This window comes from Rutilus rutilus (assembly GCF_951802725.1).
Source record: "Rutilus rutilus genome assembly, chromosome: 14".
NCBI classification, from domain to species: domain Eukaryota; kingdom Metazoa; phylum Chordata; class Actinopteri; order Cypriniformes; family Leuciscidae; genus Rutilus; species Rutilus rutilus.
Window position 1 is genome coordinate 22959589 of NC_140219.1, and position 144179 is coordinate 23103767.

A 144179-nucleotide genomic window follows, 5' to 3' on the forward strand; every position below is an offset into this window, starting at 1 on the left:
GAACAGATTTAATTAAGGCTCAAACATGCTTACTTGACGCGCTAAATGAGAATGAATACATACATTTTGATCGTTATTTTGTCAGCACATTTTCTATGCAAATGAGGCTTGTTTTAGAATGCACCGATTTCACAAAACTGTGCTATTTGCCTTGTGCAATAGAGATGTATTCACAGGTTTTACTATTGCATGCATGAGTCATTGAACAGAAAAGTAATCAATTATTTATAAGTTGAGCTAACTTCCCCTAAATCCTTGTTAAACCCTTAAATCAATAAAAGTAGATCATCAATATTTAATTTGAGTCTATGCAGTTATAAATACATACACGTAGGAGTCTATAGTTTCTATTTACTGTGAGTAAATCAAATAATCTCATTTGAGACATGACTGGCACATTCAAGATGAAATCAGTGAGGTCATAAAGTATCCTTGCACTCAATTTTTTTGTGAGAACCTTCTCAGTGACCTCTGAACATGAACCTATCAAACTGTTATTTATGTTGCCTCTGCCTCCACTGGGGAAACAGCAGAGCCAAAACGACTGTGGATATTTTACTGTTAGGGTGATCTTCTATAACTGGCATTTGGGATTATTGCCCTTGTCATTTAGCATCCCTCTGGAATTTCCTTTAATCCTTTTAATGTCATTGTGTATCTATTGAACATCCAGATGGGCTGGGAAATTTTGTCGTCTACTGCTCTTCATTGATAGGGTGATTTTTTTTTTTCACTGTGCAGTCAGACAGCCTCCAGTCTTGTACATGGATGAATGAGCATTTGCTTACAGGAAGGGCATTATGTATTTTATACCGCAAATTTTATAGTGAATTGCATATTCCTAAGGGATTGGTACATTAGTGCAAAAGACAGACTTATTGCATAGTGGTGATGGTGTTAAATATGTTGCTTGTATTATTTCTCATCTCTTATGATCAGAGATAGACTGTTCAGTGGACTGATGCTAATGTATGTGGGTGGAGTAATTTATCTGTGATGGGGCTCCCAGGACTGAGTCTGCAGTTTATGCTTTAATATGCCTCCTCGGGGCTTCATCTATGGGCAGAAATGAGGAATATGCTTAATGATGGTCCACTGGGAACTTTTAGAAGGAAAAAATATTTTGATTAAATTGCAGCATACTGAAGTTGAGCTATTTATTATTATTATTTTATTTTTTTCTATAGCAAAGGACAACAATGCTTGTTGAGAAAAAGGTCATTTAGAAGCATGTTTAGACAGATTCAAAAGCAAAACTCTATTTGCAACCCAATTTAAATCTGTAATGTGTTGTATTTCAAAGTTAAACGGGATATTTGATGAGGTACTGCAAGAAAAAAGAAAGAAAAAAAAGCACATTATTTACATAAGACCAGAAACATTTAGTTAGAAAGTAAATGGAGTTGATTTTCACTTTAATCAAATGGAACGGAAGTTAAAGGGTTAATTCACCCAAAAATGTACACACCCTCATGTCATTCCAAATCCATAAGACTTTCATCTGAGAGATTTCTGTCCTTCCCTTGAAAGTCTATTCATCCAAAACTCTGACGCTTTAAAAACGTTCATAGAGAGATCTTAAATAAATCCATAATATTGAACATTTAATCCAAGTATTTAAATGATGAACAGATTTAATTTAGGCTTTAATTCACATGTAAACATTGATCAGCGAATATAAACAGAAACTCAACAGTACTTACTTGACGCGTGGTGAGAGCAAACCTCACTTGTTCTTGCGGAAGCTCAAACGTGGTGGCGTGACTGAACCTCATTCGTTTGTCAAGCTCTCACAGTTTGTTACGGGTGCTGGGATAAAAAGGGACCCAAGACCAGGGGTGCGTTTCCCGTACAACTATATAGCTCGCTGCTTAACTACCATAGTACGATGCATCGTTGGAGAAATCAACTAGCTAGTCACGACTGTTTCCCGAAACCGTATGTCGCAAAGTATCGTTCAACCACGTTGGTTTATGACGTCTCGCACGTGGTGGAGTAATAACTTATTTTAATTAATCTGTTTGAGATCGAATTAAAGCTAGATTTTGTCATATAAGTTACAGACATGGCATCTGAAGACCATTTCTAATTTTTCTCAGTTATTTTGCTTTATTAGCAGACTCAATATTTGGCTCGTTCTTACATATTAGAGCACGTTCGCACATGCGCAGTCTTCAAAAACGGTGCTTTAAATCTCTTGACAAACTAAAAGACGTAAATTACATTTGTATGTATTCTAAATAAATAACACGGGTTGTACTGAATGTCAGCTTGCTTATTTTGCTAAAGATAAGGATTTATTCAGTCTACATCTCATGTAAACTAGAAACTATAGCCGCTTTCCGACCAAGTAGTTACAGGAACTTAGTTCTAGGAACTGTCCACTTCTAAACAGTTCTAAGAACTACTCTCCCCCAAACTCAGTTTTGCTGTTTGCGTTCACACTGGCCAAGTGGCCATAGGAACTAGTAGGAGGGGTAAGGGAGTGACGCAAGCACGGCGACCTTTATTTTGGCGGCGCTGAGAATGCCAGAGCAAACAATGCTCGCATTCTCTGTGTTTATTAGTTAGCGATCTGTCTAACAGTACTGTTTAATATGTTATTAGATAGAACTGTTATAGAAAGTAGACAGTATATGAAAAAAAGGTTATTAGCCTATGCCGTGTGGTTGATATCCAGTGTTGCTAGCTGGGCAGATAAACATAATCATGTTTGGCTTGGTCCCCTCAAAGTTGCGTTGGATTTTCTCTTCAGCATAAAGGTTTAGAGACCCATCTTTCACTGTTTTCCATGTTTGTATAGTTAGTTTATGGAGTAAATATATAGGCTATAATCTGTGTGTTTACGTTCTAGCTGTTTTAAAAATGGCGGGTGCTGGTGTTCCGCGTGCGTTCGGTCATCAGCGTACACTAACGTCACGGGTAGTTCCTATAGTGCTGGTTTAGACCCTACTCTGAAGTAGGACCTAAATTAGTTCCTCCAAATGGAGTTCCTAGAACTAAAATCGTTCCTAGTTCCTGCGGTGCGAACACGCCGACATCCGGGTACTTTAGCCAATAGTTCTAGGAACTGTGAAAAGGTTCCTCCGGTCGGAAAGCGGCTTATGCTTCTAACCACAGCTCGAGAGCTGTCGTCATATACTGACGCTTTTGACATTTCGTCTACATCCAACGCACATGGCACCCTTTAGCGTCAATATGAGACGCAGATAGATATGGGCCAGAAGGCGCCTCCTAGCGGTCTAACCCTAACCCTACCCCAGACCTAAACCTACCCATAACCGAACAAAGCTCTGTGCGTGTCATATTGACGCTAAAGGGTGCCATGTGCGTTGGATGTAGACGAAATGTCAAAAGTGTCAGTATATGACGCCCTAGGATGAGAATGCGTTGGTCGTTCCACACAAGTTTGCGATGCTGTTTGCGAACGTTAGTTGGAACGATGGTTTCGGGAAACACCAAATCGTTGAACTATGCTGATAACGACGGAACTTGCGACCATAGTTGGCTATCGATGCTTTCGGGAAACGCACCCCAGATTAGCAGATCACTCAATTTATTGTCCAAAAAGCAAAGAAAAAAAACAAAACAAATATAAATGGCAGCCGGGCCACCAAGCAAAGGGTGGAACAGAGCCAAAATCCAAGGGGCAGGCGGGGGTCAAAACCAGAGGCAGATCCACAGCCCCGGGGGTAGAGCCAAGGCAATAGTCCAAAACAAGAGCAGAAGATCGAAACCGGGTGAGCAAGACAAAACAGGATTGAGTACAGGGACTAGGCAAATCAGAGGGAAAAAAACAAGATTAAATAAACAGACAAGGCATGTAAGCTAGGCACGACTAGAAAAAGACTGTTTTTCTTTTTTTTAGGACAGTTGTGAAACGGACAGTAACCAAGACACACTGACAGAGAAGCAAAGAAAGAGAGAAGCATAAGTAGTGGAGAAAATCAATGCAAAAAGGGAGACAGGTGTGTGTGTGTAAAGGAGAGCGCAAGCATTGATTAGAATGAGGTGCAGCTGTGATGGCAGAGTGAGAGACACTGACAACCAAGGCACAAAACAAACACAACAGAAAGGCTGACGATCAAACCAGAGTCCTGACACAGTTTCTTTCAGGCTGTTTACTCGACACCGTTTTTAACTAAAAACGTGAAACTTTTTTATTCGTTTTGGCCGTCAAAACGCAAAATTTAGTTCAAAGTTTTTGAAAACGGTCTATAGCCTGGCACACACCAAGCCGACGATCGGCCGTCGGGCAACGTCGGGCCGTTTTTGAGCATCGGCCGAAGTAGTTTTACCGGTGTGTTCCGCACCGTTGGCTTTAGTCGGACGCTGTCGGCCTTTTTTGGGCCGATTCGGCCGTCGGTGAAAGAGGGAACTCTGATTGGCTGTTCAGCTTAGTGAACGAGTCAAAACAGCGAGCAAAGAAGTCAAAACGGTACAGATAGAAGGCTGATCTAATGTTACGTCATCTTACCTGAGTGTTCCTTGGTGAATATTTCAATATTAGCATGAGCGAATTAAGTGTAATAATGAAAGTGTTTAGCAGGATTGATATTCAAAACGTTACGCACGCACTGCTTTGTTTATGGCTTGTGTATTTGCAGCCTGCAGCGTCGGTTTCCCTCTTTGATTGACAAATATATCTGCAGAAATAGACCGTTGTAACATTCACACGCAGGCGCAGAACGCACATGCTAGCTGACAGTCAGCTGTAGTTCTCTCGGTGTGTTCAAGTGCAGCTTATTTTTTCCCGACGCAGGCCCTGTTAACATCTGCATCTTCGTGTGTGTTTGCACAACCTGATCGTGACACAAGCAAGATGAGCGAAAGTCTTATGGATTTGGAACAACATGAGGGTGATTAAATGATGACAGAAATAAAATTTTAGGGTTAACTGTCCCTTTATTAATGTTTTGTAACAGATTATTGTTAAAGGAAATTGCTGTCAGTCAGAAAAGAAAAGACGAACAACAAGGAGTGTGCATGTAAGCGTCTACTTGACATCATCATCTCTTGTAATAACGTCTCTTCAGTTATTAAATCCCTTGTCAGATTGTTCCTGTTCCCTTCGTGTGTCTTGTTTAGGCTACTGCAATCACTTTGTGTATTTTGGTAGTGTTTTTGCAATTTGCCCTTAGGAGCAGTCAACCCAGTGAGTGCTATCCAAAAGACAACATGACTTTTCCTATTCTTAAAATGTTTTTTTGCCACATCTATTACTATGGCAAATTGCTAGCTAGCTTATGTTGATGAGTAAGTTGCTTCCATCGCAGGTAGCAATTGTTTTCCCTTGACTTTTCTCATTTCAACAGTAATATGCAAACTTTGCAGGAAGAACACCTAATACAACTGTGGCAGCATTCAAATATAAAGTAGCGATGCAATCACAAAATCTGTATTATATAGCTGAATAACATAATCGCTATTAATTAAATTATCCAAAGGGAATGGGGCGGGTTTAATTTACAAGGTGGATGCTTTGTGTAATTTTTTTTCATTAGAGGGGATGCATCCTCCTCACCTTCAATTCAAGCCCTATCTGAAACCATGCGTTATAGCAAACAGTGCCAAATTTACCAAAGGAAAAAAGAAATGCAATGATTGTACGCTTCCCTTTTTGACTAACATAATGAGAGACATGATTTTGGATCTCATTTGGTAAAAACTGACGAGGCTTTGAATATCAATTTCAATTTATTAATGCATATTAATCATATTTACCTGACACTTTCTCATTTGCTTAGTGTACACAGCAATTTATCTGCAAAATAACTCAACGATAGACCTGACTGTTTGCCTGTGGCGCAAGTCAAATAAGCAAAAAAAAGTTATACCTAATCCTGATCTAGATAGAATCTGATAGAAATTGTGTTGTTGCTCTCTTTAGGAAACACCAAGACGATTATCTCTCTGCATGAAGGAATCACCCCTTGCTGGTGTGAGAGATGATGTTCCTCTCAGGATGAATAATGCAGCAACTCTCACTTTATGAATTCATAGTACAGCACGTATGAGATTAATATCTTAATTGGATTCATTATTCATTCTAATAATGGCAAGTTGTTGACTTTGTTGTTCTCAGGGGGGTCGATTCATCCTTTGCAACCTTTTGCCACTGCTATTCGATAAGAATATTTAGAGAAACCCTGCTTACTTTTTTATGTTTCAGTATATATCAGCCACATATTAGGGAATATGCATGACCAGCTGGAGATTTTAACTTAAAATCCTATGCATAATTGACACAAATGTTTCACCTTACCTATTGGTTAATTACCCTTGACTGTTCACTGTAGTGTAATTAAGAGCATCTTGTTTTCAGTCGCAGTCTCAGAATCTTAATGTGAAATGCCACTGTGTAGAACATTTGACTTTCAAAGGTAGGACAAGCTGTTTCATGCAACACCTGGTGCAAATAAGGGCCCTAAGTCTTTTCACCCCAATGATTTATAAACATTTTGAGGTGAAAGTAGAGAGTGTGGTGCTGGAGAATGTGCTTGTTGCCATTATATTTCATACAAAACAAGAAAGCATCCGAATCATTTGAGATTTTACTGCACAAAATGTTTGAAACCAACATCCAAAAAAACACACATTTGTGTAACTGGTCTTTGATTCTTACAGTTATCGAGATACGGAACTGATGACAGAACTCAGTGGCCCTCATTTATCAAAAGTGCGGACATCAAATTTCCAGCGTACACCTGGCGTACACCCAAAACCACGGTGACTTTGAGATTTATCAATATGGACGTTGGCGTACGGCACGCTCAAATCCTACGCCAGCTCAGGAGGTGGTGTACGCACGTTTCGAGTGCGGAATGCGCAGAAAAACAATTCCTAACACCACAAAACGCACTGACAAACTAAAAGATATGATATATTATGACCCACTGTAAAAAAAAACAACAACATGTAATTATAAACTTCAGTGTTTATTTTTGTGCAACATGGACTTCAATGTTTAATTTGTGTGACTTAACCAAAGCATTTGAATTGTAGGCATATGTATTCCTTAAGTTGCGAGCCTGTGCGCTTTACCTGACGTTTCAAGCCTTGTTTATACTTTCGCCTGGCTCCGCAGCGCGAGTCTCTGCACAGACTGCGCGCGCACCTCCCCAAACGGACGAGGCGTTTATACTCGACGTGCTCGCCGTTGTACTATTCTTTGAAATGATGGTTAGGCCAGGGTTAGGCCCGGCAGGTGTGCACGGACTGGGTTTAGTAATGAAAGGCTTTCAATGACCAAAAAAATAAATTCAGACTGACAAAATAATAAAAATGACATTCTTCTTCTTTTAAATAATAATAATAATAATAATAATACAAATAATAATAATAACGACATTCTTCTTCTAAATAACAATAAGCGTCATTAATAATAAAAATCTAGAAATCAATTTTGTTTCTTTCCACTTCCCTGGTTTCGCTTTCTCTTTCTCAAAGAAGTTTCTCTTCTTTGCCGTCTTCCGTGTGTCCATGGCGTAAAATGAGGGCGTGGGGGGAGCGGAGACTTGAATATATAGGGGCGTGTTATTCTAATAACGCTCGTTTTCAGCCGCGGCATTTATCAAGCGCAGGTATTGCGTACACCTGGATTTCAAAGGTACGCACAGCTTCATAAATCAGGCGGTGAGAAGAGTGTAAGCATAATCTTACGCCAACATATACGCCCGTTTCTACGCAAGAATGATAAATGAGGGCTATTATGATTTATTTATTTAGTGATTTGTGAACTAAGTGGTTGAGTATAATTTCCAGCTCTCTGGTTGTCAGTGGTGGGAATTTTCAGTGAATCTTTCTACAGGTTACATGGCTACACCAGTAGGTGGCAAGAACCAAGAAGTGACTGTCAAAATTGGCAAATTTATGTGATATGACTCAGTCATTTTAATCATTCACTCAGTGGATTTGTTTTAACAATGAAACATATGAGTGAGTCATTGAATCTTTCACTCAACTTATTCATTTAAAAGAGCTGATTCATTCAGGAACGAAACAAATGAGTAAGTTATTGAATATTTCACTCAACTGATTCATTCCAAAATGCTGTGAATAACTCTGAGATTCAAATTTTGTTATTGGCAAAGCAAATAAACAAAACAACTGGCAAAATTGTGTCTAAACGGTAGATTACTTAATATTAACTTGTTAATTCAACTGTTGCAAAATGCAAAAACTAACTCCCAATCGTGCTGAAGGTATACCTTAAAGTTGGCATGAAATGAAAATTAATTTATTTTCGAAATGCATGTTATTGATCTCATTATGAATTCCATATGTTTTTTTTATACTACTTCCATTATATATCACAACATGGGATGTTGTTCATGTGATGTTGCTTAAACGTGGAATGGCAATAAACAGTATTTTTGAGAAAAATGCTTTATTATTCTGATCAAGAATAAAATATAATTTTAGCTGATTACCTAAACGTTAAGGGTGAATCACTATACTCACTTTAATATTAATTGCTAAAGGTCTGCACAGTCTTAAAAACTGATTACTGTCTCACAAGCTTGAGGAAACTCAAACGTGTATATAATACTGTTAGCTAAACCCAAGCCTTCGATGGGAAACTCACCACCGGTTTCTCACAGTCTAAACTCTCGATGGATAGAGTGGGATCAAAATATTGGGATCTAAATCTATGACTCTCTCCAGATTTCAACACACACATAGCTCTTTACTGAGCTTCCCCATACAGGCCTGAATTCATGTAATGCAATAACATCTCAGATAAGATGGTGACTTTTCTGGAGTTACCCTCGCCACTGTAAACAGAAGGAGAGGCAACTGTTTTCTAAAGAGGCAGGAAGAAACAAGCACTGCTCTTAACATGGCATGCTGTGCTCTACAGACAGAGCTGTCTAAACTGAGCTCAGCACATGATTAATAGCACAGGAATGACTCATTCAGTGTAACTGCTGGATTCATACATTTCTGAAGAAGTGGAATGAAGCCAGATGCCAAACTTTATGGCATTTTTCTCAAACTAATATAAAAAGTTTGTGTCAAAAGAAAAATGGAATTGAAATACGGCAAAAAACTGCAACCAACAGTACAATTTCTTAAACTTAAAATTGGAAGGTTTTATTACTATGTCATCAAATCTGCTATCATTTTTATGGAATATATAAATGATTTGTCCATGCACATCATTATATATATATATATATATATTTTTTTATGTGCCCTTGTAATCTCTTGCAGTGACACCTCTTCTCTTCCCTGAGGACATGTTTACTGGCGCGAGGACAGGACAACCTGTCACTCACATGACATCACAGCAATAGCAAACCACAACCATCCGATCAACTCCCCATGGACAAAATCAAGTCCCGCCCTACATTATTTCTTGTTCAGAAGCTGTATCGCTACATCACAATGTGGAAGAAAAGATGATCACAACGTCTTTTCATTTTGCAAACGTTTCCCTTTATTTAAATTAATCTTAGTCTGAATATGTATCTAATGTTCTCTATGAGAAATGCATACGTGTAAAGGAAGACAAGTGTTTGTTGTGTTAAACTATTGGCATCCTATATGAAAACTTGTTGTAAAACACTCATGAAATACCTTAATTCACTACACACGGACCTGAAAACTGCAGACGACATGGGTAAAAATCAGCAGACTGATCATTTTAATAGAGAAAAGTCATCCTGACATCACAAGACAAGTTACTAAATGTGACAACAAAATCAACAAACTAGAAAATAGTCAAACAATGTATCCATGTTTGCCCCAGTGCATGCTGGGAGGAGAGTGATTGACGGCGAATCACAAAATACTGCACTATTTTATTTAATTTTTTTATTTACACAGTGCACAGTGTACGCAAAGCAGTGTTACTTTAGAGAGAATCCACAGTTAAAAACAATTGTAAAATATTATAGCGGTAAGTAAAGTCAAATGTAGTATAGTTGTAAGTTTCATTTAACCTTATTTGTAATTACATACTCTCTGAAAATGTCTGAAGTTTAAAATAATTGGTTACCTGTAAGCCAATCACATAACGTTTGGTTATGGCGTGTGTTATGCGCATGCTCAGCCGCATCTGACTTCCACTGTAAACACATGTATGATGCATGAGATGTATGAGCTGGTGTGTGGTGGGCGTTCTGGCGCAATATGGCTGCCGTCGCATCATCCAAGTGGATGCTGCACATTGGTGGTGGTTGAGGAGATCCCCCCTTCTATGTAAAGCGCTTTGAGTGCTGAGAAAAGCGCTATATAAATGTAATGAATTATTATTATTATTATAAAACAAAACCATCGAGCGAAATACCGGAGTGAACATGGCTGTGAACGACTTTTGCAGATTATGTGAAGTAAATCTACGCATCCACGGTACAATCAGCGTCTACGTTACGGCTCTCAGCCCGCCCTCTGTTCGTTGATTGGCCGGCTGTTTTGAGGCCGGAGGAAAACGGGGAAAACGGTCGCTATCTCATACTGAGTACAGAAGCGAACTGAAATTGAGCGGAAGTACGAAGTCTGACGTAGTCAGGCAAGTGTTTTTGTGCCTATGGAACTATGGAAAGTCATTTTTATTTTATCTGAGGTAAACACTAGTTGTTTTATTATAATCATTTATATTATATAACATGCCATGATGTGCTTTTCATAGTTTATGCATTTATTGCAAACTACCTTTTTGAAAATGATTTGGTTTATCATATACTGTACACCATGCAGTTTTCATTGATTATGGTAAATATATGCTGGTAATATATGGAAAAATATGAATAGGTTTTTTTTTTTTTTTCTAAAATTATTGATACTGTTTGTCTGTTATGTCATTGCATATTTATAACTGATTAACTGATGCTATAATTGTCACGGCTCACCATTTACATCTGCTGGTTTCCGTGCTTCTGTTCATAATACACTTCAGTTACATTATCATTATACTCACCTGTCTGCTTCATCACTCTCCGTGACAATAATAACTTTAATAATAATATGAGTGTTTGATTAATCAACCATAATAGTGTGATTGATTAATCAAACACTGCCCAGTTTCTTCTGCAATAAATACACTTTATGGTTATCAGCTGATAACAAACACGCAACCTCATCGTTAAAATGGTCATATTATTTGAAATGTTTATTTACCAGATCTTAAAAGTGCAATGAAATTTCAAATGATAACAGTGTGTTCATTTAAACATTTTTAAAGCATCAAGTTATCATGTCTCATCACCTCCTTCCCTAGCTTTAGCTCAAAAGACTGATTTGAGTGCTGATGTAAGTGATCTTTGTAATGTATTGCTGTTGTCTCAATATCTACAAATCAATCTGTGTTCCGACAGCCTCTGCAATGCAGGCACAAAGCTTGCACTACAAAAGCCCTTCCTTGCAGTCTGCAGCCTCTGATGCAAGAACAGGTCTTCACCAACTGGTCAACAACAGAAGTAAAGGACTTGCATATGTGGCTTACTTGCATGCGTCACTGCTTATTAGCAAACTCGTTTATTTCAGCTTTATGGCAATCATAAGCTTGCACTCTCTGTCTCTTGCTAATCATCATATGACAGCATCTTTAGTACTGGCACTAAATCCTTTTATTTGGTATTTTATAGCACATTGTCCTGGTCTGACATTTGCAGCTCTTTTAGATCGCTGTGTTATCTCACAAGTACAAACTAAAGACTTAGTATATAAGTATATATAAGTATAAGTATATACTAGTATATAAGTATAAGTATATACATCCAAGCTTCAGTGTCACATGATCCTTCAAAAATCATTCTTGGGTAAACTATCCCTTTAAACAACAAGAAAATATTGAATCACAGCTTAATAAATGTTGACCACACTTGGATCACCACCATATGGAGAGTTATTAAGAGGCAGATGGCATGCTTGCATATAAGCACCAATGAAACATCATTCTTACCTTTGGGAAAATTAAATGTAATAGAGACGGAGGAGGTTAAAGGTTAATTTAAAAAATCCCTCATCCTGATAGCCTATACCTCTCTAAGGATCTTGTTTCTCTTCGCCAATGGTTTTGATCTGTGAGGTTTTAATGCATCCATCTTGATTCCAAGTGTGGACTAAAGTGGGTCTGCAATTCAATAAATGCATCATGCGAGAAATTTTTACCATTTATGCTGCCAGACACACCAGCATTGACCAATATAAAGCCTCTTGTGTTAAATCAACTGTCTCTAAATGACAAGTTATTAGATAGGATATATCACAACCAATGCCACAACCAGAGAGACTCAGAACACCGATTTAGTATTTTTTTATGAGAGACCATGAGACAGATTTATAAAAACCTTTACAGTTCTACATGGGAAATAACAATCACATCAAACTTTATTTCTCATTCGTTCTCAATCAGTTAGACAATTATTTTCCCTATGAATGCTTCATTAAATCAAACACTTAAAGGTATAATGGAGGATTTTTTACTTCCGGGTGGATCACCTATACTATTGGTCCTCCTAATTGTCAATCATTCTGGTGAATCAATCAAACTTATTCAAAAAGTGGAGAGGGCGGGTCTTATCTAAAATTCGGAAAGATCCTCCACTATACCTTTAATTGTTTGCATTGAAGATAAAATAAATACTTTAGTACTTCTCATGTTCGCAGAATCCAAAATTAAAAAGTGTTAACAATTACACTCGTTTTTCTCATTGAAACATCTTTTTGGAGCATCTTTGTAATGCTATAATGACAGAATCCCAAAATCGTCCTGAAATATTGGTGTTTTCCAAGCATCTTGGATGTATTTGAAGTAGGAGTGTTTTAAGCCAAGTCTCTGTGTGTGTGTTCTGGTTAATAAGAATCTAAATAGAGCGGAGCTCTAGTGTCCTACTCACTCTTAGTAATCAATATAAGTCCTTTCTAACGCACAGCCTTGCAATTTATAGCAGATGCTGGACTGAATGTTGATAGGTCAGACTGAATGCTGCCCTTGGAAAAAAGCTTAGTCCAGCATTTCATGCCAAGGGGTAGTAAACTATATTTTTCTCATTAAGTATGCCATATAGCATCAAAGTTAAGAACCCATTGATTCAGATGACCCTCCTCCATCCAACATTTTATCTTTATGACTCGGAGTGAGATTTGATGGTGAAAAGGAAACAGTTTTTTTCCCCATTGAATGGCAATATAAAAGGGTCATAATATAAAACTGTGCCTTTTCCAATTTGAGAAGTACATTTTATGTAATATTTTAATGATTCTATCAGACAAATAATGTATTTAAAGTGTTAATTAATAGTTTAGTGCCCATCCCGAGCTAAATTAATCACTTTATACGTTGAAATATAATTGCGTCTTCAGGAAGGTAGCAGGGTTGATGTCAACAGTGTAAGAACTATTTCCAAGCTGAAAAAGACATATGGCGATATCATGTGCTGAGTTTTCTAGAAATGTCCACTTTTTAGCTTATCAGTTCACTATACAAAATTACGGTAGCCGGGTTGACATTATAAGATTGCCTGCTACTGACAAACATAAAATAAAATTAGATTTATTTATATTTTTTTAAGTGACTGATTTGGGCTGGGTTTCCCGAAACCTCCTTAACGCTACGTCGTTCTTAAGTTACACCTTAAGCTGTACATTATCGTTAATACGTGTTTCCCTAAACATTCTTAGGTATAATGGAGGTATAATGGAGGATTTTTTACTTCCGGGTGGATCACCTATACTATTGGTCCTCCTAATTGTCAATCATTCTGGTGAATCAATCAAACTTATTCAAAAAGTGGAGAGGGCGGGTCTGATCTAAAATTCGGAAAGATCCTCCACTATACCTTTAAGTATACCTTCTGAAAGTCATACGTTCGGAAGGTTGGTCTGGACCACTCTTAGCTTTACCTTATCACTGTTGCAGGTCTATACGAATATAATTCTGAAGTTTTAATACACCCAGACAGTGTTCAATTAGGCTAATTCAAGAGTTTTCAAGCAAAGAGTAAAATTGTCATTACACTGATTGTTGTTCGATTTTTAATTATATTATTATACAATATTATTAATTTAATTAAAGAGCGCTTTTAAAGGCCAGTGAAAGCATAGGCTACTGTCAGAAGTCCTATTCGGACGCTAATATTGTTTCTCATGGGCTCGTACAGTATTTTAAACATTTACAGGGGCAAGTCGGTGATTTTAGTGCCGTCCGAATCCATAATATCAGTGTTTTTTCTCACCCAACCCGTGTAAAAATCCCTGGCCAAATTAGTACCTAGGGCCTACTGTTTTTTGACAAACAGGTCGTGTGGTAATTAAATTGCCATCTGAATCCACATCTCTGAGTTTACAAGAAGAGATTCAAAATCCACTGTTTAAACCCTTTTTGATCACTGCCGAGCACCGTACGTTAGATGTACACTTTTATTACTGAAATGCTGGAAAGTATTTCCAAGAACAATATTTCATCGCAGCTCCACCTCAGCGAACAAAAATGGGAAAGAGAAGAAAGCACGTAAACATTTGAAATGGTTATTATGGCAGCAATATATGATACAATTTAAAAATATGTAGGCTAGGCTATTATAGGCTATTATAATTTGGATAATTTTTTTATAATATCCCATTAGTCCTAATAAATGCAATTTCAACTATTTCTGAAGTGCTTCTTTTATAAAGAACACCGCTTTCTCACATAAACAGCCCCTGCACGAGAGAATAATTGATTCTCAAGCCATCGATATCAACCAATTCAGCACCATCGCCACGGACAGCACCCGGTAACGTCGCACGTAAGAAGGAATATCTTAAGCAGCTTCCTAAGGTATGGTTCGGGGAACACACCTAGAAATGGTATACTTTCAGTTAAGTTATACCTTAAGAGTCTTCGTAGAGACTCTAAGAGACAACGTTATCGGGAAACCCAGCCTTGTTCTCAAAGAGATGACTTAAAATAATGTAATTTATTAAATTGTATTTATTTTGATATATATCTATAAGAGTGCTTTCTGTTTTTACTTAAGTTGGCTGGCTATTCGGTGTAGATTATATTTGTTTTAAGAATAAGCCCACTTAATCGCTTTCCAAAAAGCCGATACAAAAACACTGCACACCGCACTGTTATCGGAAATCAAGATTAATCTCAAATTTAGTGCCATACTTGGAAAGATATAATCATCAGCTTCTGATCACATCGCACCAGGCAATTCGAAGGAAAAAAGATAAATGATTCAGATAACAGCAGCAATCATGAAGCATTGTTTTGTTGCTACATAAGCCTGGAGCTGTCAATAAGGATCGAGACGCAAAACCCTGCAGCTAAAAAACAGTTTGAAGAAATAGCGTCAATATGTTTGGGGAAAGAGCCTTAAGTATTACCTCAAGTGAATACAGAAAACAGCACCATCCTATACGAGTGTTGGTTTTCATTTATTTTCCCCCTGAGATCATCTTAAAATGTTTTTATGCCAAACCAGTTTTTTTGGTTTCTTTTTTAAGAAAAGCACCTTTTGCGGGTTTGTTTTCATGTCAAATATAGTTTTTAATTTCCTTATCCAATAACAACCTCTTTGCAAAGTCTGCTTTACATTGTGACAGGATGATCACAAAAATAATCTGTGCTGTGGGATCTTTGGAGCATCAATACATCTACGTTTTTCATGTCACAAATAGCAGGGCTGAACATTTACACCACATTGTGATGCAGAGTCATGCTTGTGAAGTGAAAACAAACCTGCAGCTATTCTCTGGAAGTTTTAATGGCTATAATGCTAAACTCCGTCCAGTCAATACACACTTGACGGTGGAGACGGTGACTGCTGCTTCAGAAACAAGGGGAGAAAAATTAGATGCTGATGTTTGGTACAGTTTGTCTCATTCCTGTCACTTCTTTCTCGTCCTTTCCTCCATTTCTCCAGCTACTTTCCCCCCCATTTCATGCCACTTTTGGCAGCTCCAGCGAACAATCCACTAGTACCGTAATGAAGCTGCTCCCTCATTTTCCAACCCCATTCTGTCACACCCCAGCACGGTGAAATATGCATCAAACCCCACAATAAAGAGTGTGTGCAGCCAGCATGGCCATGCTATTGGCAGAACTATAATGGAGACAGAGATTTATGGCTGAGACCAGGTGTGTGTTTGAGGAATTGTACCTGATATAATAGGGTTTTTTTTTTGTTTTTTTTGCTCAAGCAAAGAGAGAGGAGGTCTGAAGGTGAGGGGTGTAATGGCATTGACCTGCTAAGACGAGACTCTTTCACTACATCATCAGGAATCATAAACGTTATAGTCATTTTTGACAAAAACAGACATAGTCTTGCTCCAACTGTGGAAGAGCAGAGAGACTATTTCTTTCAATTGTTTTAGATTAGCATTGACAGTGCTGGCGTTCCAACACTGGTGTATTCAACCTTCCTGAGGGAACTCAACCTTCATGCTTCTTTACACACCACTGAGAGGGTCCCACCGCTAGACCCTCACTAACTAGACTTGTATATCTATAGACCTTTGACGGTAAAAGTCAACCCCAAGGGGCCGTAAAGGTAAAAATGACCCCCTATAAGGTAATATAGGGTCCACAAAAAATAAAAAGATTTGACAGAACTTATTTTTAGGGCTATCAAAGTTAATGTGTGTACTTAAGATATGCAATGTGTTTAATGTAATTATTTTTTTGCATTCATATTTAGCAATCTTTTTTCATTTTTTTTTTTCATTCTGCTTTCTGAAGACTGAATAATTAATTGTTAATAATTAATAACAAATATTCTGTTGACAGTGTTGTGCCCTTGAAGAAACAACATTATTACAGTCATCTCTTATTTTTCACAAATATTATAAATAAAGTGTCATGTTAGTTTCATTGTATTGTTTAATTTCTAATCATGGTTTTATTTGTCAATGTGAGGGGTGCCTGTGTTCTCGCTAATTATTAGTTGTCATGGTTTCTGATTAATCCTTTCGTTAAAGGGATAGTTCACCCAAAATGAAAATTCTGTCATCATTTAATGTTTTTCCAAATCTGTAAGAGTTTCTTTCTTCTGCTAAACACAAAAGAAGATATTTTAAAGAATATTTTTGGAAAAACCAGACAGTTGCACCTTCCATAGTCAATGGAGTCAATCAACTGTCTGGTTACCAACATTCTTCAAAATATCTTCCTTTGTGTTCAACAGAAGAAAGAAACTCATACAGGTTTGGGACAACTTGAGTGGGTGAGTAAATGATGACAAAATGTTCATTTTTTGGTGAACTTTCCCTTTAATGATCTTCATTTGTGTATTTTAGCCCTTAGGGTGTTTACACGACACTGAAACTGAAAAATCGTTATGCGTTTTTGGCCATTTATTTACACGACAAAGGCGTTTTGGGGGCCTGAAAACGCAAACTTTTGAAAACCGGATTCAATAAAAAAATGACATAAAGGGGAGTATAAAATAAATAGTAAAAAGAATACAGTGTATAAAGGGAAGAGATAATAAGCATATAGCCGATGAGAACCGAGAGAGAGACTGCATACTGAACAATCACACTACGAAAAAAAGGATTTGTTGTTCAAGTTAAACCCCAAATTCGTTATAGAAAATGAAAAAGAAAACTGGGGCAAATAAACTTACAAAACGTAAATGGATGTTATTGTCCTGATCCTTTTAGAGGGTGCAACAACAGTACTGAGGGGGAAATATGTATACAGTTTTGCTTTAATATCAGATAAATGGTCAACTTACACTTTATTTCAATGGTACACTTTATACACTCTACTAACTAAGCAGCTTTCCAACTACAGGTCAACTAACTCTCATTAGAAGTATTCGTAGAGTGGTAGGGTTAGTGTTAGAATACTGTAAGTTGACATATAGTTGCAAAGTTACTTATAGTCAGTACAGTGTCTGTTGGGGGAGCATCACAATAAAGAGTTAGCAAATATTAAGCAGACAGTCCATTAATACTCTAATGTAGTTGCAAACGTACTTATAGCTAGTAGAATCATGTCTAAAGTAGACTATCAAAATAAAGTGTTACCAAAATATTATAAAATAAACAGTCATTGTAATTAGTACAGTCACAGTAAATAACAGGCATTATGATTAATTTAGTCTGTGAATGTGATTCAAGACTTATGTCAAAATAATTATCTGTACAATATAAGGAGACTGTTTTCATGCATTTTAATTGCTGTAGAACGCTGCAGCCAAAAACACATTAATCACTGGAAATGTCATCTAAAGAAAGTCTCTTGTTTATAAGGAAGAAACAGAACACAGATAACTCTTTCAATATGTACTGTAAATCTTTGGCAAATATATCTATTGTCAGAAGTATCAAAGCTACTTTTTCCATAACTGTATTATTCTCCTTTGTCATGCAAGTTCAAACGTTTGATAAATTAAAGAATAAAGGGGCTAACATATGGCTTTTAGAGATCTGATTACAGAAGTGTTTCACTTTCCTCTGAAGCGGCCTTGCACTGCATCGAGAACAACAAGCAACAAATTCCATAAAGACAGCACCCAAGATGCTCTTATCGTGTATTTGCCATCTGTTCCCTATAAAACGTGTGGATGTCTGCCTGCAACATAAACATCTTTCACTCAGCAAATCTGTACACACCACCTGCCTTTTCTATACCTCCTAAATACACAAGGAGAGTGTGACTGGGGATCAAAAGATTAAGCTGTCTGAAAAGAGCTTTTTGGGGGGGGGTTTCAGCCAGCTACTCAAGAGATGAATTATTTTCTAATAGACCTTAATATGTCACGCTGAATCAAATGGCTTGAAAATGTAATGTGTGAACATCTGTATATTGAATTTAGAATCTAGGGTGGGCCCTTTTTTTTTCTTTTTTTTTTTATATTTGGGGAATACAAAATCACCTTTAAATGTTGTCTTTAAAGGTACCTATGTAACTGTTGGCCCTCTAGCGGTTAAAAAACAAAACTGCATGCATTTTGCGGAAGAACATTGTTTTGGTTGTGCTTCGGCTCATTAGAAGTATTCGTAGAGTGGTAGGGTTAGTGTTAGAATCCTGTAGTTGCAAAGTTACTTTTTAAAAGTAATTTTTTTTTAAAACTGTGCTTGGAGACATAAAATCATATTAATATTATCAGATATGAGAAATTGTAGTCCTTAAATTTGTCAGATACAAAGGGACATGGTGATGGGGAAAAAAATAAATAGGAGGAAAACTATTTCAATGCATATGTGTTCACTTGCAAAAGTATTGTGTTCCCCTGAGAAACTTTGCGTTTGCTTGCTAAAACTTTACTTTCCAACTGAGAAACTTTGCGTTCGTTTGGAAAAGTTTTTCCTCATAGCTCATATTATTTCCCCACACAAAGGTTTTGCGAGCGTATGCAAATTTTCTTGGGGAAACGCAAAACTTCTCAAAAGCATTGAAAGCATTTTTTTTCTTTTGTCCCTTTAGGTGCTAGGCAGATAATCAGAAGAACCATACCATACCTCAAAACTATAAAAGTTATTGAATAACTACAATACCCCCTTCCAGATCAGAAAAAAATCTGATGGGACATTTTTAGTGTCAAATAAACATGAATCACATCAAACAAACACTGCTTTCAAGGGAAATCTGGAAATGGGGCACAAAAGAATGCAAGAATTTTCCATCTGAAATGAACTATTCCTACATTAAGACTGACTAACTTAATTAAACCATGGCCATAAAAACAATCCCAAGCACTAAAAGGTACTGCAGACCCTAAATGTCTCCAATATGCCGTAATGAGTAGGGTTATGGGCCTCGGGCCACCACAGGCAAGAAGGCTCTTAATGTAGGAGTTTTGTGCTATTTAGAGAGAAAGCCATGGTGAAGACCCTGTCAACTACTGAGGCCAAGAGGGGAGAATGCAGGAACTATGGCTGAAAGCCAATATGAGCATTCAGTCCTACTTAAGGCAATGACAGAAGACAATAAAGCCTCAAGGCCAGAGAGGAGAGCATGAGATGGAACAACAAGCCCTTTCATGGTTGATTTAGCAAACAATAGCCTTGGCACAGGATAGGGAACTCTAAAAGGATGAGCTGATTATGAACAATCTTTTATTCTCTTTTGTTTCATCACTTAATCTCAGACTATCCAAATGCATAAAATGATATCAGAAATCTAAACCAAACTGAGAAAAGAGCCTACAAAGAACTAGATTCAAGCCCAGAGGTCCCGAGAGAAATCCAGCTGCCTCAAAATGTAGAAGTATCTGTAAAGCACAGCGTAATACAAACTTTCCCTTCAAACTATAGAGTTTCCACAGACAGGAATGAAGGTCATGATGCATGAGGCTTCCAACATCCCCATGAGATTGTGTCATGTTCCAAACTGGTGCACATGCAATCCTTTCCACAAGAGGGGACGCACATGTGTCATTGCACCAAAGAAACTGACAATTCAGGCAAACACATTCTGTGGCTCGCTATATCCAGACCGAGAGAATTGCAGTTTTCCACACACCTGCCAATCAAGACTAGCTTCCACTAATTACATCCTTTTTAAAGGATCATTCATAGCTGTCAGATAAATAATCCTTCTTTTGTGTATTTTGAACAAACTAGAAACGTAGATATTTAGTCCACTCCCAAAGGTGCATACCAATTCGCATACTATGCGATTTTGTAGTATGAAGAGTAAGTAGTGTGTTGAAAAAGTGAAAAAGTGCACTTGACAACCAGTGAATGTAAACGGTCTGTGGTCTCCCAGTCACTTACTGTACATCATTTGATGTTTAGCATTATGTGAATCTACAACAAAACAAAAGAAAACATGTCTTCAATGCCAGTAACATTATTATTATTATTATTTTCATTTCTAAGCAGCCATTTTCTGCCAAATCTTTTTTGTGTTTTGGAATGTGTGGAAAGGATTGTGGGTGTTTCACAGTTGATGTAACCTTCAGATTACGCCAAATGAAGGATGCCTTCCAAGGATTTTTCAAATTAAGATGACCTTCAATGCTTGATGACATGTCGGCAGAGAAATGAAGCTTTATAGGACACAGCCTTCCAATTTATAAGCACCCGACGTGTGTAATGTTGGGCGCAAGCAAACGCTCCCCTCGTGTACCGCTCACACTCACAGGTAAAACAACGTTCACTTAAATCCCGCTCCAACAATACATTTCTCTGTAATAAGTCTTTCTGTTTGTAATGAATTTCTTGAATAGTCTCAATATGCTTATGGGTTTAGCGGTGCGGCATGGTGCGCCGATTTTTCATTGAGCACATGCCAAAGGCATTCTGCCAGAGGTGGACAGTAACAAAGTACATTTACTTGAGGACTATACTTGAGTATCTGTACTTTACTTGAGTATTATATTTTTCTGGAATCTTTTTACTTTAACTTCACTATTTGAAAGACAAATCATACTTTTTACTCCACTACATTTTTGTCAAGGTCCTTGAGTCTCAGGGGATCAGTTAGTCAGTCAGGGGATAAAACGTGATTGTTTTTTTTGCAGGTGACAGACAGCCTATCAGTAATCACTCTTGTAGGGTCACGTGTCGTGAAGTTCAGCGATTTCCCCTCATTTTCTTTGAATATTAATTAACTGGTGGCAAAATGGACGAAGACAGATCCTCTGCGCATACGCGCATCCATGGCAAATAGGTATTTCTGTTTAGCTGTTTGTTTCATTTCTATAGGTTTTATAACATTCTAAAATCTCTTAATTCCACAGATTGGTAACTGGTAGGTGTATTCACTAGAGGCATAAGGTACTGTAAGTATATATAACAATAATAATATTATAATAAATAATAAAATGCATTGACATTTACTTTTTACTTTTGATACTTTTAAAAACGAGTACTTCTGTACTTTTACTTAAGTAAAAATCGGTCTTTACAACTTTGACTTATAACGGAGTAATATTTGACCAGTAGTATCTGTACTTCACTCAAGTAAGGAAGTTGTGTACTGTTTTTTTTTCTCCATTCTGTCACTTTGATGGGGTTTTGGTTCCTTGCCACTGTTGCCTTGGCTTTTTGCTTGCTTAGTTGGGGACATTTAAAGGGTTAGTTCACCCAAAAATGAACATTCTGTCAGTAATTACTCACCCTCATGTTGTTCCAACCCCGTAAGACCTTCGTTCATCTTCGGAACACAAATTAAGATATTTTTGATGAAATCTGAGAGCTGGCTCACTCCTCCATAGACTTCTAGGTGACCGAAACTTGCTGGCCCAGAAAGTTATTAAAGAGATCGTTAATATAGTCCAAGTGACTACAGTGGCTCAATCTTAAGTATATCAAGCGACGAGAATACTTTCTGTGTTACACGTCACCACGTAGGCTCTCTATTGGCCGACGCTGGTCATGTGTGTGATGCGTGTGACGTACAACACAGACGCGCTGCGCAAAAACACTACGTGAACCAACTCGAGGCCCAGATAGAAGGAAATGAATAGTGGAATAAAGTCGTTATTTTTGTTTGTTTTTGCGCACAAAAAGTATTCTCGTCGCTTGATATACTTAAGATTGAGCCACTGTAGTCACTTGGACTATATTAATGATCTCTTTAATACATTTTCTGGGCCAGCAAGTTTTGGTCACCTAGAAGTCTATGGAGGAGTGAGCCAGCTCTCAGATTTCATCAAAAATATCTTAATTTGTGTTCCGAAGATGAACGAAGGTCTTACGGGGTTGGAACAACATGAGGGTGAGTAATTACTGACAGAATTTTCATTTTTGGGTGAACTAACCCTTTAATATTCAAGAATATTATTGATCTGTGGACGATGACGCAATTTTCTTCTAGAAACAAACTTTGTTGTATTATTTTCATGTTATCACTGTGAAGCTGCTTTGACACAATATGTATTGTAAAAAAGCGCTATATAAATAAAGGTGACTTGACTTGACTTTGTCCACCTCTGCATTCTGCTCTAGTGCCCTTGGAACGTGCCCGGTAGGTCCGTGCGTTAATCCATTCCTGGTTACACCAGTAGGTGATGACAAGTGACTGTCTTTATGGGTAAGTCATTAAATCATTCATTCATCCAATTCATTCAAAAACACTGATATAATCAGGAACAAAACAAGTTGCTGTCTTTATGAATGAGTCACTAAATAATGTACTTGATTTGTTCAAATTAAAAGCACTGATTAATTCAAGAAAAGCATGTTGCTTCCTGCTTTGGCTTTGTTTATTAATATGTTTGTTGACGGAGCAAAAAGGGACAAAGTAACTGGCAAAAAAGTTATAAAATGCAAGTTAATATTAGCTTTTTGTTTACTGAAGTGGTGTGTTAAAGTCATATTAAATTCGCAGTCAGCATGCTGGCCTGAATATTTTGCTCTCTTGGATGTGTCATATTGCTTATAATAGAACACAAGTCAGCAAAAACAAGTTGATCAATAGCATTTTTATTACATTTTATTATTTATTTTTACTCCTGAGATTACTATGGGTTGGTGTTTTTAGTGTAAATTTTAGTGTTTTTCAAAAAAAAAGACAAAATTTATATATATATATATATATATATATATATATATATATATACGTACAGTATATACCTAGCCTTAGTGTGCAAATGAGGACATACATTAGGTTAAATACTTCATGTCCACCCATATAATATATACAGTATATACAGTGTATATATATATATATATATATATATATATATATATATATACTGTATATACTGTATTACCATATATAATGTATTACCAGCATAAAACTATTGATCTACAAAGTTTTCACAACGTGTCGTGAAATTATGTCAATAAATAAAGGAATTTCACTTTTCCAGTTTTCACGATGTAGCTAGTTATGAAAAGTATGAAAGTTTGTTCATCAGATTACATTGCAGTTATATATTTTAGTTAGCCGGGCAAAGATTTATGCCAAAATGGATTAATAAAACTCCCTTTTTATGTTCTTGATAAACCAGATGAGCACAACTGGAGGCTTTTTTTTTTTCTTTTCTCTTTTTAATCTTCGCTGCTGGTGCAGATTATCAGATGAAATCGAGGTCCTCGGTACCCCGTAGACGTATTAAAATGATTGAAAAGCTTGACAGCTCCCAGCTGCACATGACCAATGGAAGCCAGAGTCTAGACCGAGCAGCGTCCAGGCCTGGCAGCGCGGGGAGGAAAATCCAGAGATGACTAAGCACAACAGCCTGCCAGCTTTAAACTGCTGCTGGAGGACTATACATCCAACTCTCCCGTGCTGGACCTCTGTCGCCTCAGATTTGCTCACGCGGTGCATGTAAATAACATGCAGAATTTCCACTGATTCGCAACCTCATTCTTCTCAAAGTGGCTCAGATCCTTCTTTGCTAGTGAGGATTTCACTGTTTATACAGAGGTCAGAAACATGGAGAGACCGCCAGTGCAACAACACCCCCTTAAGGAGCATCTTTTTTGTTTATTTCTGTGCAGGTGGTGGAGGGAAGAGGCAGGACTGAAGGCAGGTCTCCAGAGTGCGCCGTCAACACTAGGTGTCAGGAATCTTTGCATGAGACAGGAGCAGCAAGATGGCTCTATTCTCAACGCTCCCTTCTGCAGCTTGAAAACCTTTCCTGGTTTGTTAGACAGTTTTTCAGCTCCTCCTTGGGTGTCGTAGTAGATCTCGCAGAAATCTTTGTAAATCTGTGGCCAGTCAGCGGTGCGTTGCCATACCACGACACTCTCAGCCAGTTCCGTTAGGACTGTCACTCCACATTAAGTTGCTTCTCCTTTAATCTGCTGCTGTAGGGTAAAATGCAGTCATGCTTTTACATAAGAAATTTGTTCTTGTAGAACTTTGACTGCTTCATCCACCCTTGTGTGATTCACACAGTCTGTTCATGTGACTCAAGGACAGCGCTAACCCTTCCCTTCAAGGACTGTGTCCTTCTACGGTCTCTAAATTTAGCGGTCGATCTTGTTTTGTTTCAGCACGCAATCATGTTGCTCCAAGAGTTGAGTTCTTGATTTATGAATTATACATCGGGTTAATATTTGTAGTTGCTGCTACTACTGTACGGACAGTAGACGGCCACAGATTTTCCTGTCTGCTGTTTTTCGTTGCCCTTCACTGTGATTCTCGTTGAATGCAAATGAGCTTTACACTCCCTAGCCAATACAGTGGTCATTTCCTTGTGTAATTAGACTAGATTCCTGGATTGCAAATCACGCTGAAGCACAAAGGTAAATATTTTACAGCTTACACTAGTGAAAACAAAATCTGTAATGCTATGAGCACACAATGTCATTGTCCCTGTAAGCCGTAGTTAATGGTTTTACTTTCGACTGATTATCTGAAAGATTGTTTACCCTCCAACTGTCACTGCACAGTTTCATATATTTGTCAATCTTGAGTTTAGTTTGCCTGCACACAACTGTTTTTAATAAAAAGAAAGGTTTTTTTTTTTTTTTATATCCATATGGAAGTCATTGGCTATTTGTATACCATCAACTGTTTGGTTACCCATATTCTTCAAAATATCTTCTTCTGTGTTCAGAAAAAAGAAAAACATGATGGTTTTGAACAAACTGATGGTCAGTAAATGACAGAATTAAAAATTTTGGGGGGTGAATTGTCCCTTTAAATTGATCAAAGGTGAGAGTAAAAAGTTGTTCATTGTTACAAAAGATTTCTGTTTCAAATAAATGCTCTTCTTTTAGACTTGCTGTTCATCAAAGAATCCTGAAATTATCATTGATAATAATAAGAAATGTTTACTAGGCAGCAAATCAGCCTATTAAAGTGATTCCTGAAGGATCATGTAACACTGGAGACTGAAGTAATGATGATCAGTTTACATAAATGACATAAATATATATTAAAATGGAAAACAGTTAGTTTAAATAGTAATAATATTTCACAATATTACTGTTTTTACTGAATTTCTGCTCAAATAAATTCAGCCTTGGTGAGAATAATACTTTTAAAAAAATAAAAATAAAACATACAAAACTGTAGTGTATAATTAAATAGAAAACATTGCTGCTATAAAAAAATAATAGGAACTTTTTTTTTTATTCCGGTGGTATGATGGCGTAATCAGCTTCAGAAGAAATAACCATAACCGCTAAAAAATTTAAATAGTTTCAATTGTTAATGTAGGCCTACATACATTTATATATAAAAAGGAGAATGAAAGAGAGAGAAAGACAAGTGAATTGTGGGAAAAAAGGATATCATTATTACAGAACCAATGAGTATTCAGTTCCATGATCCATCTGCAAGGGCAGAGGAGTGCGCGCTGGAAAGATTTATAGGAAATTTCACCTTTCCACATTTCCACTGAACTGGAGGGATCGGTCCGAAGCCTTGTGCTCCGTGATTAGAATCTATAGTAAGAGAGAAAAGGTCAGTGGTAATTAAAGTACAAAACCATGGAGAAACCAAACATTTTGTATAAGGTTGGCAAAATAATAGATTATACTATTCTGCCCCCTTGTGTTCACTAGAAGAGAAACATGCTTGAGTTGTCAAATAACTGCAGATTGCACACCAAATTACAAACTTATCTCTCGGTTATAAAACCTCCCCAAAAATGAATGTGCATTTTTTTTCTTCTTCAGTGCAGACCCAACACAGTAACAAAAGTGGTTAGCGTTCAAAAGTACAAAATTGTCTCTAAAAAATGAAACATGAAAGTTATTAATATTGCCATGAATGGCGTAGTAACAATATACAAAATTATATTATTATGACATATACAGGCTTTTTCAGGTTTGCATAATGATGTATTAGAATCGGAATTTGCTGTGTGTGCGTTTGACAGCAAAATACAGTATTCACAACAAAACATAGTTTGATTGGACACATACCTTGATGGTAACAACACAAGATGGGACAAGTTTTTTGTTCTATTTTTTTTTTTTTTTTTATCCTAACAAAACACACTTATATGGTTTAGCTTTGTTTTGTTTTTTTCCTACTGTCCATACGAACAGATCACTGCTGTCTTGTAGAAAATTAATAAACTAAAGTGCTCTTAATTCTTTAATCTGGCAAATCTGATTTAGAGGCCATGCTCTGAAGGTGTGAGGCACATAAAAATTAAAACAATTCTAATTGCGTATTGATCATGTGATATATATTTCTGAAAAATAATGGCTATTGCACCACACAATAAGTGGTAACCTAAATGACTGTAAGATTATACTAATTATTCTAAGATACTCTTAAAAGTATTGTAAGAATTGCACGTGGACTTTGACCTGATACCTGGAATATTCTGTAGTTCGTGTTTGTGGAATTACTGTCCAAATGGCGACATCTTGTGATCAGAATATGTCATGTGCCTACAATGTGATTTTAGCTGTGGTGCCTTTGAGTTTAATATATCACCTGGATATCGCAGCAAATACAGCACTTTTTAGCTGCACAAACACGAGACTTTTTTAAAGAAACTAGAAACAAATAGACAACAAAAATTTCATATTTTATGAACATCACGATTACTTTTATCAACCCTTTTAATTTAGATTAAAAAAAAATACTTGAGATTTTATTATAAGTGTTTTTATTTAGGCTATACACATATTTACAGACCAGAAAACATTGCCATCTTAATGAATTAGGGGTTTGTTAATAAATCAACACACACACACACACATCTCTAAATTTCATAACAGTACCTGTAAAAAGTGAACAGTTGGATCAACTTAAAAAAAATACTTCAATTGGTAACACCTAAAGAAATTAAGTTTTCTCAACTTAAATTATCACGTTTTTCACGATAAAACGTGATAATTTAAGTTGAGAAAACTTAATTTCTTTAGGTGTTACCAATTGAAGTAATTTTTTTAAGTTGATCCAACTGTTCACTTTTTACTCAGTGATCAGTTTATAATAAGCTTCGGTTTATGTATAATTTATTTCATCATAGGCCTACTGAATGTTTAAATTAAGACATCAAGAATCATTCAGCTTCAGCTCTTTCTGATTATTATGCCATTAAATATAAAGTGAACTGTTTTACTGAGTTCTTCATTATTTTGCAGCCTTTTTGTCTTTCGGTTTCGGTTTATTATTTAAGGTTTAAACAGTGATTAACAACAATTGATCTGAAGGGCGGGGTCTGATATAAATGATAGAAACCAATAAAGGTCATTTGTTTAAAGAGAATAACCACCCCGCCCTCTTTTGTCAATCACTGCAATGCGTCATTAACATGAATAGAATGTTCGGAATCGTTGATGAAGCTTCTGAATGACTCTTTTGTGACGTCAGCTGTAGGAATCCCGCGGATTTAAACTCTCGAGGTCAGTCACAATCTCAAACTTTTCACAAATCTTTTGTCAAATCGGCTTAGATTCACAAATTTTGTTAAGATAACATAACATTTTGAGTGTCTGTTGAATAAACTAATCTCCTTCTTTGCATCATCAACTCAAATTTTTTGTTTAGATGAACTCAAACTTTTTAAGTTTGAGTTAAAGGCACACTATGCAAGATTTGTACCTAAATATAACAGCTTCGAAATCATTTCGATGGTAAACGAACTCGTAGTAGGGCGATTCATCCCGACAGAAAAGCTGGCAAAACCAGCAATGCAAGTTTGAGAGGTGGTGCCCCGACAAATCTTGCGAGAATCACGACTTTCTTTACGGCACGACGTCACATGCATCAACAACATATGAAGCAGCCTCTATGGAAGACACTAGCATGCATTTCAGACGTGAATCATGGCAGAGTCGACGAAGAAGACGAAGAAATTGCGGTCGGAAGAATGCAGAGACGGCTCTGCGTGAGTGGTCTTTACGACAGTAACGTTAACTACAAGTACTCCACAGCGACTCTAGGGGGCACTGTTTGACAAAAACAGAAACTGCATAGTGTGCCTTTAAGGCTAGGCTAAGCTACACCAACAAATCATTTTTACAGTGTATTTAATAATTTATGTGCATGATGTTACTCTAATGCCACATCCAAAATAATGCGTTTTAATAAAAATAAAAAATAATTCTCAAATGAAAATACCATTTTCTAAAGTATGTCTTCACATTCCATTTTCGCAGGAGGAAAATAACTGTAAGATGAGGGGTGTGAACGCAGGGAAAACTTTACAGTGGATGTAGACCAATTGCTCCCGCATCATGTAAACTCATTTTATGATAAAAGACCTGCATGCAGATATAACAATCTATCAATAGACACACCTTGTCCTCTGCTTCTGCCAAAAGAACACACGGAACACGCTGACTAAAGGCGGGACGAGCTGCTGAAGCCCTCCTAAAAAGGGCTTAGCGAAACCATTGGTTTGATTGGCTGTCTGAGTTGCATTCATAGGTCATGATGACAGTGTGTATCTTGAGAAATATTTTTATGGCAAGATGCCATTCAGGATCTTAGGCTGTATAGGCTATATCTGCAACGCTTTGGTGCGCTGAGATGGAACTGGTTAAGTACCATTGTAATCATCCCCTGACAATTTCAATTTAATTTACACAATGACATGTTCAAAAAACATTTTTACAGATAGCTCGCTCAGCTCTGATAATTGCTGCTATATTCATGGGAATTCTTACTCATTTAAGCCGATAGTTATATTCAAGTAAATTACATATCTCTCTGACAAGAAGACATTATTGCACAAAAGTGTGTGTGTGTGTGTGTGTGTGTGTGTGTGTGTGTGTGTGTGTGTGTGTGTAAATATATCAACATGAAAATATACTTTAGTATATTTAGCACTTTAGTATCGTACTTTGCACATCTCTTTGTGGTTTACACACTTGACTTATCAGGCTGGTTACTGTTAGTCAGGGCTGTCCAAAAAGTTTATGCTTGCAATAATGCTGTTGGGATGTACAAGTGTACACCAGGTGATCAAAGCATAACAAAAAGTGTCACTGTTATACAGTTGCAAAAATGACCAGACTTGACAGGGCTAAAGTTGAAGGTCTGTGGCTTTTATCTCACTGCGCACTGAGAGCCAATGGGAATCCACAAGTTTAACACACCCTGATTGTCAAGGTATTACAATGACGTCTAAAGTGACTCAACATTTTTCATTTTATTTGAATTCTGTGAATTGAACATTTATGCAACTTTGGGGTCAAATGAACTATTTAACAGTTTTAATTTGAAGTGGAGGGGAATTCTAGAAAGGAATAATTGCAGAATTCTATGTGTGTGATTGCTTGGATTAAACTATTATTATTGTTGTTGTTGTTATTTATAATTTCTATAATATTTTATTATTACTATAAGTAAGAATAATATAATTAATATTAATATTAAACATAATATAATATTTGTTCTATTTAAATATATCCTTCTATTTTGGAAGTTTTTTCATTCCGGATAGGGTTTGTACTGTCAATTTCAAAAATAACAAAATCAAAGGTTACCGATGTGTGGTTGCGATTCACTGTGATCTGTGTCAACACTTCACTTCAAAACAGGTTGAAAACATGTTCAGGTCACTGACCTAACTGATCTATATTTCTTTGTGATAGGACAAAATTAATATGTTAGTATTGAACATTTCGGTTTTAGGCTGTCACGACAACAGGTTTTTTTTGTTTTTTAATTCTGAAATTAAAGGGGGTCATGAACACATTTTTTTTTTTATTATAATGTTCTCTATTGTCAGGAGTTTTACATCAAAAAGCATTCAGAAGTAATATGTTTTGATGCTATGCCACTGCTATGATTGGGTAACAGCTTTGAATATTAAAATATTTTCAACGTCCCCACCATTACATGTGTGGAATTGTTTTGAAAACTTCCGATGTTGAAAAATATATTGTTATATAGTTGAAACATTTGCAAACAATGTAAAACATTTATGCGTATTATGCTTTATAAGTCTTGGTTGTGGTTAATAAAGTTTAAGTAGGCCTAGCTGCTGACTTACCACAATTATATTTGACAGTATAACTTGTAAATGGAATTATGAATGAATAAATTTACCATAGTTTGTCACAATGTCATTCTTATAGGCTATTCATAGTTCATCCTTTTCGATAAAGTGAAAAACGTAGGCTATATACAGTACATTGTCATTTGCAGTGTTAAATAAAATGAAACGCGTTGTAATGTCTTAATGATGGCAAAACAGATGTCGCTCACTGAAGCGTTTATTCAGGATTACAGATAATAACAAAAGCAGCGTTCCCATATGTGCTTTCTTCCATATCCGACAATCTAACGCATTAACCCTATAAATGCTGAAGCAAAGAAAAGAACAACAAACCTCAACTTTTCACAGTTTGACTGCAGCACCTCAGTATACCTGTAGGCTACTGTAGGATCCAATATGGTCGTCACTGCATAATCTTTTATTTTCAGTCTCTCTGAAAAGCCTGCACCGAACGGTATCTTGTTTAAAAACTAATCCACAGTCAAATGAAGCGAACAAACGAGTGTCTTACTGACACGATCTGACTGGAACTTAGTAAAAAATAAAGTTCATCCACGCTTTCTTAATCTTTGGGTCACAAGGATGGCAATGCAAAAACATCAGAGCATCTCTATGGTTTTGTTGCTGCAGTAATCCTGTGTTTACGTCTCTCGCATTTACTATTAAACATGTGGATTGGTAGACGGGGTTGAATAGGCAATGATGTAGAAGTATGCTTTGATCTTCTGAAAGGCGGTCTTCCAACGTTATAATGTGACAAAATTCGAAACAAGCTGTTCGGACAGGTTTCAATAAAAGCTGTTTGGGGACTACTGAGGAAGTCTTGAGTTCTGAAACTTACAGGAGATTTCTCAATTCATGACCCCTTTAACTATGTCAGTGGGTCAAGAGCACATGAGTTGGTTAAAAAGACTTTATCTTTCATTGCACTGAAACCAGAGACCTTGACCTGTCCAACTTCTAATTCTAGCAGACTCAAAGAAACCTGACCAACAAGAATGCTCAGCCTTCTGAAATGAATTATAACCAGAAGTATCATGTACATTTTGTCTTTGGTCATGTCTTACAGTATATTTCTGGGGGGAAAAATGATCCAGACCTGCGACTGCATGTGATTTTTATTTCTTTTACCAGAATTCAGAAGAAATGCATGTCCCAGCCTATTTTAGTTGTTTGTTCCTCGTCCCTCACCTCAGACCAACAACTTTTTACAGTTGTAAAAAGCCAAAATTGAAAGCTTAAGAGAAAACATCCGAAGGCTGCAATCTCCCAGGCATGCACTACTCATTCTGTGTCAGAAACAAAGACTTTGTTTTGTCCACGCAATGTTGGCTTTTAATTTATTCTGCTGACGTTTGACAGAATTTACAGCCAAGCCTCTTCTTAACACCCAAACAAATACTCATTAGCAGTCAAGTCTACAACAGATGCACAGGAGACCTCTTGTAGTGCATGAAAATGAGTACAAGTACATTTGAGCTGCCTAGTCAGTTATTTGCACAGGCGGACGGGGCATTCTGTACCTTGTATGCAATCCGGTACGCTGTGATAAGACGGCTGTGTTGTGGGGTTAAATATTGATCGCTTATCACAAGCTGTGCTCAGAGACACTAATCAGAGAATCCTGAAATGCTCTTTTCAAAATCCTTAAAAGACCTTTTATTCCACAAACACGGATTGCTGCAACGCATGAGTGGATTGCATCGCGGCCTCACCCATCTCAGGTCAGGTGACAAAGCATAAAAAGGCCCATACAATATGACTTTATTACTATGAGTGAGTTAATGATAAGTCACAATGGGCCAAATAGTCAAACAAAACATTAAACCAGATTTTCTGCCATGCTGACTGCACCATTAGTGTGCAATATGAATGAGGCAAAAAACAACAACATCTTTTTATTTTATTTATTAATATTTGTATTTATTTTGCATGTGTTCGCTCTCTGTATAACTAATTTCATGCAGTTGCAGGCAAAACCTGATTTCACCAAGTGCAACATTTCAATCGACCAATCAGATTTGATGGACAAGTTTACAGTTTATGTCAACTTTAGGTTTACAACTACGGTTATGCTTCTACATCAGTGTTATTCAGCTATCATTTCCCTCTAATTTTAAGGATACCTTCTTAGGTTTTGGGGTAGAGATATGGTTATGATTTCCCGGCTGGAGTGTTGTTCCAACGCGTCTAACTCGGCAAAATCAGGATGTGGCAGTCGAGCCTTGCCCAAGTTTTTATTATTGTTTTGCCCAACCCCAAGGCAACTTCTGTACATTGTGTTTGTAGCGTAACCTTTAAGATACAGTATGTTCTAAGAATGTTCTTCTAACCGCCCTATTAAGTAACGAATACATTATTTCTGAATGGTATCTAAACGTTAAAAATAATTCTTTGTTCTTTGTTATGGAACATTGCATTTGGCAAAAAACATGGGAATGTTAGTTTTGAATGTTCTCTGAACATTCTGAAACAAGTAGTAACATTTAAAAATGTAAACTTAAACATTTCAACAACAAAACAAAAAAATTCCATGAACTATGTATAGATAATGTTTTTGGGCTAACATTTTGAGAACATTATTGAACTTTTTATTTTATTTTATATATAAAACAAAATTCTTTAAATTCCAAAGTATCTGTGTGTCTTGTGGTTAAGTCAATTGAGCCTTGCCCAAGTTTATTTTTCCAACCAACCTGCAAGGCAATCTCTTTATTATGTTTGTTGTGTACAGCGTATTTTCACATACGCTGTAAAAAGTGGTAACATTTTGACAATATTAAAGACCAGATAACTTTTAATGAAAGCTCTATTAATGTTGCTGGAAGAACATGTTTTCATAACTTGAGAAAACCTAGCCTAAACGTTACGGAAGTTCTGAGAACATTCCCTGTTAGTTGGATTTACACCTATATGTCATAGGGTTCATTTTCTGGCTGAGACTCATAGTTTTGGAGAGCATGTGAATCAACAATATATTTCACAATGAACTGAACAAATGAAGTTTACACAAGAGAGGATTTCAGACTGCTTCAGGTTGCACATTTCCATCTATATGGTGCAGGTGATATTAGTTAAGACCTACAGTATATCAGCCAACAAAAAATCCTGTCACAAACATTTCTGACATTTATTGACTACTTGATTCTATGAGCTTAAGGGTTTCGATCAGAATCAGAAATGAAATTGAAAGTGGTCGAAAAAGTGCAATGAACTCGCTGCTGGTTGTACCATTGGCATCATTTTGATTTAAGGCACAAACTACATTTTCAGGTTTTGTGGGTTGAATTTTTTTATAGTGTTCAATTGCTCTTCTGATAAGTCCTATATAGATATGTCCACATACAAAAGTTCGCAAACCTTCAGTACAGAACTATTTTCCATTATGCCAGTGACACTGACTTGTAACTTTCCACATGGACTGAAGCATATTTACAGAACGTTTGTTTACATCTCAACCCATAACGTTTCATGTCAAGGTCTTGGCAGATGGGAGAGTAAATGATTGTCAAGATTACCATTTACATACAAATTAAGCATTATTTTCAAGAGAACGTTCGTGGTTTGTGAAAAACATATTGGTTTTGTTTTATTTTATGTGAGCATGACAGCACCACATTCCAGGCATTCCTCAATCTATAGAGGAACTCCGAAGCTCCGTAAAGAGTCACATGATTCACGCACTTTACCCATTATATTACACAATAGTGAGAAATATGATTGCAGCAAATTGTTTTAATCAAGTCATAATGGGTGTTGGTGGACAAATCTATTTTTGTATGCCTGCAACGCCCCCATTCACTCCCTCCTCGCCGATTTAAATGTCTGGATGAGACTGAACTAACTTACCTTTGCTTTTATCGATCTGACGAACTGTTAGATGAAGTTTACAGATGTTTAGCGTCAACATTTAAACCGTATCAACGCCGACTCTTATGTGGAAATATCCAGTGAAGATTCAGTCTGTTGTACAATGACAGTCTTTCATCTGGATGATTTTGTAGCAGGATGGATTGGAGGTGAGTTTTATTTGCTTTGCATTTAGTAAGAAGCTTTGTATGTTCAACATTGCAAACAAACCCAACCCGTACACATTTTCGGAGAGCAATAGCGCGATTTAACAGCTTGTATGCGTCTTTAATGAACAGTTTATACTTTTTTTTCGTGAAGTAGCCTAGTTAATCTATTACAAACAGATTTGTAAGTTTCAATTAAACTACCACTTTTAGCTGTTTAAGAAGCATATTATCAGCATTTTTAGAATGTTTTTTTCAAGTAGGTCCTACCGCAAAAATGGGAAAACTGTCAATTAAAAAGTAGAAAAACAAGTTTGATTGAGAGATGGCAAGAAGCCGCGTGAGGGGCGTCGTTGAGTCGTTGTTTATGTTTATTAGTTAGGCTATGTGTTGTTTCTGTTGTTAAGTCTTAAACTAATATACATCCATGTCTATTTTAACGAAATGTGTCAATTGTAGGCTACGAAACCATTTTAGTAAAGTTAAGTGTTACAAATCTTTGCTCCATCAGACACAATATTTAACTATTTTTCGCGCTCTTGCAAACAACGCAGATTTCGGTGGCACAATTTTTTGGCAAATTGGTCTCCATTTCTCAGCCTTAAACGATTTTTGGTGGAAAAACGGGTTTTGGTTCTCCATTCAAAGGAAGAGTCTGTTCTGTAAAGCCCTATTGTGCATGCCCTGCCCATCCACCATGAAATTTTCAAAACAATGTAAAGTAGGCCTATTCATGAAAACGGACACTGTGTTCTGCAAGAAGAGCCTCCTACAAAGCTATGCAATACATCTGTCATTATAATTGTCTTTGTACAGTTCAGTTTTGACATTTTGAAGCCAAGGTTTGTCACTGTTTTTGTTGCAGGAGCATCCAGTGTAATTGTAGGACATCCGCTTGACACAGTCAAGGTAAGGTTTGTGATTTGTTTTGTACAAATGTAAGATGGAATAAGATATGTACTTATTATATATTTATAAATAGTTAATAGGTTTTACACTCCAAGTGACTTCATAAAGCATTACTTTTCTGTTTTTACCCACTGGGCAGGCAGGTATAAAAATGTTTGGTTAGGAATGAAGTCAACCCAGGAAATAATGAGAAAAAATCATTTGTGCTCTTTTACAGACTCGTTTACAAACTGGCAACGGATACAAGAATACTCTCCACTGTATTGTATCCATCTACAAAAAGGAAAATGTAAGACTTTACATATTTATAAATAAAAAATAACTGAAAAACATATATTTTTTTTATAACCGTATCAAAATTACCCCAAAAGGGCAGACAGCCTTGTATTTATTGAGCCATTTCTGTTTTGCTATACCTTTACAGCTATTTAGAGCTATAACCTCAGGCTCTTTAACTTTATAACATATATAAAAAAAAACGTATGTACAGAATGAAAAGATGGCTATTACAGCATGGTATCAGGAAAGTTAGCTATTGTTCAGAGATTGACACTCAGCCTATATGAATAACTTGGAGTTACAGTAATTTAGGTTTATTTAATTTACAATTTAATTTACTTTAGATCATTTATATTAATCATTTATAGTTTTTTTCATCCTGTTCTCAAATGTTGTTAATATCATACTACAGTAGTCAACTTTTAAAGTGGATCAAAACCTTTCATCAAAGTTATACATGAATTTTGAACAATACCCGTTCTTGTCTTAGGACAACTTTGATTCACTTTTTTGATCCACTTCAAATGTTGACTACTGTAATTTATACCAAAGATAATGTCACTTCCTAGAGGATTATTGAAAACAAAATGAATGCCAATAATGCCAAAGAAAATATTGGTAAAAACCTTCTAATTGAAAAAAAAAGAACAAAAAAAGACATCTGAAATATTTCCTAATAAATTGCCAGTTGTTCATGTAAAATGTTGCAGCATCTTGGGATATAAATGGCAACATCTCAAACAGAAGTAGTAAAATGATTTAAAAAACACCCTATTTTTACTTAATTCTGTATAATATATTAAGGCGTATAGGATTGACCAAAGTCACCAATAAATATCACAGAGCATAGGACAACATTTGTGTAAGTGGGCCCCCTCACCCCCCAAGCCCAATGAGTAGGCTATACTCTCAATCACAGGGCCTGGGTCTATGTTCCCAGTTGTCCCCAGGATAGACTGCATAACATTTTTTTTACCCCATTTATGGTATGAACAGACTTTTCCTTGACTTAGAAACAAAAGTCATGACAAAGACAACTATCTCTTTTGTGTTGTCTCAGGTTACAGGGTTTTTCAAAGGCCTGTCCTTTCCACTGGCTAGCATCACCCTCTATAACTCAGTGGTGTTTGGCATCTTCAGCAACACACAACGCCTCATTAGCAGATATCGTTACGGTGACAGTAGACACCCTTGCAGCATGCTGGACTTGACTGTAGCGAGCATGTTAACCGGTCTGGTTTCGGTGGGGGTGGGTGCCCCTGTTGACCTTGTCAAAATTAGACTGCAGATGCAAGCCCAACCTGTTCTTGCAGGTAAGTTGGAGTCTTGACATTTTAGGACCCTGGAGCTATGATGGAGTAGAACTGAACATATTCATGTTATCCCTTTCATGCATGATTTATGATAACCACAGTCAGTATGTGTATTGCTCTTAGGGCATGAAAAACAAGATTTGAACCTTTTTTTTTTTACTCATATTTTACAAGGAGATTTTCAGATGAGTGGACAGTATGCGTTTATGTTTTTAACTGAAGAGATACTGTATTAAACAATACAGTAATAGCACCGTAATACTCTGTGTATTTAACAAACCAATTAATACAATTATATAAAATCATGTGAAAACTATAAAATATATATAAAAAAAATAATACAGATTCAATTATTGCAAATGAACTTGAGTTTGTTCTTGAGTTTGCAATTCACGAGTATTTGATATCAGAACATGAGGACGTGATTCCACCAAAGACTTCTACAACCGGTGAAGGTACAACTCTGTGGAAACCCAACTCAGACTATGTAGATAATGCCCGTTACAAGTAAAGTGCATTACATAATCAGATTACTTTTTGATGTAACAAGTAAAGTATCACATTAAAAGTCATGTGCATTACATAATCAGAATACTTTTTTGATGTAACTGCAAATTACTATCTAATAACACAAATATCTACAGCCAAAAATGTTACTGCAGATGAAGACAACATTCACAGTAATAGTATGAATTGTAGCTGAGATATAGCTAGTGTGATGCATGATGTCCAATTTAGTGGACATGACTAATCAGAATTTCCTCCCAATCTAAAATCAATACTTGGAAAATAGATGTCCTTAGATGTTAAAAAAAAAAAAAAAAAAATCCCTGCAAGAGTCTTCTAGGATAGAAGGAATGGATGGATATTCCAGTGCAACTTGGCATTTCTGACTGGCCAATCGCAATCTTGGTTTGGAGAAAACAAAAATTCCACATATAAGGTTTGCCACTTGATGGCACTGTAGTGGTTGATGTGTAACTATGCCATCAAAACCCATGCATATGTAAATAAATGGCTTTTTAATTAGATGCCCACTGTAGTGACCTCTATGCAAGAAAGGGTTAAAGGAAACAATCCTATGTAATGATTACTGAAAGCTAATCGTTTCCAAGTAAACGAACAATTGTGAAAAAACAGGTCTATGAAAAGACACAGTATTGCTCACATGCTGTTTTGTGTGTTTTCAGAGAACTTTAACATTGCTGGGAATGGGAGTGTCCCTCTTCGGTCAATGGGAATTCAGTCCCAGTCTATGTACAGAGGGCCGCTGCACTGCATTAGTTCTGTCCTGGAGAACGAGGGCATTCAAGGGCTCTACCGAGGAGCGGGCGCCATGATATTGCGGGATATACCTGGTTACACCCTGTACTTCATACCTTACACATTATTCTGTAACTGGCTGAATCCTGATGGCAATGGCACCCCTGATCCCTGCAGCATATGGCTAGCAGGAGGTTTAGCAGGTAAATGAGACATGAGAGCTGTTCCAAAACCTAGTAGCTGCTATACTGAGTGGAACCTAATAAGTGACTGATTTGAAACCCTCTCAAATGCACGGGCTCGCAGTAGATTTCAATAGAATTTGATGTTAACATGTTGCTAGGCTAACAACATGAGTCCAACAATAGTCCACTTGAAATATATTGCACTTTTGATTTATGAATTATAATGAATTATATCTATATAATCATTTTCTTGTTTGGATTTTTTGTTTGGATTGCCTTCTCTGCAAAAGATACATGTAATGCTGCCAAACCAGTTCAGAGCAAATCCCACTCTCCTGCCAATTCCACTGGTGAATGTTAGGGTGTAGGGTAGGGTTAGGGATTAAATTGTTGTAGCTCTGTGTATACAATCAGCACTGAGATTGGCATGACCAATGACGTCTTCAGAATCGGCTGCGGGCGGAGATTGCGCTGAACTGGTTTGGAGAAAAAAAATCATGCCCTTAAAATGTGGTCAAATATTATCTCAGAAAGCATTTTCATACCGTAAAACTTTAAAATGTTCTCTCCAGAGTTAGTTCACTAGGTTTAAGAGAGCTATTCTTTTCTTGCCTGAATGTGATCCTTACTTGCACTCTTATAAATAAAGGTTCTTTCTTTATTGTCATTAATGGGTTTCATGAAGATCCTTTAAAATCCATGGTACCTTTCCATTGGAAAAAAATATTTCTTTTTCATGACACAATTTTCATCACACCAAGAAAGAAAAAAAAGTTTATTTTAAGAACTGGTCACTTAAAGTTTCTTTTGGGAACCCAAAAAGGTTTTTCAATGGCATTGGTGTGAGAAAAAAGAAAAAGAAAACTTTTAGAACCTTTATTTCCAAGAGTGTAAAGAAACACCAGATGTAGTTTTTAAGTCTGTTTCAAAAAACATAGCTGTTTTCCAAAATTGTTTTCTCAAGTTGAATTGAGTTAAAAAGATGTGTCAGAACCTCTGTATGACACCAAACTACTTCTCAGCAGTCATGCACAGATTAGCAAGTGTACTGTTGGCGAAGGGGAGTCAGAGGGTGGATTGTTTTGAGATTACTCACTGTACTTCCCATTTAAAATTCCCCTCCTATCGGTAAATGACGGGAAGAGCCTGGTTTAACCTAAATGTGATTCTAGTGGGAGTCAAGCATTTTAAGGATACTCTACATGAGATTTCACTTGTGTTTATGCTGTTGTTCCACAGGATCCATCTCATGGGTCACCGCCACACCTACGGACGTGGTGAAAAGCAGGTTGCAGGCCGATGCCATGCAGCAGAGGAAATACAAGGGCATTATGGATTGCATCATGCAAAGTTACAAGACAGAGGGAATAAATGTAAGTTTGTGATGGATGTTACACAATATTTGTTTAAGTAAGGTTGAAAACAAAGTTTTAATGTAGCATCTGCATAGCTGCTAAACAGTTACAAAAGGAAAAGTAAACAAGTACACTGTCAAACTGTCAAAAATGTGCTTCATGTGGTTACATCCAAATAAGATTGTTTTATTTGAGTCAGTAATCTTTAAAGTGCCCCTGTTATGCTTTTTTTGAATATTATCTTCCATGTAGTGTGTAATATAGCTGAATGTAAAAGGCCTGCAAAGATCAAAGTGCACGATAAATGGAGTTATTGTCTCATAAAAGAAAGAATCGATTATGAGTTGCCGAAACGAGTCGTCAGCAATTCCAGTCTCAGTACATACCCTTGTAACAATGTAACAAATTTGCACAATGCCAGCCTATTGTCTGCGAACGGCATCTACTTTGACCCTCAAACACTGTAGTAGTAGGTGAGGCCTGGAATTTGAGCCTCCGGAGCTGAAATTCAGATATGGTAGTTTAATTTACGACATGCACTGTAAGCGTTAGACCAGTGGTTCCCAAACTTCTTTCCAGGAGATCCCTATTTTAACATTCAAAATCTTTAACGACGAGCTTGGCGACCCCTAGTAAATCTTTTGCGGCCCCCTGGGCAACCAATCACAACAGACTGGGCCATGTGACCAATCAGAGCAGAGTAGACCAATCACAACAGAGAACAGACTGGGCCATCTGACCAATCAGAGCAGAGTAGACCAATCACAACAGACTAGGCCATCTGACCAATCAGAGCAGAGTAGATCAATCACAACTGACTGGGCCATCTGACCAATCAGAGCAGAGTAGACCAATCACAACAGACTGGGCCATCTGACCAATCAGAGCAGAGTAGATCAATCACAATTGACTGGGCCATCTGACCAATCAGAGCAGAATACTTACACCATGTGATCTGCGAATCTCTCCCCGTCCACATGTATGGTGCACATGGATGCCATTGCTGCGTTCCATGCACCACTGAATATTGGGCCTTTTGGGGAAGCACCAACTGGTCATACTATTTCTCCTTGGTACATAGAGGATGAGACTGACAGTCAGGTCCAGGGTTCCTTCCTGGTATCTGGCGGTGGTTCTCGAAGGCCTATCCCTGGCTCCCTTCGAATCCCTTCAGTCGTCTTTGCCTAGGACCTCACGTTCAAGATAGCCTTTCTCTTAGCTACTTCTTATAAAGAGACTGGGAGATCTCCAAGCCCTGGCATTAGTACCAGCTTGCTTGGGGTTTGCCCCCGGCGGAGTTAAGGCCATCTTGCATCCGAGACCCAGCTATGTGCCTTAAGTGCAATCTAACAATGCTAGGTCCATGGTCCTGCTAGCATTTCATCCTCCACCACATGTGTCGGCAGAAGAGAAGAGGTTCCTTGCTCTGCCAGTCAGAGTTCCAAGTATTACCTTGAGAGGTCCTCTTCTTGGAGAGGACTTACTGCAGTGTGTTTTGGATCACCTAATAGGGGCTCCCGGCTAAACAAACCATAAGTAGGCCTACAAGGTGCGCAATTTGCCTTCACCTTTGGCCGTAAGGGCTCATTCTACTAGAGACATGGTGTCCTCTAGAGCCCTCCTCTCGGGAGTACCCCTCCAGGAGATCTGTGAGCCGGTTGGGCTACCCCGCACATTTTATCAGGTTTTATAGTCTGCACCTCCCTAGTACGCCTGGCGCACGTATGCTCTAGTCCTAGCTGAGTGTCTGAGATCAGTTTCACTCTAGGGCAGGCCTTTTTCGGTGCGTGGCCTAGTGGGCATTCGTTCCCCAAAGTGTCGTTTTCAACGACGCAGTGCGAGTTCCCTCGAAAGGGAACGTCTCGGGTTATGACTATAACCCTTGTTCCCTGAGAAGGGAACGAGACACTGCGTCGTCCTGCCACGCCCCTCAATGCCTGAGAGTGGCTTGCTTCATCGCGAGGCTAATGTGTGTGCCAGCGTCACTTTTATGCATCCGGTTATGCCGTCACATGTTACATCGGCTGTACACACTCATTATTGCAGTGCAATGTGGGATTGAATGAGTGCACTCAATAACAAGACAGCACTATGGTGTCGGACACCACTGTAAATGGCTGTCCCCTCAAATAATGCCCTATTTGAGGGTATAGGGAACGATTTCGGATTCAGCCCGTGTCTACAACTGACGCGACCGTTGACGTGTCGCGTCACGCCACTCGGCAACAGCCAGAAGCTGTCCACACTGGACAAGACCAAGCGACCATTGCAAATCCATTAGTCCTTCCTATGAGAAGTATCGCAAGTGTTGGGGATTTGTCGTGTCGCGCCACATCCAGTGTAGACAATATGATTATAATGGTACTATTGTCTTTTGTTGTGTCACATCGTGCCATCTCTCGTCCGGTTTAGACACAGAGTTAGAAAGGAGGGATTTAAAGAGACTAAATTAATGTTCTCAGACTTTTTGAGAAATTAGGTGATGTGCAATGTATATATTATACTTTGGGTGCATGTAAACGTATTGTAGGAGACCTCCAAAACAAAATTAGGAACCTTAAAAATAGCAAAATAGGGGCACTTTAAAATGAGGGAGTCATTCAAATATGCACTATATTACACTAACTGAAGTAATTTAAAGGTCAGACCAGATAAAATAGGTCACGGGCACATATGAAGTTAATTGCTGTTTATGTTTAAACATGCTGATTCAGAGTTTAATGAATTATAATACTGATGCTTTTGTTTTTTCATTTGATTGTCAATGTCCAATGCAGGTTTTCTTTCGTGGGGCGACCGTGAATGCTATCAGAGGATTTCCAATGTGTTCAACCATGTTTCTTGGTTACGAGCTTTCCCTCCAATTTTTCCGCAGTTTCTAACACAGACTCTGAAACAAGCTAACGCACAATATATGCTCTCAGAAATTATTTTATAGGATTCGTGATTTTAATGGCATGTAGACTTACATGTCACATTTATGTGAGTTCATTGTTGATACAATGAAGAGTATCAGGGAATCTGTGTTTCTTATATTAAGAAAATAGTGAACAATTTTGAACATGTTTGGTTTGCTGAGATATTTTAATATATGATTGTCTTTTTAGATAATGTCAGTGGGCTTTCAGTGTGGAGTGCCTTTAGGTTTATCTGCTTATGCAATAATATGCAAATGGAAACAAATGATATAGTGAACCTGTAATATAAAGTGTTTGCATGCTTGTTTGTATGAATCACCTTCAAATGTATTGTACTTGATGTAAATAGGAATTTTTATTTTTTTAGAATAAGTTTGCTCTCAGCTGTGGTATGTCGGAAAATGCTCATATGAAAACATTGTCATGGGTCCTTGAAAATACTTGTAATGCTTTTTTACACAACCTCCACTATCCTCTTATCATCTAATTATTATGGAAAGGGGAATATAAGGTCAAGAAAATAGATGGAAAAGTAATATAAATAATGTCCTTGGAATAAATCGTGAATGATTTTGGTGTTATTTCTGATTCTCTAGGTGGCGCTGTTTCATTATGTCAGAAAAGTCAGCAGTTGCATGGAAATATAAAGACAAAACGTTTCCACCAGATGGTGACACTGTATCTAAAACAAACCTGCCATAGCAACGTTTTCTAATAAGCATTGATGAGGGGTCATCAGTATGTCTGAATAATTACAAACCTTATTCAGAAACAAAATGATTTCCTCTGAAAACCGACCTTCTGAGCACAGTCCCAGATCTCTCATATATGCAGTAATAGCGGTCTCCTTTTATGTAGAGGCAGTGGAGTGATAGATGAGGTTTAAGTGAAAACAGCTGAGGACACAGGCAGCGTTTAAAGCACCAGCCAGCATTGTGTCACTGTCAACCTCACTGCCGCTGAATGGCCTCTGCCAAACTCTACCACCACTGAAAACTGATGCTGCTTTTCCCTAGCCACAGGCAAAACACCATAAGTCCAAGTCAATTAAGCCATATAGATGCTGCCAAAAACCCTTTTAGTCGTGCTTCAGAAATCATATGCTATAGACTGCATAATAAATCACAAATGGCATTCTGTTTGTATATTATGTCTCTATTTTAAATCCATCCATGTTCATCTAACGCTCATTGTTTGGCTTTAGCTGTGTACACACTAAAAAAGAAAAGTAAAGTTTAATGTACCAAAAGTAATTTATAAATGTTACTATTCTGAGAATAAAAAAAAAAAATAGATGGAATAATGATAACACCTGCAATTAAAAACTCTAGACAGACAGCAACGATGACTCAGATGTGGGGGCTCGTATGCAGCAGAGATTTGATCTATTTTTGTTGTTCATCTTATTAACTTATTCGCGTGCATGAATATTGACAACTTCACATGTCACTGAATTCCGGACTGCGTGAAACCTAAAGCCTAATGATGATGGATGACCTGCTCATCACAATCAGCTGCATAATGCCTGTTCTTTTTCCAGGCTTTTGTACAAATAGATGATGTGTGTGCTTGAGATATCAGACCAGTGCTTTAAGTGGCCCAAAAGAGGTGCCGGTCCTCTATTTTTTTTTTTTTTTTTGCTGACTCCCCTCCTCCCCTGAGGTAACAACAACTGAAGGGGTTTTATATACAGCAGTCAACAGACGACCTTATAAAAAATAATAAATCCTTTTATTAGTTTGTGGATTTGTTTGAGCTAGAAAGAGCTACTGAACATAAATAAAATGTGCAAAATGGTATTGAAAAAATACCCTTAGAAAGAGCTACTGTAGAAAGAGCTACTGAACATAAATAACGAGCTTGAACTTCTCACCACACCGGCACCCAGTTTGCAAGTCTAAATTAGTTGCTTACATTTAAAAAATGAGCATACAATAGCATAAAAAGTATTTTTAATGAACATAAAGGTCCATGTTTAGTAAAAATCTTCACGAAACTTAATGAAATATTTAGTGAAATTAGAAAATATAAGATATTGTTAATTTATTTTGTATACACATTCTCATATCCATATATTTTGTTTTATTGTCACGAGTAATAATCTCAGGGTTTACTGGGTTTTACACGATTCTGTTTGTAGTGTGTTATTGGTGGTGGTGTACTAAAATAAACATTGTCACGTGTGTATAGCTTTCATCTTCTCACCGCTGATTCCTGATGGTTTAGAGGACAATTACTCGAGTCGCCCCTATCGTTTCAAAGAATAGTACAACGGCGAGCGCGTCAAGTATAAACACCTCGGCTCGTCCGTTTGGGGAGGTGCGCGGATTGCGCGCGCAGTCTGCGGAGACTCGCACTGCTGAGCCAGGCGAAAGTATAAACAACGAGGAAGCGTGCATTGTGAAGTAAAGCGGCAGCGCAGACAAAGGATTAAAACAGATGAGCAAACGAGCGTACCGGTACGCTAAAAGCACGTTCTGGGCGCACGGACAGGTGGCGGTACGCTCAAGAGCTATATTTGGAAGTGGCGGTACTGAGTACCGGCGCGTACCGGCCCACTTAAAGCACTGTATCAGACCATCATGTAATAAAAATATTATTTTCTATGATTTATAGCCTATATAGTGAGCTGAGCACACAAAGTATGCAATATGTTTTTTACAGGTTCCCAGGTGGTGGTGCTGCTACTACTACTACTAATAATAATTATTATTATTATTGAAACACCCCAACAACCTGCAGCTACTGCAAACATTGAAAGTGTATCTATTATGGGAATTACTATCATCATGTTGTACAGTTCAAAAGTATTGAAAGTATGCTAATAAGTTACTAACACAGAATGAAAAAGACTCACCATGTGACATGGTGTCGTTGGCGGCCAAATGCACACCAGACATTAATCTGTCCAAAACCTTCAGTATGGATTTTATCTTTAAAGGGTCCCTCATGGCTCACTCAGTGAGATATTAGGATTATGATTTAATTGTGGCTCCCATTACAGCTACCTAAACTTCATTGTTCTCTTGTTCCAGACGTGATGTCATAAAGCCAGTTTTTAATGGAGCAGATCTCTGAAATCAGACCCCATATGGCTGGTACATGTTCTGCTTTGTTTGAACTGATTGTGTTACTCAGTGTAGCCCGAGCACCTGTCAGTAATATTTGTTCAGGGCTATGTCCAGGAGGTAATGAGGGATCAGTAATCAACTGTACACAGCGCTTTCACAACCAGATCCTGCTGACCTTCAGAAAGGAAAAACACTATGTCTAAAAATGAATGCACATAATACCACACTGCTGACAGATAGTGTCACTGAACATTATTCTTTATTATTTGTATTGTTTATATTCAACACCGTTTCAGCACCTTTGTTGCACCTTTAAAAAAAAAGAAAAAAGTTTTTTGTCTTGAAGGCTTTTTAAAGTCAGTTACATAAAACTGCAGCTTGATCTAATTTGATCCCGAAAAGTAACACTGGTTGCCCCTTGGCTATTGGCCATACTTCTTAAGACACAATCTTATCATAATGGATATATATATATATATATCCAGGCCATGCCATACACCCACAACAACACTATTTTTTGTATGGCTTATAATGGTCTAAAACCAAGCTGGGATTCACTTTTCCTTTTCTTCATTTTACCTTATTTTCCCATGCGTGTGTACTTTTTTGTTTGTTTGTTTCTTGTAGCCTACCTGTAACTTCACCAGTTCAGGAGGCCTACTGATAAACAGAACTGTCTCCAATGTTTGCATCGAATCTAAATTTATCAAAGTATTAATATATGTGTTGATGGATTTTGTTTTTATCTTGGAATGACTAAACAAAACTTTATTTCATACAAATATAGTAAAACTAATCTTCCAAATTGCCTAAATGTAAAAATAAGTAGGCTACAATGACTACATCATGACAGTATCTTTTTAGAAAAATCCTAATAATGAATCATGTATTATGATAACTTTTTGTGTTGTCTGCCCAAGCTCCCTCCCTATAAATCGATGTGAATCTGTCTGCTAATGTAAGTTTACAATAGAGATAATAATGATGTCCTTTTGCAGGCTACAGTATTTTGATTGAAGAAAGTAATGGATAGAAGTTCTACTGCTAACATTTGCTAGCAGTTTGTTTACTTCTTCGCTAAGTTTAATACTTCGCTAATGAAACTGACCTGCACTTGAAGCCCTGAACTGCTCAGTCATTTTGTCATATTTTGCTGCTTCTTCTTGAAGACATTTTCCTTTCTTCTCCATCTCACAACTTTCTCCATCTTCGACTCCCTCGCATTTTTTTTCGAAACCGTTTTGATAGGCGTGGAGCCGAGTTGTCACTAACAAATCGATTTATTAATTCGGAAATAAATCACTTTGGTAAAATAGGCAGGCACAAATATAATATAAAATATAAAATAATCATAATTAAAACAAATAAATAAAATAAAAACAGGGCAGCGGCAACAAATTAAAATGTTATTCAGCAGATAAGATTTAAGTCATTATTCAGCAATTTCCCAACCACCAAAGCAATGGAATTTCATTTGCATTTACATTAAGATTTGTACAATGCTGCAATTTAACTTTTAAATAATAATTAAAAAATTAAAAAATTAAAAAAAAAAACACAAATTGTAATTTGGCGCGGTGAGCTAAATTCTAATTAGCACATTTTAAACAAAAGACTAAAGTTTAATTTTGATATGCTACCTACAACTGGAAGATATTAATGGCCGTGTTATGGTTTTGCCGACCGCAAGTGCTGAAGCGGCGTATTGTTGCTATGACTACCTCTTACTAACTTCCAAATCTAACCAGTGTTTATTGTGAGGTTTGAAACCCCGGCTGAAACGTATGTACAATTGTTTTTAAAATATATATTTACCCCGCACCTTTGTTTGTAGGCTACTCTGGACTCTGGAGTTGTTTTAAATCTCCTCATAATGCTGTAGGATCAGTTGTTGATGGCAGAGGGTGGAGGCAGAGAGAGAGAGAGAGAGAGAGAGAGAGAGAGCTACGATACGATACGGAGCAGCACACACACACACACACACACACACACACACACACATCACATCAGACGCTGAATTCAAAGCAGTCAGGACCACCTCGCTCTCTCTCTCTCTCTCATCGCGGAGGTTTGTAAATGTTCGCTCCTCGCATGCTCTCTTTTCTCCATCCTTTTGCTCAGACTCGGCGCGATGTTGCCATTGAATGCTGCATGTTCCTGGTGCTGAACGCACCCGGCGATGGAGAGGGTTGGGCACGCAGGGTAAGGCGTGAACTGCCAGTTTCAGCTCCATGTTTGTAAGAAAAGGGCAAGTGAAATGTGAGTTGTCAAGTGCTTTGAGAGATGCCTTGTGTGTTTTCAGGTAAACGGTAGAGACAGAAGCGCGCGCGACGTGCATGATCAGGGAGAGAGAGAGAGAGAGAGAGAGACGACAATATGCGCAGGTGCAGCAATTGATGAATCTGATGGACTGCATGATTGCATTGTATACCGGTGGAGAGGGCAAGGCCGAAAACAACTGAATAAGATAGGCCTACATTATTCTACTGTTGATCTTTTCTAGTACAGTGAGATTGAGCTTCTCTGATGTACAGTGGGTGTATGAGAAACCTGTCTGTGATTACAATTGCCTTGAGCTTCAGATCTTCTCTGGTGTACAGTGGGTGTATGAGAAACCAGTATCTGTACAATTGCCTTGAGCTCCAGTAGGCTACAGTATAGCATAGCTGGTATACAGTAGGACAGCTCCTTTCCTATATATAGGCTACTTTTACTGTCATTGCATTGGTACATTATGTAATTCTTCAAACATGAACACTTAAATCATCTAACTGTCCTTAAATAAAAATGTAGGAAAGAGTTTATGATTTGATTATGGTTACCATGAGTTTTTCAGAGCTAAAGTAACAAACTGCGTATTTAGTGAGTGACATATTCTGTTGAGACAAACTGTTTTTATGTGAAACCCCTACGATGCAAGTGTATAATAGAAATTGTGAGATTAACCTCTTATTTTCAGCTTCAAATTCTTTAATATGCTTCTTTGAACCACAAGACAGATACTAACTTAAATTAGGCGTGCATTTCTTTAATGAATTTTAACCATAACCAGTATAGTAGTGTTTTTGTGGGGTTCATTTGTACAGTAAAAATCTGTGTCAAATTGGCAGGAATTTAGGCTTATCTTATCATGTGCGCATGAATTCATTTGTTTATGTAATGTTTATATCTGGGGTTGCTGAGAAGAACCCAAACATAAGTATTGCAATATTTTGTAAGCATGTCATCAAGATGAAATTTAGTTTATAATCAGTTCTCATAAGATAAAATTCTGAAAACCTAATACTTCAGCGTTACAGTGATTATGTTATGAGCTATTCAAATGGCTTTTGCATGCATCACGACTATTTTTATATGCGTAACTCTGGCTTTCAAAAGAATTCGCCCTGATTGGACGTAGCAAATGCACATTACTATTTCTTACTTTTGGCCCCAGGCAAGAATGGGAATTAGGCCTAACCCTTGACCATTATTCATGTGCTGTGAGAGTGAAAAGAAGAGATAAAAGGAGCGAAAGAGAGAAAGGATGCATGAAATGGATGTATAGTAGAGGAACAGATAAGATCACGTTATTTCTGCTTCAGAAAAACGTGTTGAAAATTGGATTGGCTATGCTGCAATTTAGATTGGCTATGCTGCTTGATGTTTACTGGACGGTATAGCATTCAAACTGCCATGCAACTTTGCAAAAAACAAAGTACAGTGGTGTATGCACCATTTCCTTGATTGTTTTTAATGTTTGTGTCTAATGCACATTCATGTGTGATATTTCTGGATAATAGCCTATTTAACTGATTTTTATGCTAAAGAGTTTGCTTTAGATTTGGCTATAGCCTACTGAATTAAAAGCAACAGGTTTTTAAAATGTGAACAAGAATTTAAAGTTTTATTTTAAGCTAATTTGTTTCATTTTTGTGCCACTAGCGTCCCTGAATAGAGTTAGCCTAGAGAATTGGTCTGCCTGCTGAAGCCAGTTTTGAAGGTATTTTAAAACCAATAAAGGAGAAATTCAGACAGGCATAAAGTTGATTCATGACTGTTTAAGTCAGTCATATGGGCACATCTGTCCACCAGCTCGAGTGTAAGGTGAGGTGTTGTTTGTGACAGGTGTGGAGTGGCGGTTTTGAAGCCTCCGCTGTGTGTTTGGTACTGAGAGTCGTCAGGAGAGGTCTAGCTGCAGGGGAGAAATCAAGTGCTGAATTATTTATAACTGTGTCCAACCTCCATCAAATTGCATTGTGAGGCTTTATGATCATATTCCTTTTTGCAGGCTATGGTTCTGCTGTCACCATTGAAATGCCCTAAATTTCTCGGAATTGTAATAAAACAGCTGCTAAACAAAACCCAACGGCCAATAGGTGTGGAGTGACAGTTTGCCAGAAGCTTTTGTCTCTTTTGTGATTATTGATAAACTGGTTTCCTTCAGATAATCCCTTAATTAGCACGACTAGTTTCTGCATGCGATAAACACAACACAACACTGAGGGAAATCTAACGCTTCCTTAAAGAATAAAGCTTGGTCTGCACCTGGTCTGATTGGGCGATTTTGTGAACTAGATGTGTATGTTACCGTGTCAAGCTGTGGAAAGATGTTAGAGAGGTTGATTATAATTTAAAAGACCTTTAATCTGGCTAAATGGTCTGAAGATAATGGTCTTTGGGTGAAATGCTTGCAGCAAGTATTTCAACTGAAAGCTTATCTCTCTTCCCCAGATTTCTAAACTCCCTCTGCATGGTTAGCCACTTGGCAGACACATACAAACACCAAACACACTTCAGACTCAAGGAAGAGGCATGATTTAGCTGAAATGGACAACCTATGGGTCAACAGCAGTGTGATACTTTTAAAAGTAATGCATTACAATATTGCGTTACTCACTGAAAAAGTAACTAATTGTGTTACTTAGTTACTTTTTATGAAAAGTAATGTGTTACGTTACTTTTGTATTACCAACACTGGTCAACTTGAGTCTGAGGTATTGTGAATATAGAATAATATAATAATTAAATAATGAAAGACTTTTATTAACAAAAAAAAAAAAAAAAAAAAACATTTCTTGGCTCCAATGAAGATTATTCTGCCCAAGAACATCCGGAAAAACCATCTGTCTGACATGTAAAGCAATACCAGGCATATTTCATAATGCATAAATTCTAATCTCTTTGCACAGGTGGTCCAGTGTTTCACAGTATGAAGTATACAAATTTATTCTGGCATTTTCGCAAGATTGCACACGAAAATATTGTGTGCGTTCAGCACAACTGTTTATTTTTTTACAGTCAGGCCCATCTGTTTGCAATGCACAGGCCTGGTTTTGAATACAGCAAAATGGAAAGTGTGAATCAGGTGTTAAGCGGCGCAGTCAACAGCAATAGAGTAATGTGTATATGACATGCTAACTTTAATGTAACAAGAGCTAATTGGCCCCCGTTGGAGAGGGGGGTTCCCATGACCTCTTGTGTGAGCCCAACCCAGCACGCAATGATAGGCTTTGACACTACATAGCAGGAGCTCAGTGGGAGTCGCTGCAGACCCCCTTCCTGAAATCAAGTGTCTTCAACTGCTCTCACGCACCAGGGGGTGTAATAATAATATGCTGTCTTAAGTGGGTCAATGTTGACTCTTCATACATTGCCGAAAAATATCTGATTTTTCTTCCGAGACAGTGATTCCCACCCAGGGGTATAGGCTGTACTTTGGTTGTACACTGAAAATGGTTTTATTTGCTTTGTTAAACCTATAAAACAGAAATTACAACATGAATGTTCTGAGGATGCCTTTTCATCCGGCTCTGTGGAATTACATTCATTCTGCAGTGTTTTCGTGATATAGCACTGGACCTGCAGAACAGTACATGGTCCACACGCTCTGCTGGTCTGTGTTTTGTTGTGCTAATAAATGCAGATTCCCGGCAAAATGATTCCAGGCATGATGTATTAATATATACATGCTGAGAATGAACAGATTGCTTTCCTGCTTCTGTGTGTTGGGATGGATCTGTATAGTATTGTAGCCAGGCCCCATGCCCTATATTTAATCTAATTGTGAATGGTGCTTTTCTGTCGGAATCGCTTTGTAAACCAGGCAGAGCTGCTCAGAGTTTAACCTAATTACCCTTCATGCCCTGCCTTCCTGTATCCCTCCCACATCTCCCCTTTTGCGGAAAGCGTATCAGTTCCTTATTTACTGTCCAGACTAGTAGGTTGAAACCATTTGGTTTGTTGTTACAGTTGTGGAATCAGTGCTTTTATTTTTTATGTTATGACAATTAAACAAAATGATGGCATATGGTTTAAAGATTTTGCGCTGGCAGACTTCCAGGCTCCAGATTGTGTGTATGATTTCATACTTCTACATGATAATTTGCCATTTTTGCTTTATTTTTTTAATCAAGTAATAATTGAAGCACAAAGTGGGATTGGCAAACTCAGCAGAAATGTCACAGAATAAATGTAACTGGTCTAAGTGAACGACTCGCCATAGGCATCATGGACATACAACTCAACCGAAAAATATTGCTCATTTCAGGCTTGTCTCTGGCTGCAAATGTCAGGGACTATTATGTTAATAACTTAATTTCAGCATGAGAATTAAACAAATAATTAATATATTTTCTTTATCATTTGCATTTTATTGCTTTACTCAAGATAAAAGAAATAGTTTTCATCTTGAAATTCGTTTCATAGTTTGAAACGGTAATTATTGTTCATTTGTAATGGTGTAAACCTCAAAACATTTATTTGTAAATGTCAGGCATGTTTATTACCTTCAGGTACATGGCGTTCTTGCAGCTTTGGGTTTTTATTAAAATCCTCATTTTAGAGGACACAAAATAAATGGGACTGATCTACTCACCCATTATTTTCTCCGCAATGCAAACTAGTAGAACTTCTCTCCTAAACAACTGGGAAAATTTGATCCTACAGTGTAATTGCAAAATTGGCAATAATCACACAGTACTATGCTACTTTATGGTGCTAAACTGATTGGATGGTTAGAATACAAGCAGCCTCCCTTGTTTGTTTTTTTTGTCATTTTACAGTATGCATAAATAATACTGGTCTCTAAAAAGGCTCACTCAAAAGGTCTTATGCTGCTTTCACGGGCTATCGGAAATTTTCTATTTCCCAGTTCTGAATCATGGAATCATGAAGGACACCAGGTTTATTCTTGCCTATATATTGGGAAAATCTTATTAAAGCCAAAATTATATTTAGCGTCCCATTTACTGACAACCATATAAACAATAGTCAGCTGGATAGTCAGCTTGCTGACAATTCTAGAATTTTCGCTGTGTATAAAACATTCAATATGCTTCAAATGATTATTCATGTATGTAAATATGCACTACTTTAACAACAAGACAAGGCATGTAGCTGTTGTGGAAAAAACGAATTAAGAATAGCAGATGTTCTTCCCTCCTCCATGTTTTAAGTTTATGGCATGTCCAACTTGGGAACTTGGGTACAGGGTCGTCGGTAGCAGTGCGAAAGGTGATGACGACTCTAGAGTCCATGAAAATGAAACTAAAGCTAAACTGAACATAGTGGTGACAGAATGCACCCCCTCCAGAAAGGCACAGTCTCTCACCGTAACAGATCGACAGAGGGACAGGGAGGGTGGGGGCTCTGGAGGCTGTCGAGGAGCTGGCGAGGAACCAGAACTAGGCAAGAAGAACCAGGGTGGAGCAGACGGCGGAAGTACCCCTAGAGGAGCTGATGGTGAACACAGCAATGGAGTGTCTGACAGTGGAAGGAACCAGGGAGGAGGTGATTGCAGGGTGGAAAAGGTGGATGCCCAGAGCACAGGTGGTACAAAGGCCCATGGCAGAATCGATGGTGGGAGGAGCCAAGGCAGAGTTAGTAGTCCAACGACCAGCAGTGTAACCGAGAGGTCTGGACACCCTAGTGGAGCCGAGAGACTGAAGAGATCGGGAGACGATGGAGGTTCTAGGGAGCAGTGCGGAGTCTCAGTGACCAGCTGCTGAAGTGGAACATGGCCGTCGGAGGTTCTAAGTGGAACCAAAGCACGGAAAAAAGTTCGAAAGTCTGTGGTGCAGGCAGGGCGATATCTGGCCAAGGTTAAGCCGGTGGGACGAGGAAGCATGGTAGAGCCAAGGAGACAACGTTCCCTGGTGGAGCCGAGGGAGTTTGGAGCCAAGGCAGAGTTGACTGCTCGATGGGCCGAGTTGGAGCTACGGGCCTGGAGGTCTGAGGTGGAACAAAGTAGTCGACACATCTTGGCTTGAGCTGGCAAACTAGAAGTGCCCGGCAGATCCTAATAAGTTATAGCCAGTAGAGGAGCCGAGGGACTGAAGGGCGCCAGCAAAGACGGGGCTGAGGGAACAACTAGCCTGGGCAGAGGAGGCGGGAGATGGAGGCAGGGTGGGTGCATTAACCTATGACATAGCAGTCTTTGAGCTTGGCAAGGCCAGCAGCGATGTAGGCTTAAGACTGGGTGGAATCAGGGGAGGGAGGCTGTCATCCTCTTCAAGGTCTTCTCTATTTCACACCGGCTCGTAGGTAGAAGTCGACACACACACTTGGTCAAACTAGGCGGCTACTTTCGGCTCTGGGACAGACGTGGCCTCACGCTCGGGCTCCATTATAGGCATTGACATTGGCTCAGGGTCCTTGGCGGGCATCAGCACGGTCTCCAGCTCTGCGGTGGGCTTGGGCTCCTCTCCTGCGGTGGGCAAGTGCTCTGGTTCTGCAGTGGCCATTAACGCTGGCATCAGCTGAGGGTAGACACACTGCAGACATCGGTGGATTGCCTCTCTCCAGGTTCCTTCTCTCCATATTTGGAAGTTCCAGGGAGCTATAATAATTCACCAGCTCTGTGTCATGCATAGTTGAGTATGTACGCGTTTCAAAGACTGTGAGCTCTAAAGTGTGCACTATAGAAGCGGACCTTTCGTTTATGTTGTCCGTGTTTAAGTCTGTGTTTCACGGACTGTGCACAGACATCAGCAGAGATGATAAAATTATGCAGACTATGATTTATCCCTGTACATAATATTTTTTTAAATAATGTGCCCTCACAAACTTTAATCAAAATAAATTCCCCTCCCTCTTGCAGGGACATCTCTTCTCTGATTATGTCTTTACAGGCATCAGGGCGGGACAACCTGTCAATCACATGAAATCACAGCAATAGAGAACCACAACCATCCGATCATTTCCTGATAGACAAAATCGAGTCCTGCCGTTTCACTCAGTTATATGTCATATGGAAGAAAAGACTATCGCAACTTCCATTTCATAGGGACTTTAATGCACAGACTGACAGTCTGTCTGGAATGAACAAATCTGTGTGGTGTATTCATATGGCAGAGTTCATCAAGAAACAAGAAAAGATGATGACCATGCTGATATTTCCTCAAGGTTCTCTCCCTTATGCTTTCAAGGCATCTGTGGATAAGAAACTGTCTGCCAGCAAGGTTTTAGAGTTTTAATGTGTTTTAAAGTTGTGTATCTGCACTCACTCCTCCCTTCAAGCTGAAAGCTCTAGGGTTGTCGGGAAAGTCATGAATCTTTCCTTGTCCACATCTATTGATTTGAACTGGCCCCAGGCGTCTTTTACCTGAGTCATTAAGCTGTGGCTGAAGGTAGCTTCCAATAGGCTTAATGGATGCAATCAGGGACCATGTGTATCACTCCTAAATGCCTTTCCTTGAAAGGATCTGTAAGAAAATAAGAGAGGATGGGGATAGAATCATGGAGAACTAATCTTCACTGAAGTCATTATTCCACTGCCACAGAGAAAGTGACTTGGGAAATCTACCAGTTACAATGTACCTGATACATTCACAATTATTTACTTTATTTAACAAGTTGTTCATTTGCCCAAGCAAATCAATTGATTTGTGAATGTGTGTTCAGACCAAAAAATGGGGAAAAATCTCTCACGTACAGATCTGCTGTGATCTGGCTGAAGTGTTTTCTCAACCAGGCATGTGAGAGTCTCTTATAATTGCTTTTTTTATAGGCATATTATTGCTGGTTTTTGTGGCAAAGAAATTTAATAGGTCCCAAAACCCATAAAAAGCATCTATTATTCTTAGCAAAGCTAAAGCAATGACTTCCTCAGAGAGGTTTCCTGTACATGTGCAAAGACCATGTTTCTATTCATGCATTATTGTGTTGCATAATTGTGTAAAGTCTTTAATAGGAAGAGTAATAATTTCATGCCTGATTGGGCAAAGTCTTAGCCAGCTCCATCCATGCTTTAAGCAGCTATGTTGTTTTCCTGAGACCTTTGATTTCAAAAATCCAGCATTTAGTGCAATAAGCATCTCAAATTAATTATCATATTATCGCAATGTTATTTTGTGCCATACATCAGTGAGTCTCTGTTTAGGAAATCAAACGCCCTGCGGTGATCTCGTAGTTTGCCACTGAAGTAGAGCTTACGTAAGATCCACTAATAGCTTCAGAAAGTATATGATCTCCTCTTCTTCTTTATTTTTAGTATTAAACTATACAGCTATCCTGTGCAATCATGCGTGCTTTAAGAAGATCTAAAGGAGCTTCATAATAAAACCCACTTTTGAGTTTCAGTTTATGCTTTCAGTTAGCAAACTGTAACCTCGAGGCTTTCGTTCTAATCCCATTTGATCATTTTAGAAGCTCAAAGATGGATGAGATGCACAATCAGAATCAATCAGAATGTCGTTTCTCCTTGACATCTTCCCACCATTAGTGCATTGTGAGATTTCAGATGACATATATACTTTTGCTGTCTTACAAATCTTCACATTCGGATGCTAGATAATTTGCATTCACCAGGACTTATGCTTGAGCTGGATAGAATATGGTTTTTTAGGGGATGACAGAAAAAGATTTATAATTAGATGCAAAGCAATGTATGATAATGCAAATCATTCAATGCACATGGTTATTGCACCACATCTTTTCTCGGTATCTCAATTCATTACACGTGTGAAAACACTCTAAAGACAGTTCAATGGAAGCATTTATGTACAAAACACTGTCAAGACTTAGTTTGCTACATTAATACGGTGATTAAACTGCTGTGTTGATGTGGTAGAAGTGGTTTCACAGGAGTCAGGTTGAAATGAACTGGTAAATAGCACGCAAACCCGACCTCAAGGTCACGCAAGGACACTGTGTTATGCTAATCAGACATGGTGGGTGTTATCACAGCCCCATTTTGACTCTGGAATAGAAGATCAGCATGTAAGGATGGGTCAGGGTTATTAATTTGTGTAATTTTTTATTTTTTTTAGCTTTAATATTTTTCTTGGGCAGAAGCTATTTACACTAATTCAAATTAGCAGTGTTTTCTTTGCACTAAGTGTAAAATTTAGTAGATAGATGCTATTTGTACTAAAAGTAAATAGTGGTTAGATGCTATTTAAACTTTGTGCAAATAGTGACAGATACTATTTGCACCTCAGTGTATTGTAGTATAAAACAGTATGCAATAATAACAACATATTGAGTGTAAATTGCTAAATTCATTAAATGGATTCCACTATATTGGGACAATAAAACCCTACCTACCCCCCTACCTGATATTAAATACCACATTATTTCCACTTTTCGAATATTTTCTTCATTTTCATTTAAATTTCATTTCACTTTCTGATCTGATATGCGGAGAATAATGAGTTAAGAATACTTTGGTCAAAATTGCTTCAAAAGTTACCGCAACCCGTTTTACTCTCCACACCTCTGCTCCTGTTATTAGACAGATTTCTTTTGTAATTGTATCTGGTCCAACCTGAAATTGGTGGGAGGGGTTAGTGTAAATAGCCTCTGCCAAAAAGGTGGGCTATTTGTACTTAGTCTATATACAGTAGACACTCATTTTTCTTTAAATGTACTCTTTTTTTTTTTTTTTGTCTTGTCAAAAAAAAGAAGTGATTTTAATCTCAAGGGTCTAGCTTTGTAAAAAGCAATAACAATACATATTGTGCATGTGGATGTTTTAGATGGGATGAATTTAGAGAACGTCTCAGAGAATTTTAGCATGTCATGCTGTTTTGCTCTCTACATTCATCCCTTTTTATATTTATATTATGTATGCATGTAACTATTGCTTTTAATTAATTTTGTGTTTAAATATATATATATAAAAAAAAGAAATATATATATATATATATATATATATATATATATATATATTTCTTCTGGGATAATGCAGGAAACACATGTTATAAAAGTAAAGAATTGTTTAAAAAAAATTAAGCAAACAGACACATGCAGTAATTGGGGTAATCCGTCCTTTAAATTGAACAAAATGAACTTCCTTTTACTGAAGGGAGATGGAAAGATGAGGAGGCGGAGTGTGGGGGAGTATGAATGAGGCTATTGGAGCGACAGACAGAGCGATAGAAAGAGAGAGAGAGAGAGAGAGAGAGAGAGAGAGGGGCGGTTTATCAGGACCCAGTGAGCAAGTGTTTTTTTTGTTTATTCATCGTTCAGTTACTTCAGGAAGAACAAATAGCAAAAGTCAGTAAACTGGTAAGTGGAAGCAGATTTATTTAAGCAAATACATAACTGGTTACAAACAGTTAAACACATAATGCTAGTTTGTTTAATGTTTATATATATATATGTATATATAAGAACTGCTGTTCTTTAGTATTGTGTCTTGTCTCTTTAGAGTGGTTTGGCTACCATCGTGGGTTCTGGTTTGTTTTCGTTGTTCCTGTGCTGGAAACATTCTCGGATGTTTTTTAGTATTCAAAGGCTTAGTGCAGATCATATTTGCTTTGAAAAGCTGAACGATTCTTTTTGTGTGCATATGTTATGGTCTGGTGTCAGTGTCTCAAATGTGGCAAATGACAAACCATCTCTTGTCTGCTGAAGAAAAGCAACCTTTCATAAAGTTTCAAACAACTCCTTGAGATGAAATCTGCAATAACTCTGATAGCCTTAATGTCACAGTGTAGCTGGAAATGTTCAGTGTGTTCCTGTAAGCAATAATTACTTTGACTTCCGTGGGTTTTCAGAACTGACTGTGAATTTATTTTGAGCACCTGCTGTGTGGGATTTGTCTAGAAGCTCAGAGTAACATAAATGTGCATTTATTTGCACAGATATTGCGACTTTATGGTAGCTTTGTAAAAATTTCAGCTCAAATACTAACAGATGTGGTGGATGAGGTTGTATTGACAATATAGTGATCAATATTATACTGTAATCTGAGTGTTTCTGATTGACGTTGCATTCTGATCAGGTTTTCCTCCCATTTCTTTCCCCCAATAGGTGTGAAGGATTCATCAGGACACAGAAGACTTGACACACTGTGGTGGAGCGGCAGAATCAGGATCACGGCAAGACTAAATGCAACATTTTCTTTAGCTGTAAGAGGACCAGATATCTGAGTGCATCATGGATTTTGTGATGAAGCAAGCATTGGGCGGTAAGTGTCATGTTATAAAACTAGCATATTAGTCTCGATCCAAATGTCAGTTTGGTCAAGACCAAGAATCAGATTTTATTGTTTCTACATGTTGCATTTATTTGGTTCATTATTTAACTTTCATTTGACGCATGGCAGAAATTGATGACGATTAGACATTTTTCTTCACCGTAAAATTTAAAATAATCAATTAAATAAACAACAACAACATTTATTGATTATTTTTACATTTTTATTAATAATACTAAAAAGTATTTGTTAATAATACCAGTTAATTTGCTACATAAAAAATAAAAAAATACATTTCATAATTATTGCATTTCAAATCGCCTGCTGTAAGCACAGGATATGCCTGTTATTATACATAATATGTAGGTCTATGTTTGGTTCTGATAACTATGATCAGTTTTTATATTTAGATTTTATGTAAATATATTATTATTTTTATTAAATATTTATATATTGAAAAAATGTACATGCATAGCATGTAACCAGGAATTGATGATGGTTTTTAAGAGATACATTTGTATTCACTGTAAAATGTATTAATGTGCAATTAAAATTAAAATGTGCAATTGATTTATTCCATAAAAACCAACAATTAGATTATTTAGTATTAAAATAATAGATTCATTTAGAAGAAAAAATGAAATGTGGTTGCTAGTAATCGGATGCAAGACAATAAGTCAGCAATATCTTTTTTGTAATTCATACATTTTTAACTGTAATAAAACAAACTGTTTATTGATCTGGTTATAGTTTTTTTTTTTTTTTTTGACATTTATTTGTTGTGTGTACAGGTTATAGATTCGCACCATGAACATAACTTTGTCTAAAGGTCAAAGAGACCTTAAATCAATTTCATGATTTTGTTTTTATCAGCTGAGTGACTATGGGCAATAAAACGAAATGTATTTCTCCCCTTTCAATTCCCTTGAGTGGGCCAGATGTAGCAGATTGTGTGACCACACAATGACCTTCTGCGTGAGGTGTCTTTAAGAAACACAGATTGTCTTTTCACTGCACGTCATATTTAACACAGTTCCTTTGGTGTTCCACATGGATGAGGCCAAGACGTCAGATTGTGAAATGTAAAATGAAATATGAAAGAAATGTTTCGTGTAGCACTTTCAATATATCAAGAAAGCTTTGATATGTAAATGTGCCCTGAATTTGATCCTGAAGTCTAAAATCTTTACCAAATGTAGTGATTTTTACTGTGATAGCAGCATAGACCTTATAAAATGACATAGTTTAAATTCTGCTCCATAGCTCTGAGGTAATGAAGCATGATTTACTCATGAAAATCATCCATTATTAAACAGACTTTCCCTCGCTAGTTTTTCTCAACCCTTGCAAATTATTCAGAAGCATATAGAATTTCTTCAAGATCCCACAGAGAAGTCACTTTACGCTGCCCTCTGCGTTCAGCAGACTGTAAAAAAACAGTTTATGTTTGTTGTCTGTTGGTGTGAAAGACTTTTATTAAAGAAAGATGGAAAACAGAAAAAGGCATGAAATGTCATAAAAAATGTGCTTCAGGACAGCGATGCTTATTAATGGATAGGGCTGTAGCCTTCATGTGATATTATAAGAGGGCATAATCACACAAAATATATTTCCAGATAGACTCACCAACCTTCTCAGAATCTCTTCTCCTTATATTTTATGCAAGATATTTGTTTTTGAGGCTTTATTAAAGGCTAGCAGTGCTTCTAAAATACAAGTGACCTATTTTACTACTACTACTTTACCGTTATAAAAGAGCGTAATTAATATGCTAATTTCCTAAGCTCCGATAATTCACATATCATTAAGAATTAGCCTTTTTCCAGAGATACTGGAATACAGTTCCGGCCGCTGCGCCGTTGTTATCCAGAGCCCAGATTTGCTCTTCCATCCATAACCATCACTGCTGTTCCTGCCAAGCGCTTTGATGTAAAGCCATGAAGAATCTGATAGAGGGAAGCAGTTCTTTTGTTATGTTAACCACCCTCTGTGTGTCTTTAAACTTGACAACAGAACTACATTCAGTGGCCTACATCTTGCTTTAAGCTCTCAGGAGCGGCAATTGCTTTGTGTTTGCAGAACAATTCATGTGACATGAAAATCTGAAGAATGTTTCAATCTTAATGCTGTGTAGCATGTCATTTTTTTAAATACTTTGTCATATCCCAGTTTAATATTCAGAGACAATTATAATTAAGACATCTGTGGATTTATTTCCCCATAAAGAGTAGCACTGTGGCTGTTTATCATTATCAAAACTTTACTCTGTTTGTTTGAGTATCCCGACTAGCCCGACAACAGCAACATTGGCTCAACCAATTTTGTGAGTTTAAGGCGGGGCTATCGGTTTGATCGACCAATGGCAGAAAGGAGGAGTGTTCATTAACCTTGTTTATTACACCCTAAGAGGCCATTCATACAGAATGCGTTTTTCCATTCCACTGCGCTATTTTTCCGTTGTTTTTCTATGTAAACATGCACTAGACAGACATGTTTGTCCATGTTGTGCTCATTTCTCATGTCTTTTGCAGCCTCTCGTGAGTGACACTGAATTTAAAAAATGTGGCGCTAAGTTAAAGGTGCTGTATGTAATCTATATAGTATTTCGAAAACCCTGGGTTGCCATTTGGCGGTAAACACAGCGTATAGCAGCCATGAAAGCCAACGAACAAACTCAGAGATCGCAGATTATACTCGACTAAAAAGCAACGCTTCTAGCACTTGGACGCTTCAAAAAGTTCAGAAAGAGATCGTAAAACTAATCCATATGAATTGAGAGGTTTAGTAAAAAATGTCTGAAGAAACTCGATCGCTATATATGATAAACAGATTTCATTTAGGCTTTTATTCACATATAAACATTAATCTGCGAACATAAACAAAAGCTCAACCGAACCTGCTTGACACGTGAGAAAAAGGTTATTTGTTCTTGAAGAAGCTCAAACGTGCTGCGTATCATGAGAAGAATGAACCTCATTGGTTCTTGAAGAAGCTCAAACGTGCTGCGTAACTTGAGAATGAACCTCATTGGTTCTTGAAGAAGCTCAAACAGGCTGCGTAACACGAGAATGAACCTCAATGGTTCTTGAAGAAGCTCAAACGTGCTGCGTAACACGAGAAGAACAAACCTTATTGGTTCTTGCAGAAGCTCAAACGTGCTGCGTAACACGAGAATGAACCTCATTGGTTCTTGAAGAAGCTCAAACGTGCTGCGTAACACGAGAATGAACCTCATTGGTTCTTGAAGAAGCTCAAACGTGCTGCGTAACACGAGAAGAACAAACCTTATTGGTTCTTGCGGAAGCTCAAACGTGCTGCGTAACACGAGAATGAACCTCAATGGTTCTTGAAGAAGCTCAAACGTGCTGCGTAACACGAGAAGAACGAACCTCATTGGTTCTTGAAGAAGCTCGAACAGGCTGCGTAACATGAGAATGAACCTCAATGGTTCTTGAAGAAGCTCAAACATGCTGCGTAACTCAAGAATGAACCTCATTGGTTCTTGAAGAAGCTCAAACGTGCTGCGTAACACGAGAAGAACAAACCTCATTGGTTCTTGCGGAAGCTCAAACGTGCTGCGTAACACGAGAATGAACCTCAATGGTTCTTGAAGAAGCTCAAACGTGCTGCGTAACACGAGAATGAACCTCAATGGTTCTTGAAGAAGCTCAAACGTGCTGCGTAACACGAGAATGAACCTCAATGGTTCTTGAAGAAGCTCAAACGTGCTGCGTAACACGAGAATGAACCTCATTGGTTCTTGAAGAAGCTCAAAACGTGCTGCGTAACACGAGAAGAACGAACCTCATTGGTTCTAGCTGAAGCTCAAGCGTGCTGCGTAACTCGAGAATGAACCTCATTGGTCAGGAAGGTTTATCGGTCAGGAAGTTTGGGATTGGTGCAGGTTAAGTGTTGGGTATCGAAAGTGAGTGAATTCATACGGTCATTGTGGACCATGGGCAACCTGCAGCATGACACAATGCAAGGACTGTTATGTCAGCTCAAGATGTCCTAAACATACACACACAGACAGTTAAAGGCCACTTAAAGAGTACACTCTCACTCCCTTCCCTTTCAGTGCCCTGAGTGTCATACGGAAGCAATTAAACACATGTGAAGGTAATGCGTAGACCTTGACGCTGGATTTCAAATACACACTCATGCATAATAAATGACTGCCTTTAATAATAAATGAGTGTACAGTTGCTTGTAGAGACACATTACGCAAATCCATTATGCAAATGATTAATGACTTAAAGCAATAGGACAGCATTTGCAACCAAATCTTTCAGCATGTTTCTGAGACCGTCTGTACTAATTTTCAATGCTTTGTATATTAAAAAACATAGTTGAAGTGGACATCTAGGCAAATGCAAACATGGCCATTGCTTAGAAGCATTTATTGCTGCATTACCCATAATAACCTGTGGCTGTTGTTTGCTGAAACCGAAACATGTAAAATACACAGCGTGATAGGTAGAGTTGCACCATTTAAACAGATGGCAGCGAGAGGAGTGGCACATGCATCATTCTGGTGTGTCTGTTTGCCTTCATCATTTTGGCTCCAGTATATCATCATATTAGCAGATTTTGCAGTGGAATTTGTGTTTTTGAAGTCTCTTATGCTCTCCGAGGCTGCATTTAACTGATCAAAAATACAGTAAAAACAGTAATATTGTGAAATATTTTTAAAACTGTTTTCTATTTGATGAATTTGAAATGTTATTTATTCCTGTGATGGCAAAGATGAATTATTAGCATCATTACTCCAGTCTTCAGTGTCACGCGATCCTTCAGAAATCATTCTAATATGCTGATTTGCTCAAGACACATTTCTTCTTATTATCAATGTTGAAATTAGTTGTGCTGCTTAATATGTTTGTGGAAACCATGATACATGTTTTTCAGGATTCTCTAAAGAATAGAAAGTTCAAAAGAACAGCATTTATTTGAAATAGAAATCATTTGTAACATTGTAAATGTCCTTAGTGTCATTTTGGATATATTTAATGTATCCTTGCTGAATAAAAGCTTCTTTTTTTTTTTAAATATCTAACTGACCCCAAACTTTTGAATAATAGTGTAAGTAAATAACAGCTTACTCTCTTCTGGGAAGGCTCTATATATCAGTTTCAGCCATTGAACTTATAGGTGACTTCTATAATAGTAATAATATTTCTTTTTGGCACAGGGGCCACCAAAGACATGGGGAAGATGTTAGGTGGAGAGGAGGAGAAGGACCCTGATGCCCAGAAGAAGGAGGAAGAAAGGCAGGAGGCGCTGAGACAACAAGAGGATGAACGAAAAGCCAAACATGCTCGTATGGAGGCAGAGAGAGAAAAAGTCAGACAGGCCATTCGAGATAAGGTACTCGTTTCACATTTCCCATCCACTTTAGCTTCTCGTGACAACTGTTTAGACTGAGACCGGGAAAATTAGAAGAATTGGTAAGCATGGGATCATTTGCTAATTGCTAATCAATTTCAAACGAAAGCAAAATGAAGCCGTTATACCATGATGACGGGACTTCGTGATTAATGTGTGTGGGGGTATAATGCATCAAATAAGAATCTCTATTACCCTTTAATGAAATGTCACATTTGCAGGAGGTCTTAATGTCAGCTAATTTAACAGCTCCTTCTTAAGGAAGGAAAATAGAGCCGAGAGTATGAGGTCATTACAAGATCATGAATTTAGCCATGAAGCAGCATGAGAACATCTGGACATGGCCTGATCCAATTCGAGCCTAAGAGACTTTAGAAATGTATCAGAACTGGGCGATTTCAAGGCCAAGATAATAAATATTGTTGGCTGTTTGGCGAACTGCCTGATCCTCTTTTGCAGGTCGATTCAGATACAAGCGTCTGCTACATGCATATAAATACGACAATTAAATCCTGCAAGATAAATGTTTTGATGTTTGACTTTTAGAATACACTATTGCACATTATGTATAAAAATATATCATGAATTTAAAATACAAAATAACATTTGTGTATGGAGTTTTGATCTTAAAACACAGCAATGTCTAATTGGCCTAAATTAATCAAAAATATGGCAATTAAGATGATGTCGTTAAAAATCGTTGAATGATCCTAAAGGATCATGTTGACTCTGAAGACTATAGTATAGTATAGAAGAATATTGCATATAGTATATTATATCATACAGTATAGGCTATAGTGTAGTATATAGCATACAACTGCCATAAAACATGTTAATATTTGTGCATATAGTTGGATCTATGCAGTTCATGGTATTTTTCTTTATTTCCCATAAATGAGATATAGGCTATACAGTAGACCTACAGTACAATGAGAAATGGCATCATTTCAATATTCTAACAAGCCCTCTTCTCCTATTGTCTAATTATCTTGATTATATTGTATATGTGTTTATATAGTATGGACTAAAGAAGAAAGAAGAGAAGGAAGCAGAGGAGAAAGCGGCTATGGAACAAGCGTGCGAGGGCTCCTTGACCCGCCCCAAAAAGGCCATCCCAGCCGGCTGCGGGGCAGATGATGACGAGGATGAGGAGAGCATTCTAGACACCGTTCTCAAATTCCTGCCGGGACCTCTGCAGGACATGTTTAAAAAGTAACAGACACAAAGCTGTTTCTGGAAGAAAATGGGAGAGGGGGGATTTTTGCCAAACAGGTGAAAGGCTTTTCACTGCCTTGACGGAATTTTATTTGTTCCTTTCTACGGATAGAAACACAAATCATATACCCAACAACGTTTGGTCTTTTCACTGCCATTCAGGTTCAAACTGTTTACACTTTCTATAGATATATATATCTATTTGTTTACTGATCACCAGGGTTTCTGATACTTAGAAAGTTATCTGCCTTAGGTACTCAACGATCAGCCCCACAGTAACGGCACATTCCAGGATCTTGGTACTGAGCTCGGGCACTGGGAATATGATGGTTACTTGGATATTTATCTATCTATTTCAAACACAGTGGGGTCAGAGCATTTTAAAGCAGTAGCTTGGTATAACTGTTCCTTCTTTCACAGAAAAAAAAAAAGTCAGTGAAGTGCAGAATGCAGCCGTAACGCTTTTAGTAGTGTGCATGAGGTCAAAATCTTACTATAAGATGAATTGCGTTTGCCATCGATACGTATTTGTGAAAATGGGAGACGCTGATAAACTAGTTGTGCCATGTTAGACCACCTGAATGCAGCCTGGCAGTTCTCATTTGTCTGTGATGTATTGATATTCATTTTATTTTTGTTAAAAAAATAAAGGTTCTTAATTGGCATCGATGGTAACGTGAAGACCCTTTAACATCCATGTAACCTTTTTAATGCACAAAAGGTTCTTTATACTGGAAAAAGGTTCTTTAGATTATAAAATGTTCTTCACACTAAGAACAAACCTTTATTTTTAAAAGTGTAGTGTAAGATTTGACCACAACTGATATTCACATTAGCCTTGCCAGCACAAGATCAGGAAAAAGCTCAGTATTTCCTAGAACTGTGACAAAACCACAGTTTATCTTTTTTTACAAACTGGACCAAATCTTTACAGTGAAGAGTTATCCAGGACGATTGAAGTTCTGAAAAACATACAGAGCATGAAATGCAGTATGTATTCAGAGGTCAGTCACTGTTTTACAGCACATTCATCACTGCCAAATCACATACGACAATCAGGAATTAAATGGTCTCATACAAACAGTTCAAACATAATCAATTGGCATTAACATTTTATAAAAAAAAAATATATATATATGTGGGATGTTCTGCAATATGAAAATACCTGCCTTAGCTGAAAGTTACGTAAAGGTCTGACATGACTTTTAATGTGCTTTCAGTAAAAAAGTAGGTAATTGTTAACGTTAAAAAACAAGCCTACATGTACTGTAGGATAATACATTTAGTACTGTTGCAGAACATGGAAGCATGGCGTTGTTGAAAATAATAATTTATTGATAAAAATACACTAACTTAATACTGAGAATACATGAGCTTCAATCACAACAGTAAAATAAAAAAATACCAAAGAGAGAGTTATACACCTTAGTAAAGATGTGAATGGCACAGTACAAGAAACAGTTAAATGATCTATCACAACGAAATATGACGTGGTCATTTTGAGATCCTGCTGTGAAACTATATCAACATGATTTATAAAAATGCTAGCTCATATTCTGCCCAAAATCTTACTGCTGGCAAAATCGGAAGTGGGGTTGTAAATATGATGAACTAAGGCTTTTTATTTCAATTATCAATGTCTTCATGTTTTTAAGCTTTGAGTGAACACTGCCATTTGATAAACATGTTGGACACTTCTTTTTTTCGGGGGAGGGGGGGGGGGGGGGGGGTGTTAAATGTTTACATAACTGTTAATGAAAACTGGGTTTTAGAGGCAAACTCATTTTGTAAACTAATGCTCAAATGGCTATTCTATTGCATGATGGGAAATATAAACCTATAGATAAGTTTTCATTTTGTAGATTACTCAAAGTTGTTTTCCAATTAGTCAGGTTGAAAATGTGTCCCTTTTTAAACTCTGTTAGCAAATGATATAACTACAGGAATGTATCCGTACCAATTAGGCTTCGTTGTTCTGTGATCAAAATGCTTTTAAGATTGTAAAGTTTGTCAAAAATTAAATCTTAGTAAGAACAGAATGACATAACACATGCTACTCTCAAGTAGACTTTAATTTTAGCAGTAAAGAGGTACTTTTTTTTATTATTATAAGGAAAGAATGAGACTGACTTTTTATTTTTTTGTAGTGCTGAAAGGTTTTTCACTAGTCAAAGCCATATTGTTAGACTGCAATAATTAATGAAAAAATTATCATCTTGTAGTCATGCATCTGTTACCTGTAAAAATATGTTGATATCTATTTAACTCTTCATAGTACATGTCAGAAAGTGTATATACTAAGGTATATGACATTTCCGTGTTTCTATGTCAGATCTCAATGTAACCGTGTATTTATGTGCGTCTATACCTGTTCGTGCTGTAAAATGTTACTTCCTGTTATACCTGTTGATGTCTCTTACACTATGTGCAGTCTAAAGTAGGCTGTGTTCACTGTCATGAAGCTGGTGGAATCGGGTTATGGGAGTCACAATGTTCCTGTATGCATGCAGATAAACTTTGCATTAAATACCAAATCAGAACGTCAGGTTGTACCTGTTAATGTATTTCTGTCCCTGCAACAGAAGCTGCACCCTTTATCCTGGGATTAGTTCCCATCTGTCTGATGGGATACGGTGAATTATCATCAGGCCTATCAATCAGGTTGTTTGGTACTGACAGAACTGAGAGATCATTTCAAAACTCTTGCTACTGCTAAACTAGGGTCATTTCCAGTCATTTATCATTTGACTAAAGATGTAATATTATAGTTGTACTTCCAATATACCTCTTGGCATAAACATTCATGCAGTGGTTCACCCCAAAACGTATTTGGACACTTTGGGTTGTACTTAAACATGTATGAATGTCATTGGATACAAAATATCAAGTGTCATCTGCAAACAACTGATTCTAAACTCTTTCTCAGAACTGACCTCAGTTCATCACATTACCTCTATGAACTTGTTCCACTTATATTGTTCGATAGACATTTGATATTTTGGGTAACTTTATTTTAGTGTCCTTGTTACACGTTACATGTAGTTACTATAGTAATAACTATAAATTATGCATAATTACATGCAAGTAACCCTAAACCAAACCTGGTAGAACTTTATTTTACAGTCGTGTTCCGCATGGACATACTATGTACTTATTATAGTAATTGTAATAACTGGTTAATAACTAGGTAATAACCCTGAACTTATCCTTAAACCTAACCTTAACCCATGTAGTTACCTTGTATTGCCACCTACTTTCTTAGGTAAGTACACATAAGTGCACATACTGTAAAATAAAATGCAAACCCTAATCCTATAGTGAGTACATGTAGTTATACTTAATATTACTCAGTACTAACAAGGACACGGAAATAAAGTTTAGCCATTTTGTTATCCAACGCAAAGACATTGATTGCGGCTCACGTGTTCAAATACTTTTTGAGGTCACAGTATAGTTGGTTGATTCCCCACTGAATCAAAACACTTTAGGTTTCAATTCCCACTTTATTAATACTTCCATTTTTCCATATGTATCACAGTCATATTTGGAATTTTAATTTATGTAATTTTTATTACATGAACATTACATAATAAACTGGGCAAAAGGGCTGACTGTGTTGGTGATTCTGTAATCTTTAAGACGATATCAGACTGTAGATGTCCAGCAGTAGAAAAATAATAATATAGATTTGAAATTATTTTAATGATGAAATCTGAAGCACGTTATATTATACCTGATCTCTTTTCACTCTCTTAAATATTGAGATATTGTCAGTGCTCCTATTGTTGTCCCATAAAGAAAGTCTTATATAGGCTGTTTTTTAATTTATAAAAAAATTTAATAATTTATTCCTGGGATGCTCAGCAACATTGTTAATGAATATATAATAGGCTATATAAAAGCGCACTAAATTGCGCTGATGATTGATAAATGCAGAAATCTATCATTGAGATTTCAGTGAACTGCATCAGAAACAGATAGCATGTTCCGTAGCTTAGCGATGTTTCTGAGGTGGAGGAAGAAGGCTTTTTTTTTTAAATATGAAGTATGATCTTTTGGAAAAACAAGTTTCTGTCATATATAACACCCAGGTCTTTAACTGTAGAGAATGAAGTAATAGTGCATCCTTCTAAATGCAAATTGTATTCTTATGGTGCGTTCACACCGGACGCGTTTAGCGCGTCAGGCGCGAGTCATTTCAATGTTAAGTCAATGCAAAGACGCGTTACGCGCGTAAAAAATTCCTGCGGCGCGAATGAGGCGTTTAGCGCGGCGCGGTAGACGCGAATTCGCCTCATTCGCGCGTCAAGTTCGCGCGAATGACGCGAATTGAGCGTCTGGCGCGTTAAGCGCGTTATGCGCGAATGATTTTATTAGTGCTATTTGTGCATTCACGCGTTTGACGCGAATTCGCGTCTGCCGCCCGAGTTGAAAAATCTGAACTTCTGCGTCAATTCGCGCCGCGTTAACCAATCAGGAGCCTGCTTGCATGCTGCTGTCACGTGGTGAAGTGACAGTTTATAATGTTATTTTATGTTTGGCCTCAATAAATTATTTTGTAATATGACTAAAAATGCACAATAAAGCAAATAAAAACATAAAACTCGATTTCAATATATGAGAGATACTCATTTTGTATTGAATGCTATTTATTCCATATCTATTCTAGATTATATGAAACATTATTAATCTAATGTAAAGACAACAAACACAATTTAGTGTATAAAAAAAAAAAAAAATCACAGGACAGGTTTCATTTTTGAAGGCTGCAGCTCCATTTATTATCAAAACAAAAATAAATCACAGATTAGGTGCGGGCGAGGGTGAACCTCGCGCCGGGCTGTACAGCGCGGGCTCGTCAGGCAGCGACCACCACTCGAGGCCGAGGCTTATACGGCCTACGCTTTCCTCGTCAGCGTCCTCACCGTTAGGTCCACCAAACCTACCTCCTGGAGCAAATTGTGAAACCCCTGAAACCCTCCGGAGGGTTTGGTGGACCCGAGAACAGCGACGATGTCCACTACGCTGCTGTTTCTGCTCTCCAGAGCATATACGAGCGGTGACTCTCTCGATTAATGCTAATGCTAATGCTCGATAAACATCTAAAAAAAGATGGCCGCCAACAGGTTTCGAAACTTTCGCCTCTGACGCGCGTAAATTTCGATTCAAACTTTTGATTTTACGCGCGTCAATTTCGCTCTTGACACGCGAATGCACACAAAGTGGTCAAGCGTATAACTAGACGCGGCAGGCGCGAATTTTGACGCATTTTCGCGTCCGGTGTGAACGCACAGTAAGAGATTCTGTGTACAAGTTTTTGGTCCAATAAGTAATACCTCAGTCTTGTCCGAATTTAATAGAAGAAAATGACTGGTCGTTCAGTTTTTTATATCTTTACCACACTCTTGAGACTTAGATCATTTAGAGTCTCTTCGCATAACAGTGGAAACTAAATTAATGTTTTCTTTTAATATTACCAAGTGGCAGCATTAAAAATAGCAGAGGGCCTAACACAGATCCTTGCGGCACTCCATAATTTACTGACATTATCTTTTCCACGTTTAAATAGACAAAATGGTAACTGTCTGATAGGCACATCTAAACTACCTTAATGCATGTCCCTGAGTATAATTTTGTAGGCGATCTAAAAGCATGTTATGATCTATAATGATCTAGTTGTGGTTTCTTGATGAGAGGCTTAATAACTGCCAAATTGCCACATTTCCACCACATACCCTTCATTTGGGTTGGACTAAACATTTGCACGCTTTAATTTACTTCAAAAATGGAGTGATACGAGATATTTGTTTTCATTCTTTGCCTGCAAATGCATGATACTCTTTAACGTTGTCGCTTTTTACTTCAGCACTGTCCATTCCATGTATGTGCATAAAGAAAGAATTTGGATTTATCACTGCAAATATTCAATTAAATACATTTATTTACGGTGACCTTGACATACTGCAAAATCTTCAACACTGTCAGCTGGAGAACTGTCAATCTGCAGGCCATGGTCGTAAAAAAATATGAATCATTTTGTACATATAAAGTACTGAATTTTAGAAACACTAAGGCCTAATCAGTGCATAAACATGACACATACCATTTATATCGATTTTGACATGCATGGTTTCACATTGTGTCATAATTGTGTGGCTGTTTGGGGTGAAATAATGAAAGCACTTCAACTGAGCTAGTTTCTGTTGTCAGCAACTTGAATGAATTTGTAACAGTTAATTTCAGCTTCTTAAACATCTGTAAATTACTGGTATATATATGATGTAGTAAAACAGATTTATATCCTCTTGCTGTGTGTTTGAGGCTTTGATTTCTAAAACAATCAGGGAACGAGGGTTACATACGTAACCGAGACGTTCCCTTTCAGTCGCTAGTCGACGTGTGGACTGATTGGGATCCCTATTAACACGGCACTAGTGCTGCCACCTTCCAGTGTCTACACTCTCAGAAAAAAAGGTACAAAAGCTGTCACTGTGGCGGTACCTTTTCAAAAGGTACACCTTTGTACCTAAAGAGTGCATTTAAGTCCCTCAAAGATACATATTGGTACCAAACGTGTACATATTAGTACCTAAATAGTACATATTAGAACCCTTTTGAAGGGTACTGTCCCAGTGACAGCTTTTGTACCTTTTTTTCTGAGAGTGTAGACAAAAGCCTCCTGAACCTCCCGCATTATTGAGGCGGAGATAGGAAGTCACTGCTGTTCCACAAGACCACTGGGAAAGCGTTAACCTTTCGTTGGAAGGAATAAGTTGCGGAAGCCACATCCTGCCAGTAGGGAGGTAACATGTGGGGAATAGCACATATGGACTGGGCGATTTACCAGGCAATACAACATATGGAATGTCGCTGAGGTGGCTCGTGCCTATAACAGGGGGAGACCCAACCGGTCAGTGACGGCAGAGCAGGCTCTGCCAAGGGAAGACACGGGCTCGCCGCAGGGAGCCGTACCGTGGAAGAATACACATATGGGATCGTACAATGAAGTACGGGCTGTAGAAGCCGGTCTTCATATCGGCTGGAGGGACCGGCTCAATCACATCCTTCGCCAGTAGGAGTGCGATGACTGCGCACATGACAGACGCACATTCGCTGAACACCGAAGTGTTACGAATAGCGTTGAACATGGGCGGAGGCCTGGGTGGAGGCTGCTGCGGTGGCCCAGCGGGAGCAGAGGCGGCGGCAGACGGATGCCCTCGGCGACGAGCAGGCGGAGGATCTGCCCCAGGCGGACGGGTGGAGGCAGCAGCAGGCCGCGGGGGCAGGATGTGCCGGATGGCCTCCGTCTGCTTCTGGGCAGCAGAGAACTGTTGGGCGAAGTTCTCCACTGCATCGCCGAATAGCCCAACCTGTGATATGGGGGAGTCCAGGAATCTAACCTTGTCCGCATCCCTCATGTCTGCCAGGTTGAGCCAGAGATGGCGCTCCTGGACCACTAAGGTGGCCATCGCCAGACCGATCACGCGAGCTGCAACCTTCGTGCCCCAGAGGGCGAGGTAGGTTGCAGTGCGGAGCTCACCCATGAGCTCACGGTCTGGGCTACCCTCGTGCATGTTCATGAGTGCTTGAGCCTGGTGGACCTGAAGCAGCACCATGACATGCAGAGAGGAGGCGGCTTGCCCACAGGCTTTGTAAGCCTTGCCCGTAAGGACGGACGGACGGACGAGAAAAGGCCTTAGAGGGGAGACGAGGATCCCTCTTCTATGAGGTAGCGGTCGCCGGACACAGCTGCATCGCGACAGATCGCTCCACTGGAGGGATAGCCTCGTATCCCTTCACGGCTCCTCCGTCAAGGGTAGTGAGGGGGGAAGAACTACTTAGGCGGTTTCTGGCAGAGAAAGGTGCTGTCCACGACCTAGTAAGCTCCTCATGCACTTCAGGGAAGAAAGGTACTGGAGCAGCGGGCTGAGAACCAGCCTGGCCCGCCCCGAGAAACCAATCATCCAACCGAGACGGTTCGGGGCACGGTGGATGATTCCAGATGAGCCCTACCACCTCGGCAGCCCTTTTCAGCATAGCTGCCATCTCTGGGTCTGGCTTGGGCAGCGCTGGTCTCCCAGAGGGAGGCAGCAGAGCCGAGTCTTCGTCTCCAGAGCCCAGCTCTCCGTCCTTCGCGGACGAAGGCGAGTCTCGATCTCAGCACCGCAATGGTCATGTTCCCGCAGTGAGAACATGACTCATCCACAAAAGCTGCTTCAGCGTGCTTTAAGCCCAAATACGTGATACAGCTATTGTGACCGTCAGAGAAGCCCTACCGCACCCAGAAACACACAGATGGAATGACATCTTGAAAAAGACGCAAATACACCTGTGTTGCTCTTTCAGGAAATGGGACCCGTCACCAGTGCCGGAGCACACGGGAATAACCGCGGCAACACTGTACAGTGAAGCACTCGCTACTACCGCCCTCAACCGGCCGTCAACAAACACTCTTATAAATGAAATGCTGTTAAAACAGCAGTTGAGAGCTTCAGTAGCTCGCTGTAGAAACACCAGCACTGGGAGAGTCTTCCAGAAGAACACAGACACACTCGCTCGTTGTAAAACAACAACACTCTTCAGAGACATCGACACTGATTGTCTCCGAAGCTAAATAAAACTGGTGCGTGCATCCACTTCCGTATTTATACCCGCGCTATGGGGCGGAGCGTGTGATGCAATTCACGCACGCCAATGTGCATTGGCTCGTTTTAACAATACTCGAAGATGACAGGCTCCCTAAGCGTGATCCCAATCAGTCGACACGTCGACTACGTCGAACGTGAGTGATTGAAAGGGAACTTTAGTTTAGTCAACTGTTTACTGCATCAGAATAAACAACTATTCTATCAAAATTAACCTCAGATTAAACCGCACTGCAAAATTTCAGCTTCATCTGGTCAGAAAAATATGTTTGATTATGATACATTTCTTAAAACTGCAATGGAGAAAAACACAGTGTGCCACAGACATAAAAAAAGCCCTGTTTCTGTTCATCCTGAGGCACAATACTGGATGATATTTATAGCTAATAAAATAATACTTCCAATCTGAACAGGCTTTCATGTTTCAAACTTCAAAAAGTTTAAAACAAGTGGTCATGTAAACTGTCAGCATCAATCAATACCATTTATTTTCATTATTTTCATGCATAGTAAGTTGACTTTACTGTGTAACAGACTTAAATCTTGTTTCGACCGCCTGTCATCACATACATGCCTGTCATATGTGAATGATAAAGTTGAAAGGCTATCAGAAAAAAAAGTTTGTTGAGAAGCATTCAATCATCTGAGGTTTTGATCCACGGTATACGAGTGTGGAGAATATATAGAATGAGTTTCTTATTGCATGTTTTGTAATTAAACATCTGTCAAACCAAATAAATGTAAATCTGTTACATTAATAAACCTAAATTATTTTTTGGAAATGGCAAATAAAAATGCTTTATAAAAATGTTTTAATGTTTTTGTGAATTTAAATAAAGAGCTAACAAGACTATAGTCTGTCTAGCACAAAAAAAAAGGGAGTGCTAGAGGATGGATGTCTCATATCTTTGTCTTAAAACTCCCACTGATTTCCTGAAATGTATTAGGCAAGGTTATGACTGAATTCCATGAGCAAATGCTGACGTGGGACTTGCTCACCGAAACCCACTCACGTTTATATATATCATGCTCATATGTGACTGTCAGAATCTGATGACAGGTTTTGTGTTTGTTACTTCATATGATTGTCCCTATTGGATTTAGAAAGTAATTAATAAGTAATGTAATGTACTCTAATTAGTACAGTAATCTAATTACATTGTTGAAGATGTAATTAGTAGCTAGTAATTCATTATTTTGGGGGGAATAACTTACCCAACACTGGTCAGGCTTGCTAGCTAGTTAAACTTTGCACATATTTAAAAGAAACAAGAAACATCCTGAAATGTAATTCAATCTGAATATTTGAGCATAAATAGTGCAGGAAAGTGTCTAAGCATAAAATATTGCACCTGCATGTGAATCGCAAATTTTATTCATTCAAAAGCTGTAAAAAAAAATAAAAAATAAATGTTCAGAGAGCCTGAATTGTTGAACAGCAAAGGTTACTGAATGCTAATAAATTGCATGTCAAAAATGTTTTGTTTCACATCAAGCCCCATAAATTACTGGAGCAAAGACTGAAAGACAAATTGGAAGAGCAACGAAAGCCAATAATATGGCTGGTGAAGAAACTAATCCATTAAGACCTGAGGGACCGAGAGAGTCTCATAAGGGACCTGGAAGCTCTATCTATTGAAATGGAAATTAGGGGAGATACGAAAATGTGTCGTGTCATTTTAGCAGAGAAAAGCAGAAAGCATTTCACGTCTGCCTCTTCATTTGTGTGTTTGTGTGCCTTCTGCATGTGTTTAACCAATGGTGTTTAATGGCATATGACAACGTGAACACAATTCCACTGTTACCTGAAGCATAGAAAAATAGTAGTTAAAAGAAACATTAGGCTTTATGCATCTTGGCCAATAAATGCATACTTACTATAGATCCTAAACACAATAAAACTATATGATCAATATCAATAAACACACACATTAATCATCCTCACGTCAGCAGTCCTGATAAAATGCAGTAAATGTAAGTTATTTTAAGACAGATTCATTCTCCCTCATCAGAGATTTCATTTATTTTATCACTGGTAGCTGCTCATTTAACAAGATCATTCTTCTATTCTTAATAAATCTGAGTTAATTTAAATGCAAACGCTCTTATCATCTGATTGTATAACCATATTCAAATTATGACTCATTCTTATACAATATGCAAATGTTAAACCATTTTAAAACTAGTACCTACATCAAAAATTGTAATGTTCTTACAAAATTAAGCAGATTACTAGATGTTCTGCAACATCGTCCTTACTTGAGGAAAACATGAACCAAACATCTTTAGTCATATTAAAGATAGGTTATGTAGGCCTAGAATTGATCAGAGAAGCTCATCTAAATAACTGTTAAATAAATGTATATCCAAGAAGGATTCTCTAGTTTAGAACCCCATAAATTAAATGTCCAATCAATGTTTATTATTTCATTTCTGTAAACTGAACTCACTGTAAACTGCTAAAATTGTATGCTTGGACAGTGCTAAAATGTATCAAATTCCTTAACAACACTTTTATGCTCTTGTTACCTACTGGGTAATGTTGTTTTTTTGTTTTTGTTTTTGTAATTGAACATGATAAACATATATCAATAATGGTATTCATCAGTCCAAATGAATTAATAATAAAGCAAGGCACACCAATAACATTGGGGAGGAAAATAAAAAAGTAAACAAATGAAAAAGAGGGGTTGTCATTCATCTTCCAGAAAATTAAAGTCTCTTATAATTCCATCAAATGTTCAGGCCAAATGTTAATGAGAAATAATTACAAACAAAATATTTTTTTAATTACCGAGAAATAATGTATTTCAAGTAATAATAACATACTCTTACATTTCTGGATTAAGATTTTCCCCATTAAAAAAATCAACATTGCATTAATGTCATCCAACAACTTTCAATATAGGCTACAACGTTTTCTATAAAATATAAGCAGCGATTGGACCTTTGTTTCCAACCAATAAGATATCTTCCAGATTATTCGAGCACATAAACGCAAAGATGATCCGTCTATGTCAACAGAACAAAACAACAACAAAAAATACAATTGTTTTGGTCAAACAGTAAATCTTAAAAGTCTTAAAAATTCACTTGAAGGGTGCATACCATTAAATATTTTGTAAGTGTGTACTTTACTTTAAAAGCCACAGGAAAATAAAGGATTCAAAATGTTTGTGCAGTTGGCTTATACTGCCGTAATGATGTTATTTGAATATTGGCACTCAGTGTTGCTCATCCAATCAAATTCAAAGACCAGAACTAACACTTCAGTTTAGGGAACACATATTCACTATTAACTAGTTCTTATTAGCATGCATACTATTGGTTGTTCATTTGTACTTATAAAGCACATTAAAGGGTTAGTTCACCCAAAAATGAAAATTCTGTCAGTAATTACTCACCCTCATGTTGTTCCAACCCCGTAAGACCTTCGTTTATCTTCGATGATTAAATCTGAGAGCTGGATCACTCCTCCATAGGCTTCTAAGACACTATAACTTGCTGGCCCAGAAAATGCATTAAAGACATCGTTAGTATAGTCCAAGTGACTACAGTGGCTCAATCTTAAGTTTATAAAGCGACGAGAATACTTTTTGTGCGCAAAAAAAACACAAAAATAACGACTTTATTCCACTATTCATTTCATTCTCTCTCTGGGCCTCGAGTTAGTTCACGTAGTGTTTTTGCTCAGCGCGTCTGTGTTGTACGTCACACGTAGGCTCACTATTGGCCGACGCTGGTCATGTGTGTGATGCGTGTGACGTGCAACACAGACGCGCTACGCAGTTATACTATGTGATAGTGATGTAGTACTCGAGTCCGGTCTCGGACTCGAGTCCGGTCTCGAGACTGATTTCTGCTTTCTCGGACTCGACTCGGACTTGTTCTTACAAAGACTCGGTCTTGACTCGGACTCGACCCTTCAAAGACTCGGTCTTGACTCGGACTCGGCATAGGCAGTCTCGTCCCATCACTAGTCCACTAGAATACATACCACTAGAAAATTTTAATTGACTGTTCGCAAAGACCCGCCCCCCTTAGTTACTGTCGCTATGTCCGACAAGCTACACCGTTCTCACGCCACACCATGTTCTCACGCAGTGAAAAATACATCGCGGAGCAGAGAGGAGACTGACAACACGCTGAGGACAGACCAGGTTACTTTTCGGTTACTTTTGATATTAAACATATTAAACAAAGTCTCGCCTTTCAAATTTGGTCATTTTTTAAAAGAAATTTAAACAATAAATACCGTTTTGTGGCTCTTAAATATAGTGACAGATCGCTGTAGAGCATCAGTTAAAGCTGCTCGTGAACCGATCATCTCTTCCTTCTAGTTAATTTATAGCCTCAAATAAACATGAACAAACATAAGAAGCAATGTTGTTTTAACCACGGAAAGGCGTCAGTACACTCCGTTCAAATCCTCCCATATTAACCAACGGACTCGGTCTCGACTCGGACTCGACCCTTCAAAGACTCGGTCTTGACTCGGACTCGACTGAATTTGAAAACCAACGGACTCGGTCTCGACTCGGACTCGACCCTTCAAAGACTCGGTCTTGACTCGGACTCGGCATTGGCGGTCTCGTCCCCATCACTATCTATGTGAACTCACTCGAGGCCCAGAGAGAAGGAAATGAAAAGTGGAATAAAGTCGTTATTTTTGTTTGTTTTTGCGCACAGAAAGTATTCTCGTCGCTTTATAAACTTAAGTATGAGCCACTGTAGTCACTTGGACTATATTAACGATGTATTTAATGCATTTTCTGGGCCAGCAAGTTATAGCGTCTTAGAAGCCTATGGAGGAGTGAGCTCTCAGATTTAATCAAAAATATCTTAATTTGAGTTCCGAAGATGAACGAAGGTCTTACGGGGTTGGAACTACATGAGGATGAGTAATTACTGACAGAATTTTCATTTTTGGGTGAACTAACCCTTTAATGCCTTATTCTGCATGACCATTTTCCTAAACCTACCCCTACCTAAACTTAACAACTACCTTACTTACTAGCCATAATAATTAGGACTTCATTGAGGGAAAACTCCAATAGTAAATAATGAATGTAATGAATCCCTAATCTAAATCATGTTACCGAAATAATGAACAACTCCCAGATAAAGATTTGAATCCTCAACCATAAACAAGAGGATGAAAATAATGGTGATGGGCCAAAGCCTGGAAACTGGACATCACAAGGGAAATGACCTCTGCTAAATGAAATAAAATATAATTAAGCATCAATCGAAGGACGCCTGTAGAAAGTGAGCCACCCTGGAGCCTGCTGAGGTGAGTCACCAGAGAAGGGTGAGGACAGCGGCCACCAGCCAGACTAGAGGCTCCTTAAGTGGGCAGGGAGGACGAGCGTGCTGTGTAAGTCTGTCACAACGGACAAAGATTAATGATGGGGGGGGGGGTTGTTCCTATAATCTCACTGACAAACTATTCCCTGCTGATTGGACACTGCTCCAAGTCTACAGACTACTGCTGTTTTGCTCCACGGTGGCCCTCCACCAAACTGCGTAGAACGGGATTTCACCAAGCATGTTGATCCTGGAACAACATTTCAATCAACCAATCAGATTTGAGGGATAGGTTCAAAGTTAATGTCAAGTTTAGGCTTACACATGGTTAGATGCTTCAACATAATATTATAGAAGTATCATTTCCCTCTGATTTTAGAGAAACATTATAGGTAGTTAGGTTTAGGGGCATAGGTATATATAATTAGGAGGACTATATTTTTGGACAGGAATGTTGTTCCGGGATCAACAAAAGATGTTGTTAAAGGTAAAAGGAGCTTGGCTGCATCCGAAATTGCATACTTCCCTATATAGTAGGTGACAAAAGAACACTGTAAAAAATGATATGATCAATAACTTATGACAGCATGTTTTTACATTGCTTTAACTCAACAAAATAAGTTAAGCAATTTTCAGGCCCTATCTTAGGCCCTATGTGCAAATTAAGAGAGTAGACAAACAGTACTGGGATGACTTACTACTTCTGGGGAGATTCTGAAGTGTGCATAGTACGATGGAAACCTTACTATTCCATGAGGCCGTGGGATATAGCCTGGCAAATAAATAGTCCAGAGGATATATGAATGACAGTGACGCGACGCAACAATAGACTGTAAAAAGTAACAGACGCTGTAGGTCACGTGTTAATGACAACATGGCGCATGTAAGTAGCCAACGCCCAGCATACATTCATACAACATAACACTTACTTTTTTTCCCCTTTTTTTCTAGCACTCACGAAGTAATTACTTATTCAAAATAAGCTACTCAAGAGAGTATGCTTGGCAAAATCACGGCCCCCGGAGACAAATCGATCCACACTGATCTTCTAAAATTGCTTCACTTTTTACCTGAAAATGCAAATAACATGTTTAACTAACTTGTCTAGTATGCAGTGATATCAGAAACAGGCTTAATATTTAACTTGCCATTATGATATGGCACATAAAATATTACAGCATTCTGCTAGAACTTTATATGACTCTGATAAGCTCAGGATGCTCTTCTAATAATTCCCAATAATCTAATACTGTTTCTTCACCTAATTAATAAATAAGTAAATAAATAAATATAGCTTGTGCACAATTCATAATTGAATTGACAAGCAAAGGTCCTAAAAAGCTCAGGATGCTCTTCTAATAATTCCCAATAATCTAATACTGTTTCTTCACATAATTAATAAATAAGTAAATAAATAAATATAGCTTGTGCACAATTCATAATTGAATTGCCAAGCAAAGGTCCTAAAAAAAAATCCATTTGTTTTGTTTTCTTGTTCTCCCCCTCACATTAAGATATGGTGCTTCATATTTTCCAGCGAAGGCTTTTGTTTACCATAAAATCATAAACACACAAAACATGAGACAATTTTCATTAAAAAATACAATAAGTTTATTTCAGTAAAAAAAAAAACTGCCTGTTGGACTTGCCACTTTGAGCTTATGATGCCCTCTGCTGGTCATTTCTAAAACTGGAGGTATGAGATTGTGCATTTGAACAAAAGAATGGCAATATTCCAAAAATGGTCAATCATGGAAACAACAACATGTGCTTCGAGTCAAATGATTTTCAAGTCCTCTACACAGACATGATAACATGTTGCCATGCACAGTGCAATTTTTTTTGGAAAACGTTGAACATTCTTATGATCTGAAGATGAGCTGCAGGCAGTAGTTATTTATACTTGTAATTTCGAGCTTGATCGTTCAGGAACTCAAGTAATATGAGAGCAGAACATCACAATATCTTTGATCTATTTACAGCTTTTGCTTCAAAATAAGTTGGAATCTAATACAAAGTAAGTCAAACAAACAAACTATTCATTAAACCTCAAATGAGGCCTGAAAAAAAAAAAAAAACAACAACAACAACCTAAAAACACTGGTTCTTAAGAGTCATTGGGAAGTCCAAAGAGCTTGACGGTCCCCGCCTCTCGGTTGCTGTCGTATTTGCCCTCTTTATCGTCGCAGGCGTACGCCAGCAGGGGTCTTTTTGGATGCCACGCTACAGTGAAGGTTGGAGACTCGCACTGAATCTCCCAGAGTTTCTCACCTACAGCAATAACACACAGCAACAAACATGACGAAATTGGTAAAACACAAATCAAGCTTTTATGATCATTTCAAAATGTATCTGCTCACCTGTCTCTACTTCAGCGATGTCAATGAAATGGTCCTCAGAGGCTGACGCCAGCATTTTACCATCATGACTGAAACTGAGCGTCCGCACAGGCCAGTCTAGTCTATGGGATTCAGAATGAAAATATGACTTTATATGAGATTATAATACAAATAACAATGTGCTTGTCTGCTGATAAATATTCAACACAGCTTAGTATCGTGATATTTTTCATGGGGATATTGTAGCGAAACACAATACATTATTTTACCGTAAGCACGGTGCTTATAATGCAAGAAAAAATAATAATAGGTTAATAATTGTTCTTTGTAAAACAAATATACTGAATTGAGTGTGCAAACATTATTATTTGATTCTAATTTCTATAAAAAATATGTCTAAAATACAAAAAGGGACAATTGAACATGGACATGGATATGAAGATGTGAATGTCGACAAAAGGTTTCTTTTGGGGAAATTTGTATTTGAAAAAAGGTAATAAATCACAATATATTTTATTATAAGATTAAATGCATTAAATCATTTACATGTTTCAGTTTCTACTTGTTAATTGGTAACCATAATAAAGTAAATACACCATAACATCAGCCCAGTGTTATTTTAGTATTATTTATATAATAAACTGTATATTATTTATATACAGTATTTAATAATTATTTGAATTAGCTTTTATTTAAATATTTTCTGTTTTCATTTCCATTTTGTTATAGGCATTTGTGTTAGTTTTGCATTATATTTCTATTTAGATTTCATATATTTTTCAGGTTTATGAATTTTAGCACTTGAACTTTTTTAGTTTATCTAAAATGTATATTTTATTTCAGATTTATTTCAATTAACAACTGTTTTTAATAGTTTTAGTTAACAGTTGACTGCATCAACTGACCTGGAGGAATGAGATACTAAGTCAAAATTATGAGGGGGAAAAAAAGTGAAAATTATGAGATAAAAAAAAGAATAATCTAAATTCTGATCAGCTGACCTGGAGAAGCAGCGGACACACACCAGCTCCTCCACATCCCACAGGCTGACCAGGGCATCTGCACTTCCGGTGGCAAAATACTTGCCAGTGGGATCAAATTTAATACAGATGCAGTTGGACGGATGGGCATTAATTGACTGTATGAGCTTCAGTTCAGGGTAACTGAAAAAGAGAGAGAAACATGACGTTTGATTTCCCATTAGTACAATACAGCCAATTAGCAAAACTACAGATAAACATACCTTAATATATTGATGCAGCCATTGCCGTTGGTCAGGAAGAACATGTCGTTGTCATTATTCCAGGAGATCTCATTGACCTCAAACTTGAACTGTTCCTCACCACGAGGACGGTGTGTCTTGGCATCAATGAAAGTTACAACATCATCCTTGTTGCCCACAGCAATTGTCTGACCATCAGGACTCCAACATATGTTGATATTCTCCCCTGAAAGTTGTCAGACAATATCTCACCGATAAATAAATATCTCATGAGAACAAAAGATGTGACCGAGATAAGGTTTAGAGGTTCACCTTTCGTGCTGACCGTGGCCATGCATTTGGTGGTGCGTACGTCCCAGATGCGGATGGTCTTGTCTCCGGATGCAGTGACGAACAGATCAGGGTTTGTGGGATGCCAGCACAGCTGATCCACACTGTCTCCATGTCCTCTGTAATTGTTTTCCTTCACCTGATACATGGAATATAGATTCATGGGTGAGCAAGTTCATGTTTAATCAAATAAATTGCCATCGTAAACACAGCTAACTTAAATGCTACCTAGCTACCGTTGTCACGTGGTATTACTTAAAGAAATAATTCAGCAAAAAATGAAAGTTCTGTCATCATTTACTCACCCTCCTGTGGTTCCAAACCATTAAGACTTTCGTTCATCTTCAGGACATAAAGATTATTTTGATGAAATATGAGAGCTTTCTGAGGTTTGATCTCGAGCATTCAAGTTGAGCTTCTGTTTATGTTCGCTGATCAATATTTATATATGAATAAAAGCCTAAATTCAATCTGTTCATCATATAAACCGATAGAGTCTCTACAAAATTTGGACAAAAGCGCACAATTCATATGGATTAGCTTTACGATCTCTTTATGAACTTTTTGAAGTGTAACGTTAGTTTAAAGTGGTAGTTGCGTAGCTGTCAATGGAGGGACAGAAACTTCTCAGATTTCATCAAAAATATCTCTTGTTCCGAAGATGAACGAAAGTCTTACGGGTTTGTAACGACATGAGGGTGAGTAACGTTAAATGATGACAGAATTTTCATTTTTTGGGTGAACTATCCCTTTAAAAAAGGCTAATCAAAATAACAGAAATGATGGAGATCGATCATGGATTTGAGAACTGTTCAAGAACTGCTGAAACGTCGTTTAAATACCAATAATAACTATAATCAACATGTATGAGTCACTTGTATAATTCAGGGTGCATTGCAGATGATGGAGATGATAAACCTCACCAGTCGATCTTTTTCCAGGACAAACACGCTGGCGGTTTTGTCAAATGATCCGGACGCCAGACGTTTCCCATCACAGCTCCAGGCAACCGAATGCACTTTAGCACTGTGAGCCGGGAACTCTCTGCTCTTATTGTTATTCCTGAAAACCTCCTGCATCTCCTGATAGTACGAGGACGCCATGCTAGCTTGTCATTCGCCGTGTATTTAAGCTCAATCTTTAGTTACTTCCTGCCACCTAGTGCACGGGAGTGACATGACATCACAATCCTCCACATAAGAAAAATAAAACAAGCTTTGATAACTCATAATTATGATAAAAAGTCAGATGATGCCGATTCTGAATCAACATACACAACTGACAAATGTTCTATACATGTTATGCCTAATCATTATGATTACAACTTGTAATAATTGCTGTAATAAGCTGTTTCTGCCTAAAATGAATACGTTAGCTAACTGATGATTTGTATAATCTTAGAACTCTACATTTCTAACATGTGGACATTATTTTGACAGTCAGCTCTGATAACAGATCACTCTAAATTGTAATGTAGTATGCATTTTCTGTAAAGCTGCTTTGAAACAATATGTATTGTGAAAAGCCCTATACAAATAAATGTTAATAGAAATGTGAATTGAACATAAAAGTGGAAATTATGAGATACTACATAATAAATATGGCAAAAATGTCATAATTATGACATACTAAGATATTATTATGAGGAAAAAAATGGACATTATGACAAACAAATTTTAATTATGAATTATGTAATTAAAAAAGCCTGACCAACATAATTTTGTTACAATACAATTTTTCCACAGTGTGATTCTTGGTCAAATGTATTAAAACTAACCAGCTAGGATCAGTCTGACCCACAAATATCATAATAAGTATTAATTATAATTATATATTGAACTCACAGTCGCTACAATTTTAAAAAACTCAAATTTGTAGATACTAACAAGTGAGATTTCAATTATATTTTGACCACTGAACTAAGAAATTTTCAGTTTTCCTTTGCGTTTTTCACGTACAGACGACAACATTGTCAAAACGATCCCCATTCACACGGATCCACGAAAAGACTAAACACGCTGTATTATTCATGCCAGGCCAGTAGTTGGCGATGTCACTTTGTAAAGAAACACTACGTGGCTATAGACTGAACACGCAAAACGCATGCACATGACGTCACAGTTTTCACAAATTCGTTTTTGTAGTTTACACAAAGACGATAATGGTATCGTATCACTCTCAAAAACTTGCACCTTGAATCCCATTTGTTTTCATGCCCCAAACCGCAGTTGTCGTGTAATTGAACGGCCAAAACGCGTAACAAGTTTTCTGTTTTTGTGTAAACGGTCCCTAGATGATTGTTTGCTCCTTTACAGTTGCTGGTTTGAGTGGCATTTGAGTTAACATTCTTTTAGGGGTATTGCGTAATGAAAATGTGTGCCTTAAATTCAGTCATGATCAATAATAACTAAACTTTTGCAATTTCTTTCAAACTACGCAACCCGGAAAAGTTCATATAGTGTGTTGTCTCCTTTTCTTCTCTGTCAACTCCTGCCAATTCCCTCCACACTATTTGTCCAGGATCTGTTTCTTACAGGCAGATCCAGTTGCATTACCTGCTAATGCCTTCATGTATATTTCATTGCACTCTTAGTAATGTTTTGCACTTTCTTTTGTTACAATGAACGCACAACTCCCTTTTAGTATACAAACCACTTAGAGAATCTATAGAGACCAACTACTTAGAGAAACACACTACTTAAAAAAAAACCTTTAAAGAAAGATTTAAGTACGGTATTTAATCCTAAGGTACAACTTTTGTGTCATTGTTACGCAAGTTAGAGCTAATTTTAACTTAAATTGCTTATGCACAACCAATATGTATACTGTGCTAAATTACAAGTTTAATGATAATATGTGATGCTGACATGCATTTGTTTGAAAAACAGAAAAAAGAGAGATATAAAGAGCAGTTTGTGTTTCTTCATAAGTTTATTCAGTTGAGTTTAAAAGGTATGTTGAAGAGGAAGGTTTAGATCAGTTCAAATAAAAACAGGTACACTCAGGTTAAGCTTCAAAACACACTCATTTCAAGATCACAAGTCAGATCAATCACCTCTCAAGAGTTCTTATACAAAAGCCTACACTCCAATAAGGCCGGAAAGGAAGAAGTGGTGCAAACATTAAGGCCAAAACACATTCCAGAGGTGGTGAGAAATTAAGGAGCCATTTAAACAAGTCTCCTACAATAAAAAAAAATAAAAAAATAAAAAAAAATAAGTCAATAAGTCTGAATAAGTCAGAGTAAATAAGTCACATCAATGTGGGTTGTTAAAAACTCTATGATGACAGTGTGAAAACAAGAATATATAATAAAACAATTAAGATTTTCTGACAAGTGATACAACCACAAGTAATTCAGTATTTGCAATTATTGGCCATATATTATTTGCAGCTGTCAGGTAGCCTGACATCAAGACTTCAGACCACCCAGCTAACAAAAAATATATTCTGAGGGGCCGGTCGCACAGAACGCGATTTTCCATTCCAATGCGCTACTTTTCCATAGGTTTATCTACGTAATCGCACGGTAGACGGACGTGTATGACCGTTGCGCTCGCGTCTTTTGCAGCTTCTGGCGCCTTCTAAAAACTTGGCGCTCAAATTCAAATCAGGTCAATTTTTTGTTTTAAACGTGCGTTTTTTCCCCCATTCAACTGCCCTAAGATGAATCCCTTTAGTTTTCCAAAGCACATTCTGTGTGAAAGAGCCCTAAGAACGTTTATCTAACGTTTCCATTAAGTTGTTAAACGTTATTTTGTGAATGTTCTCTTGGTGTTCAAAACGTCAAAAAAAAAAAAAAAAAAAAAAACACCTTTCTTGGTTATGCAAATATTACAGAAAACATTAAGAGAACATTACATTTTATAATTTTGCAAATATTATGAGAAAGATACTTTTGAGTTCTCTGAACGAGCAGTGAAGGAAAAACGTTTGAAAAAAGGAAACATTTCAGAAAAAAAAGTTCCATGAACAATGTAGAAATAACATTTTAAGAATGTTATTAAACACCAGATAACTTTTGAACAAACGTTACAGGAAGAACATTTATTCATAACAGAACATTAGCCAAAGATCTGGGAACGTTCCCTGTTAGCTGGGCAATAAGAACAGTACAAATGAGACGGCCAGAACTCTTGTCTCATTAATATTACTCACGTCGTCCCATTAACATGATCCACTTAGAGTCAAGATGAGTCACAAGGCAAATATTCGCAGTTATTAGAGGCAGCTTGATCCTGCACAGTATTACAATTTGCAGATGATATTGCATTGGAACAGCTCAGAGTTAGTGAGCAGATCTAATCATGATGCAACTGTCAATCAAAGCCAAACTTTTGTACAGTGCATTCATGCAGTGCAAAGTTTTGGAAACGCCACGGCGGAAGACATGCGTGTGTAGCCCTCCATGACTTGATGGTATTCATTTTCCTAATATCTAGGATGTATGATCTCAAATCCCCAAGAGGTGTGTCTTAAGAGGTAGACAGAACAGACCACCACGGTTCCTCTTTAAGGTAAAATCGATTACATGGCTTATAATTGCATCTCTTGATTAATGTTTGGATAGTCTAGTTCACACTTAGGACCTTTTTAGAACAACAAAGGTGCCATGATGTGCAGTGCAGTGATTCTGTCAGGATTGTTCTGCTGCTTTGCATTGAATATGATGTAAATTCTGTGCTACTTGCAGCATCCGCCATTGTTCAAACAGGTAATCACGCCTCAAACTCACACGTTGATTGAGAATTGTCAATTGGGCTGGAGGCATCAAGGTTTGACTGGTTAGCAAGCAAAATGCATCTTTCTTAAAGGTATAGTTCTGTGAAACAAAAAGAATGTTTCAACTGCTCTTGTCCATACAATGAAAGTCAATGGGGTCCAAATCAACATCGTCTCCGAAGAATTGAGATGAATGGGAATGCTAAAGGATCCTTCAGGTATCACAGACTTCCTTATTCAGATCGCTCAAACAGACTTAAATTTTGCTGCCAGTGGCACAGAAATTACACACTTCATCGTTAAAGTTTCCTTGCTTGCATTTTTATGGAAATGCGACTCAGATGTTGAATCCATGAATCTAAGATGAATCTAATAGCAACTATAGAATTAATCTGAAGTGTATGAAAGATGTCCCTAATATCTAAACACCCTGTATTTATTATTGGTAAAGGCAGGTACAGTACATTGTCAATGAAAGGAACCAAAAAAAAAAAAAAAAAGTGGCTGGTAAGATGTTTTTTTTTTGTTGTTGTTTTTTTTTTTTTAAGTGTAACTGTAATCAAGCTGCAAATGATGAAATGATCTTTCTATAATAATTTGAAATATGAACAGCTGATTTTAAATTTGGAACAAACTAATTTAGAAAGCATGGTTTTGTGCAAATAATGCAGCTGTCCTTACAGCGCCACTTGCCGTTAACATTCGGCGTCTGTGCTACTGTTTGCTGCATTAGGGCTTTGTGCAGAGGAGCTGATGGTTTGCAGGTCTTCACTTGCATCCGTATGGCCAATCCCGTTGGGCCCCGTCCACTTCTCTGGACCTCCATCCTTCACGTCACTGATCATAAAAGTATATGCAAAAATTACAACAAAAGTGAACAGACTATAATATTTATATACAGATGTCATATTAAAGTGCCACTATTAAGCTTTTTTAGATATTATCTTTCATGTAGTGTGTAATATAGCGGTGAATGTAAAAGGTCTACAAAGTTTCAAAGATCAAAATGCATATAAATGGAGTTATTGTCTCCCAAAAGAAAGAACTGATTCTGAACTGCCTGAAACGAGTCGTCAGTGATTCAAGTCTAATTTCCAGCACAAACCTATGTAGGTTTGTAACAAATGTGGATAATGCCAGCCTATGGTCTTCATTGACTGTCCACAAACAGCATCTATTTTGACTCTCAAACACTGTAGCTGTAGCTGAGGCCTGGAAGAGTTTGGTTCATGTTGTCGACATGTCGAGAAGACTCTGTTTTCTGCGCTGTGAAAGACTCAGGCTTGAATTGATACGATAAAACCGACGGCATCGTTACTGTTCGTATCAATGTGAATTAAGCGCTGAGGAAGCCTCCAAAGCTGGTATTAAATTCATGGTATTGGTATGGTAATGGGTGTTTTGTTTCTGACACGCATTGTAATTGGTAGACCAATCACAACAGACTGGTGTCATTTGACCAATCAGAGCAGAGTACGCTCTCAGAAAGGAGGGGTTTAGAGAGACTGGATCCATTATCAAACTATTTCAGATCCTGTGAGAAAAGAGCAATGTATATTATGAGAAAATTAAAGTGTTAAGTGTTTTTTGACCTGATGCATGCATTGTAGGAGACCTCAAAACTAAATCAGGAATCTTTAAAATAGCATAATAGGGGCACTTTAACATCTAGCAAAATAGGTACCAAAGCCCAATCTTAATCGATTTATTGTGGTTGACTGCTGAACAAACGAGTTGTGTGAGCGTAACCTTACCCTGAACAGCAGCCGTTGGTGACCGGCTCAGTGGGCTCTTTCTCAGAGAGAGATCTGCAGACACTGTCTGTCTGAGCGCCTCCTTTGAACTCCGTGCCAGAGTCTGAGCTCTGCGGAGCCATGGCTGGCTCTCGGCCCGAGTCTGAGCTGGTTCTCGATCCGCGCTCGCTGCCTGACAGAGAGCTGCTGCCTGGCCCTTCTGTGTCTTTGCCAGAGTCAGAACTGTGTCGCCCGTTCAGGCTGTTTGATGACGAGACTTTACTCAGCTGCCCATCATCTACAGAGCAACAGATGAAGGAGTGTCATTATTCGCTCGAGTTATGCACTTTCAATCCTAAATCCAAACATTTATTTTAGGTCATAAACATAAAACGTTTACAGTGCCAACAAAAGGACACATTGCACTTTTACTTGAAATATATTTTTCACTATCATCATCACCACAACTTAAATACATCAAATATTACTTTTGTAGCTTTTAGTTCATGCCTATTAGCTTTTTTCTACATGCTAGTTTATACATTTAAAATATACAGGTTTTCTCTTCCTGGTTCTCCAAATGTTAGCACAAAAACATTATTTATACATCATTCATTGAATGCTTTTTTCTGGAACGTTTTAACTGGACGTTTGTCTAACATTTTTTAAACGTTTCAGAATGTTTAGAGAACTTTCCAAGTAACGTTCCCATAATGTTTGCAAAAAGATAAAATGGTATATGTGTTCTTAGTGTTTGCATTACCAAGAAATTTAATGGGAACGTTAGCAAACATTCTTGGAACAAATTTTTGCTAGCTGTGTAGCACTTACAGGCTATTTTAAAAGCCCTTTGATAAAGTATGTAATACTTCCTGTTTCAACAGCAAATACATAGTAGATGCATACGTTCAACTATTTCATGGTTCTTGAAGGGTAGTGTTTATCCTCTTGCCTTCTGTGTCGGGATCACAGGCCTGTTTGCGTCTCCTCCTCAGAATTACTTCCAGTTCACTGTCCTTTTTAGCATGAACCACTTCTTGAAACCCACGACTGGGACTCTTCTTCACCGTCTCCTATAGGTTCAGAGAGAGAACAGAATTTGATGAACGATTCATTGCTGACTTTGGCATCTTGGTATTTCTAAGCAAAGAATTCTTTAATAGATTATGCATTTATTTGCACAACCACTACTGAACACCATGATCATCATCATAGAACTATTTGTTGTAAACAAACGTATAATGGGATCTGTGGATCAGTAGATGACTGTAACAAGGGGGTATTAAAATCAGTTAATCAGAAAGCCTACCAGAATGCCTTTCAGCTCTTCCATTGCACTTTCTTGGTGCTTTTCCTCCACTGTTGCTGCTGCTGCTGCTGCTGCTGCTGCAACTGCTACTGGGACGGGCTGCTGTGGATCAGGAACAAAGAAAAGTTACATTATATGATCAAATCACAAAATATCTCACAAAAAAACATTATATGATATAATATCACTGTTGTTATTTTTACTTAAAACTTAATAATAATTAAGGTAATTAATAATATACCTGAGATAAAATAAAATGAAAAATGAAAATGAAAATCAGCTAACTGAAATAAATATTTTTAAGTTGAAGTAAAATGACTAAAACTTAAGCTCAATAGAAATATTAAAAGAAACCAATAAAAAAATGACTAACAAAATTCTTAAAACTTATTTAATTTAAATTTAAAAATGAAAATGTCAAAATAATAACCAATTAAATTTTTTATTAAATACTATAAAAGTATATAAATAACACTGGTGATTTAGCATGTGTTGTTTTTAAGTTTATTCACACATTTTAGATGAGTAACGTCCGAAAGTCAGTTCAGCATAATGAGAATGCAGTCAATCTCTAAAGTCAGGACTATAGATATTGATCTGAAGTTATCCAGCTCCTCTGAGCCTCAGGATGATCTTGATGGCTTTGCTCATCAATAACTTAAACAAGATGGGTCCCCGGCCGCTCAGGCTATGAACTGTCTATACGCAAAATGCTTTAATGACCCGACTCTTCCTCGGGGAGGACGATCAAATGCTATGAACCATTTCTACAGGATCTTTGTATTGACAAAATGGTGCTGAGTTGTAAAACACAAGATTTCCTTTGATTGTAATAGAGCCGTCTGAACTGTTAACACTGCTGCACGGGGAACAATGATCTGGTGTGATGACTGTTGTTAAACACTGTAAACAATATGTGTGAGTTGAACATACCTTTGTGCCAAATCTCTGCAACGACGAGGTCAGCAGATGATGGTACAGAGTAGAGAAACACAACAGACCATCAATCAGTACACACAATATATTCATAATGTACCATTTACAACTGAATTAATTTCTATTAAATTCAAATTTAGTTTCTGAATTTGAATTGGAGTTGCAAACAAGATGTAGGATTGCAATTTGAATTTAAGAAATTAAGACATTTTAAGAAATTAAATTGGAATTAATTAAATTCGAATTATTTTAAAAGTATTGCTGTAAAAGTACTTTTTAATAATCCGTTCCATTTTTTTTGCATTAAAAAACAAGTGCAATAATAAATGAATAAAATATTTGATCAAAAGTGACATTTAATGTTACTAAATATTTGTATTTCAAATAAATGCTGTCATTTGGAGCTTTCCAAATTTATCAAAGAATCCTGAAAAATGGTTTCCAAAAAAAAAAAAAAAAAAAAGATTTTCAACAAGAAATGTTTCTTGAGCAGCAAATCATCATATTAGAATGATTTCTGAAGGATCATATGACACTGAAGGCTGCAGTAATGATGATGACAATTCAGCTTTGCATCAAAGGACAAAAAATTCATTTTATTATAATATATTCAAATGGTAACACTTTAGTTTAGGGTCAAAGTCTCACAATTAACTAGTTGCTTATTAGCATGCATATTACTAGGATATTGGCTGTTTATTAGTACTTATAAAAGCACATATTAATGCCTTATTCTGCATGACCGTATTCTACATCCCTTAATCCTACCTAATCCCTAACATTAACAACCTAACTAACTATTAATAAGCAGTAATTAGGAGTTTGAGGCAAAAGTCGTAGTTAATAGTTAGTTAATAGGGAGAATTGGACCCTAAACTAAAGTGTGACCATTAAAATATAAAACAGTCATTTTAAATTGTAACACTATTTCAGAATATTACTGTTTTACAATTTTTTATCAAATAAATGCAAACTTGGTGTGACTTATGTTCAAAAACATAGTGTGACTGTGTTGCATTTCTTCAAATTGCAAATGTAACACAATATATTCCTCTTCCTGTAATTCCAATTCAAAATCATGTGGAGTGTGGCAAGTTCGAATCAAATTTCAACTCATAAAGAGAGCCAATAAAATTCTGAATTTTGCCCAACCTTAGTGTCCTGACTCTTCACAGGCCTGAGGACCACTCCGTGTTTAATCCTCTCCATCATCTCATTGACGGCTTTCACTTTAACATCATCCACAGCTTCAGTTGCTGCATCGAGAGAGATGGTGTTTGTCAGGGCACCAATAAAAGGGCAACAGAATAAAAATACACCAATCTGACTATAGGAAAAAGGGGACAATCACCTGGGGCTTGCTCTTGTTTTGGGCTTCCTTTACCTCCCTTGGAAGATTTCCTCATAATCGCAATGAGAGAGCTGCCGTAAACAAAGAGATGTCATTAGACGTTCACAGCTGGGACAAAGAACAACACTGTTTTAATGATGTTATATGACAGTCTGGCTTCAGTGCAGTAAAGTGGGGCGTTACCTGAGGGGGTTGCAGCGGGACTGAGGAGGTGGGGGAGGTGGAGGAGGAGGAGGTGGGGGAGGTGGAGGTGGTTGAGGAAGAGGGGCCGGGGGAGGAGCGGTCCCAGGGGAGGGGGCTGATGCTGAATCACAGCTCCTCCTCTCCTCCTGCAGATCTTTCACTGTGACAAACGACAAAAAAGGACGCCGGGATGTTATGTTCCTGAGTGTTATGCTGTTGTAGTATCTGGCCTTCAAATTTTAAATCATCCTTGATTTTACCTTTCATTTCCAAAACACTGTTTTTCTTCTCTTCCTCCTGCAGTCGTCCCTCCGTCTCTTTCTTTTCTTCATCTAATATCTCTAGCTGCCTTTGCAGTTGAACTAGCTGCTTACGCAAAGCACATTCTTCCAGTTCAGCCTCTAGAGCTTTTACCTGCAAACAAATGGGACATATGATACGTCCAAGTCATGTTGAAAAGACTGTATTTGAATGCACAGATTTTATTTAAGTCTCCGAGTTGGGGGCGTACCAGTGAGAAAACAAGTCGGATGCAGCAATGGATGCAGCATCTGTATTAATTGTAAATGTATTAAAATAAACAAAAAACTTTTTATACAAGTATTATACAATTACCAATGATTTAATTTACAGCACTTTCATAAATTGAACAAAAACAAATTCTTTATACATAATTTTGCATAATGTAAAGTTTCTTGTAGAAACATTGGTTGAATTTTATGCAGAAAAAGCACATCACCTTCTTCCCAGTTAATAAGGAACATTCTGGGAACTTTGGCAAAGTTCCCTATAATGAAGAAAAACTTCTTATAACAACTGGACATTTTTGAACGTTCAGAAATAAGGTTTTCATAAACAAAACATTTTTATAACATATTTTTGTTAGTCGGGTTGCTCCGACTCAAGCTATTTTAATACAGCTGATGACGTAATTACGACTTCCCAACTTATATACGAACTTCCCAACTTGACTTGAATGCTCCAATATAAGAAATTGAATTAAATCCCCATAAACGGTTATATTGAAATTATTTGTTTCTTTCTTTTAGATTGAATTGGTACAACAAACTCAAATGGACCCCAAACCGGTGCAAAATTTCAAATGTCCTTGACTCTGGCAAAGAATTAGTTCATATTTACAGGCTGACTTGTAAACAAGGTTTTGCTAACATAGCCTATTGATTATGTGACGTCTGAAGTTAGGATCCATGCTCTTTGGATTTGAATTGCGGGTCAGACTGTATATTGACTGATGACACAACAGTGCTACTGATTCACAAACTCTAAAACAAATATGTCAGTATAAGTAATGCTGCAAATGCCCTTTTGTCACTGCACGCAAGAACATAATATTGCCTACATCTGATTCCTTGTAACTATCATGTGTAAAAAGAATCTGATCATCTGGAAACTCTTTATTTGCTGCCACAGAAAGCTGCTGAATGCATCTGTCAAGCATTGTGAATGCAAATCTCATCTGCTTTGAGATTTGTGTTGGTTTAATATACTTGTGGTTGTGGTCAGCCTACCACTTTTGTCATTTAATGTGGTTTGAAAACTATGACATGTTACTGCTGAGGATGCAAATGTTGAAGAGCAGAGCCACAGGAGACCCAGATGAAAAAACAAACAAACAAACAATGAATGCGCTCTATGATCTGGCATATTCTAGTCTACTGGGACTGTACAGTATCACTCAACCAGACACTAGACACCAGACACCTGAATCAGCGGTTTGAAATGCCAACTTCACCGTATGCATGGATATGTGCTGTTGAAATAGTCAATACTATTCTGTCTAAATGAAAAATAAAACACTAAAAACTAGAATCAATCATTTAAATTCTACATTTGAATTAAGGCAACATTATAATGAACAGGTTTAATTTCCATTTTGACTTTTTAACACTTTTTAATGATTAACTTTAAATAGGTTCGATGAATACACAGCACTATTTCATCCCATTTAGTGCCTGCTTAAACTGGATTGTGTGTGGCTAGTGAATAAGACCACAGACAAAACCGTTTATGAAGATCTAAAAAAACGAACATTAGAGGATTAATAGTTATGAAAGGATTTATGTCTATGAAAAGCCCTAATTGACTGGTTTAAATAACTGAAAAGGGGTTTTAGATTTAATGCCATTGTCTAATCCTATCATGTAATCCACGATTACTCATGAGGCTTATTGTGTTCGTGGAAATGTGGGTAAAATTTCACTTTTTCCCCCTGAAATGAGCTATCAAAACTGAAAACATATACTCCAGTTTTGTACATCTAAAAATCTAATTCAAATGCGTTTAAAAGACTCTGAGGTTTCCTACCTTGTCTTGGTGCTGTATTCTCTCTTCTTCTAATGTTTTGGTCACATTGGCCAAATCTTCCAAAGCTTTGAGCAGTTGAATGCTGGGATCAACCTGTTGCAGCAGAATCATGCTCTGTCTGTTTGCTTCTTTTTGCTTCACCATCATCTACAGGAGAAAATAAATATGAGGAAACAACCATTTCAGATGGTTTTCTCCAACAACTAAAGGTAATGAAACATTCTACTGTGATGCAGGCAGCCATACACAACTCAAACTCTACAGTCAATATATATATATACAACCATCTTGTCTTTTGGTAGGATTATGAGGCCACCAGGGCAGGGACTGCAGTTGTCTTGTCACCTGTGTACTGATGAAGTGAATGGAGATGTGTTTTGTCCCATACCTCATGTGCATAGGTCTCTGCTTTCTGCCTGAGGCTCTGCTCCAAATCCAGATGCTCCTTCATGTTTTCATACTCATGAGTGGCCATCATAGACACTAAAGAGATAAACAATGATAATAAAGCAAATAGGCTTGGCAAAAGGCTTTTTCAGGTATAACGCAAATAAATATCATAAAAGACACATTATGACAGGCATAGACTATAGTATGGACGGTATGGATGGGAATCGAAAATGTTTTACTGGTTCCATTTTTGCATTAATGATTCTCTCAGTAAATGAAAAATATTTGGTTCTAACTATAAATATAGTAGTAAAAAAATACTGCTTTAAGGTACCATACACTACTGTTACTGGGTCAGTAAGATTGATCAAAATGATCAAAAGTGGCAGTGAATATATTTATAATGTTTAAAGATTTTTATTTCTAAACGATACTTGCACCGATATGAACATTTTGGCCGATATCGATAACCGATAATTCTTTATATTTGAAAGCAGACGACCAGTCTATTGGCCGATAAATCTAAATCCAAATTTATATATAATTTTTGAGAGCCTGATTACAAAAACCTCCCCATTAAAAGACATGCTCCAAGCACTTCAACATAATGAATGATTTTCTTTTACACTTCTATGGCCAACTTTCCTTACCAAAAAAAAAAATGGTAATCATATTTAAAGCAATTCAAAACCATAATGGCAAACAGTGCGCATCTGAAGTGTCTCAGCTGAAGGATATAATCCATTACTTATTGGCTTTAAGATATCTGCCAAATCTTTTTATCGAACCGATAACAATAATATTAAAAATGAACATACATCGGCCGATACCGATACGGTGGCCAATATATCGTGCATCCCTAGTAAGGTAAATATCATAATAGACACAGTATTACAGGCATAGATTATTAAATGGATAGTACGGATGGGAATCGCAAGGAATTTACTGGTTCCGATTTTACATTAATGATTCTTTTAGTTACTGGTATACAGTAAATAAAAAGTGTTGCTTTATGTCAGCATTCACTACTGTTCAAACGTTTGGGGTCAGTAAAGTTGATCAATTGTTACAAGAAAGACATTTATAACGTTTAAGGATTTCTACTTTAAATAAATGCTGTTCTTTTGAACTTTCTATTTAATCCTGAAAAAAAAAAAAATGTATCCCAGTTTCCACCAAAATATTAAGCAGCACATTTGTTGAGCATTAAAGACTTCTTTAAAAACATACCGACCCCAAACTTTTGAACGGTAGAAACTGAGGTTTTTAAGCATTTTAGGCATTTCCATTAAAAAGAACCAGCTCATAATAGTAATTTACTTGTGAAAGCATATTTTGGTTGTATTGTCTCTTTACTGCCATGGTATTCTTTGCAAATGGAACTGGTTCAAAATAAGAACTGATTCTCGGTTTCCAGCCCTAATGAACAGTGACACATTAATGTATTATTCAACCGATATTAAATCACATGTGCACTTATATCAGCAATTTTACACTGTGGCTCCTTCAATCAGATTTCATAAGCAAAACTGTTAGTTTAAAAATAAACATTTAAAACCCACTAGTCAGTCAAGTCAGTCAGTATAGTATATGACCTGAGCACAGCGGTTTCCAATATTCCAGTCAGAGTACTAACACAAATGAGCAAAGAGGGCGCTGGGAGGACGTCAAAACAAAGTGCATCACCCCCAGCTGGAACAGAGGGACTTCCTGTGGTGAATCTTTTACAGATAATTTGATCAAGGACTTTGACGTGCGGCCGGTAGTGAGTGGGCTGGTGGGGAACATTAATCTTCTTGGAAGGCACATGCACAGATGCACTGCAGGCCATTTGAGATGATGTCATGCTCATGAATTTGAATACAAGTGAGGAAATGAAGAGGCTCTGTATTCACAACGTCCATACTCACCCCTGTTGAACCTCTTAATGGTCTTGCTTTGCTGCTCAATGGTTTTATAAAGCTCCTTCATCTCAGCCTGCTCCTTTTCAGTCTGTAAATCAGCATAAGGCACATATTTGAGAAACTATCAGCAAAGAAACTCAATTAGACATTGTTACTCTGGTATCCTTTTAGGATCAGCAATACCGCAGGCTTCATTTCAAGATCATTTATTATTTATGAACAGGTTAAAATACTGGAAGACGCTTTGCAGAACAGGCTCCCATCCACTGCCGTCAAGCCTAACTGAGCTCGGCCTTTCATTCAGAGTAAAAAGTAAAAGAGTTGCTTTGCTACTCACAAGTGCTGTCAACTCCTCTATCTTCCTTTGCTGCTCTTGAAGCTGACAGGCCAACTGCTTCTTCTCCTCCAGCATAGAACTCACGGTTTCTTGGAGATCTGTGGAAAAATGAGATTTTGGAATGGACGTACCATTGATGCTTATGATGACAGATTCCTTGGTGAAGGAAACTGTACACAGGCTTATTTAGAAACTGCACCCCATTTTAATACACTGGTATTATGGTATTTACCTTTGACCTGCAGCTTATACTGAGAAAAGGGGTCAGAGCTGGGATCTTGTTGTTCAGTCTCCTCTTCTAGGGAAATGCAATCAGAAATACTGGGCAGCAGCTCATCCAGACACGGCCGTGACGACAGGCTCAAATACTTCAGCTTCCTGTTCTCACAGTTCAACTAAAAGTGATCAAAACAAAATGATTTAAGACCATAAATTATCAGAAATGACTTTTGCCATATCTCTCCCTGTCACATTCGACAATAGTCTAAATCATTCATTAGGGATCAGACAGATCCGATTCTCAATTCTCATTCTTCAAAATTTCTCCTTTTGTGTTCAACAATTATAATCATGTTGACTGCAGAATTTGTTTTCATGCTTATTTTGCTTTCCAGTAGAGCCTGAAGATGTAAACAAACAAAAAGAACTAGAACTATACTTAAGCGAAATTGCCGAAACGACTGGTGTGACGTCATTTTGAACAAAATCAGGCCAAAATAAAGTTTGTTTGGTGTTTGTTTCCGGGGTTAGAAACAGCTTGCAAAATCAATCTTTCCGGAAAAGTTCCCCTTGCTGTTTGACTTCCATTGGCCCGTGACGATACATAAAGGTCAAAAGTTCAACTTCCATTGGTCCGTGACACTACATAAATGTGCTCTGTGAGGCTCCGCCTTCTTGAGTAAATCTTCTCCCGGTCAATGTATTCTGTTCAGTCCATCAGAGTCAGACGTGAGTAAAAACATGAACACACTGGAGAGCAATTTTGTATTGAACTGAAGTTGTAGTTTTAATGGTCAATAATGTAAAGCTGATTGCTTTAAAGCAGTCTATGATATAAAGGGCTATATAAATAAATGCGACGTGACTTGAATGAAGTGCCAAATTGAAAAGCTTGTGCAAACATATCCACATCGCTATGATCAGATGCTTTCTTAACTACTGTTTTTTCACCACTGTCATTTTTTTTTGTATGTTTATTTTGTTATTTTTCTTCTAAGAAATATCTTTCTAATATCTTATTTCTTATTTTGTTTTAAAAGAACTTCGCTGTGAGTATCTCAGGGCTTTTAAGGTTTTCCGACGAAACAGAAGAATAGTATTGTTGGATAAACACCTTGGTAGCCAGAGCCTCTGCATTTTCCCGGCAAGATTTCTCAATCTCAAGCTGGGTCTGTAGTACGTTCACCTCCTCGATCACCATTTGGGAAACTGTGCAAAGGAAGGAAATGCATTTATGAGTAAATGAAAGCACAGCAGGTCATATTTACAGTCCAATCCATCAAGCAGGAACTGTGCTCTATAGAAGTAACTCTATAGAAATACAGTCCTGTATGACAGATGCACATACAAGCATCAGCTAGGAAGCTATACAAGTCTGTTCTCATGGCAATAAAAGTGGGAGTATAGTCATGTTTTCATCTATATTATTTACAGTATTTCTTGAAGTGAACATCACACTATCTTCAACACAGTTTATGAGGGGTCTGTCAAATCCGGATGCACAGAAATGATCCACAAATGCTACTTTTTATTATATAACATATTTTAAATGAGGAAATAGCAACTGTATAAGGTTGTACAAGTACATTTTCATTTAGATGTGGTTTTATTATCAGTGACACATTACCGGAGTCTAATGAGATAGACAGTTATCAGTTACATGCTCACAATGGGGACCATTTCCCAACACTTTGGGTACCATTGATGGACTGTAACTCTATACACTACACTGGCCTCTCAAAAAGGATTGGATGTCATAGCAAATGTCAGAGCAGCTCACATCAAAGAGGCTCCTAAACAAGTCGTTTGTGTTTAGTGCATTGCACTATTTCTAAAATACATTATAGTGGCATCTAAAATGGTCAATTGAAAATGAAAGATTTTTTACAAATCAATTATAACAATGTGTTCGGTCAAAATAAAATGGAAAATGCATTGTTTGTGCCTGTGCATTTCACAGGAAATGATCAAGAGAGGGAGTTTATAATACATTATTCCATAAAAAGGCTGTTGAATTATGCAGGAACGATGCGTCTCTCAACATGCAGTCACAGCAAAGTACATCACCAGCCTGCCCTGGAGCCCTTTCTCGGAATAAACATTTCGACTACCTTTCTTTTTATGTGGTAACATACTGTAAATTGTGAAAATGGAAAGCGGAACGTTATCAATGCTTGTCCTCACTTTGACCCCTTATTTAGGGATTGGTGCATGAGACTGATTCTGATATCACATTAAAAAAAAAAAAAAAAAAAAAATGCAATAAAAAAAAAAACAGTCCTTCAATTTAAATAAATGTGATTATTTTGTATTTAATGATATTTACCATTAAAACATTTGGTTTTATAATATATGAATTCACATTATCCTATTGGATAATCAAATGCAGCAGGATTTAGACACCTGTTTCTTCATTCCTGTTAAATATGCAGGATGGGCATCAGTGCGGCAGTGAACAGCTCTGCAGAGCCAGTGAGAGAATGACCTGGCAGGGACGTGTGAAGTTCACAGCTTTAACATCTTTACACAACTTTAATCAGAGCACTTGCTTAAACCTAAAATCAAAATAGTATAGCAAAGTATAATTCAGTATAGCAAAAGTTAAAAGTTAAATTAAAATCAAAAGTCATACAAAATCCATTCCATCCATTTTTTAGCTTATTGATCCATCACAGCCACTGACCCAACACATAATGCTTGCTATTGTCTACAAGCACATCATGTAATCAAATCTAGATAAAAGGTTTGTCGACATTTCTCAATTAACATAAGGACATGAAGACGAATATCACACCACTGAACACAGCAGAAACTGCTTGAAATTTCACGCCAACTAGCCAAATACTGTTTAAATCACCAGATCTGCCATTTGTAAGTTACAATAAAAGCAAAATGACCTTGATCTGGGCAGTATTGGGGAAAGTAATGCATTTCACTATTGCGTTACTCTCTAAAAAAGTGTGTGTGTGTGTGTGTGTGTGGTGTGGTGGGGGGGGGGTTAAGTTGTATTTTTGGCAAATGTAAAGGCCCTTTCACACCAAAAGTGAAATGAATAAGCCACAGGCTGAAGTAAATGCAAATTCACACCTGTACAGTAGAGGGCGCAGCTCAAACGAACCTTTCAGATGTGCTGCCGTTCTGTATTGCAGAAGAACAGGACGCAAGAGAAGAAAGTTCAAAACTCTAACTTCAGTAATAAAAACAAAAACAATGAAACACAAATGGGATGTTTATCTAAAGCCATTTTTGATTATTAGTATGGTTGAATTGGATCATCACAGGTCAGCAGCAAAGATGTTGGTTAATAAAGTGAGATTAAATACATAAAGTATACAGTACATGTGTTATGTAAATTTGAATTATTGCAGGTTTGGGTAATATTCCGAGTTTGCATTTCACAGTTTTTACTCATTTTAAGGAATACTGAATCTGTTTTTGTGCAAGTAAGATGAGTAAATGTATGCTCGCTTTTAGTCTAGATCTACAATTAGCATCATGTTATACTTGTTAATACTTATTTGAAAGTTTTTTTAAATTTAAAAGTAATGCATTACTTTACTGGTTACTTGAAAAAGTAATCTGATTACGTAACTCGTTTTACTTGTAATGTGTTACCCCCAACACTGCATCTGGGTCATTCATTAATTCTGCATCTGACACTGAGTCAGTTTGCACGTGCGGTCCATGAAAATAAAGCAGGACAATAAAAGGGGTGTGGCTCTCTCTTTCCCTTGCAGATCAGTCCAAACTCATCTGCTCATCTCATTTGGCTTCCAATGATTGACCGAGAGAGCGCTGCTTCTGGGCTTTCTTCTTTGTGCAGATTCTAGGTCAGCAAGTCCACCACGCTTAATGCTGCATGAACAAAATATGGCTCTGCGGAGTCAGTCGAACAGAGACGAAAGCTTAAAGTAATGCAGTAGCATCCTTAGCAGACAGAAAACAGCTGCTTAAAACAAGCATTTGTCTGCCACTTTAAGAAAATGTTAGGCTGGCTTTAGTCTGAAGCACTTCCATTCCGATTTTGATCACAGCGATTAAGCTCTTTTAATAAATCGTAAGAGTTCAGGTTTAATCACCCAGCAATTTGGATTTCAACTCCAGGACTAATTGTGTCTGTGCTTGCAACCTATAATCTACTTCAAACGCGGGGCGGATGTGTAGACTGCATTAAAATGCTAACAGCATTCATTTTTATTTCACTCTTTCCACACACAGACTGTAAGATATGGAAAGCGTAAAGGTAAATTAGCTGAGTAATGGGGCCGATAGCTTGACACACGGGCCTGTGTTTTAATTTGCATAAGTGCAGAGGGTATTCTTAATGAAGCGTCCCAAAGAGGAGGTGGGAGACAGCTGCTTTGCCAGACACAGATCCAGTACCTCCCAGATACTCAACAGCAGTTCCCCTGCAGCAGCCAATCATTAAATAGAACACAGACCAATCACATGCACTCTGCACAAGACTATTGTCCTGTATGTCAGCAAGTAGGGCAAACTACTGTGACATTTGCTGTGTCATGTTTGTGCCATTTAGTGAGGTTATAAAATAAACGCACTGTCAAAACATAGAAGTGGTGCACAAGTCTAACATAACTCACAAGGTAATTGTGAAAATACCATGCAGTTTGTGAACATTACATTTTACAAGACATTCATATTGAATATGTTTCCACTAAATTGTATTCAAGGTGACATGCAGTTCAGAAATGATATGAAAGCACATGAGGGGTTTGGCATGAACTACAATGGAAGGTTGAAAGGAAGGTGCCTATTCATTTTCTACTGATAAATAATTCATAATTGGTGATTTTTAATAATTTAGTGATATAACAAGACAGTGATGAGAGCTGAATACAGCTGCTCTACGTTGCTTCCCTAGGGAAGGTCTGACAATTCCAGGACACCAACAAAAAAAGAGCAGCAAGCATAACCTAAAAGCAGAAGCAAACCTAGTCTAAAATAAAACTGGATTCATCTCAATATTCAATTATGCACAATAACTAATATTCACAATGATTTACCGAATAGGCTTCCAGGTAAAACTCCAGCAAAAAAGGCTTAAAAATAGGCTCTCTTTACTATTTTCTACATATATAATAAGCACTTAGAGTTGAATCTGCGTTAAAAATACTCCTCAGTGCTGCACATAATCACTATATAAACATAAGTGCAAAAGTTCAACATTGGGCCTTTTTTATGAAAAAGCAAGTGAAACCCTGTCAAATGAAACCCTAATTTCAATCTTGCAGAGAAGAATTAACATTTTCTCACCTGAGAACAATTTCCAGATTCAGTTCCTGGCAGCCGCTAGAGTGTTGTCAGAGTGCTAACAAATTATCTAGTTAACTGAGGATGGGTTTCCTTACAAAATGGAATGGAAGCAGGTAAGGTCACCTTAACACTAATGCATCTCCACAGTTGGCTCCCAGTAGCCATGGGGACTGGAACTCCTGCTAACACCTATGTATAATAGACCATTCAGAAGAGCCCTCAGGTAATGGTGATATGGGTGAGGGTAAGGGGATGGGAAATGAGATAAGACAACACCAAGCGTCAGTTTAGTGGGATGAGCCAAGTGAGATCATCTTCACCTCTTCATCTTTGTAAAAAGGTGATGCATGGGTACAGGGTATACCAAGGAGAATTGGAGGAGAATTAAAAGAATCATCATTAAATCTTGTAATCTTCAATTGAAATAACTTCCCCTCCCTCTTGAAGCAACATCTCCTCTCTGATGATGTTTACTGGCGTGAGGACGGGACAACCTGTCACTCATATGACATCACAGCAATAGCAAACCACAACCATCCAACCAATTCCTGATGGACAAAATCAAGTCACAACCAACATTTTTTTCTTGTACGAGAAGCTGTTTCACTTGAATATACGTCATCATATAGACAAAAAGGCTATCGTAACTTCAGTTTAATGTGATCTCAAGACTTTTGGAGCATAGTAAAAGAACCAGCAGGGGTTACATCGGGTGCTATGAAAAAAAAAAGCAATTTATAATTGTATTAATCTGATCTAAGAATTGATTTGTGGTCCAGACTGAGCCGGGATCTGGACCGCATGAATCTGATTGGTGACCTCTGGTCAATACAGATGATCAGAAAATGAATCTGATGCTTTACCACTAATCACATCCAAGTGATTATGTACCGCACCTATAAACAGAATCTGCTCTATACTGCACATTACAATATTATTCTTCCCACTTTGAATGACAAACATACCTTACAAAGAGAGAGAAAAAAAAAAAAAAAAAAAAAAAAAAATAGCAGAAGATGACTTTGCATTCTTTCACAACAGTCAGGTTTCTTGATCTTACCTCGTTTAATGTGCTTGAGTTGCCTTTCAGCCTCATCTCTCTCTGCAGCGAGTCTCTGGCACTAAAAAAAAAAAACAAGAAACATTATATATGCAATTGCGTTTGGGGTCAGTAAGATTTTTTTCAAATAAATTAATAATTTTACTTAGCAAGGATCCATTAAATTGATCAAAAGTGACAGAAAGACATGTATAATGTTAGAAACGTTTTCTACTTTTAAAAAAAATGCTGTTCTTTTGAACTTTCTATTCATCAGAGTCCAGAAAAAAAAATATATCATGGTTTCCACAAGAAAAAAAAATATTAAAGGGTTAGTTTACCCAAAAATGAAAATTCTGTCATCAATTACTCACCATGAACACAAATGAAGATTTTTTTGATGAAATCTGAGAGGTTTCTGTCCCTCCATTGACAGCTACACAACTGACACTTTGATGCTTCAAAAAGTTCATAAAGAGATCGTAAAACGAATCTACACTTTAAAATGTATTCTTTAAACTAACTTAATTTAATTATGGACAGTGGTTCCACACAAGCAAATAATTTTTTTATTAACATTAATGGAACTTTTTTGGGGTGTTTGGCTCGAGGTCATGGTGCAAAGGACCCTACACTCTAAAAAATGCTGTGTTGTTTTAACCCAATTTTGGGTCAAAAATGGACAAACCCAACCGTTGCGTTCAATTTTTAAATTACGTCTGGGTTTGACCATATTTGACCCAAAATTGGGTTAAAACAACACAGCATTTTTTAGAGTGTAGGTTGATTTTACTCCAAACCATCTCTTTAAGCTCATTTTAATGAAGCAAATTTGAACAAGCAGCCAAAAAAAAAAAAAATGTTTTCAGTGTATATGAAAGAACAAAGCTCATTGGTTCCGGCAGAAGCTCAAACACGCTGCGTCACACGAGAATGAACCTAATTGGCTCTTGCATGTTAAGCCAGCATGCTTGAGCTTCCATTTACCAGAACTGAGGTATGAGGTGATGAAGGTTTATATGTGAATAAAAGCCTAAATTCAATCTGTTCATCATATAAAGCGATCGAGACTCTTCAGAAATGTTTTATTAAACAGCTCAATTCATATGGATTGGTTTTATGATCTTTTAATGAACGTTTTGAAGCATCAAAGTATCAGTTGCGTAGCTGTCAATGGAGGGACAGAAAGCTCTCAGATTTCATCAAAAGATCTTAATTTGTGTTCCAAATATGAACAAAATTCTTTTTAAAAGGTTTAGAACGACATGAGGGTGAGTAATTAATGTCCAATTTTCATTGTTTCAACATTGATAATAAGAAATGGTTTCTTGAGCAGCAAATCAGCATTTTAGAATGAATTCAGGAGGATTTTTAAAAAACGTACTTAAAAAAAAAAACATTAAAAATTCTTACCAACCACAAACTTTTGAACTGTAGTGATCAAAACAAATGTACTGAAAATCACATAGTATTACATTTAGCACAATAGTGTTTCATAAAATGATCCAACCTGCAAATAAATATCAGTGTTGTGGTTTTCTGACAGGTTGCTCTGCAATTTGAGTTACTGAACCAGATTTCTGCAGATGTGAGGGTATGTATACTGTATGTTCCTGCTAGTTTATTCTGGATATCAATCTGTCATTAAGGATGTCTTGTGTCCCAAAACGAATATGCCCGTCTTAGGTCCTACACTGTAAATATTATACATTTGGGCTTTGTCAGATTAAGCGACAGTGGTGCAATGCTCTGGAAAACCTCCTGGCATCTTTCTAAGTAAACCACATAATTTTCCTTCACATTGCAAACGCATGTAAATAGTGTTGCCTTGCCACACAAATAGTGATCCACTGATACCTGAAACCTTAGTGTCACTATAAACCATCAATACGTTCATAAATTTAAATAAATGCAGTTTATTTGGAACGTTTCATTCAAGAATTAGAAATATTAATATGAATAGAAACCACATCCGAAATATGAAAATGCATGAAACCACAAATGGAGAAATTAAGAGGTGTTATCTGCAACCACAAATGATGCGTGTCAAAGCAAACTAATGAATATTTTTCCTTTAAGGTCATCATCTGTATGATCTTCATTCTTATATGAAATACAAAAGATGCGCAGACCCTGTCACATGAAAAGGGTGTCAACCCTCGAATGGATTAAAACGCCGGTTAACTCGCACAGCCACATCCCTTTACACACTACATACAGAATAATGTATGTTCATGAACAGAGAATGTTTATAATAAAAAGACGCTAAGGCATTAAAGATATGGTCTATTCTTTTATGCATGCATCTTCTCTCACCTCCTTGCTCTCCTCCCGAGCCTCTCCCTCTTCATCTCCACCGGCCTCCATCTCACTCACTGCACAAATAAACACAATTACTCATACAACAATACCTTCAACATTTAAACAATCATCTCATATGCTGCTTTCATCAGTAAAATCGTTGCCATTCAAAACTAGTCGACTCGAGTGTTGCATTTTAAATGTTCAGTACCACAGCCGGTAGTCAGCGGCGGCGCATCCATCATCTCCCCTCCTCACACACATAAGACTCAGCCAGTCAATGTACCAGTACCGCCCGGCCGTCTACTATGGCGAAGGCTTGACTCATGAATATTAAGATACTTACGTCACGGTCGACGTACTTGATTTGCTGTAAGGAGAATATAACTACTGAATATTAATTTAGGTCACGTGACAAGACGCTCGCCGCAAATCCCCTCCTCGAGAGGGAGCCAAACTCCGCTTAAAGCGACAGAGGCTGTTTCAATGGAAGTCAACGACGAAGACGCTTCAGTACGCTAAATGAACTACTGAGTGGAAACATATTGTAATATAATACAATACAATACATTGAGTGCCTATCTGCTTGTATAAGGTATTTGGCATGACATTTTCGAGAAAGTTATGCGATTTCATCTTTATTTACCTCTTAAAAAGAAACAGAGAATGAATTCCCGGTGAAGCTACACGTATAGGCCTACTCATTATCCCAAAAACTGTTTCTTCTTGGATTCGCCAGAAATCTAATTGGAAATCGCGCCAAAATTCTCAGCACGTACCGCCCACTCCCATAAAGCAGTGCGAATTAGCGTCAGCGAGTCAGATTGTTTATTTTGCAATAACATTAAAATGTTTTATTTTGTCCTTTAATTAATATCAAATAGTAGTTTACTGTAGTTTACTTACTGTGACATTAAACAATAGCGATGAGATCACATTACATTACAAATCAACATCACAATTTGATTTTTTTTTTTTTAAAGCAAAAAGAGAAATCGCTAATAAGATGATGATATGCCTACTGAATAGTCTATATAGCCTACAACGATTTTTTTAAATAAGATTTTTTTTTTTCTATGGAATAATACAGAAGATTCAAAGGTAAAACATCAAGAAGCATTGGTTATGTTTTATTGCTAATTCCACTTCCATTAAATCTAGATAGGTCTTCCCATTTTTATCTTGATCTCCTTTAGTGAAAAGCGTCTCAATAGTGCCCTCTTCTGTGACCTCTGATGGCTTTCGATGAGTCCCCCTCCTTATCCCAACAGAAATCACAAGGGAACTCAATATTAGAATATGTACAGCATTTATCAGTAAACCTTGCTACATCTCCCTATAATGTGTTATTTGCCTGAAACCAGTCTCCTCTTCCAGTGTCTGAACTATCGCATAAGTCAATAACACAGCTCTTTTGCATCTAAGAATCTCTCTGATACTTTTACTATATCCATCTCATCATTTTACAAGATAGTATCTATATCCTTTTTATTTTAACCCGAAGCTTCAACAAAAGTTAAAATTCTCTTATAATATTTCTTTAAAATCTAAGTAAAAAATGAATTCCCAATACTCTATTCATCAAAAAAAGATTATTTAATGGAAGCATAATAAAGTATGTAAATACATTAATATATATGCATATTATTATAGGCCAGGCTTAAAATACAATACTCAGTTTCATATAATATTTAACAACTGCTCAGTCTCGGTCCAACAAGGGGTTCTTGGCCTATTATGGCAGATGTAAACACAGACGTTTCTTGTGAAATATGCTAAGTTTCATGCAATGCTGCTTGCTGTATATTCAAGTCATCATGGCACAGATATTTGAAAGTAACGGTAGGCTATAGCTTGAGTACTGATGTGTGTTATCAATACAGTAGTCGCAAGAATGCAGGTTAACACAACATAACCACCCATTTGCAGTGCACTGGCCAAGCAATAACGTTCATTTTGTACAGTTTCTGACATTATTCTCCTTTCCCTTCCATTTGATCCTCATTTCAACAGCTTTCACCACTTCTGCATATGATACACTATATTTAGCTCACACTTGTTGCACACTGTGCATTATATGATTTCAAAGCCCTAACATGCAACAGTTGCAACACTTAACATAGCACCCTCTCCACATTTCTCCTCTCCAAACAGTCATGCTCACTTTCACATTTTCTTCTTATCTTTGGCTTACACACTTCTCTTCAGCTATTCGTTCCACATTCACCTGCACATGCCTGGTTTCTCCTTGACCCACATTTCTTTTTAATTCCTCTGATGATGATTCCAATAGTACTTCAGTGATCACTCCATAGCTCCATTCACCCAAGACTTCTGCCCTTGTTGCAACTTACTACAAGCTTTTTACATACCATTTTAAATCTCATAATTATGGAAGCCCATTTCCTCCACATAGGACAAAAAAAAAAGCATATAGTCATATAGGCACGTTGCATTTCTGCCATGGCAACATCGCAGTCTATGTGCTCGCAACATTGTAACAACGTAGAATAGTAAGACGCGACAGGGCTGTAGCATCTGAGAGATGATGTTCTGACCTTTTTTTTATTATTATTATTACTATTTTTATGCTGGATAGGCATATAAATATCTCCCATTTAGCATGTTATGTTTTGAGGTTAATTTTTAAATAGTCAGATGTTAGATAATTCTATACTTTTTAAATATTGTTTATCCATATTATTAGATAATGGGGCTTGTCGTAGATTTTTCCCTAAACCTAACTAATCTGATCTAAGTCTACCTGGGCCTATAATATTTATACTCTAGCGCGTCTACACATCGACATCGGCTGAGTACAACCCTATACCATAGCACGTCTACACATTGACGTCAGCTGGGTGCTAATCCTATACTCTAGCGTGTCTACACGTCGACGTCGGCTGGGTGCTAATACCTGTTCCCGTAACTAGCTTACTTCCTGCGCAGGAATAATCAACAAACAGACCTCAGCAAATGTCCTTCAAATGCTTTAATCACGGCCGGAGGGTCTCTCGAGCAGTTCTCAGAGAATTTCCCCCAAGAAGAAGCAAGGCCGGTGGATCTCAGACAAATTCCATTGAGAATCCCACCAGCTAAAAGAATACAACAGTTTTTATAGAATAAGGAAGTATGGCAAAAATGTCATAATTTCCCCACAATTTGATTGGTTTTCATAGACAAACCCTTCTGTTACTAGGTAAAGCAAACTTTGTTTTAATGATTACTTCATTGTTAATCACAAGGTTTAAATTTAGTCATCTGTCTAGTTTCAATTCCCAAATTTGTTATTTATACACTGACACAACCAAAGTAAAAGGGGTATGGCAACACAACATACAACATTCAAAAACACAGGACAGAATGTTTTAGTACATTGTGTTTCAAAGTGGTTTCATGTTAGGCCTAAAAAAAAGAAGTAAGGTTAGATGTTAGAAACATGGTTAGTTTAATATACAGTTTAGTATTTTATCTATTAAAAATCTACCACAGGCTATTAGTAAATTAGCCTAATTATAATCAACACCTGCAAATGTACACTTTGAAGAGTAAAAATGACAGAAGTTTTACGTTAATTCAACTTTATTAAAACTGCATATGGTAGCGTAATCAAATTGCACTTCCAAAAGTCATACATTTGTGGAAAAAAGAAAATAATTAAATAAATGAAATGACAAATTTAAGTATAATAAATAACAAATAAAAAGCAAAGATCAGAACATTTAATGAACAAAACCGGGTTCTGTACATGACAGACAGAGGAGTGTAGTCGAAAGCCGGGCGATAAAGGTCGGTAACCGGAATCAGTCCAGGAAACGAAAGAAACGAATGAGACTAAATAGCAGACAAATCAAATGAAAAACTAAACAGTGCGAGCGAGGCTACATTAGTCACATTCGAAAATGAAGTTGTAGGTTGTGTTTGAATAATTACGTATCTTATTTAGCTGAGGTAAGCTAAATTACTTCAGCTGCAATACTCACGTATCCTTGCTCGATGAAGAATGAGCCCAACAGGCAGTTGAAATTTAAAAGGCTGATTTTTTGCACTTCAGGGCAGTGACGAGTACATAATGTAGTCCAGTAGTTGTCAAGACACCATTAGGCACAACCTTAAGCAATGGCCCTGAACGGTGGTTTAATGTCAACATTGTGACAACGCTGTAACAACTTTCACCACACAACATAGTTATAACAACCTTTTGGCCATGTTGTTAAAACGTTGTTAGAAGGTCGGGTGCGTTGTGCCAACGTTCTGTGTTTGCTGGGTAAGTAACAAATAGTTACTTTTTTAGGGAATAACGCAATATTGTAACACACTACTTTAAAAACTAACTTCCCCAACACTGGTCATAATAATCCACAATTATGCGGAAAAGGTCATTATTTTGAGATTAAACGTCAATTTTTTGTCATAATTATGACTTTTAAGAGTCACCTTTATGTGTCCTTTGCCTGCCTGTTTGTTCCTACACATTCACAGCCCTCATGATAATACAATTACTGATCTGGTACCACCTGGCACCAATCAGCACCCTCATCAAGAGCACTATGAGCACACACTTCACATTCAGTCGGTCTGGTCTTCAACAAGGGCTGCAACTGAAAGTTAGGTAGCTGACTTGTTGACCCGCTGCCCTATCTGGCAATGACTTTGCAGGCAGCATTTGTACACAAATGTACACTGTAAAACAAATCTGTAAATGTATGGAATTTTACTGTTTTATTTTACAGGTGTAGGCTACCTCACAAAAATTATTTCTGAGGCACTGTAACAGTTTAATGATCTACAACAAAATAAGGTGAGCACTGGTGATAACTAAGTGAATGTTTATTTACTACAATAGTAATTTCTCGCTAGAAATGGCATCAAAAGTGGAAACTTTTTTTCAAAAATTTACATTTATACAAACTGACCACCAGCTGCAACTTTCAGATTGGATTTTAATTTTTTTAGCTCAGCTGTCACAGAATGGAAAGCACAGGATTGTAAGATTGCAAAGGCAGTGAAAGATACATCTATGATGCCTTCAAAAATTCAGATCTCAGGTGACATGAAGTGACGCTAACTTTGGATTCGGACATTCCTTGATGCCTTCCTATCTTAGAATGCATCCTCCGAAGGCAGCATTTTTCAGTTTTCGGATGCAGCCATGGACTACATTCTACTCACCTGTATACTTACCTCTACTCCAACGTTTCTCCAGCAATCTCTGCTCCTTGTGTCTCAGGTTCCCCCAACGATCCTCTTCACTGCCAATAAGCCACTTTCCATATACCTGTTTGGACCATTCCTGAAAGTTTGTGCTCTCCATGTTCACTATCCACAAATCCACTATCTCCAACAATACCTGCAACACAGTAAATGCTCTGGTTATTGAGCTGTTCAATTTTGAATCCTAAATAACATACTCACCTGCTTTTCCATTAACACTGCAATAAACCGGTGTTGTCATCTCACCGTATTGCGTCTATATTTCCTAACATAGTCACAGTTATGACTTTATATTTTCTAATTATGATTATCTGATATGATAATGTTTCTACACCAGAGTCATCAAATTTGAATTGCAATGTCTAAATGGGTTTCCTGAACACCCCTGCTGCTCATTTGATTTGTACAGTGGCTCCATAGTGGGCTCAGATATGAACTTTACCACAGGATAGATTATTTGGAACAAATTTTTGTTTTAGGACAAATTAAAAAGTGGATTCCAGACTCTGTGATAATGGAGAATAACGTATGCACATACTTTCAAAGAGTTAAGTGAGGGCTTTTCTTTCATGATGATTAGGAAGGAAGAGGGCATTTCAGTAGTGAACGGAGGAATTTCAATGATTTTAGGGTGACTTTTCCATGATTTCACTATTTTAACATGACATGGGCTATTTTTGCCTGAATCTTCACCTGCTGTTATGATGTTGAAAAGAAAAAAAAAAGATCTGTGTGACCATCATATGACAGTAAAAGAGCACACATAATCCTTAATATGGAATTGTATTGTAATGTTAAAAGGGTGTTGGTACGTGACAGGAGGGCCTCCTGTCGAGGATAAAAGATGATGAACAAGAAGTCTAAGAATGTTCCACATATGGTTGAAATACCATCATTGGCCTAGAGAGATGACATTCTGAGAGTCAAGAGGATGCCCTCCCATCACTGTCATGGCTGCTGACCTTTTCTTGCAAGAAAATAAATCTCATCAAATACAGTATATTTGTCTCTTATTCAGAATATTTTATTGTTTATTTTCCACAACAATGACGTGCTTTCTGTTTATCTTGAATGTCGTAATATTGTCCACTGAAGAGCTGTTGTATGTACTACGTGTTCCTGAAGCTTTGACATATTTGTCATTGGTAACGTCACTGCATGTATGGTTTGTTGACAGTTCCTGTAGCTTGGCTCTAGTTCCTGTAAGGGTGTTAGTAAAAGTAAAACCAAGGTCATGGGTACAATGCCAGTATCTGTACTAATGTAGGCTTTGTTTGAATGCACGAGAAGTTGGATAAAAATGTCTTCCAGATATGTGTATGCGTGCAATTGTAGGATTGCAGTAACATCTATCATTTGGAGGTGTGTTTGTAAATCTATATGCATTATCCTTCAGTAGATTTGATGACTCGGTTGTACACAATGGAGTTTTGCAATCATGTTTTCAATAGTACCATTCATAGAGCAATACACTGTGGTGTGTATATAGTTGTATAGAAAAGTTATTTGGCGTAGGCCCTGTCCTTAGTCCAAATCCTGGGAAACAGATTCGGCTGATCCTGCCTGAAGATGAAGGCAGGAACGGAGTCTATACCCCTGGATGAACAGACCCAGGCTGAATTCGAAATCGCCCCCTATACCCTCAAATAGGGCATTATTTGAGGGGACAGACATTTGTAGTGGTGTCTGAACCCATAGTGGACGTTATTGAGTGCACTTATTCAATCCCACATTGCACCGCAATAGCGAGTGTAGAACCATTGTACGCTCAACGGCTGTCCGAATTCGCTCACTTCTTTTCATTCACTCCTTCAAGTGAACAGTATTAGTGGACTAACGTAGGGAATAGTGAATGAGGGTTTAGGGGGCGATTTCGGATTCAGCCCAAGTTATGAATGAAATAGCTTTGCCATCAAAAGAGTAAATTATGACATTTTAAAATATCTTATAATAGAAAATAGTATAAAAATATTTAACAATATTATTGATTTTACTGTATTTTGATCAAATAAATTATGTATGTACGTGTGTGTGTGTGTGTGTGTGTGTGTGTGTGCGTATGTATGCGTGTATGTGTGTATACACATATATATATATATAAATACATATATATATATATATATATATATATATATATATACACACACACACACACATACTTGAGGAATGGAAAGATTACACACCAATGCACTGCATCAAACCCCTCCCTGTGTTCTAGGAACATTCACACACACACACACACACACACACACACACACACACACACACACACACACACACACTGTGCTCTTTGATTCTTCAAGGGGTGTGTGGCTGCATTTCCTCGAGTATATGTGGAATTTAAAGGCTGTATATGGATTAAAACCTGTGGCCTCACAGCAGTAGAGTACTTACACTTATGATGTACATTTTGGTGCTCAGCAAATCTGTCAAGGAAATGTTAAAAACTTTAGTAATCATGCTGTGGCTCAAAGGTGATTCTCATCTGGGTCATATTTCACACAAAATCAAAAGAATAAAATCATGAAAATAATCATGTCCAGACACATTTCGACGTTTGGATAGTTTGTGTATTGTCAGCCTCATTCCAGTGTATTGATTGTTGGTTAATCAGATCTTTTTGATTAATAAAATCAGTTCTGAAAGGCAACCACAAGCTTTGATTAACTACCCTGTCCCTGAATGTTTACTAATACTGTGTAATCATCAAAGACCTGGCAGTATGTACTGCTAAGTAGTTTACAGTAAAACCAAAGTACATTTGCTAATTGCAATCACTAATCCTTTATGGTCCTCATAAAGTGCTACTGAGTGAATGTTGGCGTAACATGAACCCAGTCACAGCTAAATAAAATTAGAGTTCCAATGTTGCCTCACTGATAGGAACAAACATAGAGCAGATCTCAATATACTTTAAATCCTTTTAATCCCCAAGACTGTGCAGATGCTTCTTACATTTTTGTCCCATAATGAGTGATAATATTCGCCATCTGATTTCTCTCATGAAGAAGTTGCTGGATTTTTGTAAATGAATTGAGGGAGTCTATTGGTAAATGATGTAATAGTGATAATAAAGTCTGCTGATCCTGACGTTGATGGATTGATTTATTCTAATCTCTTTCTTGAGCTGCATGTGAGTAGTCCTCCCTTTCACAAACTTTGTTTTGTCTTGTTGACATAAGGTTGATTTTGTCAATCTTCTGACAAGGCCTCACTTATCAGCGGATTTTTTATTGGTCAGTTGAAGGAAACACAGATGTATTGTTAAAACAAATGTTTTCAACATTTCCAGATTCTCAGCCAACCCAGGTTGCTAAATTGCTGCCTTAATTTTTTAAGTACAATCAACTTGGAAGTTTAAGTCATTTCAACTTAAATTACATTAAACTGACTTAAACAACTGAGATGAATCATGTATAACTTATGAAAAAAAGTTAAAAATTGCTTATCTTATTTTGATGAGTTACAGCAACATATGACAACACAATGTTGTCATAACTTATTGATCATATTTATTTTTACAGTGTAGTGACTTTCATTAGAACATTAATCCTACATCCTTACCAGATAATTAGTTAGCTTAGAAATGACAATGAATTAATTAGAAATATCATGAAATTAAAGATATACACCACTACATCTAGGACCCCTTGTACCATTATGTAACATTAATTACCCTAATTCATCTCTACTGACAATAAGGTAAATCAAAGCAGTTTAACATACTTGGCATTATGTCATATTCATTTCTAATTCAGACCTGGATGACAATCCATTATGAATTATATAGGCTACTATTGCGAGGGTTTAACTTATGACTATTAAATAGAAAACGCTGACGTTACAGCCTTCCTGTAACGTCGATTAGTCTTATTAATATTCATGAGCCAAACAGCACCGTGAATATGTCTGCTTGTGGCCAATGAGTTCGACCTACTGGGCGCACAAAATTAATATTCATAAGTCAAGCCTTCGCCGTAGTATTTTCGCAACCCGGACACAGGATCTGTAGAAACTTTGTGAGGTTGTGCTGTCGACCTACGAAAACTATATGAATACTGAGAAGACAGTTTTAGGTTTCAGATACAGCCAGGAATTAGCAGTCACGTGACCAGTGGTAATGGCTTTTCGCTGTCCACGTGATATTACAAACTGATGGCTTCATATGTCACGGAGTAGATCCTGAACTTCAAGTATCTGTACATGTAACAGTTAGTCAAACAAAGTGATTCAATGTCTCTCGGATGACCATGAGTGAATGAAACGATCTCGTTGTACTGACGGTCTGAGGTGAGTTTTCAACACAATCTGTGCAGCTTTTCCGTCAGCGGATTTAATATGAGTCAGTTGTACACGTTGCAGTTTTGTTTTCAATAGTGCCATTCATCAAGTTAGACCACAGAGCATGAAACAAACCACTGTTATATTGCGTCGTTTCTTTCATATAGGCTACTTATTTTTCATATATCAATATATTTCATAACATTTCCTACATTTTAGACGATTATACGAGAAGTTTAAGTTTGCTGAAACCTGATGTGATCTTGGAATTGATATATTTATCGTCGCGCTGTATTAATCTAGGCAATGCAGAGTGCAGATTTTTATTTATTAATGTTTGGTATCATTTGTTGAGATTACTAGCATTCATATGAGCGAGAGAAACACCGGCACCAGTATGCAGTTATTCAGACTATCTATCTATCTATCTATCTATCTATCTATCTATCTATCTATCTATCTATCTATCTATCTATCTATCTATCTATCTATCTATCTATCTATCTATCTATCTATCTATCTATCTATCTATATTGCGATTTTTAATTTGTCACAAATTTACAGTAAAAAAGTAAAAATACGGTTTCTGCAACGTGGCTTTCCTGTTAGAATAATACTAAACTTCCTTTGATCATTCAAAGCTACGTCATCTGAATTCCACGGCACCTTTAAGATGAGATCATGAGTTATGAGTACCCATCATCAGTAGGCTTTCACTAATTCATGCCACTTGGTTTATGTGATTTTTAAAAAGTAAATTTGTAATGTAAAAGGTGATGCCAACCGCTCAATCTGACTTTTAGGTTTCACATCCTTTCAAATGAGCCAATTAGCCTACATGTAATGGGCTGATTTATGATCTACATTTTTTTTATGCACGACCATGACCTGTGTGTGTGGCCCCAGACTGAACGTTATCATGTGACGCACTTTACTGCCAACTGGACCACAAAGTACCAACCAAAAGGGCACTTGTTTGTCACAGCTTGTTTTCTTCAATAATCCAAAAACCAATAGAAAAATCCTATTGAGTTTTTGTCGAGGGAGCCAGGGTGATGATAACTTCTAGGTTGGCCTACAAAAATACATTAGCCTATCACTGCAGCACTCTTTTGTGAGGTCTGGTAGATAGCGATATCTATCCCCACTGAGGTTTTGGTGCAGATTAACCTCAGCAGGGTTCCTATGAAATGTTTTGAATTGGATGTTGGTCTTCGCTCCAGGTGGTCCTGCTTTTCAATCCAAGTACAAAACCTGTGCTAACAAAAGACACAAGTTTCTTTCTCATTGAGCTTGTCAAGTGCCTCAAGGTGTCTGTCCTCCTGACCTCTTTCCCTGCCAGGAGTTTTTTTTTTAAATGTTTTAAGTTGCCAGCCAGCACCAGCATTTTTTTTTTTCTTCAATTTTACAAAAGTGTCATGGCCCCCCAGAATATTTTGTTGTATGAATATCTGAACATGCACTATCAAAAGAAAGAACAGAGCCTCTGCTTTTAAACAACAAAACATTATTCTAGCTTTATGCATTCTTTTTTTATCAACACTTAAATGTTGGTAAGTTTAATAAAAAAAAAACGTTTTGAACAAAAAGCTGAGAAAATTGTATTTTTGTCAGAGACTAAATCTGAATCGGATTCAGAATGATGATCAAAACATAAATTTACATTTTTACATTTACATTTAGTCATTTAGCAGACGCTTTTATCCAAAGCGACTTACAAATTAGGACTAAATTAAGCGAGTCATCATGAAGAGGCAAAAACAACGCAAGAAGTGCTCAAAATACGAAGTTCAGGCATTATTCAGAGTAGCATAAGCCCGATAAGTGAGGTTTTAAAGGGAAAGGTTTTTTTTTTTTTTGAGGTTAAGTGCTCACGGAAGAGATGGGTTTTCAGCTGTCTTTTGAATGTTGTCAGGGATTCTGCATTCCGGATGAGGGTGGGGAGAGCGTTCCACCAGCATGGAACTGTGAATGAGAATGTTCTGGAAAGTGATTTTGTGGCTTTCTGTGATGGAACCACGAGACGCCGCTCTTTGACCGATCGTAGGCTTCTGGTAGGGATGTAGACTCGTAGGAGTGAGTGAAAGTAGGAGGGAGCTGAGCCTGTGATAGATCTGTAAGCAAGCGTCAATGCCTTGAACTTGATGCGAGCAGCGAGAGGTAGCCAGTGCAGAGAGATGAACAGAGGAGTGACGTGGGCCCTCTTGGGCTCGTTGAAGACAAGACGAGTTGAAGCATTCTGAATCATTTGTAGAGGTTTAGTTGCACATGATGGAAGTCCGGCCAGAAGAGCATTGCAATAGTCAAGCCTAGAAATGACCAGGGCCTGGACGAGAAGTTGTGTTGCATGCTCAGTAAGGAAAGGCCTGATCTTCCTGATGTTGTGCAGTGCAAACCTGCATGATCGAGCTGTCTTTGAAATGTGATCTGTGAAGGTCAGCTGGTCATCAAACGTTACTCCAAGATTTCTGACCGACCTTGATGGGGTGATTGATGATGATTCTAGCTGGATAGTGAAGTCGTGCTGTAGAGACGGATTGGCAGGGAGGACGAGAAGCTCACAGTCTTTGCCAGGTTGAGCTGCAGGTGATGTTCCTTCATCCATGTCGAGATGTCCGCCAGACAGCTTGAGATCCGTGCAGCTACTGTGGGATCATCTGGTTGAAATGAGAGGAAGAGCTGTGTGTCATCAGCATAGCAGTGGTAGGAGAAACCGTGTGCCTGTATGATGTGTCCCAGTGATGTGGTGTAGAGGAGGGGACCAAGAACTGAACCCTGGGGAACCCCTGTGGTCAGTTGATGTGCTCTGATGTACATAAATGGAGTAGATCGATTCCATCAACACCCCAAAAGCTTCACAGTCCTAGCTATACCTCATCCTGGGTCGACATTTAATTCTGTAAAATTAAGCAGTTTTGATTTATGCTGTTTAATGTTTGTTGATCGTGTTATTTTACATGTAATAAGCAATGCTTCTATCAATGGTTTCTGCTTCTTTTCGCACGTGTTTTGATCCAGAGATTCAGTACTCTTTCAGAAGATGCTTAATAGCGCCCCCTACCGTATAACAGTGAACACACAGAAAGCTGGAAAATTCCATCAATGGCGTGGAAGCGTTGTGTCATAAATTACTGAAAGTTTGTCAATGGCAGGGAAAGAGTTAAAGTTTTCATTGTGTGTGACTGTGATCAATGCTAGCATCTCTTGTTTATTTTCACCTGGTTAGTCTAGCCACATTGTCAGGAAAGAAAGAAAAACTGACTCAAAGATGTTGAGTAAAAAAAAAAAGACTCTTCGTCACCTCTGCTACCCTCTCAATGTGTAACTCTGTTTGATGAGACATAATTCTAACAGCTGGGGAAGGTTGATTATAGTGCTGGAGGGAGGCATCATCATTTTCCAAGTATGGTTGTACTCACGGTTTAGGACATTCAGGCCTTCTTATCTGCTCCTCTAGTCTAAGAACCTCTTCAGCATCTCCACAGCAACTACTGATCCCGTACTTAATGATCGGGCTGATTTGTATTTATTGGAAATACTGTGGCACATCCGGTTAGTGTCATGAAGATGATCTTGTTTCTTTATACACTTTACTTGGGGATAGGATGTGATTTCTACAAAGACAAATAATTGTAAATAACACTACATAACAAGATATAACATTAACAAATGTTAAAAAATGCTGTAAGAATATATTGCTTATTGGTAGTTTGTTAACTAATGTAGTTAACTAATGATAACAAATGAAACCTTATTGTATAGTGTTACCAAGGTACTTTAATAAAATACAACTTTACAGTTTTGGGAATGTGTTTTTCTTCTGTAAAATTTATATCATATCTTTAAACTACTGGTCAATATGTTGTGCTCAGTAAGAATGCACTAAGCCTTTAATTATTTGATTAAAAACACAGTAAAAACAGTAATATTGTGAAAAGATTTACAATTTAAAATAACTGTTTTTCTATTGTAATATATTTTAAAATGTATTTTATTTCTGTGATGGCAAAGCTGAATTTTCAGCATCATTACTCCAGTCTTCAGTGTCACATGATCCTTCAGAAGTGAGTCTAGTATGCTGATTTGCTGCTCAATAAACATTTATTATTTTCACTCAGTGATGTATGACCTTTTTCACATGTATGCATTAGAAGACATATGAAGAAGGCAAGCTGCAGTCCATTGGAAATGTATTTGGTGTTAAGCAGTTATGACAAATATTATAATAAGTGTGATAGAGAGCATGCAAAGATATGCATTTCTTCAATTTACACCACTATGTTATACACCAATATTTGAAAACAGTCCAGCTGAGTAGTTAATGTACTCAGTTTATATACTACGTTATGCCATTTATGTACTGCTAAGTAGTTCACAATTCACCCACAGTACAGTTTTTACTGCTCTATATAATCATTAATCCTTTATGGTCCTCATATGTTACTACTGTGTGAATTCTGACATAATGTGAACCAAATCACAGGCAGATAAAATTAGAGTTCCGATGTTGCCTCACTGATAAGGACAAACGTGCAGCAGTTGGAAAAGTAGCAAGACTGTGCCAGATGCTTCGTACATTTTTGTTCCTACAGTTATAATATTTGCCATCTGGTTTTTGTTTTTTTTCTGATGAAGACTTTTTTTTTTCTTTTTTTTTTTATGGATTGAGAGAGTCAAGGTGTTAGATGTGTTAATAATGTTTCTATAATAAAGTCTGCTGGTACTGACATTGATTGATTAAATTATTCTAATCTCTTTCTTAGGCAGTGAGTAATGTATTTACATTTATACAGCAAATGCTCTCCCCTCCCTCCCTCCCTCAAAAAAAAAAAAAAAAAAGGTCAGAAAAGTCCATACAACTACCTCATGCCAGTGTGGTGCATTAGGTGAATAAACCTAATTTTGACAGATGTAGGCTAAAATGTGTGTTTTGTGTTTCAAGGGAAAAAAGAAGTTGATATAGGGACTTATAATAAGTCAATAGTAATCATACTTAATATTTCCAAAAACCAAACTACACTCTTTTCTCTATCTTTATGAATATGAAAAAAGTTACTAAGATACTTTATATTTTGTAATACAAACCGATTTCTTTTCAAGTCAGATTAATTAATGTACTTTTTGTGTCCTATTTCAGCAAGAGTTTCTGGACATTATGCCAGTTGAAGAGGTCTGTGATAGCGTTTCAGCAGAGGATGATGCTAATACGGGGTTGGATGTTCCTTTCCTTTTAGAAGAGTGTGTAAAAGAGAAGGTGCCATGGAAGGAGGTGTTGAAAAGGAAGGTGGGAAAAAAGTGTTCCTGCAGTCATGCTCGAGTCAAAGCCCTGCTCGTAGACTCCATTCCAATCATAAAATGGCTGCCGCGATATCACTTCAAAGACTGGATCATTGGGGACGCCATGTCTGGCCTCATCGTCGCCATCCTGTTGGTTCCCCAGTCCATCGCTTATTCTTTACTGGCAGAACAAGACCCTATTTATGGGCTCTATACTTCCTTCTTTGCCAGCATTATCTACGCCCTGCTGGGAACCTCCAGGCACATCTCTGTTGGGATGTTTGGGGTATTGTGCCTTCTGGTGGGACAGGTTGTTGACAGAGAACTTACTCTGGCAGGATACACATCGGACACCAATCAGACCATCATGGGAAATTTGGACAACAGCACTGGTCTAATATGTGACCGAAGCTGCTATGCAATCATGGTGGGAGCAACACTTACTTTCACTGCGGGAATCTACCAGGTTGGTCCATCTATCAAGGTTAAGCTTCTTCTATAAATATTTTGAAATCTCTAAATGTATTAATGTCTTGCACTGCTTGGGTTGCAGGTGTTAATGGGTCTCTTACAGGTTGGCTTTGTCTCAGTCTTCCTCTCCGACTCTCTGTTGAGCGGTTTCGCGACTGGCGCCTCTCTCACCATCCTCACATCCCAGATGAAGTACTTTCTGGGGCTTCACCTTCCTCGTGTCCAAGGCTGGGGTTCGCTTATAAAAACCTGGATCTGTCTTCTGAAGAATCTGGGTCATACCAACATTTGTGACCTCATAACAAGCGTGATCTGCTTGCTTGTACTTATACCCACGAAAGAGCTCAACAACCGCTTCAAGGCTAAGCTCAAGGCCCCCATTCCTTTTGAGCTTTTTGTGGTCATTGCTGCTACTCTAGCTTCCCACTTCGGAAAGTTCAAGGAAACTTATGACTCGGCTGTAGCTGGCAACATTCCCACGGGCTTCATGCCACCACAGCTTCCGAACTGGTCTCTCATACCCAATATCGCTGTTGATGCATTCTCGATTGCCATCGTTGGTTTCGCCATTACTGTGTCTCTGTCAGAGATGTTTGCCAAGAAGCATGGTTATATGGTGGACCCTAACCAGGAGATGTATGCCATTGGGTTCTGTAATATCATTCCTTCCTTTTTCCGTTGTTTCACGACCAGCGCCGCCTTGACCAAAACTCTTGTGAAGGAGTCCACAGGTTGCCAGACTCAGGTCTCGGGGTTGGTGACCGCTCTAGTGCTGCTGCTCGTCCTGCTTGTTATTGCACCTCTCTTCTACTCGTTGCAGAAGTACGTATAAATTATGGCAGTTTCACTTGCATGAACTTAGTAATAAATAAGTTGTCAATGTAGGAAGAGTCAGAATAATTTATTAAAAAACATTTAATAAAAATGCAATTATTCATACAGTGATTTGATTACACCTTTGCAGGGCTTGACATTAACACCCGCCAACCCTCCAAATGCGGGTGGACTTCAGCAGTCACATTAGATAATTATAATATATAATGTTTTTTTTTTTGTAGTCTTTTAAAAAGGCATCTGAAATGATAAACTAAGTGTAATGTAGTGTTGTCGAAAAATTTTCGACACATATCGATACTGAAATATTTGAAACACTTTCAATATTAATTTTCCACAGAATAGATACACAATACCAGCTGCACTTTCTCTATCTCTCATCTCTCCAACAGCGAGTTACACACAAACCCGCCTCCCCTTCACTCGAAAAATCTATATGGCAGTTTTTCCCCATGGTATTGATATTAAAATTGTGGCCAGTGAAAATGTGGCTAGTAACTTTGGAAAAGCACTAGCCACAGTGGCTGGTGAGCAAAAAAGTTAATGTCCTGCACCTACAGTATGATAAACATGCTTTTACTTTCTGATTTGGAAATTCATTTTTAGGGGGCATAAAGTAAAAAGTAAAAAATAAAAAAATAAAAATATGGGTGATTGAGCTCTCCTGATACTATAATTATAAAAAAGTCTCAAGCAAATTGAAAAAATTGTGCAGCAATTTTGTTAAAATATTATTAAAATAATTTAAGAATGATCATGTGATGTGAACAGCATGCAGAAGAAAAAAAAAGTATAATTATAATTTTTTTCATTGACCCAAAATAATTTTGAGACCTTAACATTTGAGGTTGTTTCAGACACACAAGTGTCCTTAAAGTATTCAGGTTTTCACTCCCAGTCCCATTTTTAACTTGAAACTGTGTGTATTTCCACTATACTTCTCCTAATTTTGTCCTCTTTAACTCTGCAGATGCGTTCTGGCCGTCATCATAGTCGTCAATCTCCGTGGGGCACTGCGAAAGTTTGTGGACATTCCCAAAATGTGGCGTGCCAATCGAGTGGACACTATCATCTGGCTGGTTACCATGTCCACGTCAGCCCTAGTGAACACTGAGCTAGGCCTGCTGATTGGAGTTCTGGTCTCTGCGTTCTGTGTGCTAGGCCGAACCCAGTCTGCCCAAGTCCATCAGCTGGGCCAAGCAGGGGATCGTGAGATCTTTGAGGACATTGGGTTTTACAAGGGCCTTCAGACCCAACCAGGAGTGGCTGTTTTCCGATACGAGGCTCCCATCTACTACGCCAACCAAACTCTGTTTAAGAAGTCACTGTACCGCAGTGTGGGACTGGATCCACTTAAAGAGAAGGCCAGGCTTAGGAAACTAGAGAAGCAGAGGAATCAGAAACAAGGTGGAGAAGACCTGAAGCAAGAGATGGATGTGTCCACCGATGTGTATCTGCTACAGCACACCAGTTTACACGCATTGGTCATAGATTGCAGTCCTGTGCTGTTTCTAGACACTGCTGGAGTCAATGCTTTGAAAGAGGTATGCAAGGACTACAAGGAGCTGGGAGTCAATGTATTTTTGGCGCAATGCAACATCTCCGTCATTGATTCTTTGCGAAGGGGAGGCTACTATGACCCAAAGAAAGGAACCAAAGAAATAAAGTTTCACACTGTTGGTGATGCCATCTCTTATGCCCAAAGCTCGAAGTCAAAGAATGGTGATTGTGACACTGTTGTGTAATAATTTGTGATGTATTGATTTGTAAACAAAGTTGTCTTTGAATTTTAATACCTGTCTGTTTTGCAACATGACATCATGACTTTGCGTAAACATACACGCCACTTTCAAGTCAAGTGGCGTGTTATCTATACGCATTTTGAGCTATCCGCGTGTATGTCTACGCCGTCATCTTCCGCGTGTATGTCTACGCCGTTAAATGTCCGAGTGATTCCGCGTGTATGTCTACGCCGTTAAATGTCCAAGCGAAACGAAGCAAAATGTAAATCTACATCTGGGGAGCGATATTTTTTTACTAGGATGGTAGGGGAAGACTCATAAATGGTATTAACCCCAGTGACGGGTAGGTTTAGGGACGGGGTTGGGGTAAGTCATATATATTTATATAGAGAGTAATGTAACGTTAAGTCAACGGCGTTGATAAACACGCTGAAAAGCGATTATGCGTGTTGATAGCACGCCAAAAATGGAAATACGAATTGGCGTGTCATACATACGCCATTTCATGAGATCAGTCTGTGTTTTGGCATAATATAGAGATTTATATGTAAAGGTACCCACACACTAAAAGATAATCGGGCAGATTTTGGGCCCAATTCTCCCCTTCCGACTATCCTAGGTTAAAGTCCCGATTATCTTGATGGTTCTACAGATTATTTTATCAGATTTTCCTGTGGAGTGAGGTGTTAAGAGTGAATGAATCTGTCTGCTCAGAAGAACATCTGGGCCGCACTGATCTCAAATCGTAAATATCCATCATGTTGAATATTTACGATCAGAAGTCCTGTTGTGGACAAACGCGCACACACTCTGTAGATTGTCACGTGGAACCAAATCAGAAAATGAGCTTAACATGACTTCATCCAAACCTTTTTCTTTTTTTTTTCTGCGAAAAGCAGTCCAAACACTATTATTGCCATTTCTTCTTGCCCGTCGTCCGCCATGTTTGTTTATTCCAAAGTCACGTTTGACCGTGAGAGATTTTGCGAGGTTTCCTGTGTTCACAGTCAAGACTCTGGTTGTTTGTAAATGGAATCTGTTAATATGTGGTGTGCTTTCTTGGTCACAATTCTCAATTTAACTAAGGGATAGTTCACCAAAAAGTCATTTACTCACCCACATGTTGTGATCTTCTGTGGAACATAAAAGAAGATATTTTGAACAGTGATTTTGACCATACAGTGAATAATAATAATTATTATTATTTTATTGAGTGAATGTGAACAGTGAATGTCAGTAGGGTCCAAAACAACATGCTTCATTTTTAAATAATGTTTAAAAGATTTCAGGTAATACATTTTAGTGTTTATTTTACTATTTCTTTAAGGTTCTGAAAATGGATAGACAATCATCTGTTCAAATCTTTATTGGTATTAAAAAAAAAAAAAAAAAAAGATGTGCTGTATTGCCTTTAAGGTTAGTAGTTCAAATGTAGGTCATTGTGTATCTCATGACATTTATCTTAAATTATGTATTTACACATTTTATAGCACATTTAGCTTAATTTAAGTAGCTAGTTCAGTAAGGGCTCGATCTTTCTTCATGAATATAAATGGTTTATGCTAGACAAGCTCTAGCTTGTATATTTACTCCTTATCTCCTTCCAATCTAGTTTTGTTGCTTATGCAGTCAGAATTGTGATATCTATATATATATATAATCTCATTTGTGACATTTACCCAGCTTTATGGGTACTTGTGCAGGTTTAAATGACCATAAAGCTTTGATATATACTGAGTGTCTGGGTGAATGCAAGTTGAACTCTTTCACCCAGTCACCAGATGTTTACCTCAATTACAGAAGCACCAGATGCCGATGTGCCTTGTGACTGTGCAGCCACAGAGTAGCTTTTGAAAATGTGCATCCTTTCTTTCTTTAAAGGCTTTGCTAAAGATGCCAAATATTGGCCAGGAATTTGCTTTTGACTCAGCTTTCGTTTTGTGTAGAGAGTAGAGTGTTTTAATGGCATCATGTCTGACCTGTTGAACAGGTCTGAAGGAGCTGGAGACACAGCTGGATGATCCAATGATACTGTGTACTAAGCTCAAGAAACTGACACAATGTGTCCTCCTATTGGCTGAATTACAACAGGGTATGTTGTTAAGTGCTTCTTAAATGCTGGAGCCTTTGCAATGAGTCATTGATCGAATAGCACAAATAGAAATACTGTTGAATTGTGAATTTAAACCTTTTAATGCATACTGGGAACTATTTATGAAGTTCTAAGCTTACGCATTGTCTATGGTGATACTTTATTTATTGAAACATTTCTAATGGTTTTAAGTTCATTCTTTTAGATTCTGTACATCTCAATTTCTTGGCATTATAATTACTGTATCAGCTCAGAGTCTTTACATTATTGTTACAGATGTATTTTATGTTCTTAAAATATCTCTATACAAATCCAGGTATTTTCATATCTATATACGCAACTATACGACAACATATTGTATGTTTGTGATCATAGATATTGGTGGGAAACCTAGGCTATATCCTACTTTTTTTTTCTACAAATATAATCTGTCTTAGTACAAAATAAACCAAATGTTTAAAGAAACCTGTTGTCTTTGTCTTATTGAGAAATCTCCTAAATTGGCTTTACTTTTAGATTGCTTCACTGACTTTATATTTTATTCTGTGCTTTTAGTCTTTTTATAATTATATTCTTTTTAAAGTGAAATTGAAGAGTGAGGGGAAAAATCTTATTGTTTGCTTTGTGCTTTAACTCAAAGCTACCACCAGTGTGCAGCATTGTTCTGCCACAGATCATGTTAAAGGGATAGTTCACCTAAAAATGAAAATTCTGTCATCATTTACTCACCCTGAAGGACTTTCTTTCTTTTGTGGGAGGCGAAAGAAGATTTATTTTGCTTTTGATAATAAAGATATTTATTTATTATCTTTCGTGTTCTGCAGATAAAAAAAGTAAGTCATAGGTTTGGATTGGAATGAGGGTGAGTAAATGAAGTCAAAATGTTTATTTTTGGGTGAACTATCTTTAACTTTGAAAATACTGACATATCAGTGCTGAGAAACCTCCAACCTCCAGATTTATGGTATAACACAGATGAAAATGTACTAAAATTCCAGTGTTTTATTAGCTGCTGACAGGTATTTTTTTATATGAGTGTTCTGAAAGTTTGGCGTGAGAATTATGCATGGCAGCACATCTGCAGTTTATGATGCCTTTAGATTCTATGGCCAGTTTGTCTCCTGTCAAAAATATTTTATATTGGTCTCATCTCAAAGGCTGCCAGAGAGAAAGGATATCTCAAAGACATGGAGCATCTCAATGACATTAGCAGGTGTTAGGATGGCAAAGACAGCAGCTGTCTATTCTTTCATCAGGATTTTGAAAAGGACGAGGCCTATGAATACTCACAACCTGTGTTCAAATGCAAAAAGGCACTACAGATAAGTATTTTTTTCATTGTAATTTAATTTGTAACATCATTATTTCGCAGTTACGTAAATATGTTTGGCAACACTACTATAAAGCATGCATACATATAGGTGTAATTTGCATGTGGGACAGGTAGGACATGTCCCCACCACTTTTTGCCAGTGTTGATATTGTCCCCGCCACTTTTTGAAACATCTCACGGTACTAATTTATCGTGTACAGTAGTTGACTAGTATTAATTTAATTTGTTTATGTTAAATAAGAGGTGATCTGATGCTGAAATGTGTTGTTTTTTAAATCATGAGTGCTTGTGGTTTCCGCCTGTTATCAGTGGCGGTAGCTCGTGCACAGAAATATGCTCTATTGCTAACCGTTGCGTAGACTGTTCGTTCCATTGAAATCACAAAACAAAATGCACACAAACGTGTCCCTGCTCTTGATATACAATCACTAATGAACATATTTGGTTTAAAAAAAAAAAAAAAAAAACTATAGGGAGGCAGATTAGAACCCAGAACCTCTGGCACACAGGCCTAACAAAAGTTATACCACCTGACCATTACAGTGTGTAATTGTACAGTGTGTTTCTAGCGGCTGTGGGAGTGACGGTAAAGTTGACATCTCTTCCGACTGCTGTTACCAATCGCTCTCTATTTTTTTCCTCTTTTGAAAGTTGTGAAAACATTATTGTGAAGTTTTTCTTTTGCTATTTGAGCAAATAGGAACATGAAAAATATATTTAATGAATTCTCTCATTCACCACTATAGAAGTTTACCCAACTTTGATGACTTCTGCTTCTGAGAAACCTGGAAATGTGAACTGGTCAATTGTATCATAGTAGATGTAAGGATGAAACAATCAAATTAAACATCAGTTCTATGTCGATAAATTAAACTCAATATACTAATGAAAATGATTTCTGGAAATCCTAGTGTTAAATTTGTGCTACCCCTTTAATGACTGAATCATCGTTTTTCAACTAATTGGTTGAATGACTGACTCAATGATTCACTCGTAATGAACAAAGTATGATACAAGCATTTTGCATGACCTCATTTTAATTAAAACCACATGGAATATTTGTACTTTAAAAAAAAAATGTCTCAGGTTACGCATGTAACGCATGTCCCTAGAGGACACTTTGGGGAATGCCCCAGGCATGATCAGTGTCTGAAGAGCATGTGGAAACACGACAATGAACTTGACATTGGCCGGCGACAGCCTATGACGTACTACCTGTGCGACTGTGAGTATAAAAGGGAACCTGTGAGAACACGTCATCGGCTTCTTGTCTGAAGGAGACATGCACAGGAATCCCTGAAGCATGGCAAGGGGACGCAGTGTCTCGTTCCCCTTCTCAGGGAACCATAGTTACATGCATAACCTGAGATGTTCTCCTTTGAATGGGAACTCACACTGCGTCCCCCAGAGGACACTTTGTGGAACGAGTACCCACTTCGCCATGCTGAAGGGATGAGTGCCTTATTGGCTGACATTAAGTCAAAGATTCCCCATCCCTGAGGTACACACCATCAGCTGTCATGACAATTCCCTACGGCCAAAGCCAGCGCTGCATACCTTACCAGAGAAGACACAGCTTGCACCCTTCCTCCCTTACCTGAAGGACTGAGTCAAAAAGAATTCAGTTTCGAGAGCCACCTAATAGCATTTCAGAGGGAAAGCCACTCTGTACTACTGCACAACAGATTATAAGACGTGGGAATGCGAGAAGCAATATTGCCCATCTTCCATATAACCAATATACAATTCATTGTACTGTAAGGATCACAACTGAAGAGGTGGGACGCGAGCCACGGGAATAGCCCACCCTCTTCATATACATCTCACAGCCTTAAGCGCAACACAGAGAGAAGGCCACTCTGTACCAATGCGTAACAGATTATAAGAAGTGGGAACGTGAGAATCAACACTGCCCATCTTCCATATATTCATTATATACTGTCGTAAATCATAAGGAGTGCTCTAGCCCAGATAACTTAGTCCCCACTAGAGGGAGCTGGGAGCTTAGTTTTAGGACAGAACAGGCTGAACAGACTGCTGTCCCTATAATAATATTCCCTTTCCCTTTTTTTTTTTTAACAACCTCTTGAACCCCAACCCCCAAGACTGGAGGGGAGGGAAAACAAAAAAGGGGACAAGAAAGGGGGACTAACATAAAATAGTCAGACGTGGAACCGCAGGGTTTTGATTTGCCTCTCTTAGCCTCGATGATTTCCCTGAGGTCCTCGAGCGAGACCACTGCTAAAACCCCAGCTCCTCTCCGCAGCTACGCTCGCCTTCCGACCAGGTTGCCAGCTGGGCCCAGCGACAGGTTCAGGTGGGGGGACAGAACGGCGTCTTCTGCGACGTGTAGTGCAGCGCCCAAATACAGCTGACTGCGGTGGTGCCGAAAGTCCGGCAGATGAAACCGGGGAATCAAGGAGAAAGGACCTGTCCGTCTCCTTTAGCCCCGACAAGTTAAGCCACAAGTGCCTCTCCGTGGCGACCAGTGCAGCAAGAGAGTGGCCGATGGCAGGCCGCCTGCTTGGTCACACGGAGAGCAAGATCAGAAGAGCGGCGGAGCTCCTCAATTTCAGCAGGAGTCACGGCCCCCACCACATCGGCGTCCTTCAGCAGGTCCGCCTGGTGTGCCTGCATTACCACTATGGTATGCAGGGTACTGCCGGCCTTCCCAGCTGCAAAATATGCCTTGCCCACAAGCTTTGATGTAAATTAGCACGGCTTCGAGGGCAAGGTAGAAGCCTTTCATGAAGATACAGAAGAAGACGAAAGGTAACCAGCAAGGGATTCCTCCATTTGAGGCATCTCTGTGTACCCGCTGTCTTCCAACACCTTCACATTATAGTTAGACTTGCTAGTCGGGAAGACATGGGCAGAAAAGAGATTCTCCCATGACCTCAAAAGCTCACTGTAAAGTCCTTGGAGGAATGGAAGGCTCAGGGGCGCAACGTTTATGACTCGCTAAGAAGCGCTCATCCAATCGATTGCTTGGAGCGCGTTCCTGCCTTTCTACAGACCAGTCCAAGCTCAACTTGGTGGTGGCGCGGATCATTCTGTCCAACAATTCCCCATACGCCGGTGACAAGGAGGAGGCAGGTTGAGATGTAGCGTCTTCCTCGACTCCTATCACGTCTTGCTCCTCAGAACTAGATCGGCCGAGTAACATGCTCTCCGCCGGATAGGAAGAAACCAGAGACTGGGCTTCCAGATTCGGCTCAAGAGCAACAGAACTGGCGATTGAGGATTGGGAAAGACCCGTCCCAAGCTCGTCAGCCAGAACCGACTGCTAACCCCACAAGTGTAGATGGCGCTCTGCTTCGGGTCCAGCACTGCGGGGCGCAGATGCTTGGCTCCCATCCCCTTAAACAGAGCCAAGCTGGAGCGCTGTATGATTTTGGCCACGATTTGGCCATTTGAGACAAATTTTTTGTGATTAAATTTTTCTTATTTTAAATAATAATAAAAAAATACAAAGCTAGAATAACAGCAAAAATACAAAAAAAGAAAGAAAAAAACACAAAAACAAACACATAAGTACAGTAAATAATACTACAGGGAAATTAAAAAGAAACATACAAATAAGCCACAGCAGCAAATTATCACATAGATTACCTTATCATCAATTTAAAATAATTGTTTTAAAGCTTGGGCTATTTTACTCCCTCTGTGACAAATTTTGAGAATCCTAAAAGATTTATCAGATCAGGAGCCAAAATCTGAAGTCTTTGATTGCTAGTTTGACATATTAGTGAGACAACAACAAATCACCCCTTGCTCCATACACACGTCTTCGTCTTCGTTGTTTTTTTTTTTTTTAAGAAAAGCCATGATGAAAATTAACGCAAGAGATTGTTTTTGTTTTTGCAAACCACCATTTCTATCCCGCATGTAAATGCAGCTCACAGTCACTGAAAGTGACATGGATTGATGATGTAAAACTTCAGATGTGTCTTCTTGTGTGCATCTGTTTTTAACGCATCTTGACTGCCGTACAGTCTGACATTAATGACAGCTGAGATCTTACAGTGTGACATGGCTTACAGCGAAGATCATGTTCGTTCATTCTGACAAGCAACAGTCGTAAAGGACTATTATATATCGCACAGTGTGCCCCCGGCTTAAAATATACACAATCAACAACAATATAATAAGCAGCATTATAAATACCTTTATACATGCTTCATAAAAAGTGTCAACAATAATATGAATGACAACAGCTATAGTACAAAAAAATAGAGAGTAATACAATTTGTAGATATTATGTCCACAATTATGACTAAAAAATGACAATGAAAAATGAGCAGAGTCCTTATTGCTGTAATAAACAGTGTGTTTCTAAAGAACTCTCTGTATCGATTGGACTCTCATTTAATCTGAATCTCATCGCTTTAATGAAGTGTAATTGTGCCATTAATTATCAGTCATTGGGTTAGCAGCCTAAATCTCCCACCTCAGGGCATAAGTGAAAGCATCTGTCATCTCCATTTGAGCTCATTTCACATTTATTCATATGAAAGCTCTTCCCTGTGCCTCATTTCCTCAAATCAATAAGAAACGGTCTTTAAATACTATGTAAGCTATAAAAGGTAAAGGGAAAAGATCCATTTTGTTCCAGTAGTTCTCAACTCGGTATACAACAGTTCTTGGAATAAATGTAAAGATGTAGGTTTGGGATTGTATGCATTGCTGGTGTAAATAAATTTCTAGGTTGTTGAGATAAGCTAACTTCATTGGCATCTCTATTCATGCTGAATGCTGAATGTATAATCTACCTAGAACACCATCTGCTTTAGACTCTTTGTGTTGTGGCTTTATAGCAGGACCAGCATTTATTTTCTTAAGAGATTTTCTCTTCAAAATACAAGTGCATAATTTTCTGTGGAGGTTTTTTTTTGTATTTTTTTTTTTTACTTTATGCAAAGAAATTCAACGGGGCTCCTTGTAACAAATGCTGCTCAGTATATTGCAGTGCTGTAGAGTCAGACTGTGTGCTGGTCTGCTGGGTCACCTTTTGAACTTTGTAACTTATATATAGTGGTGCAATTTAAGGAGGTATTTCCATAAAAGTCAGACTTTCATAAATATGCTCTGCTCAAACTTAGCCAGTGCCAAACTAGTGCATCAACTAAGTACAGAGTAAATGGTCTGAATATTAATGCAATTAGATATTTTAGTTTTTTTCTTTTTAATATATTGGCAAAGTTATCAAAAATCTGGGTTTTGCTTTGTCATTATGGGTTATGGAGTGTAGATTGACGTGTTAATGTTTAACATTTACTTTGAGCTTTTGACATATAAGGGGTCATCATGTAAGAATATCCTGTAAGTTTCAGAACTGAAAACTTCCTTGTTAGTCCAAAAACAGCTTTTATTATAACCAAGCCCAACAAACGACTCATTGTGGAATGTGCCTATGATAGGTGAAAGATCGCCTCTGCAGGAGATCAACGCCTACTTCATCATAGCAACTAGTTTAGTTTAGATTAGTTAACCTTTAGAGCTGTAATAGTAAAAACATGCTAAATGGTTTCGGGAGAGTTCCACATGTAATACTACCTATTTCAATATACAAAGTTGTTAGCCAGTTACAGCAGTGGGCGTTAACACTGAAGTCTCACAGCAGACACGCCCCTTAAAACAGAGCTTTCAAATCAGAGGGCTAAAATCAGGGTAGGAAATTGTTTTTATTTATTTCTAAATAATGACAATTTTTTATGTAAAAATCAACATTACAAGTGCACCCCAGGAAACATTATAAAACAACAAAACAATGCAGTTCATGACCCCTTTAAGGACCTTTATTGTTAGTTAAATAGTTATAAAAAAATGTTAGAGAAAACATATATGAAATATATGGTATATATAAATATATACTGTAATGGTATCTTTAAATATTTTGAGTGTAATAATTTATCAGGTATATTAATATAATAGGAAATGTATTGTGCAGCATAGTAGGATTGAACGGGCTGCAGGGGCACAGAGTGTGACACCCAGCGTGACCTCTGTTCGATTGGCACAGAGGTCAATAATCCGGCCTGTTCCCGCTAGAGCAATTTAAGATGAAGCCATTGACTGTTCAGAAGGTCTGGCTGGAGGGTGAGCTCATGATGGTAGATGCCAGGTGACCACCCCTCTGCCAATTATTCTGTTTATCTCAACATTGAGGGCCAGCGGATGAACTAGTTTTGTTTGGCCAGTGCAAGACCAGCTCTCCCATCTTCCCACTGGGATCTCCCGCCGTCTGTCTGTGTTAGGAACAGTTCAATATGGGCAAATCCGAGATCCCATTCTGTCCCCTTGTCTCTCTCTCTCTGAAGAAGGCCGTGGCCAGCAGCAGTAGAGGACTCGCACCGGGAGACTTATGTGACCGCTGAGTTCTCCAGCTGGCATGCTCTTGGCACTGGCTTGAGCGCAACAGCTGCTGATAGTGAGAGCGCTGAGAGAAATTATATAAAGTAAACTGTTGAAAAAGTGATTTAGAGTAAGTCTTTCTGAATTGTGAATATACTACATAATATTCTACTTATAATAAGTTGATAATATTCCTGCCATTGTATCATAATTGTTTTCTTGTAAAGACTGAAGCAGTATGTCCTTCTCCTTGCCTTTTAGTTTGTTTGTACTTTTTTTATTTGTTTTGCGTCATAAAGATTTTTTAGTTTAGTTTTACTGTTTTTGTTTTGAGCTTAGTTTTACTGTTTTTGTTTTGTATTTTGCTTAGTTTTACTGTTTTTGTTCTGTTTTTAAGTTTAATTGGACTGGTTTTGTTATTTTTAGTGTAGTTTTACTGTTTTTGTTATTTTTAGTGTAGTTTTACTGTTTTTGTTATTTTTAGTGTAGTTTTACTGTTTTTGTTATTTTTAGTTTAGTTTTACTGTTTTTGTTATTTTTAGTTTAGTTTTACTGTTTTTGTTGTTTTACTGTTTTTATTTTGTTTGTTTTTGTTCTGGTTTTAGTTTAGGTGTCCTGCTTTTAGTTTTTAAGTTTAGTTTTACTGTTTTTGTTTTGTTTTACTGTTTTTCTTCTGGTTTTTTACTGATTTTGATAAAGGGCAAGAGTCAATCTCATATCAGGATAAGAGATTGATTTTATTAGAGTGGTTATGATCCAGCAGCTTTCCACGTCAACATTTCTTCCTAGAAAAGTCATTCACGCATATCCGCGCAGGCTAAGTTTTGGCAAGAATGTGATCATTGGCTGAAGAAGTCTTGATGTTTTAGCTATTATCAGCTGGGTGAAGATGTTGTTGAGCTCTGGGATTTAGAGCAGCTGTTAAACAGATTATCAAGTTTATTAGCATTTACTGGTATGGTCCATGTTCCAGTAATGAAAATTTGGATGACCACTCTGGGATAAGACATCCCTGTTTTGCCCTCCTGAAGTTCTCCAAGGCATCTGGTATTGACTTTTTTTACGTAAAGATAATTCAAAGACAGAAAAACAGTTGACATTCTACATGAAATCAAAAGTCCATGTCTGTTAGCTTCTGTTAATCATGATAACCACCCTGTTAACTGCTGCTCATATACATTTGATTGGCAGAGAGTGATAATATACAGACAAAAATAATGGATAATGATGGATTTTGAATACAAAAAAAAAAAAAAAAAAAAAAGTTGCATAAAATTGAATGGGCACATGTCTCGGTAAGCTTCATCTACAGTATCTAAAATATATATGCTCCTGTGTTCACTAACACAGTGCATAGATTTGTCAACTTTAAGTGGATCTCAGTCTTAACAAAGAGAAAGTGACAAACTATGGCACACTTAATTGGCTGAATTTACTGATCCCTGGTAAAAGTTACAGTCACTCACTATGTTGTTGTATGACTCACTGTCACTGTCCATTAGACTGCAAGAGCTCTGATGTAAAACATCATTATTCAATCTTATGATGCCTCTCCCTGGCTCATAAAAATCACATCCTGTGAAATGAATCCATAACCTTAACCGGTGGTCTGAGCTGTCAGACTGTAGGCTCTCTTTACACACGTCAAAGCAGCCAGAAGCCTCTGGCTTTGATCCCTATAACAACAAACATGCTTTCTGCTTCCGAAAATGAAGATGACATGGAACAAATGGGATGACAAATCTCACATTCCATCCCCTCAATAAGGCCGATTTGATCCGGACAGCACTTTTGGTGTAACACTGATTTGAAGTGAGGATGCAACATCTGCACTTCGCACAAACAGATTAATTATGAGGAAATCACAGTAATAATGTCTCTCGCAGATGGGTATAAGTCGATGTAGTGTGAATCAAAAACGTAATTATCATTGATTTTCTTTAGCTGAAACCCAAAGTATTTTCTTTTGAGCTGAATAAAACACACACACACACACACACACACACACACACACACACACACACACACACACACACACACACACACACACACACACACACACACACACACACACACACACACAGACTGGGAAACATAACTTTTTTTAGTAGTCTATTGTTCACTAAGCCTGCATTTATTTGATCCAAAATACAGGGGGAAAAAACAGTAATATTGTGAATATACCCGTTTTCTATTTTAATATACTTAAAATATACTTTGCATTTACGTGATGCAAAGCTGAATTTTTCATCAGTCATTACTCCAATATCCCTGACATTAACACATCCTTGCTGAATAATTAATTTCTTTCAAAAAATAAATTACCCCAAACTCTTTCAATGGTAGTGTATATTGTTACAAAATATATCTATTTTAAATACATTATATTTAAAAATATATTCAAATATTTTCACATATAAATGGGATTAGAATAATGTGAAATTGTTCGTATATATATATATATATATATATAGTATATGCCTATATATATATGCATATAGGCCTATATATGTTTAAGATGTATATAGCTTTAACAGTTTCACATATTATTATTCTTCTTTTTTTTTTTTTAAGAAATAACGGTCTAGGTGGGGTGTGTAATATTAAAGTGTCCTCAATGTCATAAAGTCTCACTTATAATGATTTCTAAAAGTTAACTTTAGGTCTTTATAAGGTCATACTGAGGGCCTCTCGAAAACTTTTACAGCAGGTAAATTGGTGTCAGACTCTCTACTGCTTTGCAATAATGAGAAAATTATTCTGGTATCAATGACTAAGCACACCATAGCCTATACAAATGATGGTGCAGAGAGTTCATTGTGTGGGTTAATCACACCATTTGGACTACACAAATTGTGTTTGTTTCAGCAATGTGGACATTTCACTTGCGGTGCTCATTTAACATTTAATTGAGCAGTTAAATTGAGTGTTCGTGTCAAAGTAAAATCCACTACATTGAGACAATTACAACGTAAATCACATGTTCACCATTTGCAGCTGAATTCATAGCAAAATGTTATTATTATTATTTGCATAGCAGCGTTCTGTTATGTCAGGGACTACCACTTACATAAAGTGCCCCAATTATGTATTTTTGAAAATGACCTTTCATGTAGTGTGTAACACAGCTCTAAGTGATTGAAAACATCCTGCAAAGTTTTAAATCTGAAAGTGCACCGTATATAAAGTTATTGTCTTTCAAAAGTAAGAGTCGACTCAGAGTCAATGAAATTAATCGTTTTTCAAACGAGTGATAAGCCGTTTCGTTGTGATGTCAAGACGAAACATTAGCATATTGCATGCGCAGACATCAGGGAAAACTTGAACCTCAAACCAGCAGCTGATTCCTGTGGATACTGGATAGCATCATGTTAAGAAGATGGCGCTGTGCTCTACAATGTGAAGGTAAATCCAGTGTTTTTTTTGTTTTTTTCACTGCCCAAGGACAAACATGTGAAGAATCAGTGGTTAAAGTTCATCTTTACCACGATATCACAGCAGTATAATCCTAAACGTTTGCTGTGTTCCCTTTATTTTACTGACGACTGCTTCTCAAATCTCGGGAGTTCAATGTAGGATTCGCAAACCGCTTGCTCTTGAAAGATGGTGTTTTGAGTTTTATATTGTGTTGGTCTCCTTCTAACTGGTTAATTCACATTATTACTGTCTTACTGAAATACTTCTGCTAATCAGTTGTGGGCCACTATTACCTAAAACTATCAATTAATGCAGATTGTCTGTCGTTCTCACTACTTTGAGGAAAGATTAAGCATGGAGCAAGATTTGTTTTACCAACGTTTATGTTACATCAGTCATTTGCGCTAGAGCTCGGCTAATGTATGCACTGTTATTGATACAGTTTCCACATGTTCACCGCAATAAATTAGAAAAATACTCAGTAAATAGTACAAGTACAAGTAAAATAAATGGTTTGTTGATGGACGTGCACTTGTTAATGCTGATGGTGAGGAATTGCAGTTGTAACATCTCATAATGTACCTCAAACTGAGTGTATCACTGAGAAATGTCCTGCTCGAGTCATCCTTGCGATGGAGGTTCCGGTTGAAGAACTAGTTTCATCATCGGACTCGCGCTCGGATTGATATGGTAAAATCGACGTAATTGTTCATTACTGTCTTTAATTTACGGTGTAGGAAGCCTCAGGACAAGCAGAGCTGACGTTGTTATGGCAATGGACGTTTTTGTTTTCGCGGTAAACCAATCACAACAGACTGAGCTGTCTGGCCAATCAGAGCAGAGTAGCTCTGGGAAATTAAGAGATTACAGTTTTTTTCGATTGCTAAACGACAGTGAGCACAACTGGAGCTACATGTGCAAAACTCTAACTACAGTCTGCACTACCAACAGTCACCTGAGCTAAACAGTTCACATCGCCTGCAAAACTCACTCCAAGCAACACAACTCTTAACACATGGCTCAAAACAGGCTCAGTGCAGCCAAACACTATGCACAACCCTCACTGAGATAACACACACTGTCACTCAGAACACACTGAGAGTAAAAACACTAGCATCAAACACCAATACAGAAAATACAAACTTTTCATCTTTACAGTTTGAACAATTTCAGTGACTTCATACAAAGTAATATTTTCTTCAAAGAAAAGAGTGACATTCTTTCACATGATTTATTTAAAATTTTAGAACATAACAATTATTTAAGGTAAATGAAAATGAGCAGTTTGCTTCAATAGTCTGTAATAATTTACGGAATTACAGTAATGAGAAAAAAAAGGTAGAAACTGAAAGTACTGTAATTCGTACAAATAATTGAGGGGCTAATCCTGCCTCTCTCTAGCATCAGGCCACAGGTTTTCATCAACATCACATCTAATGTTCTCTCTTGCCATGCACCTGGGGAAGAACCACTCGTGTCCTCACAGCCTCAGAGCATGGCTTCCAAAAGAGACATTTGGTCATGTGGGTGGTGACCAAACACTTTCCACCTCCACCCATACAGAAAAAAAGTATATATATTGAAATATATTTTACGTAAAGTGTTGAAAATATATGTGGCATATATTCCAAATACATTGAAATATATTTGCATTGTTGGTCACTTATATTTATCATTTTGAAATATATTCTGAAATATAACAAAAATATATGATGTTACAGTAAGTGTGAAATATATTTACATATATTTAACTAAAATATATTTATTGGGCCAATTTCGAATATTTGCTTATATTCCAAAAATATATTTCAAATATATTTATTTTGTGTATGGGAGCCTTTCAGCTGAAATTGCAATCAGCAGTGTTTGAAAGGCACAAGGCTGAAACCTATTCTGTTTTGAATGTGTGGTTCACAGTTTTGACAGCAGTGTGTTAGCATTTGAACAAAGTGCTGTAAATCCACAGTGTTGTGCAGGTTGTGGTTAAAGTCATGGGATAAGTGTGTAGAGTTTTGAAAACTGTGTTCAAGCAATGAAAAATGAACTAGAGTTTGGTCCACATGAACTGCTGCTGTGCAGACTGTAGTTAGAGTTTTGCACATGTGACTCCAGTTGTGCCCACTGTCGTTTAGCAATCGAAAAAAACTGTAAGAGAGACTGATTCATCTGACGAGTCGTTTGAAAATCATTGAAAATGCGATGATGTGCAAATGCATATTATGAGAAAATTAAACAGTTTTTAGACCTTTGATGCATGTAAACCTGTTGTAAAACAGCATTAGGAAACTTTATAATAGCATAATAGGGGCACTTTAAAGATAAATGGAAACTGAATGGATTTGTTTAATAAAATTACTTTTAATAAAAAACGTGTCTTTTTATACTTGTATTATGTGGTAACTGTTTAAAATCAAGAAGGCACATTGTGACTGTTATGCTAAAGGGGTTACATGAAGTAACAACTTTTTCTGCACGATATATTCTGCACAACACAGAATGGCCTCTTTTAACTTATTGCTTAATTAAATGTTTCGAAACCACAGAGAATACAGAGTTTCAAAGAATTAAATCTCAGAAGCAATCTTGAGTAAGAACATATGTTGTTTCCAATACATTGTAATTCTATAGAGCTGGTAAGTCCCGCCCCCTTCGCTAACCCCGCTGGACCTCTAGGTTGAAAAATCGTCAATGCAAGTGAATGGGAGAAAATAATTATTTTCTGATCCCGTTTGAATTGTGCCATGAATGTGAACATATGTTGTATGTTAATTTTTTATATAATGTTTCATGTTACGAGTTTGACCGTATATTGTACGATTCTTTGGCTAGCAGTTGTGGAAAAGACATAACGAGAAAGACTATACATTTCGCCTATGTGACGTCACCCCATAACACATTTCCCTCCACTTGTCAAATCACGGTGCTAATGCTGCGATAATCTATGGAGACAGATCGAGATGCCTGTGTGTTTTGTACCCAAATGTCAACATTCAAACCAGATGGGCTGTTCTTTCTTCAGATTCCCGTCTGAAAGCAGCGAAGAGTTGTAGTCCACAAAGTGCTCTCACACAAAGTCTAACCGTATCAAACTTCTACCAGCTAAATTGTAGCATTCTTTACACGAAACATTATATTAAAAATTCACAGACAACATATGTCACATTCATGGCAAAATTCAAACGGGACCAGAAAATAATTATTTTCTCCCATTCACTTGCATTGACGATTTTTCAACCTAGAGGTCCAGCGGGGTTTTACGGAAGGGGCGGGACTTACCAGCTCTATTGTAGAGAAGTATTCCAAGTGGCTCTATATTGTCAATTGACTGCAGGTCTATTTATCCACAATGAGGCCCTATTGCACAGTAATTCCCTACCTGACATTTTAATGAGACTGTGATGGAATGAATCAGTCGTCGAGGAAGTTGTAAATGCAACCTTTGCTCCTGTTCCAGCAGGATATTACAGGCATATTGCACTTTTAGTACAACTGACAACATACAGTAGAGGAAGAATTTGAACTTTATGCTGATGAAAATAATAATAATAATAATAATAATAAAGAGTATTTTGTCTTGTTGTCTAGTAAAAACAACAACAAAATATAATTATTACCCCACTGGCTAAATTGCTTCTAATTTGGTTTAAGGATAAAAAAAGAAGAAGAAAAAAAGAAAGTCTGATCCACTTTCCACAAAAGTTCACTCTGATTTATAGACGCTGGCCAAAGTTTACTCCATCCATTTCAGGAACAAATAGGAGCAAACAGATAACAAATTACAACATTCTGTTATACTCACTAAATGCGGGGGAATCTGTTGTGAATCCTGTTGTGATGCAATTTCCTCCTTGTGAAATGACATGTCACCTCTTGAGTTATCTAGTGATTTGCTGGAGCTGTTGCCAGTATACCATAAGCTTTAACCTCTAGCACTTTGTGTAAATTGGCTGGTCAGGACTATTATACATCTAGTTAAATCTCAAATGGAAAGTCCTCAGTGCTCATTAGCATTTTCTCCAAGCAGTCTCATTACTGGCTCTCTTTTGAGTCTGGTTTCAGGGTGAAGTGGCTCTCTGTTAAGGTCATTACTTCTTTAAAATCATGGTGCTGGTCTTTGAGGTTTAAAACATCAGGACCCTGGTGTTATTTATCTGATGGCACACACTGTGCTGTCCAAAGAACACCCCTCCCACTAATCTCCAAAATGATCATATTTGACAGTGTTGCAATCACAGATGGATTTCTAGGAAGATTGTGTGCCATGGGTGCAATCAAATTTACATTTTTGCATGATCCTTCCACTTGCGCATGTTGGAACACTGATATATAAACCACCTCTAGGAAAGAGACAACTGAGGCTCATTGGAAATATGTGCCTGTGCAAAATGGTATTAAGTTGTTTCTTTCGAGTTTCGCAACAATTTCAAAGTGAAATGTCCAGTGATGGAGCATGTTCAGTTTAATCTAAAACAGATGACCGTGAATCTGACACTATTTTATCACTTAGGTTGTTGTATGTATCTCGACAGTTTGGAAATTAAATGTCTGGTAAGTGGCACTAAAAGTTGAATGCTCTCTATCGTGTTTGCAAATAATGTAGCATTAACCTTACCAATTGTGTTAACAAAAGTAAACGTGATAAAAACACATTTGTTGAAGCAATCATGCCATTTTAGCTGCTTCTATGGGTCACTGAGTTACGGTGACCGGGAGGGGACGTGTTCGGTTCACTTAGTTTTGTCGTGGCCACAACATATAAACTCGTGGGAACGTGATATTAAGTCGTGGGCACGAGATGTTGAGGGAACGACATCCGTTTCTCGTGGCCACGACTTAATATGTTGAGGGAACGACATCTGTTTCTCGTGGCTAGTTTTATAACATGTGGGAACCGAATCTTCACGCAATACGGGCTCCTCCTTTTACCCCGGTCATAATTTACTTTGTTATTTGTTCATTTAAGTTTCTCATAATTTGTTTTTTTTTTTATTGCCTTAAACTGGACTTTATTCGTGACCCGAGTATTTCATTCAAATTCAAATTTCCGACGAAAAAGCCCATTCAACTTAAGAATGCGCATCAGGTGTCTTTCACTTACGTACCCATGTCTTAATGCCTTAAATGTCTTTATATGACATTCCTAATTCAAAGTAAAATGTTATCATCAGTCATCTCCATCTCTGACTGCTGTATATGGTTACAGTATTGACTGGTGTGATTCCCTCA

General features: G+C 37.6%; 5 protein-coding genes across 12 annotated transcripts; 3 read left to right on the top strand and 2 right to left on the bottom strand.

The window, feature by feature from the left end:
* Positions 1 to 34572: 34572 nt before the first annotated feature.
* Positions 34573 to 43570, top strand: slc25a48 (solute carrier family 25 member 48). The gene is made up of 7 exons (XM_084430446.1): positions 34573 to 34780; positions 35643 to 35686; positions 35904 to 35975; positions 37026 to 37278; positions 38469 to 38744; positions 39966 to 40099; positions 42859 to 43570. Exons 1-7 carry the CDS (start codon positions 34735 to 34737, stop codon positions 42961 to 42963), a joined length of 930 nt encoding a protein of 309 aa, XP_084286572.1. The 5' UTR covers positions 34573 to 34734; the 3' UTR covers positions 42964 to 43570.
* Positions 43571 to 47048: 3478 nt separating this feature from the next.
* On the top strand, positions 47049 to 69680 carry cplx2b (complexin 2b). Of its 4 annotated transcripts, none has more exons than XM_084430335.1 (4): positions 47049 to 48138; positions 59307 to 59463; positions 64664 to 64839; positions 65876 to 69680. In XM_084430335.1, exons 2-4 carry the CDS (start codon positions 59433 to 59435, stop codon positions 66071 to 66073), a joined length of 405 nt encoding a protein of 134 aa, XP_084286461.1. In that variant the 5' UTR covers positions 47049 to 48138; positions 59307 to 59432; the 3' UTR covers positions 66074 to 69680. The 4 variants fall into 4 exon arrangements, with proteins under 4 accessions (XP_084286461.1, XP_084286463.1, XP_084286464.1 ...); XM_084430337.1 differs by lacking the exon at positions 47049 to 48138 and adding an exon at positions 48164 to 48272; XM_084430338.1 differs by lacking the exon at positions 47049 to 48138 and adding an exon at positions 48434 to 48454.
* Positions 69681 to 81576: 11896 nt separating this feature from the next.
* Positions 81577 to 85056, bottom strand: thoc3 (THO complex 3). The gene is made up of 6 exons (XM_084431168.1): positions 84839 to 85056; positions 83898 to 84054; positions 83607 to 83811; positions 83365 to 83526; positions 82385 to 82485; positions 81577 to 82295 (listed from the first exon to the last, which is right to left on the bottom strand). Exons 1-6 carry the CDS (start codon positions 85016 to 85018, stop codon positions 82132 to 82134), a joined length of 969 nt encoding a protein of 322 aa, XP_084287294.1. The 5' UTR covers positions 85019 to 85056; the 3' UTR covers positions 81577 to 82131.
* Positions 85057 to 86829: 1773 nt separating this feature from the next.
* shtn3 (shootin 3) lies at positions 86830 to 112398 on the bottom strand. 5 transcript variants are annotated; one of them, XM_084429828.1, is made up of 19 exons: positions 112376 to 112398; positions 107954 to 108012; positions 105659 to 105719; positions 100439 to 100533; positions 99338 to 99500; positions 99106 to 99203; positions 98775 to 98856; positions 96863 to 96957; positions 96475 to 96621; positions 94410 to 94563; positions 94150 to 94309; positions 93967 to 94037; positions 93768 to 93871; positions 92613 to 92627; positions 91680 to 91781; positions 91323 to 91443; positions 90392 to 90668; positions 89331 to 89474; positions 86830 to 87097 (listed from the first exon to the last, which is right to left on the bottom strand). In XM_084429828.1, exons 2-18 carry the CDS (start codon positions 108002 to 108004, stop codon positions 89333 to 89335), a joined length of 1938 nt encoding a protein of 645 aa, XP_084285954.1. In that variant the 5' UTR covers positions 108005 to 108012; positions 112376 to 112398; the 3' UTR covers positions 86830 to 87097; positions 89331 to 89332. The 5 variants fall into 5 exon arrangements, with proteins under 5 accessions (XP_084285954.1, XP_084285953.1, XP_084285951.1 ...); XM_084429826.1 differs by lacking the exon at positions 112376 to 112398 and adding an exon at positions 108150 to 108202 and having other exon boundaries at positions 86840 to 87097; XM_084429827.1 differs by having other exon boundaries at positions 86830 to 89474.
* Positions 112399 to 117085: 4687 nt separating this feature from the next.
* On the top strand, positions 117086 to 127132 carry slc26a2 (solute carrier family 26 member 2). The gene is made up of 4 exons (XM_084430534.1): positions 117086 to 117442; positions 122571 to 123176; positions 123264 to 124003; positions 124986 to 127132. The coding sequence occupies exons 2-4, from the start codon at positions 122589 to 122591 to the stop codon at positions 125758 to 125760; spliced, it is 2103 nt and encodes a 700-aa protein (XP_084286660.1). The 5' UTR covers positions 117086 to 117442; positions 122571 to 122588; the 3' UTR covers positions 125761 to 127132.
* The last annotated feature ends 17047 nt before the right edge of the window (positions 127133 to 144179 follow it).

What these genes read in the sequence shown, in the direction of transcription:
- slc26a2 (XM_084430534.1), top strand. Translation starts at nt 122,589, where the DNA reads ATGCCAGTTGAAGAGGTCTGTGATAGCGTTTCAGCAGAGGATGATGCT. An exon ending in TCACTGCGGGAATCTACCAG is followed by an intron (nt 123,177 to 123,263) that starts GTTGGTCCATCT and finishes CTTGGGTTGCAG; the next exon opens with GTGTTAATGGGTCTCTTACA. An exon ending in CTCTTCTACTCGTTGCAGAA is followed by an intron (nt 124,004 to 124,985) that starts GTACGTATAAAT and finishes TTAACTCTGCAG; the next exon opens with ATGCGTTCTGGCCGTCATCA.
- slc25a48 (XM_084430446.1), top strand. Translation starts at nt 34,735, where the DNA reads ATGACAGTCTTTCATCTGGATGATTTTGTAGCAGGATGGATTGGAG. An exon ending in ATCCGCTTGACACAGTCAAG is followed by an intron (nt 35,687 to 35,903) that starts GTAAGGTTTGTG and finishes GCTCTTTTACAG; the next exon opens with ACTCGTTTACAAACTGGCAA. An exon ending in ACAAGACAGAGGGAATAAAT is followed by an intron (nt 40,100 to 42,858) that starts GTAAGTTTGTGA and finishes TGTCCAATGCAG; the next exon opens with GTTTTCTTTCGTGGGGCGAC.
- thoc3 (XM_084431168.1), bottom strand. Translation starts at nt 85,018, where the DNA reads ATGGCGTCCTCGTACTATCAGGAGATGCAGGAGGTTTTCAGGAATAAC. An exon ending in GGCTGCATCAATATATTAAG is followed by an intron (nt 83,527 to 83,606) that starts GTATGTTTATCT and finishes TCTCTTTTTCAG; the next exon opens with TTACCCTGAACTGAAGCTCA. An exon ending in TGTGTCCGCTGCTTCTCCAG is followed by an intron (nt 82,486 to 83,364) that starts GTCAGCTGATCA and finishes TGAATCCCATAG; the next exon opens with ACTAGACTGGCCTGTGCGGA.
- cplx2b (XM_084430335.1), top strand. Translation starts at nt 59,433, where the DNA reads ATGGATTTTGTGATGAAGCAAGCATTGGGCG. An exon ending in GATGAAGCAAGCATTGGGCG is followed by an intron (nt 59,464 to 64,663) that starts GTAAGTGTCATG and finishes TTTTTGGCACAG; the next exon opens with GGGCCACCAAAGACATGGGG. An exon ending in GACAGGCCATTCGAGATAAG is followed by an intron (nt 64,840 to 65,875) that starts GTACTCGTTTCA and finishes GTGTTTATATAG; the next exon opens with TATGGACTAAAGAAGAAAGA.
- shtn3 (XM_084429825.1), bottom strand. Translation starts at nt 108,183, where the DNA reads ATGATGGATGCGCCGCCGCTGACTACCGGCTGTG. An exon ending in CATTAAGAGGTTCAACAGGG is followed by an intron (nt 96,958 to 98,774) that starts GTGAGTATGGAC and finishes TTATCTCTTTAG; the next exon opens with TGTCTATGATGGCCACTCAT. An exon ending in CAGAGACCTATGCACATGAG is followed by an intron (nt 96,622 to 96,862) that starts GTATGGGACAAA and finishes TTTCTCCTGTAG; the next exon opens with ATGATGGTGAAGCAAAAAGA.